We start from the raw sequence: 139,906 nt of genomic DNA on the forward strand, positions 1-139,906 counted from the left end.
AATCCACACAGTGGGAATTGAAAACTGATTCTTGCAAGTTGCCCTCTGACCGTCACATACCCACCTTCGGATGTGTGTGTGTGTGTGTGTGTGTGTGTGTGTGTGTGTGTGTGTCTGCATGAATGCATGCACATTAGCTCACATACACACAAACACATAAGAAAAAAGAAAAACGTAAAAATTCAATAACAGCTAATTATGAATGAAGAAGCAGGAGTTGGGGGGAGCTCAGGGGTTAAGGACGCCCCTTGCTCTTTCATAGGACTGAGTTCAGTTCCCAGCACCTATGCGGTAGTTCACAAACTTCTGCAGCTCCAGTTCCAGGAAATCCAGATCACTTCCGGTCTCCACAGGCACCAGGCATGCCTGTGGATATTCGTGTAGGCAGCAGCACATAAAGTGAATAAATCTTAAAAGAAAAGAGGAGGTATTGCTAAGAGTTTCAAATCTCAAAGCGTGTGCAGAGCCCAGAGGAGAGAGTTAAAATGTAACACTTCAGGTAGGTTTAGGAAACAGGAAAAGCAGAAAGGGACAAATCAAGCTTTAACTGAAAAAAGCCGGTAAAAAGCCCCAGAGAAGCCCCACCGTGGTGTTTTCAGAGATTTTTGTTATCTGTCTTCACAGAGGGTCTAGGACACAAATTTCATTTTTTAAATTGTGTGTGTGTGTGTGTCTGTGTGGAGGTATGTACATTGGATCATAGGTGTGTGACACCCCTCTCAGCTGTATCTCTTACTCTTAGAACTTAAAAACCATGTAAGTCTTAAGCCAGGGGTAGTGGCACACGTCTTTAATCCCAGCGCTGGGGAGGCAGAGGCAGATCACTGAGAATTCAAGGGCAGCCTCATCTATATAGTGAGTTCTAGGATAGCCAGAGTTGTGTAGTGAGACCCTGTCTTGAGAAAATAACAACAAAAACAAAAATCGTAAGTCTGAGGCTGTGTCTGTAGCTCACTGGGAGAGGGCACTTGCCGAGCATGTACAAAGCCCTGGGTTCAATTCCCAGAACTGGAAAACAACCAATCAAAACTCTCTAAAACTCTGTGAGTCTGCCCTGTAGCTTTGATCTCCTTTTCCTTTTCTAGTGTACACAGGGTGGGTGTGCGGATGTGCATAGTGACTGTATGTGCAGGCACGTATTGCACAGGGGTGCATATCTCTTGGCCTTTAAAAAAATCACTTTTTTTCTGCCCCCAACTTAAGAGATGACTTTATTCTCTCAGGTTTTGTTGTGGTGGTGGTGGTGGTGGTGGTTGTGGTTGTTGTTTTTATGGTGGTGGTGGTGGTGATAGTGGTTGTTGTGATGATGGTTGTTGTGGTTGTTGTGGTGGTGGTTGTTGTTGTTGTGGTGGTGGTGGCTGTTATGGTGGTTGTTATGGTGGTGGTGGTGGTAGTGGTTGTTGTGGTTATGGTTGTGGTTGTTATGGTGGTGGTGGTAATGGTTGTTATGGTGGTTGTTATGGTGGTGGTAGTGGTAGTGGTTGTTGTGGTTATGGTTGTTGTGGTTGTTATGGTGGTGGTGGTAGTGGTTGTTATGGTGGTGGTGGTAGTGGTTGTTGTTGTTGCTGTGGTTCTTGTGGTTGTTTTTATGGTGGTGGTAGTGGCAAGTGGTTGTTGTGATGATGGTTGTTGTGGTTGTTGTGGTAGTGGTTGTTGTTGTGGTGGTGGTGGTGGCTGTTATGGTGGTTGTTATGGTGGTGGTGGTGGTAGTGGTTGTTGTGGTTATGGTTGTGGTTGTTATGGTGGTGGTGGTAGTGGTTGTTATGGTTGTTAGGGTGGTGGTAGTGGTAGTGGTTGTTGTGGTTATGGTTGTTGTGGTTGTTATGGTGGTGGTGGTAGTGGTTGTTATGGTGGTGGTAGTGGTAGTGGTTGTTGTGGTTATGGTTGTTGTGGTTGTTATGGTGGTGGTGGTAGTGGTTGTTATGGTGGTGGTAGTGGTAGTGGTTGTTGTGGTTATGGTTATTGTGGTTGTTATGGTGGTGGTGGTAGTGGTTGTTATGGTTGTTGTTAGGGTGGTGGTAGTGGTAGTGGTTGTTGTGGTTATGGTTGTTGTGGTTGTTATGGTGGTGGTGGTAGTGGTTGTTATGGTGGTGGTAGTGGTAGTGGTTGTTGTGGTTATGGTTGTGGTTGTTATGGTGGTGGTGGTAGTGGTTGTTATGGTTGTTGTTAGGGTGGTGGTAGTGGTAGTGGTTGTTGTGGTTATGGTTGTTGTGGTTGTTATGGTGGTGGTGGTAGTGGTAGTGGTTGTTGTGGTTATGGTTGTGGTTGTTATGGTGGTGGTGGTAGTGGTTGTTATGGTTGTTGTTAGGGTGGTGGTAGTGGTAGTGGTTGTTGTGGTTATGGTTGTTGTGGTTGTTATGGTGGTGGTGGTAGTGGTTGTTATGGTGGTGGTGGTAGTGGTTGTTGTGGTTATGGTTATTGTGGTTGTTATGGTGGTGGTGGTAGTGGTTGTTGTGGTTATGGTTGTTGTGGTTGTTATGGTGGTGGTAGTGGTTATTGTTATAGTGGTTGTGGGTGTTGTAGTGGTGGTGGTAGCGGTAGTGGTTGTTGTTTTCTCTGCTGCCTGTCATTTCTTTCTCAACCATTTTTCTCTCATAAACATATTTAAGTTTCTACAGTCCTTAGGATAAATACCATCACCATAGCAACACCAAACCATGGAACCTCCCTCCACACCAAAGGCCACTCAGGTCAACACCCTGGCCTTCTGGCTCCTTTCCCTCTCCTTCCCCCTCTCTCCTCTCTCTCTCTCTCTCTCTCTCTCTCTCTCTCTCTCTCTCTCTCTCTCGCATCTGGAAAGAATAGACTATGCTCAGCTTCTGTTTTGTTTTGTTTTTGTTCCCAATCCATCTCAGACAAATACTCTTGTAAAATAAAGTAAAAAGTATTACTAGGAAAAGGGAAAAAAATCCCCAAAGACATCCAAAATGCAGGCCCTAATTTTTTATTATTAGGTCCAACAAGCATAGCGCGTCTGTCAGACTGCTATAAAAATGCTAAATGCTGGCTTTCAATTCCCGCACTTATCTTGACAGGGACAAGGAAGCGGCAGCTTGGGTGGGCGTGTGTCTGAGGCCACGCAGGGCCACCAGAGCTGCTCTGTGCTACCCATGTGTGCCGGGGACGCAGCTTCAAGCATGCTAGGCAAGTCTCCTCTCACTGAACTGCAATTGAGTCCCACCCCATGTGATGAATTCTGCCTCAACCCCTATGTGCTCTGACAAAAGTCCCCAAAGTTGACCTATGGCTTCTGAGCTCCTTGTCGATTTCTACACATTTTCTTTGCTGATATTGTCCCCGTCAGCCACCAGTCTAATTTCTGTCACTGTAACAAAACATGTCAAGCTGAGAAGTTTATAAAGTGTACTTAGTGCCTGGTGCAGGAACTGGGGAGTCTGAGAACACAGTCTGGCATCCCGGCGAGGCAAAGGTATCTCATGGCAAGAGAGAACAGGAATGCCATCTTGGGTCTCTCTAGTCTCCTTGTGCCACTGTGGAGACTCCCCCACCTTCATGATCTCATCCAACCCTAATGACCTATGACTTCTTCAAGTGACTTTGGGAATGAAACGTACAACATGTGTTTGGGGTTCATGTCCAACAGCAGCTAGCATGTGCTTTCCCTCTCTCCCTTTCCCTCTCCCTCTCCCTCTCTCCCTCCAACACCCCCCCCGTGTGTGTGTGTGTGTGTGTGTGTGTGTGTGTGTGTGTGTGTGTGTGTGTGCTCTTTGCAACGGCTTCATCTATGCAGTCTTTGAAATTGTTTTCTGTGCCGTCCTATCCTGCTCAGTCTCCCATTGCTGATTCTGGATGGTTGCTCTTTTGGGTTTGATTTTTAGCCTCACCCACATGCAGAGATCTTGCAGATTCCAACCACAGCCTCTTTCCCTCCTGCCCTGTCCTTCGGTCACTTTCCCTTGGATATCCACAGTGCTCCTAGGGTTAAGGATCTGGGCTGGCTTGTAGGTTAAAGGAAAAAGCAGCACATGCAGGTATCCCAAAGAACAGGAAACAGGCAGGCCCCTGAGGTCAGGAGCCTGGGGCATCCTGTTTGGGCTGCATTGTGGTTCATATCTTCTGTAGTAGGTGAGATAGCTTTGAATAACAGCCAATCTCAAGCTCACGGCGAGTGGCTAGAGAGGTTGAGTAGGGCCCTGTGAGCGTGGCCCATTTCACTCTGTCTGTTGGAAAGACTCCCCCCACTGCAGGTGACAGGGCTGGAGCCATCTGAAAACCTCTTCCTTTGGTGCTCATGAGGACCTAGGCATAGACTCCCTCAGAGCAGGGTGTCTTCACTGGCTTCTGACTCAGGACTTCTTAGTCCAGCAGCTGGGCGAAAGCTGCAGAACTTTCCCAGGCCAGTCACACAGGCCACCAAGACCCATTTAATTCAAGGGGAAGGGACATACATGGTAAGAGGTTGGGGTGGGAACATCAAAAATTAAGAGCTGGGGCTTGTTTTCTAACTACTGGGGTGGGGGGCAGGAAGTGTTTTTCAGGCTCCCATCCCTCTGCCTTGTTTCCACAGAGTCTGTAGGACTACCTCCAGACGGGTTTAACATTCAGATTCTTGGCTGGGAGGTTTATTTTGGCCCAGGGTCCATCTTGGCCATAGCGGTCCATGGTCTGGTAGAAGTTGCGATCTGAGGACATGTCAGCATGTTCTACACCCCTGAGGTTTTCCTGATCTCAGACTGTTATGCAGCTATGAGTCAACCTGGACATGGGGTGACTTCGGCATCCCGGCCACCAATGTTCGCACTGAGAAGCTCTGGGGGACCACAGGAGCTGGTATTTTTTCATCACTTACCATTTTTTTTTTAGATTTATTTATTATATTGATGCGAGTACACTGTAGCTGTCTTCAGACACACCAGAAGAGGGCATCAGATCCCATCACGGGCAATTGTGAGCCACCATGTGGTTGCCGGGAATTGAACTCAGGACCTCTGGAAGAGCAGTCGGGGCTCTTAACCGCTGAGCCATCCCTCCGGCCCCATCGCTTACAATTTTAAAGTGAGTGCCAATGTATGTAATAAATATAACGATGTGGGGGTTGGGGATTTAGCTCAGTGGTAGAGCGCTTGCCTAGGAAGCGCAAGGCCCTGGGTTCGGTCCCCAGCTCCGAAAAAAAGAACCAAAAAAAAAATTATATATATATGTATATGTGTATATATATATATATATATATATATATATATAAAACGATGTGTATTTAGTTGTATAAAATCACTCACACACACACACATGATATATGTGCATACATAGACAAATTTGCTAGGATTTTTTTTTTAGTAAGCTGTCTACTTTGGAATAATTGTAGATTCACAGGATGTTATCAGAAACAACAGCAAGAGATCTGGATGGCCTTGGCATGGTTTGCCCTCCAGCATAGCATTATTGTGAGTATAGCCATGACTCAGACTGTTTCAGCAGTGCGAAGACCGCCTTCGTTGCTCTCTGGAGCCACAAGCTGCCTCTTCCTTGGTTAACCCCAGCTACCATGATCCTCTCTACTCATTTGTAACCTTGTCATTTCAAGGATGTTACATAAACAGCTTAATACAGCAGGGAAACATCTCCTTAAGTCAGGGTTTCTTCCTGTACCCATGGCTGACTTGGAGCTTGCTGTATAGACCAGGCTGACCTCAAACTCATAGAGATCCTCCTGCCTCTGCCTCCTGAGTGCTGGGATTAAAGGCGTAAAACGGTATGACTTTGGAGAGCAGTTTGTCAGTTTCCTTGGGAAAAAACATATCCTGATGAAATAACACACAATTTCACCCCCGAGAATTTAAGAATTTATCCCAGAGTCATAAAGATCCATGTTCACAGGGCTTAGGTGGTGGGGATAGACTCATACCTGTGGAACCGCAGGCCCAGATAAACCCTCCCTTTTGTAAGGTGCCCACCTTGATCATGTGTGCGGCGTGTGCATGTGTGTGTGTGTGTGTGTGTGTGTGTGTGTGTGTGTGTGTGTGTGTTGTTTTTTTACAGCAACAGAAAAGTAACTAAAGGAATAAAACAGCTATGCAAAAATGTTTTTAAAGATTTCTTTCTTTCTTTCTTTTTTTTTTAAAGATTTATTCATTTATTATATATAAGTACACTGTAGCTGTCTCAGACACACCAGAAGAGGGCATTGGATCTCTTTACAGATGGTTGTGAGCCACCATGTGGTTGCTGGGAATTGAACTCAGGACCTCTGGAAGAGTAGTCGGGTGCTCTTAACCACTGAGCCATCTCTCCAGCCCCGATTTATTTCTTTCTATTTAATTTTTTGAGACCAGGGTCTCCCAAACTGTAGCCTTGATTTGCCTGGATCTAACTCTCTAGTGCCTCAGCATGATGGCCTCCAACTCACAGAACTCTACCTGCTTCAGCTTCCCAAGCGCTGGGACTGAAGGTGTCTGCCACTACTCCTTGCAGATTTACTATTTTAGAAATGATCAGCATGACAGGGGGCTCCTGTCTTTAATCCCAGCACTCAGGAGGAAGAGTCTGGCTGAGCTCTGTGAGCTCCAGCCACTCTGATCTACACACAGAGTTCCAGGAAAGCCAGGGCTACATAACGGAGATACTGTTTCTCGAAAAACACAAAAGGAAACAAAATGGCAAAATTTATGTATGAATACAATGTAGTACATGCTGGCACAGCTGCCTGGAGTGGGTGCTGGGACTCTGTCCTCTGGAAGAGCAGGGAGGGTTCTGACCACCCAGCCACCTCTCCATTGCCTGCTGTGCCGGTTTCCCTCCAGGATGCTTGTGTGCACGAGTCTTTATGCCTCTGGGATAAATTCCCCCGAATGCAATTGGTGGTTATTTTGTAGTATGTTTGTTTCCGAGGAAACCGCTAAACTGCTTTCCAGAGTTGGGTCCTTATATGCTCTCACAGCAATGAGTGACTAACTCTGTTTCTCCACATCCTCACCAGCATATGCTTTTGTGACCATTTTCTATTTTAGCTATTCTAATGGGGATGTGCTGGTGTCTTCTGATGGTTTTAATTTGCATTTCCCTGACAAAGAAAGAGCTGAAGTCTCTACATGTGCTCATCTGCCATCTGTGTCACCTCTAAGGGAATCACCACTCATATCTTTTTACCCATTTTCTTTCTTTTTTTTTCAAAAAAAAATTGAGTTTTTTTTTGTTTGTTTAGTTTTGGTTTTGGTTTTTCGAGACAGAGCTTCTCTGACTTTGAAAAGCTGATTTTTTTAAGATTTATTTTTAGTTTATTTATGTGTATCTATATGTGTCTAATTGTACGCTGCAGGTGTACAGATGCCAAGAGAGGAGAAATTCCCCTGGAGTTGTTAGAGCCAGTTGTGAGCCACCAGACATGGCGTTGAGAACTGAATCCTCATCTTCATGAAAAGCAAAAAGTGCTCTTAACTGCAGAGCCATCTTCCCAGCCCCGTTCTTTAATTGTGGATAGATAGATAGATAGATAGATAGATAGATAGATAGATAGATAGATGATAGATAAATGATATAGAGATAGATGATAGATGGATGATAGATGGTAGATAGATAAATGATTAGTTGATAGATGATAGGTAGATTGATTGATAGATAGATGATAGACAGAGAACAGATGATAGATAGGTAGATAGATAGATAGGTGATAGGTAGATAAATAGGTAGATGAATAAATAGGTAGGTAGATAAATAGAAAGATAGATAGGTAGATGGATAGATCAGTAGATAGATAGGTAGATAAATAGGTAGATAGGTAGATAGATAGATAGATAGATAGATAGATAGATAGATAGATAGATATATCAGTAGATGGATAGGTAGGTAGGTAGCTAGATAGGTAGGTGGGTAGATAGATAGGTAGATGGATAGATAGGTAGGTAGGTAGATAGGCAGGTGGGAAGATAGATAGGTAGGTGGGTAGATAGATAGGTAGATGGATAGATAGGTAGGTAGATAAGCAGGTGGGAAGATAGATAGGTAGGTGGGTAGATAGGTAGATGGATAGATAGGTAGGTAGATAGGTGGGTAGATAGTGAGGTGGGCAGATGGGTAGATAGGTGGGTAGATAGGTGGGTAGATAGATAGGTGGGTAGATAGTGAGGTGGGCAGATGGGTAGAGAGGTGGGTAGATAGGGAGGTGGGTAGATAGGTTCTGTAGCTCTGGGTAGTGAATGAGGAGACTCCCAAGCATTTCACCACCGAGTCCCATCCCCATGCTCTTCCTGCTTGCTCATTGTTGGCACAAAACATCTGCCAGAGAAACTCGAGGGGAAAGAGTTGTTAACTTTGGCTCACATTTCAAGAGTGCAGTCCACCATGGTGGGGGTGGTGTAGGGGGAATCTGACTGTACCTGCTTCCCAAGTGCTGGGATCAAAGGCGTGCGTCACCACTGCCTGGATCAACGTCCCATTTCTACACACCCCACTGCCCAAGCCCAGGGAATGACATTTCTTCTCTAGGGTGGGTTCTCCTGCCTCTGTTAACCCAGCCAAGTCGTCCCTCACAGGGGAGCCTGGGGACTTGCCTTGTGCTGATTCTAGAAGCTTTAACACTGATGGCTCTAACCATCACGATTCTAGGCCTGTTTTCACTTTTTGGCCTAAGACAGGGTCTCACTAAGAAGTCAACACAGCCTGACATGCCTAATGCTCCTACCTCAGCCTCATGGAGTAATTGGGATTACAGGTCTATGCCCCAGATTCCAAGACTCCACTTGTTTTTGGTTTTGCTTTTTTTTTTTTAAGTTTTACTTCTGAATAATTTCCAACTTATAGAAGAGTTGTTAGACTAGTGCAAAAAACCCACCTACGTTCTATTCACCTCGATTTCTAAAGTGTCAACTGCTTTCCACACGTCTTATTCTATTTTTGAACCGTTTGGGAGTTTGCTGCACACAGACAGGTGCCCGTCCTGTCCTGGCCGGCCCCACACTAAGGCAGCAGAGCCACCCAGACCAGTGCTGCAGCTGAGAACCATCAGGACCTGCTCCTGCTCCTGGTTCTGCTTCACCAGTTACCCACTAACACTCTTGTGGGTCAAGAACACAGCCCAGCCAGATGGTGGTGGCACATCCCCTTAATCTTAGAACTCAGGAGGCAGAGGCAGGCAGATCTCTGAATTGGAAGCCAGCCTGGTCTACAGCGTGGTCTAAGAAGCCCGGGTTACGCAGAGAGACCCTGTCTCAAAAGAAAAAACATACATACATACATACATACATACATACATACATACATACATCATACATACATACATACCAAACCAACCAATCAAACAAACAAATAAGAACGCAGCCTGGCCGTACAAGACGATTGCCATGTGATGTCTTTCATCTTAGAACAAGTCTTCCTGAAAGACGTGGTCCTGTGAAGATTTTGTTCCACGGTTTGATCTGAGAGTTGGATCAACTGCTTGGAATTCAGGAAGGAAGACGGGCCGTGCAAACAATGTCCAGCAGATGTGTAAGAGAAGGCCAGAAGCCAGGAGCTCACCCCGGCCTCACAGCAGCCCACAAGCCCTCCAGCTATCATTCTCTTCAGTAGGATCATGAAGGCTTGCAGCTGGAACCCTGGAGCTACCTGTCCTTTGACGAGGCAGGCAAGGTGTCTTAGGTCACTTCTTTTTTTTTTTTTTCCTTTTTTTTTTTTTTTTCGGAGCTGGGGACCGAACCCAGGGCCTTGCGCTTCCTAGGCAAGCGCTCTACCACTGAGCTAAATCCCCAACCCCTTAGGTCACTTCTTAACATCCCACCTAAAACGGGGTTGGGGATTTAGCTCAGTGGTAGAGCGCTTGCCTAGGAAGCGCAAGGCCCTGGGTTCGGTCCCCAGCTCCGGAAAAAAAAAAAAAAAAGAACCAAAAAAAAAAAAAAAAAACAAAAAAAACATCCCACCTAAAACAATCTGAGTTAGTCGCAGGCTGAGGCTATAGCTCAGTGGTAGAGCATGTCCTGTAACCCTGTAACCCAGGGCAACCGCCTTCCCCTTTTAAAGAAGGGTCTCATGTAGCCAAGCTAGCCTCAGACTCATTACGAAGCTGAGACTAAACTTCGGACCCTCCAGGTTTTAATTCCTGAGTGCTGGAATTACAGGCGTGTGCCGCCATGCCCGGATTGGTAGATCTCCTTCCGAATTTTTCTGTCTTTCGTTTCCGAAGAGTGTGGGCCGATGATGTAAAATACCCCTGAGTTCAGACCGTCTGTCTCTTTGTTGCATCAGGTCCTGCTTCTCTCTGGAAAGTGATGTTGCATGCCTTTGCCACAGCGTGTCTGCAGGCCCAGGGTGTCTGTTCGTCCCTCTCTGGTGATGCTAATATTTGCCACTTGGCTGAAGGTGATGTCTGCCAGGTTCCTCCATGGTGCGGTTAATTAATTAGTATTTTGAACTTACTAATTACTAAGTAATAATTAGCAAGTGCTTTGAGAGCAGATCGTCAAGGCTAAGTAAATAGCCCGCTTCCTCCGACCTTTCACCAGGAGCTGGAGCATCCGCTGATGATTCCCTGAATCAATTATTAATATGCTAGTTGCCAAATGGAAGCTCTCTAGTCCCATTACTCCCTCTGCGTTTGGGAGTCAGCTTTCCCTCTCTCCCCATTCACGTATTCAATCATTTATTTTTATCATGAATTATTTACATAGTAAATAAAGATAGCAGTCCATTACTATATTGTGTTGCTCAGACTGTCCCAGGTCTGGCCAAAGGGAAGCCCTTCTGGCCAGTTCCTGCCCTTTCCCTGTGACTCCATTGTCCCTTGAGCACTTCCTGGCTTTCTGACACAAGGAACATTTAAGCTCTCATGCTGCACATTCTGCGTCTGTCCGGCCATTCTGCCCTTGGCTCCTCCCAGAGCCCCCAACTCCGGCTAGCTCAGGATTGAGGAGGCGTTTCCCCAGCTGAGTCTGTTCACTGCTTGCTGGGACTTTGCTGCCTCTGGGCCAGACCTAGACGTACGCTCTTTCGTGTCTATTTCTAGATCTGTCTATAATAAGAAACCCGAGTTCACACCAGTGCCACAGCTGCAGCCCAACACTGTCCCCCTTTCAAGATCCACACTCCCTCTCTGAGGGGCACAGGGCACAGTTCACATAGGTCTCCATGGCCTCCTGTTTCCTCATGTCCATGTCAGCAAGCACCCATTCCCTGGTTCTTGGGTTCCATGAAAGGGGATAGAAGAGAAGGAGGATGATGTCACCTTCTTAGGCCCCAAATGACCACAAGCCGGGGACTAAACAAGTCATTTATTTTCACAGGGGTCTTGAAGCCAGAAAGTTGAGAGTGCGATATATACAAGAAAGGCTTCTTAGGGAAGAGCCAAGACTCATCCTGTGCTCTGTCCAGCTTTGGGGTGCTAGTGGTGATCCTTGGTGCCCTTGGAGTACATGCGTGCATGCAGTTTTCCTGAAGACACTCATCTCTTCCTGCAAAGTACTGTCACCTTATGGAGATGTTAGTCACTGAATCTGGACCATGGCTCTGACATCAACCATGTGGCTCAGTTCAATGGTCAATGGTTCTACCTTAACCTTGGGTTATAACCTGAGGACCCTGTTCCCAAAGATAGGTACTGGGAGTACCACGTCAGTCCCAAAATCAACCTCTGGCTGTTTCTCTATCTCTCTGTCTGTCTCATCTCTGTCTCTCTCTGTCTCTCTCTGTCTCTTTCATCTCTGTCTTTGTTTGTGTCTGTCTCTGTCCATCTGTCTCTGTGTGTCTCTGTCTGACTCTCCTTTCTGTGTGTATGTGTGTATGTGTGTCTGTATGTATGTGTGTGCATGTGTGTGTGCATAAGTGTGCCTGTGTGTGCATGTATGTGTGTGCATGTATGTGTGTGCATATGTGTGCTTGTATATGTATGTGTGTATGTGTGTGCATGTGTGTGTGCATGTATGTGTGTGTGCATAAGTATGCCTGTGTGTGCCTGTGTTTGCATGTATGTGTGTGTGCATACGTGTGCATGTGTGTGTGAATGTGTGTGCATGTGTGTATGTGTGTGCGCGCACACACACATACGCGTACATGTCTCACCAAACTTGTTCTAGAACTTACTAGTACGGGGAGACACAATTTAAAGTAGTCAGGACCTATGTCTATGATGAGCCCCCAGGGCCTGCAACTGTCTCTCAGGACATCCAGGACTGGATCCAGGTTCAATCTAGAGCCAGGCCATTACCTAAAGAGCAGTGGGAGCAGCTGTAGCAGGGCCTTTTAGAGGTAAGACTCGGGCCAACTCCAGCTATAGAGGTAGGAGCCCTCTTTGGAGACTCGTCTGCTTCTCCATGACAGCAGCAGGTTCTGTGTATCACATTTCTTTTCCAGTCCTTTTGGAGAGCTGTCCTTCTGTGTGTGTGGGGGGCGGGGTCCAGCTTCAGTTGGCTGGAGAGCACTGGAGTTAGAACAACCTTCTCCTACTCATGTAGATCCCTCAGGGGTCAGCTGAAGCCTCCCTCCAAAGCTGTGCTTGACCAGGAAAGGTCAGCGACTCAAGCAAGAGGAGGACCTTTTAGGCTTAGGTTCCTACCTTCGAGAGAAGGGTCTAAGCAGAGGCCCTTCCTCAAGCCATCTCCTGTATGTATCGTATCTCCCTATTGGGAGGCTGTGGTTCCAACTTCATCAGCTATCAGCCCATTTTGTTATTTGTTTACTCTGAGATACTGCCTTACTGTGTAGCCCAGGCTGGACCTAAATTTGAGATTCTCCTGCTATCTCGACACCTAGCTCTCAGATGATCATAAAAACCTTCCTTCCCATACAACCTAAGACAACCCCAGCCCAGTGAGCATAGGCCCTCATAACCACTTCAGGCCCATTTTCCCCATGCAAGCAGGAGTGCCTAAGTATTTCCGTGCCTAGAGAGCTTGGTGGTTCCAGAACTTACTGTCTTGTCGGGGACTAGCCAGGTTCCTGATGGGATTTTTTAGCAGCTTCAAGACTATGGTGGCATCTGGAGTCCGAGAAGGACGTCAAACAATGTTGAGCAGATCTCAGAGGCGTCTCAGGAAGACACAGACACTAAAAGAAACACCAAGATCTGCAAGTGACCCACACCAGACTCTACCTGCCAGAGTCTGCACTAAACCAGAACTGCCCCTACAGAGAATGGGTCTGTTTGGGCCCTGTCCTCAGAGAAAGGCTAGAAAGGGCGTTGTCCCCTAGGCCGAAGCAGACTCAGCTCCCTGACAGAGGCCACGCCATTCCCCCTGCTCAGGGGTTCATGTGTTTGATGAATTTGTCATAACTTGAAAGGCCCCAGTTTCTACACTAACTTCCCGTTCCAGTTCAGTTGCCGACATGACCACAGGCGGGTTAATTGCATGTCCGTCAAGCTCAGGGAGTCCACGGGGCCTTCCCACCACCATAGGCATGCATTCCTAAAGCCTAGGCACCCTGATCGCTACTTCTCCATGGGTAAGACTGGGCGTGGGCTTCTGCCTGCAAGAGGCAAGCCAAGGCTGTAAGAGTGCTGTCCCGGGAGCCATGAACCGCGGCCTGCACATCCTTGTATCATTCTCAGTCCTCCGATGTGGGTATGTGACAAGCTGGCAAGACTTCTCAGGGACTCTGTCCGGTAACATTCACGCCAGAGATGGCGCGTCCCCACCCAGCAGCTCCACCACGGCTCATTCTGTCAGTCTCAACCCATACAAGAAGGTATAAAGGAAGACAGGCAGGGCCCAGGCCACCACCGCCGTCCTGGAATCCAGCACAGAGCCTGCGGTGAGGGGGATTGAAGGAGGCAGCAGGGGAATCATGTGGGACATGGGAAACAAGGAAGCAAGGGAAAAATATCTTCAAAATGCTGAGCCACGTGGGCTGCGAGCCCTCACTGGCACAGCCCCGTGGGCTGCCTGTGCTGATTCGCTGACAGGTGTTCGGGGGGGGGGGGGGGCCGCGCACACCTGGATGGCTCTCGTCCTTGAGAATCCTTTATGTCCTTCAAATTTGTTTTTTTTTTAAAGAAAAGGAGTTATTTATGTATTTAGCGCACACAAGCGTCTTGTCTGTGTGTGTGTGTGTGTGTGTGTGTGTGTGTGTGTGTGTGTGTGTGTGTGTGTGTCCGGACACCAGAAGAGGGCATCAGATCATGAGCTGCCATGTGGTTGCTGGGAACTGAACTCCGGGCTTCTGGGAAAGAAGTCGGTGCTCTTAATCGCTGAGCCATCTCTCCAACCTGTCCTTCCATTTTTTTCTTTTCTGAGCTGGGGACCGAACCCAGGGCCTTGCATTTGCTAGGCAAGCACTCTACCACTGAGCCAAATCCCCAACCCCTCAACTTTTTGATAAAAACAAAATAAAACAAAAAAAATTGTAGAGATGGGATAAGCCTTAGGGGTAGGAAGCTTACTTACTGTGAATAATGAGGTCATAACTTTGATTCCATTTCATCTTCAGCACTGGGGGGTTGCGGGGCGGAGGGGGGCGATACAGGAAAGGAAGGAAGGAAGGAAGGAAGGAAGGAAGGAAGGAAGGAAGGAAGGAAGGTTAAAAGGGGGAGCCTGGTCAGAGGGCTCACCAGGTAAAAGTGTTTGCTTTGCAAACCTGACATTCTGGGTGGATCCCTGGGACCCTGGTGCCTGTAGACCTGTGGCGCAGCCCTTGTCCTATCAGCAGGGCTGACTGCTCAGGTTAGTGCCAGGTACCTGGATGCCTGAGGTCTTGGGTGTATGGATACCTAGAGGCTTGGTGAGCTGCGGGGGCACAGCAAAAGGGAACAGAGGGTGTGCCAAGAATGACACCAGAAGGCACAACAAGAGCAGCTAAGTGTACCTCAGAAGCACCCGGGCATGGTGATGCATACCTGGCATCCCAGCACTTGGAAGGTGGAGGCAGGGGAATCCCAAGTTACCCTTAGCTAGGGCTGGGGAGATGGCTCAGCAGTTAAAACCACTTGCTGCTCTAACTAAGGTTCTGAGCTCAACTCCCAGCACCTATTCAGTTGCTCACAACGGTCTGTAACTGTAGTTCTAGGGGATCAGATGCCCTCTTCTGACTCCTGTGGGCACCAGCCACACACACGGGATGCACGTACATATATGTAATCAAAACACACTAAGAATAAATACATTAAAAGTGCACCTGGGGGTTGGGGATTTAGCTCAGCAGTAGAGCGCTTGCCTAGCAAGCGCAAGGCCCTGGGTTCGGTCCCCAGCTCCGAAAAAAAGAAAAAAGAAAAAAAGAAAAAAAAAGTGCACCTGTACAAAGCTATCCTTGGTTACGCAGCAGGCGTGAGGGCAGCCTGGATAATATGAAATCCTGTCTCAAAACAACAGCAAGATGGTGGAAGGAGGCACTGGAAAGGTGGCTCAGCAGCTAAGAACATTGGCTGCTCTTCCAGAGGACCTGGGTTTGATTCCCACAATCTCCAGTTACAAGAGATCTAACTGTACTCTTCTAGCCCCCTGGCATCAGGCACCAAGTGGTGAACAGTCATACATACAACATTTAACGAAGGAAAGAAAAAAATTTTAGAAAGAGAAGAGAGGGCTGTACACCTTTGATCCCAGCACTCAGGAGGCCAAGGCAGGCAGATCTCTGTGAGTTTGAAGCCAGCCTGGTCTACAGAGTGAGTTCCAGGACAGCCAGGGCTACACAGAGAAGTCTTGTCATAAACAAACAAATAAAAACCAACCAAACAAAAAGACCCAACAGAGCCAAGGAATAAAGGGCTGTCCTGGAGCCATAGGCAAATGGCTTGGTATCTCATCGATACAGAGCAGAGGGGTAACAAGAGCTGGTTAGGGGTGACAAGAAGGAAACGTAGGATGATCCACAGGCCCACATTTCAACAGACAAGCCTCATGTCTTCTCATGTATCTTCACTGACTCCGTTTTGGCCTGGCCTGGGAGTCGTAGTAGGCTGTCTGTCCTGCACGTCTGTTCTGCCCACAAGAGGCTACTCTGGAGGTTTCCGGGTCTGTGTTGGTCCCTGTCCACATAGATGGCAGACTTCTGTGGCTTGGGGAAAGGACAGTTAAGGATCCCATGTAGAGCAGGATTGCCAGTGTTCCTCCACAGTAAAGGCAGGGTCTTGTCCACAGCACTGGACAAGAGGAGCCAAGCACGATTTGGTGATTTAGAAGCCACTGAGGTGCCTCACCTCTACCAGACCGATGTAGGGCAAGCTTAGGCAGAGTGTGGTATCCTGAGGCTGTTGGAGTTGGGTCACAGGACCGGTGGCTGCTGGGTTCTTCTGCCAGCCACGTCTTCTCTGAGAAGGGTGTAGGGTCATAAAGCTTGGATCCCACAAACTGCTAGCCCTCTTTAGAGCAGATGGATACTTGAGTCCTAGGGGCCATAAGCTACCTTGTCGGGTATGGAATGGGTCCTGGGAATGGAATGCCTCTGAGCAAGCTGACTGGTGGCAGCTAGTGCCCCCACAAGAGATCCCTCTGCAAGGAGAAGAAGGCAAGAGAAATATATGATAGCCCTCTCTCAGGGTGCCAAAGTATCAAAGGGTGTCCCGGAAAGCAACCTCTTGCTTCTTACTCTGGACACCCAAGAAGCTGGGCCTCAGCTCCTACATGGTTACAGGTACTGGCCTCAAAGAAAAATGGGACCGGGCTGGAGAGATGGCTCAGTGGTTAAGAGCACTCTTGCAGAAGGCAAGTTTCCAGCACCCACAGGGCATCTCATAATCACCTGTAATTCTAATGCCAGGGGACCTGAAGCCTTCTTCTGACATATGCAGACACTGTGCATTCAGGGAAAACACCTACACATATAAAATAAAAGCATTAGGTAGGGGGTTGGGGATTTAGCTCAGTGGTAGAGTGCTTGCCTAACAAGCGCAAGGCCCTGGGTTCGGTCCCCAGCTCCAAAAAAAAAAAAAAAAAAAAAAAAAAGAAGAAAAGAAAAGCATTAGGTAGATTTGAAATTTTTCTTTTTTTTATATTTCGTGGGGTGTTTTGTGAGCATGTACGGCTGTGCATAGCATGCATGCAGTGCTTGGGAGGCCACAAGAGGACGCTGAAACCCCTAGAACTGGAGTTGTGGATGGTTGTGAACCACCCTGTGAGTGCTTCAAATCGAACCTGGGTCCTCTGCAAGAGAACAAGGGCTCCTAACTGTTGAGCCATCTCTCTACCCCTGCTCTTGCCAAAACAAACAGACACACACACACAAACCCACATGCCTCTTAAGATGGTGAAAATGTGAATTATATGAATTTATTTACATATGTACATAAAGTCACAGTTTTTCTTCCATTCATTTATGGGGGTGTGTAGAGCATGTGGAAATCAGAGAACAGCTCGCTGGGGTTTGTTCTCCAACTCTGTGCTCCCATTCAGGTTGTCTGTCTTGAGCGCTTCTGCAACGGTCTTGCCAGCTCACACCTCTATCTTCTGCACGGTCTCACCTGCCCTACCCACAACTTTGTTTAGGTTTTTCAAGACAGGGTTTCTCTGCATAGCCCTGGCTGTCCTGGAACTTGCTCTGTAGACCCGGGTGGCCTACAACTCAGAGATCCAACTGTTTCTGTGTCCCGAATGCTGACTGGGATTAAAGGTTTGCACCACCACCATCCAGCTTTCTAGCCACATTTTGTTTTAAACAATACCTCTCCTTTTTTTTTTTTTGGTAGATTTATTTATTAATTATATGTGAGTACACTGAGCTGTCTTCAGATCCATCAGAGAGGGCATCAGATCCCATTACAGATGGTTGTGAACCACCATGTGGTTGCTGGGAATTGAACTCAGGACCTCTGGAAGAGCAGTCAGTGCTCTTAACCTCTGAGCCATCTCTCCAGCCCCCAGTTCCCTCCTTTTAATGACTCTAGATTATGTCAAATTGGCATAAACCTAGCCAGCACAACTGACCTCTTGTCAACTCGACACACAGACATATCACTGTTAAGCCATGACCTTTCCTTTCTTGTTCATACCCAACATCACCCATGAGTATCAACATTACAATATAAACATTCCAAAATATAAAAGCCCCAGTCTAAAAAATTCAGTTTCTTTAAAATATTCAGTCTCTTTTAAAATTCCAAGTCAGGCTGGAGAGATGGCTCAGTGGTTAAGAGCACTGTCTGCTCTTCCTGAGGTCCTGAGTTCAATTCCCAGCAACCACATGGTGGCTCACAACCATCTGTAAAGAGATCTGACGCCCTCTTCTGGTGTGTCTGAAGACAGCTACAGTATATTCATATACATTAAATAAATAAATCTTTTAAAAAAATAAAATTCCAAGTCTTTTTTAAAAAAAAAAATCCGGGGTTGGGGATTTAGCTCAGTGGTAGAGCGCTTGCCTAGGAAGCGCAAGGCCCTGGGTTCGGTCCCCAGCTCCGGGAAAAAAAGAAAAAAAGAAAAAAAAAATCCAATGTCACTTTAAAGTCTCTCAAAAACCAAACAAACAGGGACTGGAGAGATGGCTCAGCAGATAAGAGCACTGACTGCTCTTCTAGAGGTCCTGAGTTCAATCCCCAGCAACCACATGGTGGCTCACAACCATCTGTAATAGGATCTGATGCTCTCTTCTGGTGTGTCTGAAGAGAGGAACAGTGTACTCATATACATGAAATAAATCTTAAAAAAAAGTTTGAAGTCTCTCAACTGTAGGATAAAATAAAAATAAGTTAATGCGGGGTTGGGGATTTAGCTCAGTGGTAGAGCGCTTGCCTAGCAAGCGCAAGGCCCTGGGTTTGGTCCCCAGCTCCGGAAAAAAAAAAAAAAAAGAAAAAAAAAGAAGTTAATGCTATATCTCAAGAGAGAAGAATCAGGACACAGTCACCACCCAAACAAAGCAAAACCAAACTACAAAAGTGTAAATAACTCAATGTCCAATTATCTGGGATCCACTCATGGTCTTCTGGGCTCCTCCAAGGGGCCCGGGTCACTTCTCTAGCTCTGACCTCTGCAGCGCCCATGTTTTCTGGGTTCAGGCTGGTTCTGCTCCTGTCCTTGGTGGTTGTCCCATGGTGCTGCAATCTCCAGCTACAACTGGGCTACACTTTCACCATTAGCCTCTGCTGGGATCTATACAGGGATGCCAACCCTGTCGCACAGTGTCAAGTCTTAGCTCCTCTCCATAACCCCTTCCTGCCTTCAAGCCAATAACACCTGGGTGATCACCTCTGGAACACAGTTTCTGTGTGCTGACTCTCAGGAAGCCATCCCAGATGGATATTATGAGTAATACTGGTCTCCTCCTCCTGTTCCTCCTCCTCTTGGTTTTTTTTTTTTGGGGGGGGGTCTTTTTTTCGGAGCTGGGGACCAAACCCAGGGCCTTGCGCTTCCTGGTTTTTGTTTGTTTTAAACACATTTATTTTATATATGTGAGCACACTGTAGCTGTCCTCAGACACACCAGAAGAGGGCACCAGATCCCATTGCAGATGGTTATGAGCCACCATGTGGTTGCTGGGAATTGAACTCAGGACCTCTAGAAGAGCAGTCAGTGCCCTTACCCACTGAGCCATCTCTCCAGTCCCTGTTTGTTTGGTTTTTTGAGATGGGATTTCTCCATGTAGCTCTGGCTGCCTGAGACCAGGCTGGCCTCAGACTCAGGGATTCCCCTGCCCCTGCCTCCTGAGTGCAGGAAATGGTGTGTGCCACCTCTGTCCTGCTGGTGTTCTCCTCTTAATCAAAGCTGATTCTTCAGTCCAAGCTGACTAACATCCATGGTCCAAGCAAAGAAATGGTTTTATTTTAGTGATTCTTGTCAATCATAGCCAATTCTTCAGATCCAGCCAACCAGACACCATTCAGGACCTGCGTGTGGAAGAACCATCTCTCCAGCCTCCAGCTGGATCTTATGGAGGGAGGCATTTCCTCAATCCAGGTTCCCTCCTTTCAAATGGTTCTAGTTTGTGTCAAGTTGACATAAACCTAGCCAGCACGATATTGTTCTAGGAATAATATATATGCAGAAAAAAAATCTTTCCCTTGGGGTGTACAATACCCCAACATTTATCAACGAACTTACACACACTATTGAAGAACAGGTTTGTGCTGGTATAGAGGTAAACGCAGTTTGATAGCACAGTGTTTACGCAGATAAAGTCAAATTGATTGGAATTCCAATACGGGCGTCTGCAACTAGGAAAGTCACTTCATTACTTAATTTGGTTTCCTCATCCGGCAACATAAATTTTTAGGAAGAATCTGGAGCGGCAGGCTGGAGGCATGGCTCAACAGGCAAGAGCACTGCTTTTCCAGAGGACACAGTTTGATTCCCGGAACCCACATGTTGGCTCACATCCTTCTATAACTCCAGGTCCAGGGGATCTGACAGCCTCCTTTTGGCTTCTGCAGGCACCAAGAACACATGTGGTGCACAGACATGCATACAGACAAGACACCCATACACATCAGAAAGTAAAAATTTGGGCTGGAGAGATGGCTCAGCGGTTAAGAGCACTGACTGCTCTTCCAGAGGTCCTGAGTTCAAATCCCAGCAACCACATGGTGGCTCACAACCATCTGTAATGGGATCCGATGCCCTCTTCCGCTGTGACTTAAGACAGCTACAGTATACTTATACATAACAAATAAATCTTTTTTTAAAAAAATTTATTTATTTATTTGTTTGTTTATTTATTTATTTATTTATTTATTTATTTATTTATTTAGTATGCATACATCATACAGCTTTCTGCCTGCATGTATGCCTGCAGGCCAGAAGAGGGCACCAGACCTGATTATAGATGTTTGTGAACCACCATGTGGTTGCTGGGAATTGAACTCAGGACCTCTGGAAGAGCAGACAGTGCTCTTAACCTCTGAGCCATCTCTCCAGCCCATAAATAAATCTTTTTTTTTTAAAAGAAAGTAGGGGTTGGGGATTTAGCTCAGTGGTAGAGTGCTTGCCTAGGAAGCGCAAGGCCCTGGGTTCGGTCCCCAGCTCCAAAAAAAAGAACCAAAAAAAAAAAAAAAAGAAAGAAAGAAAGTAAAAATTTAAAATGCAGAGAGATGACTCAGCAGGTAAGAGCACTGGCTGTTCTTCCAGAGGTCCTGAGTTCAATTCCTAGCAACTACGTGGCAACCACCTGTAATGGGATCTGATGCCCTCCTCTGGTGTCTCTGAAGAGAGCGACAGTGTGCTCGCATACATAAAATAAATAAATAATTCTAAAACAACAAAAAATAAATAAATAAACAAACAAAAACCCCATAGCAACCATGTGCACCCAAAGAATGTTGTTTTTAAATATATACGGGAAAACCCTGGTGAGGCAGAGGGGCATCTGAGACCAAGGAACTGCATGAATATGGAGAAAAGTTAGAGCAAGGCTTACACCTCACAGGCTCGCTGGAGGAGCTGGAGAGTGTCCATCAGCCTGACACATGGACCCAGCCCTCAGCACCAGAGCCACCATCCTGCCCACACCTCGGTTCCGGGCTTGCAGCTTCCCCAGCTGTGAGGAGATGACGTCTTGTTGACTCAGGCTGTGTCCATCAGATAGTTCTTATTTATTGTTTGTTGGTTTAACGTGTATGAGTATCTCACCTATACGTATCCACAAGTCAGAAAGTCGAGGCAGGGAAGGGACTCGAGGGCTTCATTCAGCCTGGTGCTCCGTGACCACACAGCTGTCAGCCCCACGTGCTGGGGCTTAGCTTGAGGCATGGATACAAGGAACCAACTGCCACCACAGCAGATCTGAGGGCCACTGCTCAGGCCTCCTTTGGGGGTCCCGGGGTGACTCCCTCCCAGAGAAGCCTTCCTCTGCAGGCTTTCTGACTCTACCCTGACCTGCCTCATGGTGTCCCCTCGCTGACCTCCTCCCTGGGGCTCAGTCCTGTCCCTTCCCGCCCTTGCCATGACCCGATCCGAATTGCTGCTTTCCAGTCCCTGTTATGGTCCTAAATTCGTGTCCCCGGCGAGGGGGCACACTTCGTACACCAGCTCCTGACGTCAGTCTGGTGAACGGCCACATAGGGCCCCAGGGTCCAGGTCTCTTAGAGGCTCTCCAACCCTTGACCCACAGCTTATTGAAGAACCCCCTCAGACAATCAGCCCTAGGGCTGCAAGCATGAGTGACATCACCCTCTAACCCCTTCACTCCTGAGTCCCCAGACACCATGCTAAAGTCAGTCCTGACCCTGGTCCTTCCCAGTTCTAGCCCCTTTCCTCTCCCTGACTATCAGGTGTCCTCTCTGTTGTCTGGTTGCTTACCATGACCCCTCCCATCTAGTTCCAAAGGCAGCCATTGCTGTCCTTTTGAATCCGGGTTCCTGCCCTGGCTCCACGTCTTAGTCCTAGAGCTAGAGGCTTTGGTGGACTTCAAGGACCTCTGGAATCCAGCTACTCTGTCTGCCCAGATCCTCTAGGTGATCATTCCTCCACCTCCCCTCCCTATCCCATGGGAAGACCCCTGACTTCCTTTCCCTTCTGGAAGCCTTAGGCTCTTTGCTACTCCTGGAGCTCTCCTCATTCCTGTAGGACCTGCTCCCTTCCTCCTGCAGCTGTCCTCAGATGTCAGCATGACCTGACTTAAAATGGCAGCCCCACGTGTGTGCTTTGTTCACAATCTGGCCCTCGCCTGGCTTCCTCATAAGTCCCAGAGTCTGGCTCCTGTGGGATTTCTCTTTCCTGTCCGCATGTCAGGCCCACAGGCCCTAGGTGCATGAACCGTAGAGCTGGCTGGATGTGCAGCGGTGACAGGAAGACATGCCCCTTGCCTACGGCTGTCTCCTCAGGATAGACCTCAGGAGACCCTGCTTGGGACATTGTTGGAATAGGGTGGGCTAGGGGTCCTGCCTGGGTCAGGTAAGTGGAAGAGGCTCTCCCTGGGAGCTGCAACAGGGTCTTGGTCAGGTCTTCAGCTGCCCAGCCGGGCAGCTCAGTTCATTGCCCGAGGATCACAGGGAGGACAGAATGCAGCCACTCTACAGGGAGGGGGGTGAGTAGTCACACAGGGCCAGTACACTGATCAGCTTTGTAGCCTGCCTGCAGCCTCGTCCTGAGGCCCCTCTGCTTAAGCCTGTGGGTGGGCTTTGAGTAGCCAGCAAAGGCCCAAATGATTGGCACAAGAACAGTCAAATAGACCAGTGGACAGGAGGGCGGGTCTAGGAAGCCACCCCTCCCCCACCTGCTGATTTATAACAAAGACCACTGCGGCTAGCAGGCAGCACAGCCATCATTCCAGGCTGCCACGTCAGCTGGACAGTGACAGGGGAAAACTGCCCCCCCCAGTCCAGCATCGTATTATATAGATGTTTAAGAATAATTAGAAGTGGATCATGTACCAGAGGTAAAAAGTAACCCCCCCCAACTTTGAATAAAATGTAGGAGCTTTCCCAGACATTGTTCAGCAGAGGTTTCTACCTTGGGACACCAGTGGCAGTAACCATGAAAACCAGACCTCGTGAACCTCATGAAACACGAACTTGAAAGCCGTGGGTCTGCTGGAAAACGTGCCTGCCACCAAGCCAGATGACCTGAGCTGGATCCTGGATGTACATGGTAGAAGAGAACCGGCTCCTGCAAGTTGTCCTCTGGCCTCCGTGCATGCATTTGGCACTCACACACGTACTGACACAACAAATAAAAATAAATGTAACAAATTTTTAATAATTCGTTTTTATTTTTAAAGATTTATTTATTTATATGAGTACACTGTAGCTGTCTTCCGACACAGCAGGAGAGGGCATCGGACCCCACTACAGATGGTTGTGAGCCACCATGTGGTTTCTGGGATTTGAACTCGGGACCTCTGGAAGAGTAGTCAGTGCTCTTAACTGCTGAGCCACCTCTCCAGCCCTATTTTAATTTTATATGCATTAGTTTTTGCCTGTATACATGTTTGTATGAGGGTGTCAGATCCCTTGGAACTAGAGTTACTGACAGTTTGTGAGCCACCATGTGGTTGCTGGGAATCGAACCCAGGTCCCCTGGAAGAGTAGCCAGTGCTCTTAACCAAGAGCTAGCTCTCCAGGCTCTGCAACAATTTTCTTTTAAATGCTAGCAGGATAGCTGCATAGTATAACGTTCGCCCAACAACGCACAGAGTCCTAGGCTTGATCCCTTACACCATAGGGCAGGGAAGACATAAGAACTTGGAGGTGCCTTTGGGAGAGTGAAAGGGGGAGCCACATGCCCCTTGCCACCTCTGAGTACGTTGATAGGTGGACAGAGAGATGTTTGGTCAAGATTTTGCATCCATGCCATATCAGGACCTCCTACAACTCAGTGAGAAGAAACAACAGAACAGCCATTTTGTGAGCCTCAAAGGCATCCAAATGCTTCCCATCCAGGTGAACAAATGACCCCTTCAATCACTAGGGAACTTCAGACCCCCATGCATAGCTAAGCTAAGGAAGACAATTCTGAGTCTTCGAGGCTGGGAAACAGCAACAGTGCTCAGCAGGATGACCGAGGCCAAGAGTCTTTGGGTTACTCCTACACATTCCGATGCCTGGTGGCGACCCAGCTGTCCCACTCCCAGCTGCAGTTAGCAGGCCATGGTTCACTTCCTATGTCAACTCGACTGGGCCGGGAGGTGTCCACACATAGACTCTGGGTGTGTCTTCGAGGGTACATCTAGATAAGGTTATCCTTTGACAGGGTGCATGTGGACTGAACACAGAAGTCTGCCCTTCCTCACGGGGCTGGGCCTCATCCAATCATTTGAAGAAAGAACCAAATGGGACAACCACAACCAAAAAAAAAAAAAAAAAATGCTGATCCTTCGGAGAGTAAGAGGGACTTTTTTCCAGTCTGACTAAGCCGGAACACATGGCACCATCTGCTGCCCCGTGCTGCGGAACTTATCAACCCCATAATCACACGAGACAAGTCCTGTTAACAAGCTTCTTTATGTGAGCATCAACATAGGTGTCAGCATGGCTCATGTTAGCCGTGTCTGCCCAGATAATCCATAAGTCAAACAAGAGCTTATGACCAAATGGGAGTGTACGATGTCTCAGCTCCAGCCCCACAGGACACGTCCAGTGCCTCAGCGTTCTGGACGCTGAGGTCCCAAGTCCATTTGTGGGAAGGGGAGGGTCCTTCTGGAAGCCCCGGGGACATTCTTCCACAGTCTCCAAGTTTCTGGAGGCTATGGGATCTTTGCTTACCTTGGCCACTCCCAACCTTGTACCCAGGGGCTTTTCTTCCTCCCTTCAACCTTCCCTCCACCGAGCAGGGCTATCTCTCCTCACGTGTTGGCTTTCTCAGGCCTCCAGGCCCCGTTTCTCCGACCACAGCACTTTTCCTTCCTCTTTCAGAGGCTGAGAACCCCTAAAGCTTCCTCCAGAGACTAGAAAACGTGTGGTGGGGAGCTGTGCTTCCGCCAGATGCTGGCCACAGAGACAACAGCAGTACTGGCCACAGCGTGCAGCGCCGGCGGCTGAACACAGGGGCTCACGGCTGCGATCTCAACATATGGGAGACTGAGGCAGGAGGATTGCAGCAAGTTCTAGACCAGCCTGGGCTATTCAGGGAGACCCAAAACATAAAAAAGTTAAAAAAAAAAAAGAGGCTGGAGAGATGGCTCAGTGGTTAAGAGCATTGACTGCTCTTCCAGAGGTCCTGAGTTCAAATCCCAGCAACCACATGGTGGCTCACAACCATCTGTAATGGGATCAGATGCCCTTTTCTGGTGTGTCTGAATTTACAGTGTACTCATATACATAAAATAAATAAATATATCTTTAAAAAAAGTAAAAAGTTCATTTAAATTATTTACAGGAGCCGATGAAACGGCAGAGTGATTGTGCACATGTGCTTGAATCCAGGGTTCTGCTCCAAGCACCATATAAACAGTGTGGTGTAGCCCTGGAATCTTGATGCTTGGAAGGGGAAAGCAGGAGGGTCAGGAGTTCAATGTCATCCTCAATTATATAGCCAGTTCAAGTCCAGTCTGGAGTACATGAAAACTGTCTTCAGGGCAGGTATGGTGGTGCCTGCCTTTAACCTCAGCACTCAGGCAGAGGCAGGAGGATCTCTGTGAGCTAAAGAGTGTGTGTGTGTGTGTGTGTGTGTGTGTGTGTGTGTGTGTGTGTGTGTGTGTGTGTGTGTGAGAGAGAGAGAGAGAGAGAGAGAGATAGATAGAGAGAGAGAGAGAGAGAGAGAGAGAGAGAGAGAGAGAGAGAACCTGTATGTACCTGCCTGGGTACGTGTGCACATCAAATTGTCAAAGAGCAAAATTAATCAATACAAATTTAAATGAGCAAATACCAATTAATTAAATAAACGCAGCAGTAGCCTTGTCCCAGAGTCTTCCAAGTTTTCAAGGCTGGGGCTTGAGGCCAGACGATGCACCAGTGGCCGGGCCTCCAGCCCAAGGGACAGCTATGGCTAGACGAAAGAGACGAAACCAAGAGATAGACCCTCATAGGCTGTGCGACTGGGAACAAGCGACTCTTCCTCTTTGGACCCCGTCGTCTCCCAAATGTTCACAGAGAACGACACGGTCCCTCTACACCTTGCAGGCACAGTCAGATCACTGAACAGGACTTTCTCCTGCTTCAGGCCTTCCCAGCCAGTGAGGACCTTGGAAGGTTGCTCTGATCTCCAGCCTCTGGAAGCACTCCAGGTCTCTAGACTGCATCCAGAAGGAAAAGCAAAGCCTTAGCCCGTGTCTCGTTTCACCAGGGAGGCAGCCAGGTAAGGGAACCGTGGGGACTTTGCTTTGTTAGAGACAGAGCCTCACAGCCCAGGCTGGCCTGCAACTTGTTCCAGAAGTCAGGCTGGCTTTGAGTCTGCTTGGCTCTCTCATCTGAGCCTCCCAGGTGCTGGGATTCTAGGATGTATACCACCATGACGGTCTGAGAGGTGGTAATTCAAGAGCAGGGGCCACACATGAACAGGCCAAGTCAAATCTGGCCAGTCCCCTCTGCCTTCTAAAGCTGACCCTCACCGCCATCTCCTTAGCCCAGAAAACAATACCCAGGGCACACCATTTCCACATAAAAGGAAGCATTCTTCCCCAAGGAGGCAAAGGCTGACTTGTAGACACTGAAGAAGGAGGCAGTCCCCTGTAGCCTCCTGGCATCTAGCTTCTGCCACCTTTTCTGTGTCCATTTGAATTGCTCACATTCCAATTTAGAAACCTACACATTTTCCAGCCTTTGGCCCGGACCAAATCCCGCCCTCCCTACCTGTTAGAGCAGGTCTCAAGACCTCCATGCTTCCCTAGCTAGCTAGAGGATGTGCCCTGCGTGGGGTGAACCCCACATCCTGATTACAGTCCTGCCCCTCTGGTTCTCTTCAGGGAAACACGTCCACACTTTTTCTGCAAGGACAGGCAAATTACCTCATGTCCTGGTGTATAACAAAGAGTTATAACCTAGGCAGCTTAACCCAAGGTTTCTGCTCTCTCAGTCCTGGGTGGAGGGCCGAATCCTAAGTGGATGAGTCGCATGAACACCACCATCCAGCCTTGCCTCCTTCAGGATGACCCTTCTGCAGAGAATCTTTTCTGCTGCTTCCAGTTGCTGGCGTCCCAGAGTCCTTAGCCTGTAACTGCTTCGCTCCGTTCTGCCTCTATTATCTCTCCCAACCCCCACAGAGGATCTTCAAGGTTTCTAATCTCCCTGGTTCTCCCTCACATCTTTCCAAATACACAATGACTTCATCTCTGGATCCTTGTTTCTCTCAATGTATGGAAAGACCCTTTTACAGTTAGAGTCAGGTACAGGCTCCAGTGGACTTTAACTTGTGTTTTTCTTTCTTTCCTCCTTTTTTTTAAGTAGGGGAGGAGCACCATTTAATTCACTACAGTGGGACCTCCAAAGCACATGCCTATCTGTGATTCCAGCATGTGGACGCCCCCTGCCCCCAGACTCATAATTTTGTACATCAGTTCTTGCCCCACTCCCAGGGCTTCCCAAACTACTTGAAACCCTTCCAACTTGAGAAGGCCAGCCGATCCTGACCAACCGCCATAAATATAATCTACCACTGGGCGAGCATCCTAGGCATTTAGCAGAGACAGAACTGCTTAGATTCAAGGCTGGACTGAGTTGTAGTGTGAGACTCTGTCTCAACACCAATACTAATAATCACCACCTTTGTCTTGCTGCTGGGCAGGAGTCCATGATATGTGAATCCCTGACCCCAGCTAAAACGGAGTGCAGACATTAGAAGTTTTTCTAGTGCTGTCTGTGGCTACAGGGCCATAACGAAGAGGTGAGTCCGAGAGCTGTTGCCAAGTCCCTGGCAGTCAGAGGGACAAGTCTGGACAGGGGTTGGGAAGCAGGACAGAAGACAAGGGCCTGGCCAGAGAGGGGAGTGTGCCCCAGAATGAAACGGGATGGGTTTTTTTGTTTTTGTTTTTGTTTTTGTTTTTTGTTTTTTGTTTTTTTTGTTTGTTTGTTTGTTTTGAGACAGGGTCTCTCTATGTAGCCCTGGCTGTCCTGGTACTTGCTTTATAGACCAGCCTGGCCTTGAACTCACAAGAGATCTGCCTGCCTCTGCTGGGATTAAAGGCACATGTCACTATGCCAGGCAGGATGGTTGCTCTTACCAACAGAAAGAGCATCTGGTCAGGCAGTAGGGCTTCCCAACATTAGTGAAGGTTGCCCACCTAGCATGTTCTGTTAACCCCTGTGGATGGCCCGGGCAGGGAGGATGAGGTGAGAGACTGTTCTCCCAGACCATTCCTTGCAGACCTGGGCTTTGCATCTCTGTCTACTGTGTGCACAACCCAAGTCATAGCACAGTCACCCTCTGTGACCAAAGACAGTAAAGGGCAGGACAGATCACAGAGGGGCTTGCGAGATGGGAGAGACTGCCACATAGGAGGGAAGAGGGGAGTATCCTCTGTAGAACTCCTGCTTCTGGAGCCAAGGTGGCCCAGTAAATCTGTGAAAGTCTGATCTGGCCTTGGGAGGATGTCTGAGGAGGAGAGGGACAAGGTGACAGCTGTGTGGTACTCATGCTCATGGTGGGACCGACCGGCTCTCCGCTCACACATGGGTCTCGCTGCCACTCCACCCATGTGGGGACAGGGCACCTGCTTCACTACAAGAGACACTCACTTTTCTGTTTCCAGTTTCACACCCCAACCTTTGAACTTTGAACCTGAGGTTAACTGATAATGTGAATTACCCCCCTGATAGGAGGGAAAGCCTGAATCATCAGGGCAGGACTTATCTTCCCCCCTCTCCCATGGGACACCCCACCCAACTCTCATTGTTTCCCTAGAGCTTGGCTCTGCTCAGTACCCCACTTAGCCTGCCACAAATGAGGAAGGTGGTGAACAGCGGGTGACCGTACAGGTCCCTGCTTGCATTTTGGGGTCTGCTTTGTGGCATAAAGAAGCACACTAGGGTTGGGCTCTGCTCAAGACACTCCCCAGTGCTCTCCTCTGGGCTATATAGGGCTCCCTGAATTCCTATGAGAGCTAGTGGTCACTAGGCCCTTCTAGGGATCCATAGGTACAGCCCAAGTCTCACTGCTCAGGGCTCACAGGCTGGCAATATATGGCCTTGGTTCATATATGTCCAGGACTCCTGCATCCTCCCTAAGTGGCTTTGTGGGATTGAACCTTGGCTCCCTCTCATTTGTATGCTGGGCCCCGGTGGTCCCAGGAGAAGAGAAGCCTTAACTAAGAGGGTTGGGGCTTGCTGTCTCCTTAGATCCCAAACTTCCCATTCTTTCTGGAGTTTTAAAGAGTCTGATTACACTTAAAGCCATACCCAGGCCCTGTGGGTCTGGGTGAGTGACCCCTGGAGCTCACCTCCCAACCACCTCCTGTCAAAAATTCTACAGTCCCCCACCCCCAATGGTTGGGCCAAACTATCCCCAGTCACAGGCAGGCTTGCTGAGGCAGGTGTGAGATGGGGCATCGGGGGGCAGAACATGTGTAGAGGCACAAGAGTGTCGGGGCCTGTGGAAGGGACTCCAACCTTGCTAAGGCCCATACCGTCTGGCAGCTGCTACCCTGCTTCTGTGGGCTGGCTGGCCAGTCCCATCTTCAATGAATCACTGTGCCTCATCTCTGAATCGCTGGTGGAGGCCAGCCCTAACCTGAAAGACTAGGAGCCGAAAGTCCCCAGTACAATAAGTAGGTCCATAGTACCTTTTTGGTCTCAATGTGCATATTTGTATGTTACTGTAGGTTTGTCCTCCTCAGGGACCCTGGAATTCTCATGGTCAGGCACCTTAGCCTTGCTGGGGTACCTCTCCCCTCGTGTGCTCAGGAAACAACGGTCGATAGCCACAGCATGGGAGAGTAGGAAAAGGGCTTGTTTGCAACTCCTCTATAAGCCTTCTTGGTGCTGGAAGCAAATCTGGGCACTTAAGGGGCTTTGGGGGGCCAAACGAGGCTGCACAAACAGGAACCACATAGCTTCCCGGTAGGGCTAAGGCACTGGATCCATCCTTAGCAAGCCATTGACTTCCTGGCCTGCACATTTTCTGGGGTAGCGTTGACTGAGTGCTTCTGATTACAAAATAAATACACTTCAAGAGAAACTTGAGAAATATATTTTTTTAAAAAAAGATTTATAAACAAAATCCACCCACCTTGTGTATAGGATAGTTAGATGGTATAGTTCCTAGGGTCCTTGGAACTATTGATTCAGAAGTGAACTATTACAGTCTGAGTTCCCAGGGTCCCAGTGTCAATGGGACTCTAATCCTTCACTAACAATGCAGGAAGAACAATGACACTTCCTAAACCAGGTTCACAACTGCCATTTATCATCCAGCCTCCATTAAGCCTTCCCCACCCCTCTTCCTCCAGGAAGTCCTCTAGGACTGATCCACAACCCACAAGGCCCTCTGTAGGTGGGTCCTTCCTTTATCAAGAACGAGGCTCTGCCTGTCTGCTCAATGCCGGGAATGGGGCCTTTTTCTCTAGATGACCAAGAATTCTCAGGAGGCATGGCTAGTCAGACCAGACTACGTTTCTGTTGCCAGCACAGAAACCTGAAGGGAAGCTAAGTAGCTCCTGGGTGCCTTAGGCAGATCCTTCACTCCTTAAGGCTGGCTACAGTCACTTTAACAGAAAATACGACTTCAGCAACATTGTTTCAGACCTTGGACTTCAAGCTGGATTTTCAACTCTCCTGCCTGCCCCAGGCACACGGCTAGGGAGACTGTACAACCAATATCTGTTTAAGAGTAAACCAAAGCCAAAAAGCCAAAAAAGCCGGCAGTTCTTGTTCTGAGGCCCACTGATCCTCTGGTCCCGTGGTCACCACGGGGTGTGGGTTCGGACAAAGCCGTGTTCATCGAAGCCCTGGGCCTGATGACAGTGGCACAAGGACCCCATTCTCTACTGTCCCCAGCTGTGTCCCCTCCCCCAGCGGGCCTGACATCAGAAGCTCTGGGCCAGACATCCTGGGAGCCCCCACCCTTGGGGCCGGGCTCAGCTGCAGGCACTCAGGGAAATTCACAAGGGAGCTGGCTGGGAATAGGCGTGTGTGTGTGTGTGTGTGTGTGTGTGTGTGTGTGTGTGTGTGTAGGTGTGTGTGTGTGTGTAGGTGTGTGTGTGTGTGTAGGTGTGTGTGTGTGTAGGTGTGTGTGTGTGTGTGTGTGTGTGCGCACGCATGGGAGTGTATCCTGCATGAACAGTGCAGCAGCTGCGGTAGGCTCCTCTGTCCACAGCAGGAAGCCGCCTGCATTTTTACAACCGATTTTTGAACCTAAGAGTTGAGGTTCCTTTCCAGCCTATTAAATGTAACCTTGTTGGTTTCAAGCCAATCTGACCCTTTGGAATCTGGCTTCCAGAATCACATTGTGCATTAGCTATGCCTCCAGATTCAGACAGGGAGAGCTGCCCTGCCGGGCTTTATCCCAGTGACTGGACAGGGTGCCTTCTGAGGGGCTAACCCAGGAGAATGGACTTCTGGTACATTCTTCCTGGGTGTGGTGGCCCAAAACACCTAATGCTGGTCTCAAGGCCCGCCGCATTTCTGGTCCTGGCTCTCAAGGCAAAAGGCGGCATTCCATGAGTGTCAGGACCTGAAGACCAGCTAATCCTTGCCCTCCTGTTTTGTGGAAGAACCCAGGATCTATATATCCAGGTCCTGGGTGAGGTCAACTTATTTGGTGACTGTAAAATGGACATCATCTTCATCCTCTTGCTGGATGAGTCCTCACAAATGTAGAGGTTCTCATAGGTCAGAGAAGGGAGCATGTGTGAGTTGGCTCAAGCTTCATCCCCTGGAGTTCAGGGCCGCTCCCACTGAAAGCTCAGACCTTAGCCAGCCATGCCAACACAACCTAGGTGGTGGCACCTATCCTGAAGCATCTAAGTAATGTGTGGCCCAAGGTGGCTGGGCCTAGGTTTCTCCTCTGGGTCCCTAGGGCATTGTCCTAGCATCTTCTTGGAATGACCTCCTTCTAGACACTGACAAAGGCTAGAAGAAAGGCGGCTCCTTTAAGGACAGTTTTGTGTCTTGTGCTGGAGGCGATCCTTGCACCTTGGGGGCCATGCAGCAATAAATGGAGAGGTGTGGGTGCACATGGCCACGGTGGGGACAGGCGCTCTCCTCTGGATGGGGTGTTCCTGGGAGCCTGGGCTTGGGAGAGCACAAGAGATGTTCTGGAGCCTCCGCTCGCTCGGGCATTCCACTCAGGCGCCTGGCTCTGAAATCCCACCAGAAATGCGGCTGCGAGAGGGCAGGCCGCTAAAGTGTCGTGGTCCTCTAGCCTACCCGTATTGAGAAGCCAGGTGGAAAGAAGCCTCTGACCCAGAGCTCTAGACCTCAGGCAACCGCGGCCTTCCTCCGGTTCCAACCCCCTCCTCGAAAGCGCCAAGAGCGGGCGTGGAAGAGAAAGAGATTAGATTTCGCTCCCCTCTCATCAATTTTCTGTTTAATGTCACCAGGCCTCATTGTGGGAGAGGGAAGCACGTCACCCAGGCTATAAATTTGTGGTTATAGTGCCTCCGGCCGCTTTTCTCCTCTCCGGGACAGGGGATGTCTGCGAGCAAGTGGGGATACCCGCGCCCGCCTGATCCTTCTCCGGATGCGGGTCCCGGGGCGGCTAGCTTCACAAGATCCGCGATGGCTCCGGGGCCGTGGCACTTCCGAACAGCTTTTGTTTCTGACTCCGACATAGAGGCTTTGGTTTTTGTTTTGTTTTGTTTTTTACGCCCACCTCAGGAGGCTTTTCTTGTTTGCATCTGAAAATCCTGCTACTTAAAAACCTGGTAAGAAGACAGCTACCCTGTCCCCCCAGTTGTGTCTGCACTTCTGGCAGGAAGGGAAGCAGCCAGTGTCCTCCTGCTGGATTCCCAGTGGGCGCGGGGACTGATTCAGGGATATGCAGGGTAAGGCACAGAGCTTTGTAAGCGCATTTGTGCCTGCCCGAGTGGAGCATGCCAGAAAGTGAGTGGGGGAACCTGGGGTTCAGGGCTGGTCGCAGGGCAGGTCTCTCTCGCCATCCTGGCTTCTGGTGAAATCATCCCGAGAGTTTCCTTTTGGAACCACTTGTGGAAACCTCCCTTGGTTGGGGAGTTAGCACCTCAGCTGATATTGATGCCTGAGAACCAGGGTGGAATGAATATGTTTTCGTAGAGGTCAGGGGGATAAAAAATGGATCAATCGACTGATTTTTAATTTAATGGATCAACTGTCCTGCTAACAGAAGAGGAAGTGGACACACCACACTCCAGCCGGAAGCCAGCACTCAGGAGGCCCAGCTGCCTCCAGGTTTGAGGAGACAGGGCTTTGCCACAGGCCCTGCCACTCTGTGGGAGCTTTGAGGGACATTTTATTTTATTTATAAGCATTACAAGTAACCAGGCCAAGGGCTCAATTATGCCCAGAAATTAGGGAGAAGGTGCAAAGTGTCTGTCTCACCTTACTGGTTCCCTCCCAGGATGGGGGGGTCTTCTGCTGGGTGTGGAAAAGGCAGAGAGCCCCAAAGCAAGACAGGTGAGTCCTGTGGTTGTGGGTTTTCCTAACTAGGGACCTTCTGTGGGGCAGAAATGGTGGTGAGGAAGTCAGGCCAAAGCTGGCTTTTCCCAGTATGAGGGCTTGGAAGAAACAGAGTGACTGGATCCTGCAAACCCTGGGCCTGGAGGTCAGCAAAGCTAGATCAAAGGAATCCCTGACACCCAGCCTGCACCTCTTCCTTCAGGACTAGAAGAAGCTGGAGCATCCTCAGGTTTACCTGCAACTGTGAAATCATGCAACAGAAATCTGGCTCCGGAGACTCAGTCCAGACAAACCCTGCCGTTTGACCCGTGTGAACAACATCTGCACAGTTGAGATCTGTAACCCTACAGTCACTATCCTTCCCTCAAAGCCAGGCTACAGCTAGCAGTGGAAGCAGGTGTTCTTGTGGGCTTGAAGCCATCTCTACATTGGGGACGTACCTGGAAACACACACACACACACACACACACACACACACACACACACACCACCACCACCACCACCACCACCACCACCACCACCACCACCACCACCACCACACGTGGACTGACCAGGCACTTGTTTCTAAGCAGGGTCACTTTTTCAGCCACTCAGCCACCCTGACCCATCCTTGAGAGTCTCTCTGATCACCCAGGCTTTCCCTCCTGGGCTCCCATAGTCATGGGAGGTGAGGGTGGGAGAGTACAGAGGGTACTTCTGCCCTGCCAAGTAGACTGAGGGCTATCTGGATCAGCCTCACAGGAAAACAAATCACTCCTTATTTAGGCGGACCCCCAAAGCTGTCCTAACATGCCTCCAAAGCCAACCCTGTTTGTTCCTCCAGAACCTTCCCAGGCTTAGGAGAAGCCTTCGGTGAAGAGACCTAGGAGGCTGGAGTTGTTGAGCTCTGGGGTATGGGGTATCTTCCACCTCCCCTGATCCCCTTTAGTACTGACATCACACTATCACTAGTAAAAGGGCCTGGAGAGGCCTGGTGATAGATGCTTCTGCCCTTTATGAAAATCACTTTAATTTACCCCAGATGGGTCTCCTCACTGATAACCTCACGCAACAAGCCCTCTGAATTATGCTTTCCGTGTGAACACACCAGGTTATATTTAGCCACAAATTACGACTGTGTTTAACAAGCACCTTTCCTGGGCATGGAGGGGGCTGAGCAGCCTCCTGACCTGGTTGGAGGAAATCGGGCAACAACAGAATTTAAACCTCCCTGGGAGGAAGGGAAGCCGTTTATCTGACTTCAAAGTGGTCTGGGGCTTCTCTCCTTGCTTTTTAAAACTTAGAAGCAGGTCTGAAGCTCTGTCTGCGTCCTTGAAGGGAAAACCTGTGCCTCCCACAGGGGTCCCTCCGGCCTGAGCCAGCTTCAATTTAGCAAAGCTCCAGGCTTGGTTTGGAGCTGTGTCAGGGAAATGCCTTGGGGAGGATGTTGGCTACGGGCACACCTGGCCTCCAGAGGTGTGTGGAGAAGAGAGGACTCACCAGGATCCTGCAGTTCTTCCCTTTCTGCTTCTGTGTTTTGCCCCTTACCTGGGCCTCAGCCCAGACTCCAGTTGGAAGGGGGCAGGAGCCCACAGATCAGTTCAACACCTCCTGTTCCCTCACCTCTGTGGCCAGCTAAATAGATGGGCTCTGTTTGAAAGTTCTGTTCTCGAGGCGGGTGGGGGTGGGGGTGGGGAGAAGCCCATTTACCTTTCGACAGGCACCCCCACTCTCTTCTCTCATTCTCAGGCATGGAACACCAAGCAGAACACACGTATGGGGACAGAACTGAGGGCTTGGCCACACTCAGACCCTTCTCCACAGTATTCCTTCCCTGACCTCAGTAGTGCTTCTAGGAAGACCCTGGGATGACTGAGAAGGCTCAGGGAAGGAGTAAGGATCTGAGACCTCCTCTTCCAACCGGTACCAAGGGGAGGCTTTGGAATTGTAACCCTTTGAGAAGAAGGGTGTGTGTGTGTATGTATATATGTATATGTGTACACACACACACACACACACACACACACACATATATATATATATGGTATCTTAATGCCCCAACTATCCCTTCAAATCCTGATTCTAGACTGAGATTACAATTTGGCTATCATCTCCCTGAGGGAGGAATATCAGGCCCTACCCAGGCCCTCCTGTTCCCCGACTTTCTCCAGCTTGGATCCAACCTGCATGCAATTGTACTGCTCACGTACAAACCCTCTCCCTCCAGGTCCCCTGCCCCTCTAGATCCAGAACCGTAGTGTAGCTCTCAGGCTCCAGCCTTGGGTCCTGGCCTCTGGACTTGGCCCTTTCACTTCTGGTGGGAAGAATTAAGAGTCAATTTTTTTGTCGTCAAGAAATTGTTTCTAATTTGCCCTCTGACTAATGGCCCAGGGAACAATGGAGAGACACCCAACACACAATTACCCCGCAGAGCAGTTGCCGCTGTTCTCTGGCCCAAGCAGGCATTTACAATTTTATGTAACTCGAGATACACCCCCACCCCCTTGTATTAAAAAGTGATTATTTATTCAATGAGTTCACACAGTAGGCTCTCTGTCATTTGGGAGCTGGGAGGCCTAGGCCTGCTTCCAGCCTCCTGCCTTCTAAGGGCAGTGGGGGAATGCTGGGGGAGGTACCGGGGTTTGTGGGTAATGGGCTGCCCCGCTACCGGGTTAGTCAGTCGTAATTGAGGGTGCTTGTACATGTGTGACGTGTGTCAGTGTGTTGTGAGATTTAAACTGTCTTTTTAAATTACATTTATTTATTTTTATGTGGGCCTGCATGCTGTGCTGCCTGGCCTGCCTGTTCCAAGAGTCAGTTCACTCCTCCTACCACGGGAGTAACCAGGAGGTCCCGGGATCTAACTCAGGTGTTTGGCGTGATTCGAGGCTCCAAACATTTTGCGGTATACATACACATGATGTGTGAGCCCACAGAATGCGCATGTAGACAGAGCACATGTCCAAAACTGCACAAGTGTTCACGGGGGCGCGCGCGCACGTGCACACACACACACACACACACACACACACACACACACACACACACACGCTATTGCTTGATGAAGTCTGATGTGTGAGCAGCACATCTGCCTACGTAGGGTATCCCCAGCCTAGAGGAAACCACGAAGGGAATCCGACAGGCTAAGGAGGTGGCTGGTGCATCCAGAAGCCATTGTGCCCTGGGCTAGCAACTGGGCGTCTGTGGCTGCAGCATTAATAAGGTACAATTTTTTAAAACTTTGGGTGACAGCTGAGACGCCAGTGCAAAAGCTGACCTATGGCTTATAGCCGTGTCTCCTCTCCTCTTTCTAACCCTCCCTGCTCCTTTCCCTCTAGACCCAGCAGCTCCCCAACTAAGGGTTATGACCCCTTTGGCAAACCTCTATCTCCAAAAATAGTTACACTGAAGATTCATATAACAGTAGCAAAATCGCAGTTATGAAGTAGCAACGAAAATAACTTTATGGTTGAGGGTCACTACAACACGAGGAACTGTATTAAAGGGTCGCAGCACTCGGAAGGGTGAGAACCACTGCTCTAGGAGGACCCCGATCCTCACGCCTTGTTCTTCTAAAATGAAAAACATTTGTTAGTTTTGGATAGCAGGAAGTCAAGGAGGAAACCAGGATGGTTTGCTCCGAGCAGATAGCGAGCCCAGCCAGACATGCCCGGGCCCGCCCGGGAGGCCGAGCCTTGTGAGAGGAACACGGGAGCTTATTTTGGTCTTGTGGAACTGCCGGGGGCTGTGCGCCCGCGCTGGGCAGCTGCCAGCCTCTGGCGGCATCCAGAGGCGCGTCGGCAGCTATTCGCTGTAACAACTATTTTGAAACAGTATTGAGCGAAGGAGGAAAAAGGCTACTAGACTTTAGTGAATGCTGAGGTTACAGAGGACGCAGAGGTGGGAGAGAGACAGCGAGGAGCCCAGGCCTTTCACACCCCGGGGGGGGGGGGAGCTCTCAGGGATATGAGACCACACAGAACCGGGGCTGGGGTGTGTGGACACAGCACATGGCGGGGGTTGGAGACAAATCCTCACGGCCAACTTTTAGGGATCCGGAGGTGCCGATCCCCAAGATTCTAAACCGGCTTGAGGAGGGAAAGAAACCTCGCGTTCTCCAGTCTAGCAGCAGGCCTGGGTGCGGATGGATTACCGGTGGGCCCTTCCGACTGCCTCCAACTGCCCAGTAGGGCTAGATCTCAAGCTCTGGGTTCTTTCCGGCCCGGCCTAAGGGACCCGGGTTACGCAAAATGGAAGGGTGGGTGCGGAGCTGTCTAGGCGCGCCCCTCCCCCACACCGGCCTTCCGGGTCCCCTCGGAGGATCGCCACGCCGTTGTCCTCGTAGGATCCAATTCTTTTCCTCTCTTCTCTTTTTCTTTTCTTTTCTTTCTTTTTTTTTTTTTTTTTTTGAGGGGACGGATGGGATGGAGGGGATGCGTTAAATGGGAAGATCGATATTAAGATCCCCGGATCAATAAACAAAATCAGTGAAAGAAAATAACGAGGAACTCGAATTTCAAGCACTCAGAAAATCCGCGGCTTGCAAGGGATGCTTACACCAACCGAGAACAGGGGCGCTCGCGTCCGGGGGCCTCCGGTTGCCAGCAGCGGTTTCTCCCGAGCCGGGAAGCTCCTCTGTGTGCGTACGAAGCGGGACACAGCTGCCCGCCGCCGGAGGGACCGGAATAACGGGGCTCACCTCAGGCGAAGCCCGGCCCGAATTCGCCGCCGGGTCCCCACCGAGCCGGAGTCTGCGCCCATCCTGCACAGGGCGGCGGGATTCAAACGCGTACTGGATAGAGGAGCGCTGATCGGATCTCCAGGAGATGCGCCTCCCGGCAGCTCCTGCGCCCCGGCGCCTAGCGGCCACCGCGCAGACGAGGACTCAATCGCGGGCTGACCTCGGGTCTCCACCCCGCAGTCAGGCTCGTCTATCTAGTCCGGAGAGCTGCGGAGACCCGGGCTTACCTGGGACGGGCGCCGGCCGAAGCCGGATCCCTAGCAAGGGGGAAATCCCGGAGTTCCCGCCCGCCACCCCCATCCTCCCAGGTCAGCGCGGCCCGCAGGGGGCCAGGCCAGCCCGGCAGTGCGCCCGCTTCCCCTTTCTCTTCAGATGCCTTTGATCCCCGGGCTCTCCGCCGCACCTCGGCTCGGGAGCTGCCTGGGTCGGCCCGCGGGGATCCTGGAAACCGTCCCCGGTTTATCTCCTTTCATCAAGCGGCCTTGGGCAGCCTTGAAACCGCGGAGCCAGTAATTGCTTTTTTCAGGGGGCCCGGTGCGGACTGGATAACAGCCAATCAGCGCCTTGTTTACACTTAGTGATGGACAGCCGGCTGGCAGAGTGCCAACCAATCATGACCGTTTCGCAGAAGCGAGGGAGGCGGGGAAAGAGAGGAGACCACAGGTCTCAGGTTTAACTCCTTTGTGTCCACGCAGGGGAGAGACTGGAAAAATCCAAAGGAATATCGCTGTGTCGTTTGGCATCTACTTAAATATACCCCCCCACCCCCAAGCACACACAGAAAAAGAGAAGCAGAAATTATGTATTCATCGCCACTAAGACATCACCTCTACTTCTTGAGAATAAATAACATTTGGGTAGGCAACCAAATCCTAACCGAAATATTTGCTTGCAGAATATTTTAAAAAGCGGTTTGATTCTGATTATGATAAAAGAGAATTGTTTAGAGGCTGCTTCCCATTGTAGAGAGAATTTTGCGAATGTGCAGGGACAGGCACTGAGAAATGCTAAGCATGGTTTTTCACACCATGACAACCACCCCTAAAATTACCAAGTGAAGATATTTTTAAAATGTAGGGGTCGATAGAAAAAGCAAATCCTTATCTCGGAAATGGAGCCTCGGTTTTTCACTTCGATGGTTGCTGCTCCGCAAAGTGTGTCGGAGGGAGATAATAATTGAGCGGACAGAGAGATGGCTGAAGAAGAAAGGTACATCTGCCTCTTAGGCAGGAGGAGGAAGGGCATTTATGGAGCCTTGTGGGCGTGCCTCAGGCCGAAGCGTATTCCTACTTTGGGCGGGGGGCGCCTGGGAGTGGAGGTACAGCGGGGCAATTCGGAAATCCGCGCTTGGAAGTTGGGCCTACGTGTAGGAGGTTCCGCCACCTGCCAGACAGACCCTCGGTATGGACAGGGCATCTGGTTTACAGCATGAGGCTATTTCTTCTATTTCTTCCTTTCTATTCTGTGCAAACAAACAAACAAAAAAACCCAAACGTTACACCTGACAAATTATAGAAAAATAAAACCCCAAAATCTCCCCTGGACACGGACACGCGCTCTCACTCCCGGGTGCTCCTCTCCCGCCCTGCGCCACCACATTCCCATTCAGCAGCAATGATCTGCGCAAAGGAGCTGCGCAGTCGCTGGGCTTGAATTAGGCGCCATCAGGCTTGGTAGTAGCCCTGCTGCTCCCTGATTGGCAGCTCCCTGGCCCGGCGCCAGCCTATTGGGAGGCCTGTTTACGCCGAATGAGTGGCACGAGCTCAGGGCCGTGGAGGGCCGAGCGGCCAATCAGCGCTCCGGCTGCTCCGGGCTGAGTGGCACGAGCTTATTAGTATGCAGGGCCCGTGGCTCGCCGCGCCGGGCTGCAGGTTTGAGAGCCGCTCTGGATGGGCTCGCTAGAGTCGTTGTTGTGGAAGCCGTGCATTCACAGTGCAACAGTCAGCACATTGAAAATACCAATAGGAATACAAACCAAAGTCACATTTACTGATTTAATTGTATTGCATTCAATTGTATCCAGGAAACAGCCTCCAGTAAGTAACTCAAATTGCTTTCATTTTAAATTTTTTTTGTATTTTTATTATTTTATTATTTTGGTTTTTGGGGGTTTACATTTTTTAAGCAGAAGAAATTCAGGATTGTGATGTTAAGAAATAATAGAGCTTCCCTTTTAAAATCCGTTATGCTGTTGAAAGGCTTTTTTAAAAAAAAAAAAGATGGACTGTATATATGAGTACGATATTATTTTTCCTCTGAAAAATTTTATCGATCGGTTTAAAATTCCCCCTGTAATGCGTCCTTGCTTTGCTCTGAGCGCTTGTTGTCTCGATCGACACCCTGCATTAAAAATAAATTATCGAGACAGGACAGAGACCGCCAAGCTTCGTTCAGCAAGAGCCTCGCGGGTAGCCCCGAATGGGCAAATAGTGATAGCTCAGCTCTGGAGGAACCGCGGGCGAACCCCAATTATTTGCTCCCCCATCTTACTCCCCTCCCCCAGCAATCTTGAATGGGATCCGCCCGGTCGTTCTGTGGCGCAGGGAACGGTCGGCTCTCCGTGGCCACGGTCGTTGCTTTCCGGGCCTCCGTGAGGGGACAGGAGATTAGAGGGGTACTGGCAGGTTTTCAGGTTCCGCTCCCCACAGACTTAATTCTTTTCAGAACATTTCCTTCCCCCCCCCTTCTGGAAGAGTTGGGGTGGAGGAGGGGGGCTGAGCAGTGGGGCGTCTTCATGCGGTGCCTTGTGGGCAGCACGCGGGCTCAGGCCACGACCCGCGTGGCGTGGTCCGGGGACCGGTTCATCCCCCAGAGCGGGGGTCTTGCAACACCCAGTCCCCCGTTCCTATCTGGGCTGATGGGGGGGAGGGCGTTTCGCAGGGAGCGGGTTGTGTAGCGACGCTGGAGCCCTTCGCTCCCGGCGCGCTCTTGGCTACGGCCTGGCCTTGCAGGCCCCATTGCGCCCACCCGCGAGGGAAACTCGGCAGGAGGGAGCCCACGGACCCCAGAGCTTGGCCTCCACCGGAGGACAAAGGCGTCTCAGACCCGGCGTTTAGATGCGAAATTTGAAAACAAAGCAAACCTTGAGCTGGGGGTACGAGTGCTGGCCTAGCCTCGGGAGGGACCGCAGTTCTGGGGGTCACGCCCAGCCACCCGGGGGAGGATTTCTGGGGTTCGGGTTCTTTAGAGGTGCTCTTGTCGGCTACTCTCCGGCCGCGCGCGGCTCTCTGCCCGCTGCCACTGTTCCAATCCTGCCCGGGGTCCATTGCGGTGTCCTGACCCGGGGTTGGGCTCTGGGAGGCCTCGGAGTCTCCGGACTCGGCGAACTGCTGCCCCTCAGCTTCCGGCCGCGGTTCTCGGACTCTGGCCTCAGCTTCTGCCCTTCCTGGCTCCGTTTGGAGCCGGGTCTCCCAGGCCCAGGGCGCGAGCAGACCGGGGCGGCGCAGTAGCTCTCGGGCAGGACGGAACACAAAGAAAAGTCCCCTCCAGTTTGGCCAGAAGCACAGCGGCGGGTACCGGAGGCATAACCCACCCCTTGTTTGCGTAGAAAGTCTAGCAGGCTTGTGAGAAAGGCACGGACAAGCCGGCGATCGGCCCGCAGGGGGTGGAGAGGAAGGCTGCTGCGTGAGCTCAGAGCCCGCGTCCCGAGAATCGCGGGCAGCCCCCACTTTCGCTCCTACTTTGAAATGTCTTACTGGGGGTGGGGGCCCAGAACAAAAGCCCAGCGCACACGACTCCCCCGGAGACCGTCGCGAAGCCTTGTACCGCGCGCGCAGCCTCCGACCCAACTTCGGCCCTCGGCGCCTTTGAAGCCGCAGGTTCCTGACCTCCCTCCCCTTCCTCCTTTCCCTTTGTCCTGCCCGGCGCCCTCCGGGGTTCGAGAGGCGCCGGCCTGGGTAGGGGCACGCAAGTCCCTCTCCAGCCCTGGGCAGCCCCTCCCCTAACCCCGGCGCCTTCTGCGCCTCGGCCCTGCTCGAGCCTTCATCGCCTTGGCTATCGCCGAGTAGGCCCAGCGCGAATTATTTGTTGTACCCGGGGAGAGTGAAGCTCCCCAGAGGGAAGAGAGCACCAAACCCCTTTGTATGCAGTTTGAGCACAAAGAGAAGTCTTTGTGTAGTCCCGTTTATTTACAATGCAAAATTCTCCGAATAAATATTAAAAAAGCTTATCAGCTGAGCAAATATGTATTCACTTAATACATTATGTTTTCGGTTATAGATTAAATCAGACACAAAATAGTGTGCAAATAAGACACTGTAGAACTCAGAGCATAAAATATAGCAATTTTAAATGGTATTTACGAAATAGAAAACATCTTAATCGCTTTGTTGTCACGGTGGGATGGCTTTTAAAAAGGTTTTGATTGTCTGCAAAGTTCACAGTTAAGAGTATCTCCGTTCTGTTGGAACCGAGACGAAGTGTTAAAACAATGCATATTTCGGAAATAAGGAGAGAAGTATTCGAAATGGAGGAGGGTCGAGAGACTTTGGTCGCACGTGCATGGTGGTTGTACAGTTTATTTCGCTTGCTCGGTTGCTCCTCTCGGAGTTTGAAATTGTCTCCGATTTCGCCCGGGAGCAGACTTCCGCGGTGGGAGGGGTAGAAGAAAAGGGAGAGGAGGGTCATTTTAAGCCAGCCCTGCCAGAGATGGGAATGGAAGACCCGAGGACCGAGGTCTGCTGGGACCCCGACGCAGGAGAAGGCTGAGCTGTGCTTGGTCTGTGCTCCTTCCCTGCAGGGTCGACCTAGGTGCCACGCGGGGAGAACAGCCTTGGTTAGGTGATCCCGAGCAGGCGCTGGATGGAGAAACATTGTGGCCGATTTGGGAGGCCCAGAGAAAACAATTTCTGACTCTCTGAGCCCCCTCCCCCCCAAACCCCCAATCCGCAGAGGAAGATCCTGGGCGAATTTGATTGGGGGGCGGGGTGATTGTTCCAGCCTCACCGGGAAGCTCCGGGCTCGGGGACAGCAGGCCAGGCACTGCGGCGTAGCGGCCCAGGTGATGCCGGCGGCGGTCGAGGGGTGCCCGGAGCCCAGGGGACGCCAGTCTGGGGTTGTGGCACAATGCTGGGGTGGGGGGGCGGTCCCACTGGTGCTGAGTGGGGGACGACATTCAAAAGAATGGACTGAAAGACGCATGGGGGGGATGGGAGAGAGGAGAAAAGGAAGGTTATTTAAAAAAGAACTCTTGAGTTACAATCAATAAAATTACTCGCTTAATTAGCATGGTTATTCGGTTAAGCGGAATGTAGTAAAAGCTGGACCTCAGAAAGACAGGCGGGGATGGGGGGGGGCGAAGCGTGGACCCCGGGCTTTTTCCTCCGAGACACCTTTGGGCAGCGGGGGAGGGGAGAGGGTGTGCGTGTGTGTGTGAGTGTGTGTGTGTGTGTGTGTGCGCGCGCGTGCGAGTGTGCGTGATGGCTTCGCAGATTTGGGTTTTTATCACCCAGCGGAGCCAGCAGCCTCTTCGCAACGGCGCCTTCGCCGCAGGGACTCTCAGGGACCAGAAAGGGAAGCTGCGCGCAGCGCGGTTGGGTTGCCTCTGGCTCTTGCAGGCCAAGCGTGGCTCGGACGGTGCGTGTGTGCTCGCGGACCCGCGTGCAGGGCGGCTCCAATGACCCGGCGCGTAAGCGTGTGCAGTAGGGAGTCCTCCGAGCGCTCCCAGCCTCGCTGTCCGGTCTGGATGCCACACTGGTTGGCGCGCGAGGAGGGGGACCGTAGCAGGAGGGGCGGGTACCCCGGGCGAGAAGAACCCCCTAGTCACCGAGTCTCTTCTGCTTGCCTCTGCAGACCATGGACCTGCACGGCGGTCGCCGGCTCGGAGCGCGGCCGCCCGCGGAGAAGCCCAGTCCGCCGGTGTGCTGACCGGCTCGGCTGTCTGTGCCTCCGGTGACCCCGGACACCGCCTCCTGCGCGCCGCCCGCGCGCCGCCTGCACTCCCAGCCGTTCCCAGGCCCCGGCCACGCTGCTTGCTGGAGGCGGCGGCGGCGGGCCGGGGCCGGGGCCCGGCATGGATGGCCGAGACTTTGCGCCGCCGCCGCCTCATTTGCTATCGGAGCGCGGGAGCCTGGGCCACCGCAGCGCCGCCGCCGCCGCGCGCCTCGCCCCCGCCGGCCCCGCCGCGCAACCGGCCGCGCATTTCCAGCCCGGAAAGTACTTCCCGTCGCCGCTGCCGATGGCTTCGCACACAGGTCAGTGTCCGGCCGGGGCGGGTGCGGTACGGGATGCCCTGCCGCAGCCGGAAACAGTGCCCAGTGCCAAGAGCGCCGGCTCCTCCGCTTTTCGGAGCTTCGGTTTCATTTCCCTGCGCAACGCCGAGCGGGCCGCGCTCACGGGCTTGCCCACGCCGCTTCCAGCAGTCTTTCCCGGGCTACCCCAGGTCACGCAGGGAAGCCCGAGAGCAGTCATCAAACCAAGCCTTCAACTCCTAGCCAACCTCCCCCACCACTTTCTGCAGAAGTAAATTCTGCGGAAGCCTCTTTTCTGCATTTTGCATTCACCTCGTTAAGACGTTCAGCGTCTGAGACACCGTGGCGCTTTCTGCAGGGACCGAACGACTGTGTGGCTGGGGGAGGGGGCCAGGGCGCGTCCGGCCCGCGGATTAGAGAGCCGTGTGCGCCCGGGGAGCGCTAATGGGAACTGCTAGTGTAAGACGAGAAAATCCTGTTTCTATATAAAGCCTTGAAGTGTCAGGGCGAGAATGGGTTTGCAGGGGATGCATGCGCTTTAACAAGTGCCTCTGGTATCCTGCTAACGCAGGGGCTAAGCGTGGCCCGAGTACGGACCGCACATCCCGCACCGCGGGAACTCAGAGCGGCGCTCTGCTCGGGATTTCGGTGCAGGCGAGTCCGGGCTCTTTAGCTTCAAGACCAGAGACCCTGTGCTGTTCTGATCATTCCCGACACGCCCCCGTGTTGCGGCCCACTGATGTCCCCTTCCCCAGGGGTCTGTCCTTGGTAGCGCTGACCCAATCTCTGGAGCGAAGCCGCAGCTGGCGGGGAAGTCACTGACCAGCGTGGGCGGAGCTGGGGGAGCCTAAGGGACTGCGCGTGGACCTGCCGGGTCACCCTCGCAGGTCGGCTTGCTTTTGTTTACAGTTTATTCTAAACATCAGAAATATTATTTGCTGCTTTATTTTTCAGTTTGGCAGTAACGGTTATTATTATTAGCTTGATGAACCGTGAATAGTAATAAAATTATATCTGCTTTAATGGGATTACAATTAGTGTGTGGATTAAAACGGATGGCAACGACAGGGCTAGAAGGGAAAATATTGGTAGGAAAGGCAGTCAAAAAGGAAAAAAATACCACATTTTCTTTTTTAAAAAAATCCTTGAAATTGCTTAATTACTAAAGGGCCTTCAGTTTTTCTGGCACGAGGTTAGTCTGAGTATGCAGCCCTGGGCTAGAGTGGCCAGCCTCCTGCTCGCGGTGAGCCCGCTTGCCTTTCCAGCTGGATCCTCAGCGAGGCTTTGCCTTCATCTCTGTGGCCCCCTTCTTTTTCTTTTTCCTCTCCTTTCTCTCCATTTTTACCCCTTCTAGATTTATGGCTGGAAAGAGAAAGGAAAGTACTCGACTGATCAATTGATGAATTTAAAATATCTTTCCCCTATATCCTTGAGGTTATTGTCTATTCTTACCGATGCACCGAGATGCTGCCCACTCAGCTCTGGCCCATTGGGGAGGGGAGGGAAGACTTTGACGCGATGGTGGCGGCAGCAGGGTCAGTGCCCAGCTTCCCCACCAGCCTCAGCTTCTAGTGACAGTCTGCAGGGTTGAGGGTCTGAGGGATGCCTCTGCCCTCTTCCTCCAGTGTGCAGTGCCCTCCAGCCTGGTAGGTCATAGTGCTGCAGAGAGCAAGTTTCCACAGCAGTACCCAGGCTGGCTGGGGCTCTGCCCCTTGGGGGGCAGCTAGGCCAAACCCAGCTCCCTATCAGTTTGGGTCACTGCTGCCTCCTGCCCCCAACTCACCGACCGGCCCTTAGCCCAGTCAGCTCTTGGGCAGCAGCCATTTCTTCTTTTTTCCCCCCCGTGTTTCCAGATCTGGGTAATGCCCAGTCAGGTAGGAATGTGGCGAAGTGGCCTGGACCTTTGTCTTGCTCATGCTAACTTGGACCACGTGGTTCTTGGACTACAGGCCACAGAGAGCTGTGAGAAACTGTACCAGGTCTTAGTCTGTGACCCCACACTCTTCCTGGTTCCTGGGGGCCCTAGAGGGCTCCCTCTTTCAGTGCTGGAGGGGCCATGTGTCTCCTGCTTCCCAAGGCTCAGTTGTCATCCCCTTGGGCACCAGAGGAACCCATTGTGTTTGGAGATGCTGGACTGGGTCGCCATGGGAAGCCCAGCCGCGCTGTATGGGTCTGGAAGCCTTTTGCGACTGTTAAGAGCCAGGATAGCCAGAATCCCGCGTTCGTTTTTAGAATCTTGCTACACGTATTTTTAAAAACGGGAGTTATACTCAATTCCCCTGTACTTTAGCCTGCGTCTGTGTGGGTCCTCATTTAGAAAGAAAAAAAAAAGTTAAGGGATTTGCCTTTAGATCTTGAGTGTGGATTTCATGTGCGGATTTCCAAATGGCCACCTTCTTCTATTCTCCCTCTCCCTGTGGATGGCCTTGGCCCACAGGCCAAGGCTGCAGTAGTTCAGCCTGCCCCTCCCTGCCCCAACTGCTGAGCCGAGAGCAAAACTGCTGGGGAAGAATCTTCCCTGAGTCTGCATAGGATGCAGACACCCCCCCCCCCCAGGAAGGGCCTCCTTGTATGGCATGCTCTTCCCACCTGCCTAGTCAGGCTGGGCTAAGGGGTCTCTCCACTTCCTGTCCTGCTTCATTCCACCTGGTACTTTGATGGTGTCAGCTTGCAGGACCCTAAGGGTCGATGTTTGGGGTGGGGGGTGGGGGTGATGGGCTCCAGGGCGTCTTCCATTGTTTTCCCTGAACTGAAAGTGCAGTAGCTTTACATCCGAGCTGTAGGTTTATGGTAAAGCACTGCTCCCTTAACCTTGTCACCGAGAGGTGCAATTAAAATGTTTGGAACCAGTATTTTTAGTTCAGTGTTAGATTTTTTTTTTCTTTTTTGTCTTTAATACAGATGGTCCGGAGGCAAAGCTGTGAAATCTAGGGATGGGGGGGAACACACACACACACACACACACACACACACACACATACACACAAAGGAAAAAATCGACATGAACTAATCTAGGTTTTCTCCTCCGTGCTACTGCCTGGAGTTACTTGGGGGGATCTCTTCTCTCCCCGGGAACGGGTTTAATCGGGAGGCAGCTGGCTTCGGGAGAAACTCGGGAGCTGTGTGCTCGAACACCCCTCCCCCTTTCCGGCTGGGTCAGCTCCTGTCCTATCCTCCTAGAGTCACACCCCCTCCCGCCCCCGGGGCTGGGGCTCCACCAAGGGGCTGGTTCACTTCTTGGTGTGAATCCTCTTTTTGGACTCGTCCATCCCCTTTGGCTTTGGGGTGTGATCCAGCTTGGCCTGTGCAGCCATTGGCCTGTGCAGCCATGTGTCTTGGCTACAGCTTTGGGGGGGCGGGGGGGAGATTCGGGCAGGCTCTTTCTGGAGGGAGACTGCCAACCTATTTCCTGTTAAAGGCGCTTTGGATGACCAGGTCTCCGAAGTAAAATAAAACAATCAACCACCCAAACTCTGCCTAGCCTCACAGATTTAAAATATAAATAAATAAAAAGACAATTTCCTGTGTAAAAAAAATAAAAAAAAGACCCCATCAAAGGTGTCCCTCTCATCATGAGGGTGTTTTTTTTTTTTTGTAAAGAAAAAAAATACATTTTCGTAAATACCTCATTAACTCCGCCGCACGATAGAGTGTCTCTGCAGCAGTTACCAACATTAAGTAGGTGTGAAAAGAGTTACTTTCCGAGCTTCTATCCATTCTGCTCCGCAAGTGACAGAGCTAGACATCAAAGCTACCGCTGTACCCAACGGAGCCGCGGGGATCCGGGAATCTGGCGGCTGCATAGACTGGGCCGGCTGCGTCAGCCGCGCCCGCTCCACCAAAGCTGTTTTTGGAATGTGGGTTTTTTCTCAGTGGGGCCTACGCTGCCACCATGTCTGATTATTCCTATAGGGGAAACATCGAGTTCTCCAGTGGAATATCCAAGGCATGTGAGCAATAGGGCGAATTGGTGGCCGGGGCGAGAGTGACACGGTGCAAATAGCACATCTCCCCGGAAAATACGGCACCCCCAAACACTACTCGGTTATTCTTAGAAATCTCCCTCGGTTCCCTGTGAGACAGAGTTCAGCAGCCCGCACAGACAGGGCAGAAACGCATAGGAGGCAGTTAGGATAACATGGATGTGGCTAAAAATACCCCTCAGAAACACACATAAAAAAGCCAAATCCAACAACAGAACGAGCTAAAAATATTCCAGGCTTTGGCAAAAAGCACAGAGTTAAATAAATTATACAAGAGCCATTCATGGGAGCAAGTTGACTTTCTCTCTTACGGGAACTTGGTTCAAGCTAATAAAAATAATAATTTACTAGCCACTGAGCTTTGCATGAGTTTAAATTTAATTGGTGGGGCTTCTGGCGTTTGTCACTTCTTGGCGATTAGTGGGCTTGCCCTGGCCTGGGGCAGGGTGTGTGTGTGTGTGGTGGGGGTGGGGTGCTGAGGCCAGGGTCCCAGGCATCGGAGAAGGGTCTCTGGGGAGCAGAATTCGGTGCTAATACAGAAGGCCAGAGGAGGCAGGAGGCTGCTTGGGGTTCTATCCAGGAAGACAGAGGAGGAACAAGCAAAGCTTGGCTATTTTAATTTGATAAATGATTGTACACCTTTAAGAGTGTGTTTTAACAATCAAGATACACTCCAGCAAGTTGATAGGATGTTCGCTGTCAACTTACATATGTCATCAGAGCAGGCTGTGAACATAAATAACTCGGGAGCTTCAGGAGGCTCACGGGCTCTCAGAGGGGAGGCAGCAGGTCGCACCCCAACCTCTCACCCCCTACCCCCACCCATTCTCTGTCTGTGTCTGGAGGTCCTAGGCGGAGGAGTGAAGGGATGTGGGAATGAATGCTTCTTTCTGTTTGTGAGACTGGGTTGGGACCATCCTCTCTGAGGAGGTCTCTCTCCCGCCAAAATAAAAGGAACCAGCCAGGACTTCTTGTTCAGAAAAAACCGTGTGGACTTAGGCAGTGGATTTTTAAGTGAATCCAGTTCCCTGACATTTTAAACTTCCACTCTGGTGTGAGTGTCAGGGTGGCATCCTTGGCTCTCTCGTTCTTCCCTAACCAAACACCCCCTAACTCCCCATTCTACTGACCCCTGCAACTCCCCCAAGGACTACATTTCCCAGAATGCCTTGGTCCAGCTCCAGACTCTGAACTGGGAATTCCCAAGCACAGATGATAAAGTTCAAACACTACCACTGGGAATCAGGGCTTTCCGGGCAGCGGAAGGGAGCCATGGTGGTCACCCCAGTGCCTCTTTGCCCTTCTTCCTCTGAGGCCCCAGGAGTCCTGCCTGTATCCTCTTTACCACAAACATCTGACTCTTAAGTCCCCACAGTGGTATAGGCTGCCCTATCCCCTGGATCCTGTGCAGATTGATTGTGGAGGCCAAAGTCCCGAGAGAGTTCTAACCTACCTCCTCACCCCTGCTGCCCCAGCTCAGCCTGCTTCGGAATCACGTTGGAGGGGCCTAGGGGCCCTGTCCTCAGCCTGGCACAGCAGGGGAGGTCTCTGCCTGGGGAGTCCTTGAGGAAATGCCTTCTTGCAATATTGACCAATATGACTCTAGAGATCTCCCAAAGAATCCCAGGACGCAGCTGCTGCCTCCGACCCTTTGGCAGGCAGGTCCCTGAAACTCCTTTATCCAGAGGTTCTGAAGTCCCTGATCCTGCAGGGGAGGGAGGTGGCCTGCCCAGGAGGCCTCCAGATTGGGTGTGTGTATCTCCTTGGTTTCAGACAACCGGTGAGCTAGCTTCAGGATTCAAAGCACGTGCCTTGTCTCTTTGGCAAATTAGGTGACTTACTCTGTCCCATGTCCAACCCCTTTGCCTGCCAGGGAACGTCTCCCCTGGGGTTCCTGGTCCCCATTAACCTCTGGGACCTCATTCTCCTCCCCAATAGACATGGTGTAACAAGCAAAAAAAAAAAAACAGAATCACAACCACTGTGCAAGGCCTAGAAAATCACCTCTCAGCCCCACCCTGCCGGTAAGGAGCAGGGCCTCGAAGGGCCTCCGGCATGGGACGGCACTCCGCTTTGGCTCCGACGCTCTGCCCGCTGACGTTTTTATGGGATAATATACCGTTTAGATCACGCAGGCCTATTTGTCAGTGGGCTGCCCCTGTTTGTCGTAATATATAATACCACTGCCTCCTGTGGCCCTGCGAGCAGCTGCCACCGTAGGCGTGGGGCGTGGGCTCAGGGGAGGTGTTAGTGGGTGCCGAAGAAGGGGACACCCTTGCCCCGTTTCAGGACCAGCTCTGGGTTCACAGTGGACCTCACGCCTGGTGGAGAGGTGTCCAGTGTCCAAGCTTAGACACATCAAGCCGCTGCTTGTAGGCTGCAGCTGCAGCTGTCTACATGATTAGATTCCAGATTCTGTGGGCCAGGAAACATCTCTTTCATTATGACCTGGGGGAGCGAACAGGTGGGTTGGCTCCTGTCCCTTTCCCCCCACCCCCAGCCCCAACAAAGAGTCCAGTGTCTGAATGGGAAGGCTTTTCGGCTGGCTGGAGACACTGCTCACTCCGTTATTGGTAGAGTATCCACTGCGTGCCTGCCGCTGGGAAGAAAAGGCAAGCAAAGCAAAGAGTGGGATCCTACCTCGGAGCAGGGATGCGATTTTTTTATTCCCCCAGGGGAAGACTGGAGTGAAGGATGATTGTGCTTCTGAACTACACATGGGGGGTGTGCAAGGCAAAGAACAGGGTGATTCTGGGGTGTCCTGCCCAAAGAGCAGAATCAGCCCGACTAGTAAGAAAAGAACCCGCCAGATATAGTCCTCGTGCGAGAGCTGGGCTCTCTTTCCCTCACCTGTCCGTCCTTTTGTGGTAGAACAGGGGGGCTTGCTTTCCCTGCCTTTTGCAAAGGCTCCAGAGGAGGATCCACGGAGGGTTCAGGATGGGACTGGACTCCTCAGGGCCAGCAACCTGGGAGTGGGACAGGACAGGGTGAGGACTGCATTGAGGAGGATGTAGGAGCCTGAGGTGAGCACCCAGGACACTGTGGAGAAGGGGATTCCCTTTAGGGTGGGTTCCCTTGTAGGCCTGGCAGGTTTTCTCCCCTTTTCGAAGCCCAAACTACACACCTGGATATAGCTTCCCAGCCAGCAGCTGCCAGGTGACTGACACACACACACACACACACACACACACACACACACACACACACACACACACCCCAAGCATACATGTGACAGTTCACACCTGCTCACTGTTCTCAACCCTTTGGGGTTCACATCCCAGTGGCCGTGGCCAGAGCCATTGTCATCCAGTGACAGTGAGTCCTTTTCCTCTAGGGCTTCCTGGATCACCCGCTCCAGCCTTTGATCTCTGCCACCTACTGATGGAGCAGAACTGCAGGCCCTGTGACCCTCTGTGACACCACCCAAGGCCTCCCCTAGATGTCTGCTAGTGTCGCTAGTGTCGTGAGCCCCCTCAGCTTCTCCGGGCACCCCATGAAGTTGGCCCTGCCCTTTTCTGAACTCCTTTTCACAAAGATGTCCCCATGTTGAGCTGACCATGAGCAGGAGGAGTGAGCCTATTCCTCCTTGCCGGGTTGCTGGTCAGTCCCCACCTTAACCCTCTGCCTACTTCATGCTTGGCCACCGAACCTAGAGATGCTGCCCGGGCTTAGCTCTGCTGTCTCCCTCTCAGATGCTATGTCTACTTCACCACAAACATAAACAACTCAGCAAAGTCCTTCCCCAAAGCTCTTCTCGATTCTCTTGACTTTCCACACTCCGGTTCCTCTGCTCGTCCTTGCTAGCTCTCACTGTCTCCGTTCGAGGTCCCTGTGCCTGTTACAGAAGGACTCACACTCAGCCTGCCCTGACTCAGCCCCCTGCTTCACTCCTCTCTATGCAAGGCCCATCTGTCCCTAGCTAATGACCTGGCCTCTAGAGTCCTGGCCCCTTCTTGCCCTGTGCCAGGCCCCCTCAGGCTCTGCCAGTTCCGTGTACCAAAGTAGCCTCTCTGACCCGGCCAGCATTTCTTTTTTTTTTTTTTTTTTTTTTTTTTTTGGTTCTTTTTTTCGGAGCTGGGGACCGAACCCAGGGCCTTGCGCTTCCTAGGCAAGCGCTCTACCACTGAGCTAAATCCCCAACCCCCGGCCAGCATTTCTATGCACCATATCACCCCCAGGTCATCGGGTCACCTTGTGGGAAACTTGCCTGGAAACCAACCCCCATTTTGAGACGTTTCACAACCCTTTGGGTATCCTAAAAATAAACTTTTAATTTTCCTTAAGGTAATGCGGAAATTGAAACGAAATTAAATTACAATACATCTTAGGCTAACCCCGAATGAGGCCTTATCATTTTCAGAACATAAAGTTAAGAAGAAAACAACAACAACAAAAAATTGCACACAGAGTCATCCTATTTGTCTTTTAGAACTCTGCCGATTTATAGTAAATAAAAAAAAAAAAAAACCCAGAATGATCAAGTGCAGAAGGGCCTTCCATAGGTGAGCAGGGGACACGTCTTCAGACATAGGCTAGGAAGGTGGGGCCCACAAGGGTGCTGGGGTCCACAGGACCCTCCTGTTGGCCAGGATACTGGATGCTTCCTACCTGAATCTGCACTTCTGTCTTCTGCAGAAGCAGGTCTGTCCCCAGTGTTGCTGGCTGCCCTCCAGTACCTCCCTTTGCCCTCCTGGGGGTTCCCCTGTGTGCTCTGGGCTCTGTGGGAAGGCTACACCACCCTATGGTTCTGTCTCCTCTCGATACATATTCATTAGCTCTTGCAGGACGGTTAACAAATATCCTCCTCATCATCGGGAGTTTAAAGCAGCAAATGTTTATTATTTCAGATTCTGTGGGTCAGGAATCTGGGGCACAGGGTGGGTTGAACCGCAGATATATTACTAGTTCTTGCCCCTGGGGCCGTCAGGCATCCTTCTGAGGGGGCAGCATTTTTACTCAGAGAAAACCAGAGAAGAGGGCAAGTTGGAGGACACAACCCACAGTTTCTACAAGCTCCCCTGGAGGCGATGGCCCCTGACTTTCATGGCATTCTAGTCACGCAGTCAACCTGAAGTCCCACCCATACTTTGTGTGTATGTGTGTGTGTGTGTGTGTATGTGTGTGTGTGTGTGTGTGTTGGGGTACAAATAGGGTAGATGCCAGAAACATGGGAGACTATCCTAGCATTCCCATGACCATACCAGGCCCCTGCTCCCCTCACACCCTGGTCTCGGGATGCTGGCTCGCAGAGACCTCTTCTTAGGGTTTATTCCTTCAAGTGGAAGCCTCTCTTCTCACTAAGGCCTTCCTGCCTTTCAGCCTTGTTCCGACCTCTAGGTATCTCAAAGCTGACTCCACGCACCCCTCACCCCACTTCTCTGTCCCAGCTTTTCTTCTGGATCCCTCCAGCATTGCTGTAGACTCCGTTGTGAGCTGTCCCCACTCCTCAGGACTCTGGGGACGCCTGAAGTGTGTAAACTTGTCCCTTCTCCCAGTCAGAATACTGTCTGCCACAGACCCAGCAGCCTGAGCCCTGACAGAAGCCATTTCCTAGCTGCACCACTACCTAGGGGTTTGTGTGGTTTGTGTGAGACAGAGAGCCAGGCTACAGAGTGCAGGGCAGCACGTGGCTTCCCCAGATTGCAGGCAGGGGTAGGGAGTGGGGTGTGAGCTTGGAGCCACACAGGCTCTCAGAAACTCAGACTGAGCTGGGGTAGAGCCTCCTCTGGATGATGCACAGGTCTCTCATTCTGTGGCCTGGATGGCCACCATTCGTGTCCTCTGATCCAGGCAGAATTTCCTCAAGTCTTCCCTTTGCCAGCTGCCCACCCAAGTGGGGTCAGAGCTCATCCAGGCTCCCCGGAAGGCCCTAAGGAGACCCCCAACCTTACCCTTGCTCCCACTTCCCTGTAATAGGCAGCTGGCCCTGAGCCTGATGCTAGAAAAAGCTAATCTGAACACCACCATACATCTAGGTGTCAATCATGGTCAAGCTCCTCCTCCAAAGCCGCTGGGGGATGCTTCTAAGGACTGTATTCTACTGGTTCAGCCCCAGCACTGAGCCCCCAGACCCAGTCGAGGTTCACCTGTACCTTCAAACTCTTAAGTAGACAGGGTAAGAATCAGTTGGTGCCTTACCAACCCTTCCTTGAGAGCAGGACCTGCCTAGCATAGCAGGGGCTCAGGGAGGTCATTCTCTTGCTTTCCCACTGCATATGCACCAAGGAGGGAGTTCTTCCTGTTGTGACCCCTGACTCCATAACCTGTAACCTGTGGTCCAGCCTGCTGTGGTGAGTTATTGGTGGTACTGAGCTTCAGGCCCGGTGTGTGTGTGTGTGTGTGTGTGTGTGTGTGTGTGTGTGTGTGTGTGTGCGCGCGCGCGCGCGCACTGTCAGTTTCTATCAAGTCTCTTGCTGGGTCCTTCTTAGAGGCCCCTTCAGGCTGGCCTCTCAGATGGCCAGCTCCAGTTGTCCGTCCTGAGGCGCTTGATGCCATGGGTGTGACTTTTCTAGCCTTAGAAACTCCCTCGCTCCCTCACTCAGATTCCTGAGCAATCACCATATTTCTACCCTGGAGTTGAAGTTGCCTTTTCACTCACACTGTCCTTAGAGACGAAGGCCTTGTTTCATTTCCACGCTGAAGGGAGCAAGGGCAGACAGCCTGCCACAGAGGCATGGCTCTCTGAAAGCATCCCGCACCGGAGAGCAACACACCCGGTGGGTACGGCCTTCTCCTGAGGTGGGAAGGGTGCTCCGGCACACACAGCCTGAGTCCTGTGTTCCTTAGCTCCACTGTGCTGCCTTGTCTGATCTCCGTGTCTCCACTGGAAGCGACTGCTGGTGCCCTGTGCCTCTGAAGGGAGGGTGTGGACCCGTAGGCATGTCAGCATCCTGGTCCTCACGGGCTGAGCGGTCCCCACCTCTGCTCAGCAGCCTGGCAAAGTGATGCAGCGGTGCTGAGAAATGACCACGGTTTCACGCTAATCGGATCCCCAGGCCTCTGTCCCACTCTGTCGGTGGAGTCTCACAAGGCCTTTCAGCACTTAGGGCACACCCCAGCCTCTCTTTTGCACGTGCCTCTATGCTTCTGGCCTCTCAGTCCTTTCTCTTCGCACCTCAGCCTGGGAGGTCTGAGAACCGGGACCTGTCCCTGGGAGAGCGTACCAGAATCGGGCAGTTGCTTTCTGCTTCTCCTTGCCCCGTGTCCTGCTTTCTGGAGCAGAAGGCAGCTGTGTTGCATGCTTCCTTCCCAGGACGTTCTTCTTCCTTTCTTACTGCAAGATCCTTGTGTCCTGGGTTAGCCTAGATACGATGTCTGGTACCAGGCCAAGTGCCACAAGACACAAATGCCCGCTCGGCCTCTCAGACATGCGGCAGAAGGCTGAGTGGAGGGTCCTGCGGTGGTGAGGAATCCAGGGTGGAGCCTTCACTGGGAAGAGGTCAGCCAGAGCACTTCAGGGAAAACCCTGAGAAGAGGAGTTTGGGAGGGCTGCCATCAGTTCCCTCCAAACGAGAACACAGAATGGGTCTCAGCGACTGGAGACAGCCATACCTGAGGCAGTTGTCTGGGAAATGACAGGATCTGACGCTGGCAGAACAGATCCAGAATGCCCATGGCCCTGCAGCATCCCTGTGGAATATGGTGTCCCTTGGGTCCCCAGAGGACTACAGCTATGCCAAGTCATGTTGGAATCCAGGCCCTGGGTGCCTTCCTCCCCAGTTTTCGGGACAGATGGTTCCTGTGGTCCTCTGGAATTCTCCCAGTCCAGTGTGGAGGTTGACCCAGGGCCAGAGGCCACCCTGTGCTGTCCCTGCTCTGTGACACAGGCCAGTGTCTGCCCTGCCTAGGTGTGCGTTACCAGAGGTGCTTCATGGACTTGAGTCTTGCTAGGTGTTAGGATGGGTCCTCAGTCCTCCAGGAAGTACAGCCAGACCATGCTTTCAGGCGTATGGCTTGCTCCAGGAAACCATAGGAAGGTGTTTGGGAGACATGGCCGGCCCTCCCTCACCCCTAGCAGATGGGGTACTTCCCACTTCTCAGATGGTCAGTGTCCGCCGGGCAAGGAATCCTATGCCTTATGTATCAAGAGGGCTTAGAAGTCTGAGCTCCGGCAAGAAGTCAGTCTGTCCGGTTCTTAAGTGTCCTATGCAGCAAGGAGGGCCACATAAGGAGAGCCACGGTGTGAATACCCGTCCTCTGGAGCCAGGCCTGGGTGCCGATCTAATGGAGGTAGCTAGCCTCTGGGTGCTGGAGAAGGGAAGCAGAAGAGGTGCTGGGAAGAATACTGGCACCAGCATCAAGGACTTGTGTTCCTTCAGTGGCCCTTTGTTCCTGCATCGCTGAGGGTCTGGGCGGTGGCTTTCCATAGACCCATCAAACTCTGGCTGTGAGCCAGAGAGGCCCTGGCCACAAGGACTGGGGGCTCACAACTCCCCAGCAACCAGGCCAGGTAATGTGTGAACATGAATGGAGCTAGGAGAGTGGAGTCACATGGGAGGATGGATGCTGCCCCTGCCCCATATCCTTAACCTCCCCCTCCACCATATCCTTAACCTCCCCTCCCCCATGTCCTTAACCTCCCCTCCCCCATGTCCTTAACCTCCCCTTCCCCATGTCCTTAACCTCCCCTCCCCCATGTCCTTAACCTCCCCTCCCCCATATCCTTAACCTCCCCTCCCCCATATCCTTAACCTCCCTCCCATGTCCTTAATCTCCCCCTCCCCCATGTCCTTAACCTCCCCCATATCCTTAACCTCCCCCACCCCCATGTCCTTAACCTCCCCCCATGTCCTTAACCTCCCCTCCCCCATATCCTTAACCTCCCCTCCCCCATGTCCTTAACCTCCCCCCATATCCTTAACCTCCCACTCCCCCATGTCCTTAACCCCCCTCCCCCATGTCCTTAACCTCCCCCCATATCCTTAACCTCCTCCTCCCCCATATCCTTAACCTCCCCTCCCCCATGTCCTTAACCTCCTTCCCCCAGGTCCTTAACCTCCCCCTCCCCCATGTCCTTAACCCCCTTATATCCTCAATCTCTCAGGATACCCTGTCCCTGGGGTATCTATGCAGCTCCTGTCCCCACTGTGGGTTCTAGATGGGACAAGGGGTTACATGCACCATCATAGACTCTCGTCCGCCTGGCAGAAGGGGAAATCCAGCCATGCTGGTGATGTCATTACCCACAGACACTCAACTAGGAAGAGTGAAAGTTGTCTATGGATATAATTTCATGGAAATTCATCCTGCAGATAGCATGACCAGGTGAGGGTCTGTGTCTCTCCCTGTTCAGGTATCCTCTATTCTCTCCCTGAATAGTTGAGATGGGCCATGTTTAGGGTTATCCTTGAGGGTTACAGTCATGGGTTGAGAGGCTAGATGCAAGAGAACAGGGCAGATGTCCACAGCTGGGTCAGTTTCCAGACCCAACTACAGGGCCGCTGCTTCTCTGAGACGAGACCCAGGCACGTGAGTGCATTTGTAGGTCCCTGAACGTGTTTGTGTGTATGTGAACATGTGATATGTAGCCTTACACGCAAGCATGTATGGGTGGGAAGCCCTGATAAACACTAGGGTGGCCTTCCTTTATGCGGCTGACTTATTTCAAGGCAGTGGGAAGGGAAGTGTCTGTTTAGTAGTGGAAGCTATCCAGGCTGGGGGGTGTGGCTCCCAAGAGTGGTGTTGAGCAGCCCTGCTTACCTTCTCACACTATTGCTGCCCGACCACCACCCTGAGGAGCATCCCTGGCAGCAGGGAGAGGTCTTGGGTTTCCAGCTGCCCTGAGAGGGAGGCACAGGAGGGAAGGTGTGAAAGACCAGAGAGGGGATGTGCCCTTGCCCCTCCTGCAACCCCAGCCCCCGCCTGCCTGTCCTGGGACACTGAATCACTCTGGGAAGAAGTCCAGCCCACCCACCCCCCCAGTGGGGAGCCTTGGCCACCCCGCCTCCTGTCCTAGCCAAGGGGCTAAATTTACTCTTTTAATAAGAACCAGACTTATATCCGATTTTCCTTTTCTTTTATTAGTTCTGGGCTGTCGGTTAAGCCTGTCCCTTGTCATCACTGCCTCCCGGCCTTTTCCATGGTTGCCCAGTTGAGTGGCTCAGCAACCACAGAGCTTTTCCTATTATGGCCTGAGAGTGACTTCCTTTGGGACTTCCGGAAGGTTCTCTTGGACTGGCCAAGGGGCTTCCCGGGTGAGGTGATCATTCCCAGGCCACCCCCATGTCCCAAGGATGGGCCAAGCCCAACGCCCACTGCTCAGCATTCTTGGCCTCTCCTTCAACCCCCGCCCCAGGCAGTGGTTGTAGGGCCTTCCATCTTGCCTCTCTTCTATTCCTCTCTCTAGGCCTGTCTTGGCCTCTTCTTCTCCAGTCACCTTCATGGAGCTGGCCCGTGGCTTTTGTGGTGTGGGGCCCTGTGAGTCTTGGTGTCCTATCAGAGCTCTGAGGGCTGAGCTGCAGGCTGACACCTGCTGGCAGTGGGCTTGAAGCTTTAGGGGATTTTTGCCCCAGTTTAAGATGGGCTCTGCTAGCAAGCCTGTGGGCGAAGAGGGGTCTGAGGAAAACTGGACCTTGCTTCTCCAGGTGGAGAGACAGCCTTGACTGTGTGGCCCACCATCTAGAGTGTTCCTAATTCTTCAGTCATTGTCAGGTCTGGGTCTTTCCTGCCACAAGAGAGGCAGCCGGGAGGTTGTGCCCAGTCAGACTGAGGTCTTAAAGCTGCTGTCTAGAGCTGACTTGAGCCTATGGTTGGTTCCCTTCTTCCCAACGCTAGCCTGGATGTTTCTCTACACCAGGGGAGGTGGCAGTCAGACCACCCAGGCCAGTCAGTGTGTGTCTGGTAAAGACCCTTGGGAAATAGCTTTCTGGAGAACATGCATGGTCTGTGTGCCCTCGTGCTCAGGAATGGAGTTTGTAAATGCGTATATAGGCAGCCACGGGTGCATAGTCACAGCCACACACATGTTGTCAGTGACAGACATTAAGAGAGAAGCGTGCACGCACACCAGGAGACACACCCTCCGAGTGCTTGCGTAAGACCCGTTCCCACCTCTGCCGTGTGTGCAGCCCACGTTCCCCCGTGCCATCAGGTGCCGGGGGCAGCTGGTTGGCTCCAGCAGATGGGAATGCCAGAGGTCTCTGCATGCCCACAGACCAGTGCACACCAGGGGCAGCCTCTTTCCAGTCAGCTGGCTTGGGGAAGAGTCTCAGAATTGCTTCTCTTACAGGGCCTGGCCTCCCCACTTTTAACCCCTCCTCCTCTTCTGCCAAGCAGGAGGGTTAGATAGGCATCACCCAGCTTCCAAGCAGGCTAGACTGGAGCCTTTTCTTCTGATTCTGCACTTGCAGAGAGCCCCGTATTGAAGTTCTGTTCTCCCTAGGGTTCCTGGAATGAGAGGAATGTGGGGTGGGGCAGAAGGGCTCCCTCTCCTTCCTCCTCTGCTCCCTGTGGGATAGGCTTGGTCAAGAGAAGAGCTTTGCTCTTTTTCTTCCCCTTTAACTGCCTGAGGATGCTCCTCTCCCCAGTCTGGTGTCTCCAGGGTAGTTGGCTAGCTAGATGTCATCATTTGCCGAGTTAGCCCTACAGGGGACCTAGGGAGGCAGAGCAGGAAGCCGGTGCCTAAGAAAGAGGGGAGTCTGAATGGGTGTGAGCAGGAGGGTGGGAGCTGGCACAGGCAGTGGGTACAGCCGCCAGACACAGAACCAAGAAGGCCCATGCCAGCAGCCAGTCAGCTGGGCTTCCGGAAGCAACAGGAGCCCAAAGAGCCTGGGAAGAGACTTGTTTCTCTGGAGCCGCCGCCATCTCAGGGAGCTGTGGCTTTATTTTTTTTTTTTTATATTTATTTATTTATTTTCTTTACAGCCCGTTTCACAGTTTCCAGAAGAGAGGAGGACACTGTCTCAGAGGCTAGCTTAACTCAAAACAAATGCCTGCCCCCTGTAACTCTGCTTCTGCCTATCCCACTGGCTTAGCATTAGTGTCAGGATGCCAAGAAGGCCTGGCCAGAGAGCTGGTACACAGGCATGGCTAGCTAGCACCTAGCCACCCAGCCACCGAGGACTGGGTTCTGATGTGCCGGGTCCCTGAGGGCATCCTTGGCATAGCATTAGGCTGTCAGACCGCCCCCCCCCCCAGACTTTGTTCTCCAGAGCTCTTAACATCCAGGCCCATGGGCACCCTAAGGTCGTCTGATGATATCATGTCTGTGGACTGACTTGTCTTGGCCACAGTGGCCAAGTGGGCCCAGCGCACACATGAGCGAGAGGGAAAAAAGGGCTGTCTCTCTTCCCTCCTCTGCTCCTGAGTTGGTGATGTCTAGCCACGTGGGCTACATTTGCCTCCCGGGCACTGGAGATCATTGCAGATAGTGGCCTCGGTCGGTGGGTGGTCACTGAGATCTCCCGGGTTTTCTGGTTTCATTCTCCTGCTGTGACTGAAGAGTCTGGCCCCAAACAACTATTTGACTTAAACTCCAGGCCATGTTCTGTCTTCGAGGAAAGTCAAACTAGGAACTCAAGCTGGAAACTCGATGGAGAAACCACGGGTGGATGCTGGTTCATGGTCAGCAGCTAGACTTCACACACACACACACACACACACACACACACACACACACACACACACACACACACAGAATCATGTGCCCAAGGTGTGAGGTGGCCAGCCTGGGCCCTCTTATATCAATTTAATAATCAAGGTAGTTCTTCACAGTCACGCCCACAGTCAACCTGAGGTAGGCAGTTCCTTAGCAGAGGCTTCTCTCAGTTGACTCTAGGCTGTGTCAGGTTGACGGGTAAGGCTGACCAGGGTATCTGTCCCGGGAAAGTGAAGTTGAGGGGGTCCGTTCTCCCCATGTGCTCCTGCTGATGGTTAGCCCTCCCCTCAAGGAGCCTAGCAAACACCGTGACTCAATCTCTCTCTTCACAGTGGCATAGCAACTTCCCAGAGAGGGATGTGAGAGCTGTGTGGTACCTGCCGGCCTCGGAGCAGGCCATTCTCCTCTCTGTCTGGCAGTTTCCCCAGCCCTCCTGCTTCTGGTAGCCCCTGAGCAGCCATGATCCAGGTGTGGCCCATGGCCCCGTGCGGGTCACTGGCCTTGGCATGGGGACAGAGTAGCCTCCCACGAATGGGGCTGTGCTTTCTGTGTTCATTGCCTGAGGTGTGTCAAGTAGGCCCTCTGGCATGCTGACTTCCAGAATGGTTTTTCTCAGCCAGCCAGCCAGCCATTCAAGCCAGGCCTTCATGGTGTCCTGGGCAGAGCTGAGGTGGGCCTGGGGCTGACACCAGAGCCCCAGAGCCGCAGTCCAGTAGAGCAGCTGGTGGGGTCTGACATGCATTCAGCACAGAGCCGCCTGTCCCGGAGGCTGTTGTCACCTGGTACCTCCCAGATCTTTCCTGGGAAGGCAGTGGGTTCATCTCGTTGGCAGAGGGGTGACTGGCTGGTCAGTGGGATCATTCTGCAGACCTATTCAGTTTGGTCCTTGGGGCTGTGGGCTGGGCCTACACTGCAGGGTAGAAATGTGTGCTGTTCTTAGGACCTGGGACCAGTGTGGTTGGTGTAAAAGATTTGAGAGTCAGATGTGAGGAGACCCCTGACTCACTGTCAGGAGTCCTTCCGGGTCTCTCCCCTGTACCAGGCTCCCCAGTGTCCTTCCTAGTCTGGTAACCGGCGCTCGTAGACGAGGGACTTTGCCAAGAGGAAAGAGACTTCAGCCTAGTTCCTGGCCGGACTTGGCCTGAGGCAGTGGCCCTGGCTGAGGGCCCAAGCTGAACTGGGATCCCAGGCAGCCACTGCACCAGCCCTGTCTGGGATTGGCTCCTGGTCAGCAGGCAGAGTTTAGAAGGTGGCTGCCAGGTCTGCCCTGGGGCTCTGCTTGCCTGGCACACTGCCATCACGGAGGTCCTCAAAGGTGTAGGTGACAATAGGAACTCTGATCCCTGGTCTTGGTGGCTTCCCCCCACCCCTCGGGTTGCTTAGAGACTGGGTAGGCTGAGGAAAACCTCAAGGAGCCAGCAGTGTCTCTTACCCCACAACAGTTGCTACCTACCATGAGGCAGTCCACCTGGCAAGGCCTACGGGAGCTCTTGGAGTTTTCCCACCAGGACGTGGACAGTGGGGAGAGCCCCACTCCTCCAAAGGCAGAGAGTCAAGATCACATGTGGGCTACGCTGGGCCTGCCTGAGGCACCCCAAACTGCTGCAGGGAATGAAGTCCCCTGGAGCAGTGTCCCAGGAAGTTGGCTATATGCTGTAAGAGAACTGTGCCAAGGTCAGCAGTGCCCAGAAGGGGGTCCCTTGAAACACTCGTGGCAGTGACCTCTGGGCAGGCTGGGGATTCCCCCCACTTTTCCTGCTTGGACAGATGTGGCATCTGGGTGGGGACATTGTGTTCCCCTCTTCACTATTCAACATGAGGGTGGAGGAGGAAAGGCACGGAAACCTGCTAGAGGGGGAGAGCTGTGGCCTGCCCCCACCCCCTTTAATTTCACAGGCTCCACGGGCAGCAGCCCCTGCTTTAACGGGCTTGGTGGTAGCATCTGTATAGGGAAACTCCCTGAGAGACCCCCAGGTTAGAATACAGGCCGATAATGGCGTGACGAGGGCCCCCAGGCTGGAAAACCTTGGCTCAGGTCTACCAGCCTCTCACTGGAGCAGCCCTTGTCCTTATTCAGCTGAGCAGAGGCTTTTGTATTGTTCCTCAGGCCTCCGATCAGAAGGACCCTCTTCTGAGACCATGTCGGAGCAAAGGGTCAACTGTATTCCCTTTCGGGGTCAAGATGGATCTCCTAGGTTGGAACGTGATGGCCTAAGGCACCCTGGGCTCTGACTTGAGGGCCTAGTTACTCGGACTCCCTGCTAACTGCCCAGACCCAGTGGCTGGTTCTTTGGTGAGCTGTAGGATTTTGGCCAGTGAGTTCTCCTGCTGGTCCCCTTCCTTGTCAGGGGACAATGGAGGAGCTGTAGCCTTGCGTCAGTTTCGTGGGTCCGTGGGTCCAGCAGCCACCGTGTCCACTGTGATGTGAGAGAACTCCAGGTGCTCCACTCCCAGGCTGAGAGCCTGGAGAAAATCGGTTTTGCAGACCCAACTTTTGGACTCTATTGCTTCCCATGGGCGGTGCTTCTCTAAAAGGGTGCGGGGGCGGGGTGGGGTGGGGTGGGATAGCAGGAGTAGGAGGCCTGGGAGATTCTGGGCCAGCTAGGCAGGGGCGGGCAGAAAGTCTGCAGCTGGAGCGGCCACACTCAGCCCACAAGCATGGCCCCCCACAGTCCCTGGAGCAGGGCAGGGAGGCCAACACTTCCCTTCCCAGCCTGGAGTCTCCTCCCCTGGCGTGGACACGCCTGTGGTCTGGACTGGGTCCCTTGGCAATCCCAGCCATGTGGTCTTGTCCGGGAAGTCCCTGGCTCTTGGGTACCTTCATTATGTTCTTCGTGGTCCTCTGCACAAAGCAGAGGACCCCTTTTAGCTCTGCCCGGGTCAGCATTCCCATACCCCACCTCTGGGCATGACTAAGGTCTCCTCCACTGTGCACCCCATCCATCCCCGCAGATCAGGAGCGGAAGAAACCACTTTCCAACCACTAGGCTGGAAGCTAGTGGAACTCAGTATAGATGCCAGGGTCCCACGGGGCAGTCCCCTCCCCTACTGACTGCTTCCCTACTGAGTCACCCTCTGTTTGGGAAGTTCCCAGAGCCAAGCCAGGCGAGGTGAGGCATCACCAATATACCAATTCCCCTGCCTCCTGGGCGGGAAGCTACTGCCATGACTCACCTTGGGCTGGCCAGGCTCCACCCTACGCTGCCTGCCCTCCACCCCAGGATGGCCATGGACTAGGCTCCCTGCCCAGGGAGAGAAGTGGCAAGGTACCAGGGCAACATGCTGGGTTAAAAGACCAGCACGGCAGCCCGGCTCAGACCACCCACCGAACGGCCCTGTGTGCAGAGGCTTTCTGTGCACGTATGTGATGTGTGGACTAGAGCTGGTAGCCATGACAACCAGGGAGACTTACTTGGCCTGGCCCTGACTGCTGGACTCTGGCAGAGACGGGGCATAGACCATGCCAGCCTCCAGTGGAGGTTGCAGCTGGCTGGTGAGCAGGAGAGGAGGGTGAGCAGGTTGTGGAGGCTGACCTAGGGTCAGGGGAGGCTCACCATCTGCTGCATTCCCAGGCCATGGAGAAAAAGGCTGGCCCAGCCCGAGAAGCCCGGGGCTCTATCAGATAACTGACCATCTTCTGCTCAATGTCAACTCCATCGGAGGCTGGTCCTGGACTCTTCTCCTGACTAGTCTATCTTCCAGTCCAGTCTCCCCTTATTCACCCGGGACTGGGGCCCCTTGTCTAACTAACCAGTTAAGCGGTACTTGGAAAAGTAAAGACGTTTCTCCCATGCTGTCCAGGGCAGGGCAGGGCAGGGCAGGGCAGGGCAGGGCAGGGACCTCCTTCCCTACAGCACCGGCCCACACCCTCCAGTTGGGATCTTGCTGGTTCTAGAACCTCACCTGGGCCCTCTCAGTGAGGCAAAACTTGCTGGCAAGCCCACTGGCATCAGAGAAGTCTTTGGGTGCCAATGTCGAGGCCGAAGAGCCACGCTAAGGAGAAGGCCCACCCACAGAGAGACTGTCCACCATGGGTCCTAAACGTGGTTTTGACACCACACCAAGCACCTAGTTGGTGGTGATAGGTTTATTACGGTGGAGGTGACGCGTGGGCTTACAGTGACAGCTAGGTGACTCGGTTACTGATGGGGATACTGATAGAGTTGTTGGTCATGGTGAATGTGATTGGTGTGGCAGCGGCGGTGGTGATGGTACATCTATTGTTATTGGTAGTGGTGGTGTGGGTGGTAGTGGTGATGGGGGTGATCTGGGTAGTAGTAGTGATCTGGTAATTGCTGTTAGTGGTGATTTGGGTGGTAGTGGTGATGTGGGTAGTAGTGATGATGTGAGTGGTGGTGGTGATGGGGGCGTGATCTGGGTAGTAGTGGTGATTTGGTTGGTGGTGGTAATCTGGATGGTAGTAGTGATCTGGTTGTTGTTGTTGTTGTTGGTTGGTGGTGATCTGGTTGGTGGTGGTAATCTGGGTGGTAGTGATCTGGGTAGTAGTGGTGATGTGGGTGATGATGGTGATGTGGGTGGTGATGGTGATGGGGTGATCTGGTAGTAGTGATCTGGTTGTTGGTGATCTGGTTGTTGGTGATCTGGGTAGCAGTGATGATGTGGGTGGTGATGGTGATGGGGTGATCTGGTAGTAGTGATCTGGTTGTTGGTGATCTGGTTGTTGTTGGTGATCTGGTTGGTGGTGATCTGGATGGTAGTGGTGGTAAGGACATGATGGTGGCCAAATTATGTGGATAGTGACGATGGTGATATGGCTGGCTATGGCAGTGCTCTATGGGGGTGATGTAGGTAGCCGTGGTGGTGATATGGTTGGTGGCAGTGGTGTAGGTTTTGATGGTGTTGATGAGGGATGATATGGGCAAAGGCTCCGTGGGAGCGAGGGTACCTGAGGGACACCCTGAAGGAGGGCTTTGAGGAATGGCTTTGTGCTTCTAATGCTGTGCCATGGAGTGTCCACACACTCACCCCTGTCCTGTGTCCACAGCCAGCAGCCGTCTGATGGGAAACCCCCCAGCCTCCTCTTTCATGGGCAGCTTCCTCACCAGCAGCCTGGGCTCAGCTGCGTCTGCACACCCCAACGGCCCCACATCCTCTCCTTCTGAGCCGGCCTACCGAGGATCCCACCCTGCCACCTCTCAGATCTGGTTCTCCCACTCCCACGAAGGTAAGTCAGGTCCCCGGCTCCTGACTCTATTGCAGGGGAGACCGACTGGAGAAGCCCTGCTGGCAGGCCCTGTCAAGTGTGCTAGGGCAGGGGGGCGGGGGCTGCCTCCCTGCTGAGGAAGGCTCTCAGGGGAGGTGGTAATTGGTTGGAAATGGGATGGCCCCAGTAGGCACTGGTCCTGGCCAGATGTGTGCTCCAGATGTTGGGCAGGGAGGGCTCCAGGGAACTGAAGAAATGTGGAATGCAGCTGGGCCAGCCGGACTGGGCTGTACCCTCCACCATGGCCTGCCCCCACCTCCCCAGACTCAAGCAGGCATGGGTTCCAGATGTGTCAGCTGGGAAGGAGAGACAGGGAGAGGAGAGCTGTCAGCAGGCAGAGACTGCTGTTTCTCCCACCCCCTCTCCAGCCCTGCCTATGGTAAGCCTCCTCCTCCTCGGCCTCCAGCCTTGCTTGCACTTGGTGTAGTCTGGCGCCCCAGAGGTACCTGTTGCTCTCAGACACCACGAAACAGAACGGTCTCTAGAGCCCCGTTGGGACCTCCAGTCCTCTCCCGGGCTTTTCTCAGACTCGAACGCAACCTTGTCCAGATGTCTGAGGTCTGCTTTGCACTTTGGTTTTATAACTTGGAAGGTGGCCCCGGGTCCTCAACGTCCCTGGGCTTGGTCATTGCCTGTTTTCCCTCGACTGTGTATCCCCCTTGGTGCAGGAAGGGTTAACCCCCCCTCCCTGGCTGGCACGAGGGAGGTAATTGCAGTTGGCAGCGGGCACACAGAGCTCTCGCTCCTGGCACCAGGCACTGCCGTAACTCAATGACTGCCGCACTCAGGCGCCTGTTTACAGAGCGCAGTGGACCCACACACGGCGCACAGCCCGTCCCGTGTTCTAGGCTGAGAGATTAGCGCCCCGGCACTGCTGGAAGCCTGAGAGACCTCTCTTTGTGCAACAAGAAGGGGCTGTTTTCCAAACAGGACAGGTGACAAGTGAGGGACAGTTGTTAGAGTAATCTGGTCTTTGGGCTCTGCTCGGAGCATACATGTTGGACAAGTGATAAGAAGCAGCTCTCTCCTGGGTAGAGGGTAGGCCAACCAGGTCTCGAGAACCAAATCGGTATCCCACCTGGGATGCTTTCTTTTCCTGCCTTCCCAACAGAGTCTTGGGTGGAGACTGGGGTTGGCAGGACTGAGCCCTAGTAAGAGACTCCCTGGCCAGCTGTGGGTGGCCCCCAAGCCCTGCAGGAAACACTCGCTCCCTATTCTCCGACCAGCCTTTTGTGTCTGCTGGGCATCTCCCAGCTGGCCACAGCATCTGGCTCTCAGGGATGTTTGCAGGAAGGGATGAGGGTGGTCAAGCAGGAGGGACAGGCTGTGGAGGCTACTCCAGAGAGCTGCATCCCTGGACTGACCATAGGTGGCCCCTGGGCCACCCGACCTGGTATCCGTCCTTGTTATCAATGTCGGCCAGGAATGTTGGCTCACCTCCTACTCGGTAGAGACACATAAGCCTGCTTCCTCTCCATCCTACCCCAGGAGACACCCCCAGCAAGAAGGGCAGTTTGTGGGTGGCACCACCTGCCCTAGAGCCCAGTCCTGTTCCCTATTGGGCCACTCACTCCGAAGGGTGAGCGGAGGCTTGCTGGCAACACCCACAACCATTTACTTCCCCTTGTATCAACGGTCGTCTGGTAGAGTTGCTTATGACCCACCCTGAGTAGCCTCAAACCTCAGACCCCACATGAGGCCCAGCCTCTGCAGGTCCTGTTTCCAAGGCCGAGCCCCAAGGATGCCCACTTGGCTGGTGAAAGCCAGTAGTATCCAGACAGTACGCTGTGGAGAGCTCTCAGCTTTGTCCCCCACCCTGCATTCGAGTCTGTAATAGAGGCCTGGCTGTGTCACAAGGAGAGGGCTTTTGTCTCTGAGACCAGCTCCAAGGGCAGCAGGGGTCTCTTTGCCCGCTGCTGGGCACCCACGGTGGCAGGTGCAAGACAAAGTTCCCAGAGTCAGGTAGGGGAGGGCCAGCACAGGTGCATGCCATACAAGAAGCAGGATGTTCGGGGCTCCACACGGCAGAGTACAGGGCCCACTGGGGGTGGCTGGAGACAGGTGTGTGGAGAAGCAGCCGTCCTGGAGTGGGAAGTTGCACACTTGCAACCTTCCCGAGTCCCACGAGAGTCACGAGAGTGGCGGCACATCCGTCTGGAGTCATGTGACAATGCATACCTTTCTGGCCGCAGCCTCAGGTTACCCCCTCTCACTGTCGGCTCCTCCCCACCCTAGGGTGTTCCCCCCCCTTCCCCGCAGGGGTTCCCCTGTCTTCTACGTCTGCGTCTGCAGTCTTACTCCCTGACAGGCCACATGGTGCAGCCTGCTCTGTGCGGTAGAGGCCAGGGCGGGCGGGGTAGGAGCGAGTGGCAGTCTGGCTGGCTGCCCTGGCAGAGTGCCTGGCTGCTAGTCTGACGGGGTGCCAGCTGGCTCCACGTGCTGGGGCCTGTTTCTCGGCCATGTGTGTACAGGAGGGCGGGGGGCAAGGCAGGCAGGGGGCACGCGACAGGGCCAAAGAATGGGGGCCATCAGCATGGGGGCTTCCTGGGCAATAGGCCAGGAGGCCCAGCCTTACCCTTGTCCTGCTTCCTTAAACCACCCTAGAATGGAGAGATGTGGGGACTCTCCCTAGCTTGCTCACTGCTTCCTTCCTGCCCTGAGCCTTCTTGTGTAGGGCAGGTAGGCCGGGCAGATAGGACTGACTATCTAGCTTCATGTGGCTAGCTTCACATGGGAGTTAACCATAGGTGCCCTCCTACTCTTGACAGGGACTCTCAGACAGCCAGAACACCCTCTCTTCACCATCTGTAAGGCAGCTGTGGAGCGGGGGCTCAGGCTTCCTGTGTCCCTGGAACAGCTGGGGGGGTTCAAGGGATGCACCCTGGTGTTGGAGGAGCCGCCCTGTAACATCTGGCCCTGAGCAGGACCTGCTTGTTGAGCCCCAGGCCTTCTGGCCCCTTGGCTCACCCAAGATGATAGGTCTTGCCAGAAGTGGACGGCAGGGCTTCAGGGTAGGGTGGACAGCAGAACTAGCCTGGGGCAGAGGTGAGTGGCTAGTTGCCAACCTGGCCTGAGTGGATGGTGCTGGGGTGTGGTGCAGCACAGCTGGTCCTATTGTCAGTGAGCTCCCCCACACCCCCTGCCTGCTCGGGACCACCCACAGGGCAATGAAAGAGGATGCTGTTGCTAGGGGGTTGGGGATGGATACAGGAGCTTGGAGCTGACTCAGCCCTGCTAGTCCTGGTCTCTTATGCCACCTGGAGGGGGAGCCATGGGTACACGTGCCAGCACTGGCTGCCTGCCTAGCCAGCTTCTGTGAAAGCCACACCCACCCTGGTGGCCACTTCTCCATCGGTGTCTGGCTGGGTTCCAGTGAGACAGGAGCCACACACAAGAGCCACCACCAAGTGTACCCTGCTCCTCCAGACCCCACACACTCACTCGTTTCTCCAGTGGCCTCTGTCTCCCTCAATACCTTATGAGGCCCCAAGACTTACCACAGGGGTAAGCAGGGGCTGGAACTTGTCCATCCAGGAGACAGGTCCTATCCAACATCCACCCTCATGGGTGGGCCAAAGGCTTCTGTGGCCCATCAGACTCCATCCCCTGGAACTGCCCCCTAGTGGCTGCGCCTGCCCTAACACTATTTCTTCAGACCCTGGATGCTTCTATCTCATTTAGTTTTCTCTTTCTTTCTTTCTTTCTTTCTTTCTTTCTTTCTTTCTTTCTTTCTTTCGGATTTATTTATCTTATGTATGTGAGTACACTGTCGCTGTCTTCAGACACACCAGAAGAGGGCGTCAGATCCCATTACAGATGGTTGTGAGCCACCATGTGGTTGCTGGGAATTGAACTCAGGACCTCTGGAAGAGCAGTCAGTGCTCTTAACCGCTGAGCCATCTCTCCAGCCCTCATTTAGTTTTCTTAAAACGGACTCACCGTGTAACTCTGGCTGGTGTGGAACTTGCTATGAAGACCAGTCTGGTCTCTAAATTGCAACGATCCCTTGGTCTCTGTCCCCTCGTTGCCGCTGTGGGAAGGAGCCTTTGCGCTTTTCAGTCTCTCCCTTTTTTTGCTTCTTAAGATGTATTTTTAATTTTTAATTACGTGTATGAATGGGTTTCTCTACATGAGTTTGTACGGGTATGTGTGGATGTGAGTGCAGGTGCTTGTAGAATCCAGAAGAGGGCATCGGGTCTCCCGAAGCTAAGTAGTTGTGAGCCATCAGATGTGGGTGCTGGGAACAGAACTTGAGTCCCCTGCAGGAGCGGCACGCACTTAACTGCTGAGCTGTCCCTGCACCTGCGGTCTCTGAGTGAAATGTCCCCTTTCAGAACCCCATTCCGTCTGCACCCTTATCCACAAGGACCCACTGGACAAATTAGGAAAACCTGTTCCAAAATGTGGAGGACACCATGGAGTGAACTCTTGGACTCTGCCCTGGGAATCGGGGTGTCCCACTGGTTAGAACTCCTCCAGCCTCGCTGAAGCCGTCAGGAAGCAGCTACAGGGTGTCAGAGCTTCACTCGGGTTGTCCCAACCTCAGGCACCACGTTAGCCTCCCCGTGCTCAGAGGCTTTGAAGCTGTGTCCTCACCTGTGAGGCACACGGGTTATCAGAGCTGCCCGGACACAGACTGTGACAGGACTAGTGTTGTACAGACAGCTCTTTCACTTTGCGCCCTTCCTCAGATGTACATTTGGGGGTAGAAGGGCATGAAATGGCCATGGTCACTAGGCAAAATTCTTCCTGGACCCTTGAGTCTAACCTGGGCAAAAACAGTTGCCAGCCAGATGCACCTGTTCACCGCCCGTGAGTGGAGACCCGGCACAGTGGACCACCAAGGATGACTGCTGAAGCTGTGTGTGGCAGGACTGTTGTCCTAGATGCCAGCAGGTTGGGGCCACATCCAAGATACTCCTGTTCCATAGTTTGCTCGTCGTCAGTTGAGTTTCCCAGCCCCCTCATCCCGCCTACTGGCCAGGCGCCTCTCTGTGATGTGGAGGGCTGTCCCTCTGGATCCAGGGCAGCCTGCCCATGGGAGCCTGGCCCCTTGGGCACTTAGTTATTCCTCTCAGCCTTGGGATATGGAGACTGCAGGGCCCTGTTCCCTGAGCAGTTGTGGGTCAGCACTCTGCAAGCCTGAGGGAGGAGACATACCCTGAAGGGTGCCATTCTAATCTCCAGCCACTTGGGTGGTCAATCCTGGGAGCCGCAGTTTGAAATCCTGGCCTGGATGACTAGGAATCCAACCAAATGGAGTGAGGAGACCCTGAAGGAGGGGCCCTTGGCCGGGAGATCTTGGGTTGTTGCTAGGTTACCCCCTTCAGTCACTGTAGCAGAGATGGCAAGTATCCTGCGAACTGGCGGCCACATCCTGCCTGTTCCCAGGGCAGACATTACTAGTCAATTAAGCAGCATGAGAATCTAGCTTTGGGATTCTTAGCCCAGCACTCGTGGTCCATTGGTGAATTAACTGCAGTGGAAATCACTGGCTGTAAGCGAAAGGCAGGGGTCTGGGAGAGGGCTAGCACCAAGTCGCTGTGCTGTCCTCTGTGTGGCAGCATCCTAAGTAACGGAAAACAGGAGCCGGGGCACTTGAGCAGGAACCATCCCTCATGCCCCAGGAAAGCGGAGGTTTGTAGCCCATCTGAGAACCTTCTAGATATCTGCTCCTTCTGGGTGGGCAGAGAGGGCTCCTACCTTATTCATGGCTTCCCTAGCCAGGTACCCGTTTACCTGCCTGCCCTGTTGCCTTGTCTTTCAGTGTTCTGCCTGTTGATCAGGAATCCTCATGTTCACCATCACCAAGGGCTTTGGTAGTTGTGGCAGCCTAAGTAGAGCAGGATGGAGCATCCTAAACCCAACTTCCACACCTACCCAGGTCTGCTTCCCCAAGTCCGTCAGGAGTTCCAGGGTAGCAGGTGGCCTCCGATCTGTCACGTGATCATTGGAGCAGTCGGGCACAGAGGCTGTAGAGAAAGCGAGGTCCTGGGGTCTGGACTTCGCAGCAGGGGAAGGGGCTAAGCAGACCTGGTGGTCAGAGGTGTGAGTTGTGAGGCTCTCTCTGCCCCAGTGTCTTCTCCCTGATGCTCAGGCCACCCCTACCAGGATCCTCCCTAGACCCTCCTGACCCAGGCTTGGTCTTCTCGGTCCTCTCAGGGCACTGGATCTCCCTGCCTTGGCTTCCGGTCTCAGAGCAGCTGCTCTGATTCGAAAGTCAGTTTCCATTTTCTTCAGTTCAGGGAGTAGTCTTGGGGGAAAGAAAAGGGCCTTTCTCTTGCTGGGCTAAGAGGACCCCCCTCCTCACTGTGTTCTCCGGGGCTCCTTGCCTCTCTTACTCTTGCCCTTCCATGTCCAGGCAGTTCCCCATCTGAGGCCTGGGACACAGAGAACCTCCTCCATGCTTTGCAACGGCCGGTAGATTTCAGCCCCACTCGCTAGAGTGGCAGCCACCAAACTTCCACGGCATCCAGAGCACCCTTATTCAGTTACCCAAGTGTCCACTGTCCCCAGAGAGCAGGGAGATGCCCAGACCTCATCAAGGGGTCTAAGGGGGGGGGGGTGGTGTCTGTGCCTGGAAAAGTCTGGGAAGGAGGAATTTACAGACTTCTGTTTACCAAAAAAAACGAGGCCCGTAAAACATTTAACAGCAGCCAATTACGGGGGACAGCTGCAGTGCCTTACCTACCCACCCCCAGGCCCCAACCCCCTGCCCAGCTGCTCCCACCCAAGCCTCTTGGCTTTTGTCAAGTCTTCCAGGAGCTGAGTTTAATCTGGCTAACATCTGCTGCAGATGTGTGCACATGCACCAGACCAACGGGGTAGCTCTTTCAGTCTCAGCTTGCTCTTCAGCAACAGGGGGACAGGCCCGGCAGTGGGCACTGTCCCCAAGTCCTCCCGTGTGGTCGGAGGGTGTGCTCTGGTCTGGGCAACGGTGTCACACCATGCAGGCAGGTCTCTGTGTCACGGAAATCTCTGAGTCTTCACAAGGCCCCTTCCTTGTGATGCAGATGGAAAGGTCTCCTCCCAGCACGGTGCCAGAGAGCCACTGAAGTAGGGACTGTCTGGTGGTGTTGTTTGTCAGGGGTCTGACCCATAGCACTGGGATCTGAGGGTTCTAGGTGGTCTCTGCTACTTAAGTGCTCTTGTTGTGAACTGTTTACCAGCTCTGAGTGCTTTCCCTGAGCTGGGAACCTCAGATGCTCCGGAAGTGCCCGGCCCCATGCCACAGAGGCTCCTCTACCTCAGCTTCCAGGCAGATCAGCCTTTGGAAACAAGGAACAGACAGGCGTTCTGTGGTAAAAGAATGGGGGAAACCAAGTAAAGCCGGCCTAAGTGAATCTGGGCTGCGAGACTGTCAGGGATTCCACTGTGACACTGAGAGAGTCCTGTGCCTGCTCCTCAAGTGCCCTTTATCAAGTGACAGCACTTCTTGCCCTGGGTTCCTCCCCGGGGACTATGGCAGCCTCCTCCTCTCTGCTCCTCCGTAGTCGAGGAGGCTAAAGGATTCCCTTGTCTTAGTCCAACACTGCCTGAGAAGTGAGACTGTTGGGAAACTCTTAGGACAGCAGTGGTGTCCCCAGAGAGAAGCTCTTCTAGGGTCTGACCTCCATGGGGACACCAGAACCACATCCATGCAGAGCCCAACTCCAGGCCAGTCTGCCTGCTTCTCTTTCTTCTAGTCTGTAGTGTGGGGAAATGCCTGCCTCCCAGCAGGTTTCCCAGCTCACGGCAGGCCTCAGAGTGCTCCAACCCCCCACACACCCCACTAGCCTTTAGATTCCTACCGAACTGACTTAAGACCTGGGCATTGAGGACATGTGGACCCGGTCTCCTTAAAGACCCCTCACCCCATTTAATAGAGAAAGCCAGCTGCCTGAGCCAGTGAGCTGCCTGCAGGAGACTTAAGTTCCCCTCCCCATATCTTAGCCGCTGTCTTGGTGACAGTGGGTAGGGGCAGAAGCTACCAGCAGCCAAGACTCCCAGATGGGTTGGATGGAGGTCAGGTCCCTCTGCTCTTGTCGGGCCTGATGGAAGGTACCAGCGAGGAAGCCATCATCCTAGAGGCGGTGGTCCTCTGGTCCTCCATTCTGAAGCCTCCCAAGGGGAGCCTCTACAGAGCTGCAGCTTATTTTCCTGTTTTAAAAGTATTTTAGATGGACTGGTTTTGTTTTATGTGTGTGAGTGCTTTTGCTTGCATGCGTGTCTGCACTGCATGTGTGCCTGGTACCCACTAAGATCAGAGGATGTTGGGTTCCCTGGAGATGAGTTATGGGTGCTTGTGAGCTACTCTGGGTGCTGGGATTGAACCCAGATCCTCTTCGAGTGAACAGCCAGTGTGTGTATTCTCTCTCTGTGTCTCTGTCTCTGTCTCTCTCTGTGTCTCTTTCTTTCTCTGTTTCTTTCTGTCTGTCTCTGTGTCTTTCTGTCTCTGTCTCTCTGTCTCTCTTTCTCTGTCTCCCTCTGTCTCTGTCTCTCTCTTTCTGTCTGTCTCTGTCTCTTTCTGTCTGTCTCTCTGTATCTCTCTCTATCTCTTGTCTCTCTGTCTCTCTTTTTCTCTCTGTGTGTCTCCCTCTGTCTCTGTCTCTCTGTCTCTCTTTCTCTCTCTCTGTCCCCACCCCCACCCTTCTCCAAGACAGAGTGTTTCTCTGTAGCCCTGGCTGCCTTGGAACTCACTCAGACCAGGCTGACCTGGAACTCAGAGATCAGCCTGCCTCTGCCTCCCAAGGAGCCCAGCTACAGCCAATGTTCTTAACCACTGTGTCATCTCTCCTACTCCCAGTGCCACAGCTTTTGAACCCCTCACCCAGGGCTCACTGCTGGGTCTCAGTCATTGTTCTAGCAAGCCAGGATCTCCTGGGGCAGGGGAAAAGAGACATTGTTCCAGAGGACAAGAGCCACTCACTATAGGCCCGAGGTCAACGAGGTAGGATTGGCTCTAGGCTGTGGTTAGCATTCCTGTGCCACGGAGGCACAGCCCTTCAGGACTCTGGCTGCCTCTGAGGGACAGACTGCAGTCTGAGAGGGGCCTCTTTGTACTATTTAAAGTTGTCAGGTAGCAGTTGGTGCCATGCCTAGAGCCTTGTAGACAGGAGCAGATGCTACCCTTCCATAGAGAGCTCAGTTGAGGGGAGAGACTTGTGGCTTCCAGTGAGTGGGGACTGGCCACATCCTAGCCCCACCTAGCTAGAGCGTGAGTCACCCAGGCCAGCTGTGGTACAGCACAACTCTACCATACCATCTGTTTTTCTGGGTGCCCGCTGGAGGCCCTGTCTTGTTTGCCTCTCTCTAAGCTGAGAACTCAGAGTCCATACTGCACCCTTCCTTTCGGGCCACCTCTCTGAGCCCCTTTGTTGCCTGACCTGGAAGCTTCTACCACACCAAGTGCTACTGGGAGAGCATCAAAGGCAGCCTCCCCCCCCCCCAGCCCCTAGCCCGTCAGCAATTCAATTTGTGCTGCACCGGAGGGATGGTATTAGTCGAGTCAGAGTTAATATGATGTATTGATGGGTTGATTTCCCACTGGTGGGCTGTGAGCGGCTCTGCGGGGTGTTGCTCCCGGGCTGCCTGCATGCTTCTTGCCTCCTTGAGGTCAGGATGGTAAGGGCCGGGGAGCCAAGAATTGTCTCTACAACCAGTGCTTTGCTTCCCTAGCTCCTGCGTACCCCAGATTTTCGGGGAGTCTGGCATCTACCTTCCTACCCGTGAGCCACTTGGATCACCATGGAAACAGCAATGTTCTCTATGGGCAACATCGTTTCTATGGAACCCAAAAAGGCAAGTGCTGTGGGGCTTGGTATGGGGTATAGGCATCCTGAAGGTGAGCTGAAGGGGTACCAGTAAAGGCAGCAGGCTAGGTGAGCCCTCCTCCCCAGGCGAGGTGGGACCCAGAGGAGGATGTCGTGGCACCACCGCCAGGTGCAGGGTGCAGGGTGCAGGGTGCAGGTGCAGGGTGCAGGTGCAGGGTGCAGGGTGCAGGTGCTGGGTACAGGTGCAGGGTGCAGGTGCTGGGTACAGGTGCAGGGTGCAGGTGCAGGGTGCAGGTGCTGGGTACAGGTGCAGGATGCAGGTACAGGGTGCAGGTACAGGTACAAGTGCAGGGTGCAGGCACACTGCTCATTGAGGACACTCTGAAACAGCCACCCTGACCCATATCTGCTCTTGGACTCGGGACAGGAAGTGTTCTCGGGGGAGGGCTGAGCTGGTTCTAGACTGCCAGGAGCCCCTGCCCCAGCCCCAGCCCTACCCCTTGAGACAGTTCCTCACTTAGGTATTGCAAGAGCAAGTGATTCAGCTCCCAGCTGGGCATCTGCAAGAGACCTGACTAGAGGAGGCTGGGGGAAAGAGCAGAGATCTCAGGGTCTGTCACTAGGTGGAGGTGTTTTGCTTTTGAGGGTCTGTTCAAATTTGGGGATGTCCTCCTGTGGTGTGGCTCGAGGCCAGCACTGGATCAGGGACCATGTTTCCATTTCTGGTGACCCCATGTCGAGATAAGACATGAACCCAGACAGAGTCCCGTAAAGCCAGAGTTAGTGATGTCAGGGAGTGTATACCAGGGCAGAAGGATGTACTCCTAATAATTCCAGTTTCTTAATAAGCCCAGGCTGTGGGAGGGACCACCGGTTTTAGGTAAACTCAGCTCAGAGATGGAGGCCTAGGGGCCTTCTGGGGTACTGGACAGATAGGTGTGCTGCAGGTGGAGAGCAGGTAAGGCTGGTTTCAATAAATCCCGAGGGAGCCCCAGTTGGGGTAGATGACAATACTCTCCTTGCCAGGAGCCATTAGGAATTGAAATATGGGCAGAGTACAAGGTGCCTTTGGGTGGCTCCTCGAATTAAGGACCTGAGGGTGTCTGTCATGTCTGGGTCTTTGAAATGGTTCTGCACATTTGGGCACAGAAGAGTCTTGAAGCCCCGAAGCTTGGAATAGCCTCGGCCTTGCTCAGACTGGGCTAGCTATGGTTGGTGCAGGCTGGCCTGCTTGGGGTGTGGCCAGGAAGTCTACCCCAGCCCCACCCAGGGGCCTGATGTCATCCTAGATGGCCCTGCCACATCCTCCCAGGAACCAGACTTGGAACACTTGTGGGCTGGGTCCACCAAGCCATTCCGTACTCACACAGTCTCCCGTCCATCCCCCAAGCCTGCAGCTGTTTTGACAGCATCTGTCAAGGGTGGGCAGGTGGCTGGTCTGAGGCCTAGGAACCAGACTAGTGAACCAGGCCCAGGACTCCCTCTGGGCGGTGGGGCTGACTGGTGTCTTGGCGGCTGCTGGCCAGGCCTCTCAGCTTTCACAATACTGTGGTGGAGCTTCGTCCAAGAACATTATTTGGTTTGGGAAATTAAGCTAATTGGGTTTCTCCTGGGCTACCCCTTTCCTACTCCCCTTCCCCCTTGTTTCTAATTAGAAGAAATTGACAAGGAATTTACATGACTGAGGACAGTTTTACAAGTTGCAAATGTTTTCTTTTGTCCCCCCCACCGCCTGCCCCCACCTAGTGCCCTCCTTAGCTAGGGCCTCACTGCTGCCCACCCACCCAACTAGGGGGAGTCAGGGCTGCTCCCAGAGTCTGCCAGAGGTTTGAAGTGGCTCCGGTCTAACTGGCAAAGCGTAGATGTCCCTAGAACTTCCTGATGACAGCCTGGTGCTGTCCCTACCTGGGTATAAAGGGTTTGCCCCAGATCCAGGGCCCCAGCTGTACAGCCCCATCCTCAGGAGCCAGCTCCCCAAGCTGGGTGTCCCTCAGCTGCCAGGGTTGGAGTTGTCAAGTGGGTGCAGTTGTTTCCTAGCGGAGAGCATTGTCCTCCCTCCCCACTCCCCCAACCCTATCAGCCTAAAATGTCAGATAAGACGTTGCATTGTGGGTGCTCCTCAGAGTGTCCCAGAGATGGCTTTTCCACACCACCCATCTTCACACACCCTGGGTTCACTCTTACCCCAACAGTCATAGCATCTGGTGTGGGAGAAAGACAGGATATGGGGATCACTGTCCACCCCGCCACTATGCACCTGGCTAACCTCCAGCCTTTGTTCTGGGCTGCACACGGCTAAACTGTAAACTGTAGTTGTCCTCAGACACACCAGAAGAAGGCATCAGATCTCATTATAGATGGTCGTGAGCCACTACGTGGTTGCTGGGATTTGAACTCAGGACCTCTGGAAGAGCAGTCGGTGCTCTTAACCACTGAGCCATCTCTCCAGCCAGAACTTTATAGAGCTGTGGATGGTGGTGGCGCTGGGACCACACAGTTCATGCGCTCAGTGCCCTTAACTGAGCACTCGAAGATGGTTGATTTACGTTGTATATATGTGTGTGTGATTTTTTTTTAAAATACTTTTTAGATTTCTAAAATTTCACGTTCTGTGCACGAGTGCTTTGCCTGCGTGTGTACACATGCACCAGGTGTGTGTCTGGAGCCCACAGGGGTCAGAAGAAGGCGTCAGCTCTCCTGAAGCTAGAGTTATAGATGGTCGTGAGTCACCGTGTGGTTGCTAGGAGCCAAACCTGGAACGGTGCTCTTAACCACTAAGCCATCTCTCCAGCCCCCTCTTTGATTTGAAAAACAAGACAAAAATCCTGGGTTGGGGATACTAGTCGAGACTCATCCCTGCCCCATGCTTCCTGTTGACCTTGGCACTTCTGGTTCACAGATAACTTCTACCTGCGCAACCTGCCCCCACAGCCTGCAATCCTACCTGCCAACCACAACTTCCACGGAGTGCCCCGAGCCACCCCCACCCACCCCATCGGCTCCTGCAGCCGGGACCGTATTGAGGCTGCCTCACTGCAGAAGGGTCCTAAGGAGTTTGACCGCTTCCTCATGGGGAAAGAGCTGGGCAAAGAGAAAGCTAGTAAGGTAGCAGAGGGCAGGGAGCGGCCAGTGGTGGAGGAAGAAAGCAGTAAAGATCGACAGAAGCTGGTGCCACCCATGCCTGCTGAGGGGCCCTGCAAGGAGACGGGACCCGCACCCCGGGGGTCCTGTGAGGGCCGCCCCAAACACCTCACTTCCTGCCTACTCAACACCAAGGTACTCAATGGAGACATGGGCAAGGCCTCGATGGCCAGTTGTGCAGGGGGTATGCTGGGAAGGCCCGGAACAGGCGTGGCAGCACCTGGACGCTGTGCCAAGGAGGTGTCAGGCCCCGTGGAGCCCGGGCCAGCCTTCAGCGAGTGCCTGGAGCGGCGGCAGATGCTACATCACGCTGTGTCCTACACAGTGCCCTCCGGCCTGCCTACCGGGCCACCCCCGCCCCTCAGCACGGGCCCAGCAGGCTCTTTCCCCTGTCTGCAGCTCCATGCAGGTCCAGATGGGCTCTGCCCCCTGCAGGATAAAGTCTCCCGGGACCTAAAGGCCAGCGGGCCCACCTTTGTGCCTTCTGTGGGACACCTGGCTGACAAGAGCCACTCTTTCCAAGTAACAGAGGCCTGTGCCGTGGCAGGTGATGGCAAGGACCGGCACCTAGACGCGGCCATGGCCCCTGACCATGCACCCTATGGAGTCTCCTATGCCCACCTAAAGGCCGAGAGCAAGGGTGAACGGCGACCTGGGGGCTTTGAGGCGGCCCTCCACCCCCGGCTGAAAGGCCTGGAGTATCTCAGTTCAGGCCCTGAGGCCCCCTTCCCTGGCCTTCCCAAAGGCAATCTGGACAAAGGTGGCTACTTTGAGTTACCCACGTCACAGGACTGTGCCCGGTCCAATCACCAAGACCCACTGGGTGGAAAGACCACCCAGGCTTGCTGCACTTTAGACAAAGTGGCCAACAAAGAGGCCCCTGCTGGCCCTCCGGGGGGCCAGAAGGTAGCCAGGATCCGTCATCAGCAGCACTTGGTGGCTCCTGAAGTAGAATCAGGAGGCAGCGGGGCTGAGTCTAAGCGCAAGTCCGTGGAGCTGGCTTCTCTGGGTTACAGCGGGCACCATATGCCTCCGTGGGGCGTTCAGACAGGCCACGACACCTCCATGGCCATCATCGAGGAACGAAAGGGCAGTGCCTACCTTGACCCTTTTGGGAGTGGCCTCCAGCAGGCAGCCCTCCTGTCCCAGGAGCTGCCCACCCCACAAGATGAGGTCTCGGCCATGAAGAATCTGCTCAAGTACAGCAACCAAGCCCTGGTTGTGGGCCAGAAGGCTCCCTTTGTGGGCCTGGGTGGCCTCAAAGCCAGCTGTGTCCAGCAGGAAGCCAAGTTTCCAGCCACTAAGGGCCCAGGCCCTGTGGAAAGACCCGACTGCGCTCGAAGCAGGGAGCACGAGGCCCCCACACACGGAGACGGGGAGGTGCGGCAGCCACCTGTGGGCATCGCAGTGGCCTTGGCCCGGCAGAAGGACACAGTCAGCCGGCCGGATGCAGCCTACAATACCAACAGTGGGCGGCAGGGCAGGGCCGCCCCCACCTTCAAAGGTATGACCTGGTCGGGGAAGCAAGGGAGATGGTGTCCATAGCCATTCTTCCTGCGAACCCCATGGCCTCCCTGGAAGATCCTCCATAGCCCCCAGGGCCAGGGGACCCTGCCTTAGTCCCTCAGCTCCAACACACGGCACGCTTGAGTCAGTGGTTCTCTGACTGTACCACAGCCCGGTTTCTCTGTCATCTTTACTTGGTCAGCTGCTGGAGGACCGCGTGCCACCCACACGCTGGACCTGGAGAGTGAAGAGGAAAGGTCACGGGCGTGCGAGGACCGCCTGGGGCTGCCTGGCCGTGAGCTGCTGTTACAGTAAGAGCCAAGTGGGGGTCCTGGTGGGTCTGCCCTCTCAGAGCCTTCGAGGGAGGAAGGGAAGTGTCACGACCATGACATCAGGCAGCGGCCCGTTGTGTGTACGGCATTCCAACGTTCCTAAAGGGTCCTCTGCCAGCAGCACTACTGCTGGAAACTGAGGCTCAGAGCCCGGGGTCTCCTAGCAACCTTCCACCTCTGTTTCCCCTTGCAGGTTGACAGTCTGTTGGGCTGGGGTTGGTCGGGGCAAGGGAAGGAGCCAAGCTGGCTCTTAATAATCTTACAGAGACAACAAAGACCTCGTGGAATTTGCCCGGATCCACCCTTCAAGCAGCTGCCCTGGAGACCTGCCCCCCCACCTCATGATGCAAGGCGGCCAGCTGGGCGGGGACCCAGCCCCCCACCCCCATCCCGCCCACCCCCACTGGCTGCCCCGCACCCGAAGTCCCTCCTTGTGGATGGGGGGGCATTCCTATGGTCAGTGTTCCCAAGAGCAGTCTGGGAGGCTGGCTTGGGGTTGGAGGTTATCCCTGTCCTGGCTGAGCCACCATAGAGTGGGAAAGCCAGAGTGGCTCTCTGGCCTGAACACTACACTTCTGTTCCTCAGGCCTCGGACACCCTGCCCTGCACCAGAACCTACCCCCCGGCTTCCCAGCTTCTGTGCCCGGCTCTATGCCCTCAGTGTTCCCCCTCCCCCAAGACGCAGCCACACAGCTGGTCATCTTGCCCTCCGAACCCACACCCCACACCACCCCTCACACACTCGGTAAGGACCCCTCTCCAGTCTGGCTCTCTGCCTGTGGGGCCGTTAACAGTGGATTTGAGGAGGGCAGCAGCAGTCTTGGCATGGGGGTTGGGGGAGGCAGAAATAGGGCTAACCAGGACCCAGGAGAGAACTGTAGCTTATTTTCCCGGGGACAAGGGTAGGTATGGGCTGAGAAGGGCTGGAGGGAGATGGAGCTGGTGGGCTGGTGGGTAAGAGGGGAACTGACCCAGGTGGGCCCATCATCTCTCACTGGAACTGATAGTTCTTTGGCCCTGTCTGCAGCTGAAGTTATGGACCAGGCCTCACTGTGGCCTCCCATGTATGGGGCCCGGGGCCCTGCCTCACACATGCAGCACCCTGGCCAGCTCCCCGTGTACTCTCGGTCCCAGCTGCTTCGGCAGCAAGAACTGTATGCACTGCAGCACCAACAGCAGCAACAGCAGCAGCAGCAACAACAGCAACAACAACATCAGCAGCAGCAGCAGCAACAGCAGCAGCAGCAACAGCAGCAGCAACAGCAGCAGCAACATCGGGCCACACAGGCCCTGGAGCTACAGCGAGCTGCCCAGTTCCAGGTACCATGTCCCCATCAACCACACCAACCTGAGATCCAAGACAATTCCGCTCCTCCAAGGTCCCATGCAGATGGCCCCAGGACACCCCTGCATGTCTCTCACCAAGCAGTGGGCCACAGGGATACCAAGGTGTGGCCTTCTGAGCCTCTTTCCCCACACCCCCAACAGCGCAAGCCTGAGGATCGACACATGGAACTGGAGGAAGCTGCCCGGGAGAAGGCCCCAAAGTCCACCCACAAGCCAGTTGCCTTAACCCCCATGGCCAAGGGCACCCCCTCATCCACCACCGCAGGCCTAGTCAAGCTGTCACCCTGCTGCCAGTCACCCACTCTAAAGACCCCTGCTAGTTGCCCCACACCACCACCTCGGCCCAGCGCCCCCTGCACTTTACCCATCTGCCCCACTGGCAGCCCAGGGCCTGGCTCCAAGTTGCCTAGTACCAAGGACAAGAGTGAGGAGGGCCAGCGGGCTGGAACCGACCTTACCGCGCTGGAACCAGGTGAGGGAATGAGTCTCTTTGGCCTAGCAAGTCCTACCCCTACTGGGTGCGTAGGGCTGTCCGTCATCTACCCAGGCATTCCCGTCCCTGGGTCATGAAGATCTTTCTCTTCCCTCTTGGCAGTCCCTAACCCTAACCCACAAGTCAGTGTAATGACACAGCCATGGGCCCCTTTACCCTGGGTAGATGAAGCAAAATAACCAGACCCACGCCTCCACGACCCAGCAGGCAGTGTAAGTGGTGGTGTGCTTGAACTGCCGCAGATGGTGGCATCAGACTTGGGACCTGTCCCCAGCTAGTAAGCCCAGATTTTAACGAGAGAAGGGACGACATCACCAGCTGGGGCTAAAGGAATAATCTGACCTGCCCGAGGAGAGGAGAGACGGCTGTATTGGGGTCTTGTGCCTGCCACTCTGGGTTTTCTTCTTTAAGATTTTTATTTATCTTATTATATACGTGGGTGCACAGTTTCTGTCCTCAGACACACCAGAAGAGGGCATCTGATCCCATTATGGATGGTTGTGAGCCACCATGTGCTTGCTGAGATTTGAACTCAGGACCTCTGGAAGAGCACTCAGTGCTCTTACCGGCTGAGCCACCTCTCCAGCCCTGTGGTTTTCTGAATCAGGGAGCAGAGGCTTTGTGTTTCAGTCAGTCAGTCAGTCTGTCTGTCTGTCTGTCTGTCTGTCTACCTACCTACCTACCTACCTACCTACCTACCTACCTACCTACCTATCTATCTATCATGGGGCCCAGTGCCTCTCACATGCTACTAGCTTGTTCTCGTTCAAGAAAAACCCCAATTCAAGTGCCATGGTTTTGAAAATCCCTCTTTTCCAGACAGCCATACCAGATGTCCCTCCCGTACCCCCCAGCCACCCGAGGATCTCTGCAGGTTCCTGGTCGGGAGCGGTGCTGGTTCTGAAACCTGTCTCTTTATTGGCCCTCATCCTCATGTCTCCTGTCCTTTAGTCCAGGAAGCCTCCCTCCTCCCTCCTGTAACGGGGCCGGCCACACTTGCTCTGCTGCTGGCAGCTGGCTGCTCACGTGCGGTGCGTACCCCTTCTTTTACAGACCTGCCTCCAAGATTGAACCCCTCAACTGGCGTGGACTTCTCCCTCCCTTCAGACGTGCACTCTTCTGACCTCCCAGACCCCAAAACTATGCAAACCACTACCCCAGGGACTCGGCCTGAGCCCACAAGGACGTTCCTACCTGGGGAGCCACCCCCCTGTAGCCCCAGGAACTTAGAAGAACCTGGACTACTCTCAAGGACCAGGGATGCCACCCAGGACCTTGCCATCCTACCCCCTCCTGTTGAGGGAGGACTCCCACCAGGGAAGGCAGAAGACCCCAGCCCACTCGAGGGGTTACAAGCACTGAAATTTGGAGACCTCCTTGAGGGAGGGGGAACTGAGGCTACTGGCCAGACTAATTCTACTCAGGGAGGGACGCAAAATGAGAGGACTGTGGATCAGGGGGTACCACAGCCCTCTTTGGGGGCTACCCCTCAAGCACTGGAACAGGTAGCAGGGAGCCCAGTTGCCCTGGACAAGGATGAAGGTCCACAGAAGGCCCCTGATGTGGCCCAGCTACAGGAGGAGGAGACCCAGCTGGAGGAGAATGGGGGGGACTCGGAGGTGGACTGGGGGACTCCCAACCATAGCCACCCACCCAAAGCACTGCCAGGCTTGGATGCCTTGGTGGCCGCCACTGTGGACCTAGGGGACCTGCCTGACATTAGCCTGCCGGATGCTCAGACCCCAGCAGCCTCTGTGCCCCTTGGCACGGCCCCTCAGCCCCATACCTCAGGGATTCATGGGATTGCCCTGCTCAGTGAGCTGGCTGACCTGGAGATCCAGCAGCAGAAGAGTGAGCTGGCCCTGCAAGGTGAGCCCCAGCTACAGTATCCTTCCCTGGTACCCTGAGAGTTGGACCCTCAGGGTCAGACAGATGGTTACCTCTGGCCTGGAGCAGCTGTCCCTAAAGAAACAAAAAGATCCCCAGGGAAGCCCCAACAGGACTTCCTTTATGGAATCAGTGATTCGCTCCAGCCTGGAGGAGCCACCTGATCCTGGACAGGACCTTTGGGGCCGGGATCACTCCTCTGTGGCAGATTCAAGCCATGGGGCATCCCTCTGGACGGTCTCCACTTCGCAGAGGACCTAAGGCCTAAGGCAGAGGCTTAGATGAGGGCCTGGTAGCAAGAGACAGGCCAGGGATCTCCATTCTACTGCTGTGTCTGGGCAGAGACACCAGACTGGGATCACACACACATTCACACACCACACACACACCACATATACACACACCACACATGCACACCACTTACACACATACACACACACACACACCGTACCACACACACCATACCACACACACCACATACCCACACACACACACCATACCACACACCACACACACTGTACCACACACACACACACCATACCACACACACCACATACCCACACACACACCATACCACACACACACACATTCACACACCACACACACACCACATATACACACACCACACATGCACACCACTTACACACATACACACACACACACACACACCGTACCACACACACCATACCACACACACCACATACCCACACACACACACCATACCACACACCACACACACTGTACCACACACACACACACCATACCACACACACCACATACCCACACACACACCATACCACACACACACACACACACACACTCACACACACCAGCCTCCGGAGGCTTCTCAGAGCCCCCAGCAGGCCGTGGCTGCAACTGCAGGTCTGCTTTAGGCTAGCTTCGGGAACAAGAGTTCCTGAGCTCACCCAGCCAACCACCTAAAGACCCTAAGATAAGTGTAATAGGTTGAGACCTGAAACCCAAGCAGTCTCTACTCATCAGGAAGACCCCACACGGCTCCCCAGATGCCCCTGCACTCGAAGGCCCCCTCCTCACTGTCCAGAGAAACAGCCCCATCCCTTGTGGCTGCAGAGGAAGCCCCTCGTTGAGCACCTCAGCCAGCCATTGTGCAGCAGAGAGTATTTACAGAAGAAACTAAAGTCTTCAGGCTCAGCCTAGATGCACAAAGCTCCCAGGCCCCTCGTCCTCAGCTGGGGGCTTCAGGGTAGCCTAGCATCGCTCTTGAGCAAGAGTGATGAGGGAAGCAGATAGGCAGTGTCAGAAAGTACAGACTGTGGAGGATCTTCTGCTGGGCTCTGTAGAGGGGGAGAGACCCAGGAACCCTGGCTGGATCCCTGCTGAGGCCTCGTGATCAAGGCCAAGTGGCCAGACCTCCTGTATAAAGGTCATGCACTAGCATGAAGGGGACTCACGGGCCACCAGTCGGGTGCCGGGCACTATGTGCGCACAAGCCACAGTGCCTGGGAATGTTGGCAAGACCGGAGCCCATTCATCGAGTGTGTGTGTTGGGGGTCGGGGAGGGCATTGTATAACCTAGTGTGGGTGTTGTAGCTGACAGCCCACGCCTTGCTTACCGTACCCTACCCTCTTCCCAGCCCCACAGTGGCTGATCTAAGCCACTGCTGGAACAGTAGTCGCCTTACTAGCTGCTGTGGCTGAAATCAGCCAGATCAGTTCTTCCACCAAACCATCCGAGAAGAGACAAATGGGCACAGTACAGAGCCAACTGCCAGCACCAGAATGAAAGGGAGACCCTTGGGCGGCCCAAGCCTGGCAGAGCCGTCGGTGCCAAGTGCAGGCCTCAAGGGCACCAGCAGCAAAAGGAAGGGCTCACATCTGACCTAGGTTCACAGCGGGCCCTCCCCGATGGTAAAACGTCTGCCTTCTTACTAAGGAGAAAGCCAGACTTCTGCCCTCCCATTGCTTGGGGCCCAAACCTATCTCTAGGTTGGAAGGTCTCCTGGGTAGAGATCTTGTTGAGAAAAAAAAATGTGCCCAGAAGTTTGAGCATTTGCCAGCTGTCCCTCTGGGCATCTCAGAAGCAACCTTTGGGGAGACTGTTCCTTAGGCTTTGCCCTGTGTTGGGAACCCCCATTACTTCATGTACCTGACACAGGTAAACACCATTTACTCTGAGGTACCTAGAGCTGGGCTTCACTGCTTTTTCCTCCTGTCGAGATTCAGGCAGTGCGTTTTTGGTAGGTCCTCCAAGGCACCTATCAGCTGTCATCGGTCACCTGTGCTCCCTGGTGTGGATGGTTCACAGCCCCTCTTGCCTGCCCCTCGGTAGTTCGAAACGTGGGTGCAGAAGCACTGCAGAGCTGCATACCCCACCCTGCGTTGTTATCCTGACCTTGTTGCCCTTCCTACATTCGGAGTCTTTCCAGCTACAGTGGTCCACTGCTGTCACTACTCAGATGACCGAATTGCTTGGGTTTTGATAGTGAAACTCTTGAGCCATCCCTGGGGACCTACTTTCCATATGTCCCTGTCACTTCTGGAGCCGCTTTCCAGAGTCCTCGTGCAGTCCTTGGCTCCAGTTGTCTTTGAGGAGCCCCGTTTCCTTCCAGTGGAGAATGGTGTCAGTCTGTGACCAGAGTGATAGAATGCCCCATTGCCACAGGGTTGGAGGGTGGGGTACTGCTGCTCCAGGGTTTCTAAGAGGATACCACAACTTCCGCTCAGACCCCACTGGGCTCCACTGATCCTTCTTAGATGCCTTTGCGGGATCGACGCAGCTGTCCACAGTCTTTCATGCCTCTTCCCTGAATCCATGCTACCGCCCTCGGCTGGCCTGAGCTTTGGCCCAGTGTTGAGCCAACCCTTGCTGCCCCATCCAGGTTTTCCTTCTGTGGTTCTCTAACCCTGATTCCTAGATATTACCCATGCTGGTGGGAGGGTGGACGGACTGTAGGGTCGTGGGCAGCTGCTTGTAACTGTAAATTGGTTTCTAAAGCACACCTCAGTGCATGGTCCTAGGATTTGGGAAGCATTGGCCTGCCTAATTTTGTACTTGGTTCATGGCCTCAGCATCCTTCGTCCGCTCAATCCCCAGTGTCCGAAAGAGCGGGCGCACACTTGCAGGCTTCTAGAAACTGTGACAGGCCTGCATGACGCACTTGCCCTGCGCTGTGGCCCAGGGTGGATGTCCCCAGCTGTATCCTGGCAGGCAGGCCATTCCCTTTGGCTTGACTCCTCCCTTGGTTCTCACAGCCTGAAGCTGGGTCTGTGCTGGTGCTGGTAAGGGGACTGACTTCAAAGCCTCTTGGGAGGGGGCAGCGAATGACCGTACCTCTCCCTCCAGCAGAGGATGAGGATGTGCTGGCCTTCAACCTGCAGCACCTGGCCACACTGGCCACAGCCTGGTCCCTAGTGGAGGCTGCTAGCCTGGACAACTCAGTCGCTTCACTGCAGGCCCCGGCTGCTGACCCAGACAGAGGCCCCAGGCTCACCCCTAGGATGCAGATCCTACAGCGCAAGGACACCTGGGCCCCTAAAACCAAGCCTGTAAGTGAGAACACCACCCGGCCGCTTACAGATGAGAAGACCTCTGCATGCCTGGGCTGCGTCCCCGCCACGCCACGCTGAGGCTTACGGGACTCTTGCACACAGGTATGTCCCCTGAAGGCTGCCATCGATCGGCTGGACACACAGGAAGTGGAGATGCGTATGCAGCTGGCAGAACTGCAGAGGCGCTACAAGGAGAAGCAGCGGGAGCTGGCTCGCCTGCAGCGCAGGCACGACCATGAGTATGACGCTTGGGCAGGGGTAGCATCCTCGGTCCCTACCAGCTCAGCCTTATGGGGAGGCATTGTGGGGCAGTGACTGGGCCCTGTGCCACCTTGTGGGCGGGAAATGTGCTGGAGGAGCCTGGAGTCTGGGATCTTCACTGGATCTTGCAGCCAAGGAGAGGGGTGAAGCCTGAGTTGGGTGGAAGATGTGGTCATTCAGCAGAGGGCAGCACAAGGTGGCAGGGCAAGGGCGGTGGTGAGTAAAGCAGCTATGAGTGTGACTGAGCAGGACTAGGAACCCAGGGGATAGCCGGACCTGCTGCAGGAGCAGGAGAAACCTGCCCAGTTGCATGAGGGACCATGGCTTCCCGACCAATGTGCACAAGGCAGTTAAGATCCCTGGGTAGAGCAGGAAACAGTGCCTCCTACTTAGAGCTACAGATTTTGGGCAGCAGGAGCCTAGTTGAGCCTGACTTCCACCTGACGTCCATTACACTCTGAGAGCACTACTGCCCCCAACATTCCTCTGCAGGGCGATGCCCTCCAATAGGCATTGGGGGTGGAGGATTCGGGGTTTCTTAACATCCTTTCTGCGGCCCCCAGGAGGGAGGAGAGCTCTCGGAGCCCTGCGAGACGTGGACCTGGCCGGCCAAGAAAGCGCAAACACTCAAGCTCGCTGCCCGCTCTGCGTCCCGGGGGCCAGCTTGCCAGAAGTGATAGCAAGAAAGCCAAGTGAGTCTGGAGTCTGGAGACAGATCTGTGGGTCAGGGCCTGGGCACCATGGAGGGCCACGGTTCCTCTCTGGCTTTAGGAAATGCACACCATGTCCCAAGGCCTAGTGTGTCCCCTACCAAAACCTGAGGCTGTGACAAATGTCCAGCAGAAAGAGACCTCCCTGTTGGGGACTGGCATGACCCAATCCAGACATCCTACTGCGTGCAGGCCACCATTATCAGCGCCCCCTCCTGGGAAGCCACAGCCTAGGCTTGGCCGCATCAACTCTGGGAACCTGGCCGTGGCTAAGGTTGTGGCATCATCCCACCGGAGCCACCGGCCAGCCCTGGCCCCTCGCGTGCGGGGCGGCGTTGCGTAAAAGGCTCTTTATCTGCACTGTATAAAGTCGTTGGTCACGCTGCGCTGCTGCTCACGGCTGCCGCGCGATGTTATTATCCATTACCCGCCCGGCGCAGTCGTTGGCACACTCCCGGGCCGGGTATAATTGTCCTTCTCGGCTACAAATTGCCTCTCCCGGCAGGCCCATTTGCATAAATCCTCCGACCTCCTCCAAACAGGATTGGCGCGCGTGCATGTGCACAGCATCAATCCTGATGATTTGGTAATAATAGTTAAATCGGCACTAAACGGTTCCTTCAATTAAGACAGAGGCAAAAAATTAATCTCAGGGCTTTATGTCACAAAACATTAGCAAACGCAGAGAAGGTTATGGGGTGGGGGGAGTTTGTGTGGGCTACAGGCAACGGAGAAGGTTCACCATATGGCTGGGGGCCTCGCCAAGATGGCCTGTTGCCCTACCCAGGTGTCACCCAGCAGGGAGCCTAGGGGGTCCTTTGAGAACCTGTCTGAAGCCCTTGGGCTGCTGAGCAGGATGGTGCTGTTGGAAGTTGGGGTCCGGCAGAGGGCATTGGAAAACCTGCTGGATGGCAGTGATAGACTCCCCAAACCTCGCTGTCTGGCCCTGGCCGGCTCCGACCACGTTGCCCATGCTGGACTCTATCCTAGAACCCAGCAAGTAAGCCCAGCCCTGTAGCCAAGTCAACTATGACCCAGAGAACCCAGAAGTCTTAGGGTAGGGAAGGATCCACGGCCACAGCCCTCTTCTTTCCAAAGAGTGGGTCTCCTGACCTCCTCAGCTCCAGCTCCTGTCCAATTTTTAAGCTAAGTCCCAGAATCCAGTGAGGGCAGTAGGCCTTGGGCCTGAGGGCTGGGTCTCTTCCATGCAGGAAGTGGGAGGCCAGGAAAGGTGGCAGGAAGCTGGGGTCAAGGAGGCCCCCCCAGAGCTGCAGGGGCTTCCTGCCTGGCCTTCCCTGACTTCAGAGATCCAGCCTCCTTGTTGGACAGGAAGGTGGAGAGTGTCTGGCTGTATGAGTTCAGGGCAGGGCCAGGCCCTTGGTCCCCGCCTGCCACTCCTTTTCACGAGCAGCCCCGTTTCCTTCTCTCTCTCTGAGGGCTGAAGGGTTCACAGGTGGGAGGCCAAACCCCAGCCCCTGGCTAGCCATGGGCAAACAGGCAGTGCGGGAGGGAATTCTAGGAAGGAAATGAAATCACACATTGAATACACTGGGGTGCCCAGGAGACACGTCTGTTCACAGGGCCTGAGAGTAGAGGTGGGGGGATCAGGCAGGATCCCTCGTGCTGTTTCCCCACTAGCTGCTTGACCATAATGACCTCTGACCCGGTTACCAGCCTAGATGAGCTAGCTCACTATAGAACATGGGAATGTTGAAGCCGGATAAGTCAGAATTCGAGGGCCCCAGGGGCCACCAGGGCTGGTAGTCAGCAGGCAGAAGGGACTGACTGGGTCAGTCTTGATCTGACACCCCCAGGGTCTGCTCTTAGGTGAGGCAGGAGGCCGTGTCCTGCATGAGGTCTGCCCCTCAGGACACACCATAGTGGCTGCGAGGGGTCCTGAGCCCAGGCCCTGCTGCCATATCAACTACTGCCTTCCCCTAGGGCTGTTCGTGCCAGCCTAAGTCTGCTGTGTGCCGAGCTACGAGGGGATGAGCCCCCACGGAAGCGAAGCAAACTGGAAAAGAGTCCTTACACTGGCCTACAGACAGCTTCCTCGGTGAGTCTCCAGGCCTCCGCCCTCACCTCAGGTGGGCACCGTACATGAGATGTTGGGGATGGTACCGGGTATTAAACCCCGGTGAACTAGCGAGGGTTTGGTGAGCTTTGGGTACCTTGGTTAAAGGAAATGATGCCACAGATTTGCGGGTGTAGTGACCAGGGGCTGTTGCCTCTGGCACAAAGGACATAGATTTCCCAGTGTGGCTAATTCTCTGATGCGTGCATCACACCACACACACACACACACACACACACACACACACACACTCTCTCTCTCTCTCTCTCTCTCTCTCTCTCTCTCTCTCTCTCTCTCTCCAGTACCTGTTGTTACCTAGTCTGTCCCCTCCCACATCAGAAGGCTGGTTTTATTTTTGCTCGCTTGATTTTTTTGGCATGGTTTGTTGGTGGTGGTTTCAGCCTCCATGCTCCCTGACTGTCTAGAACTTGCTCTGTGGATCAGGCTGTCCTTGAACTTGCGACCCTCCTCCCATCTCTGTGCGCCGTAGGCACCAGCAAGTCATTCTGCCTAGGGAACTCTTCTTTTTAGCCTTTCCATTTCACAAAAGCAAACAGCAAATGTACCCGTGATAAACAGAACCTTCTGGCTCCTGGGCCCCCACCCGTTCTATCATATAAAGTTTATATGTGGGTGGAGGGGGTGCTAAGTAGACAGGTTCGGTGTTTCCTCCAGTAAGCAGCCAAGGCCAGATGTCCCCAGCGGTGCTGTTTTCTGGGTCCCACCATGACAGGGGAAACCTACAGGCCCTGGGCTGAGGCAGGGGGCCGAGGCTGAGGAGGGGACCGCATCTGTGGTTGACACTTCCATTCACAGGAGAAGGTGCGGTGCAAGAAGAGCTGTGGCCCAGCCGAGTTGTCATCCTCAATGGCCCACAAGGTGGCCCAGTTGAAGCCAAAGGTCAAGAGCAAGGGGCTGCCAGCCAGCCTCAGTGCCTTCCAGCGCAAAGAGGCCGCCCCAGGTGGGCGCATCCGGAAGAAGCTCTCTAGAGCCAAGAGTGTCAAGGTGTCAGGGGCGGCACGGCATCCACACCCCAATGGGGACAGTGGCAGGGAGATGCCCAAATTCCAAACCCAACCAGCAGTGGCTGTGGCCCACGAGGCAGGCAAGTTGGTGGTGTGACTGGAGCCTGGGCCTTGGTCACCGGGGGGCTGAAGGACGGGTGGGTGCACAGGGGTCACAACCACCAGATCCAAGTGAAGTCTGAAACGGACAGATCCAGGGACAAGGTTTTGTGAAAGATTGGGAAGGAACCTTTGTCCCCAGGCCAGAACTCAGTCCCTCCCTTCTCAGGGCAGAAAGAAACCCTGGACAAACCCTGGAAAGTATGTTAAAAATAGCTCTCCCCACCTCTGGCCTGCAGCATCCGGCAGGTTGGTGGGGTATCTCTTCCTTCCCCAGCAAACAAGCCCAGAGACAGCCTGGAAAAATAGATACTTCCTCCCTCCCTGCCCCTCCCCCAAGGCCTGAGGCTGAGAGAGGAAGAGAGGAAATACTGCTTTGGGGTAGGAAGCAAGGGGCCAGCTGGGCCAGAGGATACAGAAAGAGGGAGAGACTCCCCAGGGAGAAGCTCAGTTCCAGAAGGTGGGGCTGCAAGAGAGAAAACCCTGGTACCCCACCCGCTGCCAAACACTTTTAGGGTACAGCTTAGTACCTCACCTCTGAGCAGCCCAGAAGATGACAGTGTCTTCATTGGCCATACTCTAGCCAGGTCCAACACCGGTCACCAAGTCCTCTCTGCTGTCCCCCAGGCAGCGGCTATGACAGTGAGGACTGCCAGGCACTCCTGGAGACAGAGGCCGCTCCCAGGGAGCCCGGGCTGGTTTTGCACCCAGGGGCAGTGCTGGGACCTTCACCTTCCTCCGTGGTCAAGATGGAAGCCAACCAGAAGGCCAAGAAGAAAAAGGAGAGGCAGGGCTTGCTAGGTAACTGAGAGACCAGAGCAGAGTGGGAACAAGGGTCTATATAACCAGGGTCCCAATGACCGCTCCCCTCCCTTCCACAGGGGCCTGCCGCCTGTCCAGCCCCGAAGGCGAGGTTAAGATCAAGAGACGGACGGTGAAGACCAAGGTGGGCCCCAAGCTGGAGCGGGCGCCGGGGCGGAGGCCCCCAGGTGCACCGGGCAAGAAGAAAGCCAAGGGCAAGGCAAAAACCGGCCTCCGTGCGGAGCCTGGGAACGCCACAAGCAGGGATTCCCTTTTTAACCCCACCCGGACCTTTGCCTGCCGAGAGGAGGGCAGCAAACTTGCCAGTGAGCGCCTCAAGAGAGCCACGCGCAAGAGCGCCATGTTGCAGCCAGTCCTGAGGGTAGGCTACCGGTCAGGTAGACCTTAGAGTGGGTAGCCCAAGGAGAGTGAGGCATCCTCCACTCCTTCCCCACACCTAACCCTAACTCTGAACCCTGAGTCGCAGCGCACACTGGCAGGGGAAGCCATTCCGGTCCTCACTGCTGTTCTCTGTCTTCCCAGCGGAAGAACGGGGCCTTATCCATCGCCCTGTCAGCCCGCAATGCCAAGGCCATTCTGGGAAAGAGCAGGAAGCTGACGAAGGTGAACAGAGAGGCTGTCAGCAAGCAGGTAGCAGTACCCCCAGGCCAGGGCCTAGTGGGGGGCCCAGCCCCTCCCAGCCTCCTCCCCTGACCCCTGTGATCCACCCAGGGCCAGGGCCGAGCGGTGAGCCGGCTGCTGGAGAGCTTTGCTGTGGAAGATGACTTTGAGTTTGACGACGACGACGACAGCAGCTTCTCAGATGAGGAAGAGGAAGAGGAGGAAGCCGGTGTCCAGCTCAGCGAAGAGCAGAGTGCTGCCCTGGGTAAGGAAGAGACAGCAGCTGCCCGGGGAGGGAATGGTGAGTGGGTGGGTCCAGGGCCCAGCACTGATGTCCTCTCTTGCAGCGCGATCCTGCACCATCCACAAGGAAGACCTACAGGATGGACTGCCTGTGTTGATTCCAAAGGAGGACAGTCTGCTGTATGCAGGCAGTGTCAGGACTCTGCAACCCCCCGATATGTGAGGCCCCGGCCCAGGTGGGAGGGAGGGATGCATGCTGGCTGTGACGTGTTGGGCAGGGAGCCTCACCCACCCCTACAATGCCCTCAGCTACAGCATCGTCATTGAGGGAGAGAGAGGCAACCGGCAGCGTATCTACTCACTGGAGCAGCTGCTGCAGGAGGCGGTAAGCATGACCCATGCCTGGGTAAGCAAGCCTAGTGGGTTTCCCCACCACCGGGAGCACCTTGGCCTAGCCCTACACTGAACCCAGTGGCCAGACCCAACTGTTCATAGGCTATCGCTCTGCGGCTCCCTGCAGGTTCTTGATGTCCGGCCACAGTCCAGTCGGTACCTCCCACCTGGCACCCGGGTCTGTGCCTACTGGAGTCAGAAGTCTCGGTGCCTATACCCAGGCAATGTGGTTCGAGGTAAGCATGACCAAGGCCAGGACTGGGGGCGAGGACCCTCTGTGACCTTTAAAGTTCTCACCCACATGATCCAGCTGCTCCTGGAGGTTGGAGGAAGACACATTTGGGTCTCCTCTAAGTGAGACCAGTTCACCAGCAGCCATGAGGAAGTCAGAGAGGGGGGATAAGGGGGTGAGGAAGAAGGGGGAGGGGGGAGGGAAACACCAACAGCCAAGAGGGACTCAGAGGGGGAAGAGGGGAGGGGGAGGGTAATGTCCAGCTAATCACAGCAGGCCCAGCAAGAAAAGGACCTAGAATCCCAGTGTACACCTAGACAAAACGGGACATGTAGGGCCCTCGGGGTGGGAAAACTATAGGTCTGCAGATGAATGGGGCGGATGGGCAATAATAGTCTATCAGACACTCCTTGGAGGAATTGTACAGGATTCTTTGCCCCAGTGTATGTGTGTAGGGAGGCTAGGGCATGTATCTGCTTGTATGTGGGACCCGTGGCTGTGATACCAGGTAGCCAAGGGGAGCAGTGTTGGTTTGTCAGGGCTGCCAGCATAGTAAGGTTGCAGGGGCACCCTGCTCAGCACCCCTGTTGCCTTCCTGCCCTCCCCTGCCTTCTGGTGAGCTGTGCTGGCCACATACGTAGGATATGCCCCATTGCAGGTGCTTCTAGCGATGAAGAAGACCTGGACTCTGTGGTGGTGGAGTTCGATGACGGAGACACGGGCCACATAGCTGTCTCTAACATCAGGCTGCTGCCTCCGGACTTCAAGATCCAGTGTGAGCACCCCAGAGATAGCTAACCTAAGAGTTGGGGCTCCCCCTGCCTGTAACAGCTCCCAGAAGCCCCTCCGACTTGGGCCTTGCCAAATCTGGAGATGTTCCCAGTGTTCCACAAAGGGTGGTAGCCGGGGTTGGGGATTTAGCTCAGCGGTAGAGCACTTGCCTAGCGAGCGCAAGGCCCTGGGTTCAGCTCCGGAAAAAAAAAAAAAAGAGAAAAAAAAAAAGGGTGGTAGCCGCTTACCAACGGCCCGTAGTGAGCCCCCTTCTGTCCACTCCACAGGTACAGAGCCCTCGCCAGCCCTGTTGGTGTCCAGCAGCTGCCGGAGGACCAAAAAAGCAGCCAGTGAGAGCCACCCACCCAGCGAAGCCCCTACTCCCAGCCTGTCCCCTAAAGTGCAGGATGGCCCTGAAACTTCTAAGACCCCTGGGAAGAAATCTGGCTGCAAAGACAAAGCCGGTATTTGCAGAGCTGTTGAGCGTTGGGAAGGGAGGGCCCCTGGGGGTGTGGTCACTGGGAGGCGCATGGGGCCTGCTGGGGTCAGGGAGGGGTAAGTGGAGACAGCTGGGTGGGCCCAGCAGGTACAGCTGACCCTACCTGGCTTCCCCCCCAGGCAAAGTCGACCTCCTAACCTCAGGTGCCAAGTCCCCCACGGGGGCCTCAGACCACTTCCTAGGCCGCAGAGGCAGCCCCCTGCTGAGCTGGTCAGCAGTGGCTCAGACCAAGCGGAAAGCCGTGGCTGCGGCAGCAGCAGGTGGCAAAGGGCCAGGGGTACTGCAGAACCTCTTCCAGCTCAACGGAAGCACCAAGAAGCTGCGGGCCCGGGACACCCTGTTTCCCATGCATAGCATGGCTGCCCCTGTGTTTGGGAACAGCTTCCGAGCTGACTCCTTCAGCAGCCTGGCCAGTTCCTACACACCCTTCCTTGGAGGGGCTGGGGCAGGCCTTCCCGGAGGAGCCCACAAGCTGCTTCGGGCCAAGAAGGCTGAGCGGGCTGAAGTAGAAAAGGCCGGGAGGCGGCGGGCAGGCAGCGAGTTTCTGGTTAAGCTGGACCATGAGGGTGTGACCTCTCCCAAGAACAAAAACTGCAAGGCCCTGCTCATGAGCGACAAGGACTTTGGACCCAAGCTGGGGCGACCTCTGGCCAGCCCCAGTTACACACACCCAGCCCTCATTGGCAAGGACAAGAAGGGGCGGGCACCTGTGCATCCGCTACCTATGGGACTGGCTCTGCGAAAGTACCCACTGCCCTGTGATAGTGACTGTCCCAGCTCCTACTCCGATGAGGATGAGGATGGGCCGGGGCTAGCCACCGGTGTTCCCTCCCGATTCCTCACCCGCCTATCCATGTCGTCGTCGTCCTCCGGCTCGTCCACGTCCTCTTCCTCAGGCTCCGTGTCCACTTCCAGCCTCTGTTCCTCAGACAATGAGGACTCATCTTACAGCTCAGATGACGAGGACCCCACCTTGCTGCTGCAGACCTGTCTCACCCGTCCCGTACCCGCTCTCCTGGCCCCACCCGAAGCCCTGCGCTCTAAGGGTAGCAGCCCCCACGCCCACGCCCACGCCCAGCGCTGCTTCCTGTCCAGGGCTGGGGTGACTGGTGCAGGTGCAGGTGCCGGCCCCAGTGTTAGCAAATCCAAGTTCAAGCGTAAGGAGGCCCTGAGCTTCTCCAAAGCCAAAGAGCTTTCTCGGAGGCAACGGCTGCCCTCCGTAGAAAACCGGCCAAAGATCTCAGCCTTCCTGCCCGCCCGGCAGCTCTGGAAGTGGTCGGGAAACCCCACACAGGTAGGTGGCCTGTCTCCCAGCACCCACATAGGGACAGTTGCCCTAACTCTAGCAACCGGGGGCGGGGGCGGGGAGGACTTGCACATACACGTAGTTTTTGTCGTTGGTTTGGTTTCTGTTGGTTAAGTGCGCCCCACCCCCACTCCCCATAGGGTTTCTCTACATAGCCCCAGCTGTCCTGGAATTTGCTCTGTAGACCAGGCTAGCCTCGAACTCAGATCCGTCTTCCTCTGTCTGTCTCCTGAATGCTGTTTTTTCTTCGTTTGTTTGGTTGAGTTTTGATTTTTTATTTTTATTTTCTTACTCTCAAACCGTTTGGAAACCCCTACAAGCAACAACAGAAACCCACCAGTAACCTAGTAGCCAGTACTGTGAATGACAAGTTAAGAGCGTTGTCCTGCCTGTGCGGTCACACGGGGGACCCGCACACTGAGAGAGTGTGTATTGTGCTAGATTTTCATGCTGCTCAGTCCCTTGGCTAGGCTGCCAGAGGAAACTTTACTGCTGCCCGACCTGCAGGGGACCCATGCTTATTGATGGGGCTTGCGGTTCGTTTGTGATGGCTTCTCGGTGTTTGGTTGTGACAGGGTCTTGCTGTGTAGACCAAGCTGGCCTCGAACTCACAGAGATCCACCTGCTTCTATCTTCTGAATGCTGGGATTCTGGGTTATGGTTTTTGTTATACACACACACACACACACACACACACACACACTCTCTCTCTCTCTCTCTCTCTCTCTCTCTCTCTCTCTCTCTCTCTCTCTCTCTCTCTCTCTTGTAAACCAAACTGCAGTGAGCATCTCATATGGGTCTCTCTGCTTTTGGACTCTGCTGCAGTACTTCTGTCGTGGCCAGTGCGCAGAGAGAATCTGAGCGGAGCCCACCTCAGGGAATCTGGCAGGGGTGACACTTATGCCCATTTTCTGCCCCCCCCCAACACATGCGGAGACGCACCACCTGTCCCCTCTGCGTGCTCTCAGTCTCCCTGGCCACTACCTTTTCTTAAACTTCCTGGGTCCCTCCTCACCCTTCGGTATCTGCTGGTCTGCCCTGCAGAGACGAGGCATGAAGGGGAAAGCCAGGAAGCTGTTCTACAAGGCCATCGTCCGAGGCAAGGAGACGCTGCGCATTGGGGACTGCGCAGTCTTCCTTTCGGCCGGACGGCCCAACCTGCCCTACATCGGCCGCATCGAGAGCTTGTGGGAGTCATGGGGCAGCAACATGGTGGTGAAGGTCAAATGGTTCTACCACCCTGAGGAGACCAAGCTGGGGAAACGGCAGAGTGACGGGAAGGTGAGGTGTGGGCCGGGGCTGTGGGAGAGTGGGCACTGTCTTAGCAGCCAGCATCACTTTGTCCTAGAAACCCTTCCCAAGCACCAGACTCTTCCCGGGTGTGGGGTGTTCCGGCCGAGGCGGGTCCCAACACTGTTCCCTCAACCGGCAGAATGCACTATACCAGTCCTGTCACGAAGATGAGAATGATGTGCAGACCATCTCGCACAAGTGCCAAGTGGTGGGCCGGGAGCAGTATGAACAGATGATGCGGGGCCGCAAGTACCAGGACCAGCAGGACCTCTACTACTTGGCAGGCACCTATGATCCTACTACTGGGCGCCTGGTGACAGCCGACGGCGTGCCCGTCCTGTGCTGAGCTGCCTCTGCCTTGCCCACCCTCGTCCATGGCTACAGCCAAGAGGTCAGCCAGCCAGGAGCTGGTCTGAGCAAATATGCAACCCCCCACATCCCCCAAGGCGGGATCAGGCTTCTCCTTGAAGTTCTCTGGCGAGAGCTCCTAGGATGGACCCCCGAGTCCCATCCTAGCTGCTCCAGGGGGAGAGCCAGGCCCGTCCCACGGGACAGGCTGCTCTGCCACTGTACCGCAGTTCTCGAGAGATTAGAATCCAAGCCATATTTCCCTAGTACCTCCGACTGTCTCCCACCAGGGAAAGCAGAAATCAGGTGTGTTGTCTAATTTATTTCTCTATGTAAATATTGTATTTCTGTGGGGAAGTTTATGGGGGAAAAAGTGGAAAAGGATTTTCCCCATCTTTGCAACAAGGGTGGATGCGTGACAAGGGTGTGCGTCTGTGCGTGCGTCTGCGTGAGTGCGTGTGTGAGTGCGTAGGGGTTTTGTCCTGGGGTTTTCTTTGGAAATGCACTGTTCTCAGCCTAGTTGAATTCCAACAGGGGCATCTGTGACTGCAAAGGCTGCTGGAATGGGGGCGAGGCCAAAGGCCATGGGATGGTCACATGAGACCCAGTCATACCCTCCAGTCTTTTGGGGGCCAACTGTGTGAAGGAAATTACACTCCGGTTTATTTCCTTTCAATACGTCCCATCCATGAAAGTATTGGGGTGGGGGCAGTGATGGCGGTCCCCTTGGAAGGACAGGGGTTCCAACCACAAGATGAAAACCAGGATCAGCCTGCAGGCCGACACCGGCCTGCCCCACTCTGCAGCCCAGGAGTGTGGCGGCGGCCACGTATCTCTTACCTCCGTTTAAAACAAAACAAGTGAACAAATATTTTGAAGTATCAATAAGAGAAATGGATGTTTTAGACTTTTTCGTTCCTGAGTATTCCAAGTCGTTTCTGGTTTCCGTCTCCATGGCCAGTTTGATGCAGGGAGAGAAGCCTGGTCTCACTCAAGCAGGGTGTAGCCAGCCCCCAGCCCCCCTCCGTCCCCACCAGCTCTCAGCCCCTTCCTTATTTTCCCCCCAAGAGCTGCAGGGCTTCCACAATGGTGCAGCTAGTCCAGGTCCCTGCCTGGGCCAGAATTTGGGGCCCGCCTGGGGCTGGTCCACAGTTCTGCATGAGTAACTTCTCACCACTACAACGCACCCCCCCTTTCCCCACCAGACACTTTCCCTGGGGCCCCACCACCTCTGGATAACATCGAGTGTGGTTAGTGATGAGACTGAACCAGAGGTTCTGGAGTCAGAACAGTAGAAAGGCAGGTGCTGCTCACCCAAGGGGGAAAGGCCCATCTGGTTCCCTTTTCTCAACCCAGACCCTGATCCTGGGGCCCCTCTGCCCACCCCACACCCAGACAGTTTCTGGACCTTTTTTATAGCCACTCAGCAGGGCAGACGGCATGGCAGGTTCATGCACGGAGTATACAACAAGGGTCCCTTCTGGCCTCTTGTACACACATCCTGGCCCCAAGCACCAGGAGAGCCCAGCGCTCCTCACTTCTCCCATGAGGGAAAGAGCAGGCTAGACCCATGGACCAAAAGCCTTTGTCCTCAAAATCAAAAACGCCTTGTGGCACACATGGTCCCCATTGTCCCACTGGGCCAAGGCTTCCCAGGAAGTAAGGAGTGTTGATGGGTGCCCAGCCATAACTGGGAACCCTCAGCCTCTCTTCTTTTGCTCAGGCCCACCAGGAGTCTGTCCCGAACCCAGGGGCTCTATCTTTCTCACTAGTTGCTCAGAGGGTCACTCTTGGTGACCCACAGGATAACCAAGGGTGCCCGTTCCTGGCTGTCCCGCCACCCTGAGGGTTTCTGTTCTCCACATGAGTGCAATATTTCATTCCTGGTGGTCGTTGGAAGAGATGACCACCACGGTCCTGCTCACAGCTAGGGAACCAATCAGGAAGGCGGTGACTTAAGAATCCAGAGCCAGGGCTGGCACTAGAAAGGCTGCTCGGATCCCCAGTACCAGGAGCCCCGGAGCAAGTAGAAATGCTCTTTGTTCTGTGTGCCGCCTTCTCCGTGTCCCCTCTGCTGAGCTGTCCTCTGTGTCTGTCTTCATCTTTAGCCCACCCCCACCCTGTTCCTTCCTTTCTGTGTGTACATTCGAATAGCGTGACCCTTCCTCCCCAACTGTGGCTAACGTGGTAAAAAAAAAAAAAAAAAAAAAAAGCACGATTCTTGTAAATGTGTAAACTAAGAGGCTGGTTGGATTTTTTTTTTCCAATGTAAACACTAAATACAAAACAAGACAAAAAAAAAAAAAAAAAACAAAGGTTTTATGAACAGCAAACTCTATGTAAAGGCATTTTACTATTAAATTTTTTATTGATAACTTGCTTAAGAATAAATATATGACTATTGTACAGGTGCTCGTGACTGTACCTGCCTTGTGTGTGTGTGTGTGTGTGTCACATGGTCATTCCTGTGTGGGCTGAGGGAAGACTGGCTAGAATGGGTTTGGGTGGCCTTAGGCTTAGAGATAACACCCAACCCCACCCCCAGTCATAGTACTTTTTTGATCCTAGGGCTGGACTTGTTAGTCGGGTATGAATGTTAGTCCCCTGTCCAGGCTGAACCAGTTCATACAGCCAAGGTAAAGTCCACAAAACAGGGAAAGGGGAAGAGCCCCAAACACTACTGCTCCATACTGTGAACACTCCCTTGGCGAGGGCTGAATGGATTTGTTCAACAAAAAACTTGTGCCAGACAGCTTTGCCAAGAATAATAAGAAACAGTTCTGATAGACACGGCACCGTACACCCGTGACCTCAGCGCTCAGGACGCAAAGGCAGATGAGCCCCCTTGAGTTGAAAGCTGGCTTGGTCCTTGTAGCAAGTTCCAAACCGGCCAAGGATTACACGGTGAGACTATATCTCTTTTGGGTAAGCAGAGGATTGACAGCAAGTCAAGCGACCAAGAAGACTCAGAGGGAGGGACCTGGACCATATGTGGCCTGGTCAGAAGGCTGCAGACCCAAAGAAAGCCCAACACTGACCAGGCAAGACAACCAGGACTTGTAATTTACTAGTGATACTCCGAGATGAAACCCCAGCAGGGCATATGCAACCGGAAGGTTGGCTCTGGGAGCAGGGTGGGGTCTTAGCTTTCTACCTTCATGTGTAAGGACCGTGCTGCATAGACACTTACCCCAGCCCTGACTGGCTGGTATGTCTTTCCCTCCAGTGTTACCTTCCTGCCCTTCCCTGAACTACTTTGGTAAGAGATGCTCCTCTCATGGAAGCAGGAAAAGCTCTGAGTGCTTATGTGGCCCAGCAGGTATCTGCGACATACACTGCCACCAAATTCTTCCTTCACCCCATTCCGAGTCCTACCAAAAGCTGATAGGTAAGGGACGTAAGGCCATGTGTGCAGGATGCTGGCAAAGGAGTCAGCTATGGGGGGACTGAACACTCAGTCCTGGCATTATCTGAGACCGTGACCTTTGGGAGAGGCGTCCTGCCATTCCTAGCTGCCCAGTGGCTACTGTCTCGTGCACTGCACAGGGATTCTGGCCCAGGGTCCCTCTGTGCACCTGACACATCCAACTTCAGGAATTTGAGTTCTCAGCTGGGCACAGAGGGAGTCTGAGTCTCTGCACGGCTCCTGAGCCCCTGAGACAGAAGCGTCGAGTGTCCTCTGCCACTCCTGCCTGTTTTGCCAGGACTGTAACTTGATAGAAGAGTGTGCACCTAGGCTATGCAAGGTTCCAGGTTTTATCCCAGTAACACACAACACACACACACACACACAGATATACAGACACACACACACACAGACACACACACAGATACACAGACACACACACACACATGTGCACACACATAGGCACAGACACACACACACAGACACACACACACACAGACACACACACAGATACACAGACACACACACACATGCGCACACACATAGGCACAGACACACACACACAGATACACAGACACACACACACACACATGCGCACACACATAGGCACAGACACACACACACACACACACACACACACACACACACACACACACACACGGCAGGGAGGGGGACGCAGACGAGACACAAAAGCTAGCTGGGGGTCATACAAAAGGAGGTTCTGATGAAAGGAAGTGGGCAGGGCCAGGGCCTGGAGGGTGTTGGTGACATCTGCCTTGAAGCCTGGCAAGGCTTCCAACAGACCGTGAGCTTCTCTCCTCCTCTATCCTATCAAGTCGCCGAGCTGAGCAGTAGACATGGCAGGGAACAGCTGAACAGCCTCCAAGGCACTATGGCTTCAGGATCCCAGACAGACAGGCAGGCAGGAGAGGCAGGAGAGGTCAGCTACACTACACTGGGGCCAGGTAGCCAAGATAACACCTCACAGCACCAGGAGGTGCGTCCTGCCGTTTCCAGCCCAGAACACCACTATTTAGCTCAGTGGTAGAGCGCTTGCCTAGCAAGCGCAAGGCCCTGGGTTCGGTCCCGAGCTCCGGAAAAAAAAAAAAAAAGACTTTCGCCGGGTTCTCAGACTAATGGTGACAATTATGGTCGGTGAAGCAAGCAGCCCTGATTGTCCCTGAGTTGATCCAGGCAGTTTCCTGGAGAAAGGAATCCCCAGTAGGAAGGAGCAAGTAGAGAGAAGAGGAAGATGGTGGCTAGAAGTGGGGAGGGGTAAGCCCCTTGACTACTTGCTGGCAGGCAGATTGCCACTAAACACTGAGAGTCCACAGACAGATGGCTCCCTTGACGACCTTGGGTCAGAGTTAAAGGGGCCAGGCTGGTCCAGACCTCAGGAGAGATTTCCTCACAAAAGACACTGGTATGGAAGAGTACTAGGCAAGACCAGGAGGGTGCTGCTCACGGGCCTAGGAACATGTCAAGGCAGGCTACAAATATGCTGTACTTGAGTCAGTCCCCAAGTTCAGGACCTCCCGATAGGAGCTCCAAGGGACACAGGCAGGACACAGTTCACCTGGAGCAGACTCCCAATCTGACTCTGTCTCCAGGTTCCCTCAGACATTGTGGTCCTGGCTTTCCAGCACCCACTGCTACCCTCAGAACAGGGGCTGGTCCAAGGGCAGGGGGACATGGAGAGGACACGGGTTGTGGTGCCCCGAGGGTTAAACATGCAAGACTCCACTTTGATCAAGACAAACGAGCCATTATGTGAAACGCTGGAGCAAGATAAATGACGGCACTGGGTGAGCCGAGATCAATAAAAGTGATGTTTTATCAGGTAGAAATGACAACCCGGCTGATCGCAATTCGTTTTTAATACTACAAACGAATCGGAGACGAGGGGGCTTTAATTGCTGGGCCCCAGCCCTGGCAAGGTTGCCAGGGGCTGGTGGTGCATTGAAACTACTTAGGCCAGGCGTAGGGGAGCCCTCACTGGTGACCAACTCTGAGAGGTGCTCAGAGACTCAGGGTCACAGCCCTCCATGAGCATCCTGTCTGAAGCATCCAGGTGCAGAAGCAGGTAAAGAGGGGCTGCCTCAGCTCACAGGTCGCCTAAGAAATCTCCTGGAGTAGCCAGCCAGGCCAGGAGAATGAGCCTGTGGTTCCCTACCCTCACCTCTGCCATCCTGAGGCCAATCCTGTCCCTCTCAGCCCACCCCACCCCCACCTGCTACTCACACAGGCCCTGTGGAGCCCCCCACTTTCCTACCCCAACAACCAGAGATCCAGCCTCCTGCTTTTTGAGCCACTCCTGTGCACCGCACACTCTGGCATCTCCACAGGCCACAAGCAGTGAGAAGCCTCTCCCTTGGTGACACATCCAGCCCTCTCTCTGTCCCCCCAGGCACCAGACTGTAGCTGACAGGGAACCATGAGTCTTATACAACCCAGCCCTCCAGCCTACTCTGGGGACAGGTAGACAGGGCAAAGTCTGGCAAGTGACATGGGAAGCCCAGGCCCTGCAGTGTCTGCTCTCTGATTTCACTCTTACATCAGTCTTTGGCCCCAACCTGTTGTGAGACTAGAGTGAGGGTTCTGGTAACCAGCCTGAGAACCAGCACACAGGCAGGGCTAACCCAGTCCCTACCAGGGGTCCCATTGTAAGGACTCAGCTCCCCAGGTTTACTGTTTCAACACCTCCTGGTGGGATTCGAACATGGTGCATATAACAAGACCTCAGTTAGACAACTGGACACAGGGAACGTAGGTTTCCACTTGCTGTCAGGAGGCGGGGGGTCCCAGCTTCTCTCTCTGCAGCAGCTCCTTGGGGACCCGGTGGCAACAGGTTCCCTTGGAGTGTGGCCCTATATTGACTGGGTTCTTCCTGAGACACCCGTTTCTATGGGGCACACGGTTGGGGCCTGCATTTGCCCATTCCCTGTGCAGCGATCTGCACTAAATGTGAACTTGCTGTCTACCTGCCATGCCCATCTGATAGATCAGAGATGGAACCCTTTCTCCACATTTGTGGGGGACCCCATAGAAAAACTTGGCAGGAGCATGGAGAGCCCCAAAACTGGGCAGGCTGAGGCAAAGAAATACAGAGGCATGCAGTACAAGAGGGCTGTTTGCAGGGAGAGGCTCCCAGGAGTGAGGAGGACCCCAAGCGGGTCATTCAACCTGCAAGTCTCCTTTGCCCCACAAGCCTAATCTCAGAAAGAGGGTCTGTCAGACTTACCTGAACATCATAACTCTGAAGGAATGGAGGGTTGCTATGGCCCCAGGGACAGCTCTGAGGATCCCACATACACTCTCTTTACCAGGAACCCGGACCAACTCTGGTGGCAACAAAAGCCAGATTGGGACCCAGATAGAGCCTGGCCCTAGGAGAGCGGTGATGCAGGTGCTAAAAGCCATCCCTGCTATAGACACGGCTGTGGAGGAGGGGCTCTGCCTGGTAGCTGCTCAGAAGGCTTTCTGCAGACTTCACTCACTCCCTCTGTGGAGTCTCTGGCCCCCCAGCCCCACCCCCACCCAAAGGAATCCTGAGAATCACCCCAAGTCCATGCAGACAGAGGAATGGACCCCATCCCTACCAGTTTGGAGCAATATTAAAGGAGAGTTCTCTGGGTGCTTGTTTAACTTCTGCAGTCTAGACACGTTTGACCTCCATACAACCCACTGGAGTCCTGAGGGCCCCGGGGGAAGGGCCTTCCTGAAGCCAGAGGAGCCGCAGACCCCAGTAGCACAGAAAGCGGCTGCTGAGTTCAGAGGATGGCTGCAGGGTAAGCAGCTCTGTGAGTTCCATGCGCCTCCACTGTGTCTCTGGCCTCCTACAGGTGTACAGGGGTATTCCACATGTGCCATCTCAGAGTCTGCAGTCCCCCTCTGCAGTGTGCCCCTGGCTGCTCACTGGGGCACCCAAGGCAGGTAGCAGCCATCCTCAGAAGGTAAATGTGAGAGACCAACAAAACAGGCCTAGGCCACCAGGCCACCACCTTCTGCTCTCCTATTTCCCTCAGCAGCAGACCCACAACCCCGATGGTAGCCAGAAGTGGCTTATGCCTCTAGCCTGGTCCAAGATTTCAGGACTAGCCATACTTTGGGAAGAGGCCTGTGATGATATCCTAGATCATCAGAGAAGGGCTCTAAGCACATGGATCTTCTGCCCATGGGCTGTGACCTAGACCTGCATAGCACAGCCTATTTCCTTCTGAGCTGTCTGTCTTCCTGTCCTCCCTAGGCTAATCTGGAACTCACCTGAGGTCTCACCTTAGAAAAGCAGCCCTCCCAACAGCTGTGGAACGGTCTAGAGGCCTGCTCACAGTTGAGTTTGCTGAGGAGGGAAAGTTAAAACAGCCAATTTTTATTTGCAAGGCTCCAAAGAAGTTTATGATCTTGCCCCTCTTCAGGAAATCTGTTTCCACTTAGGAGAAACAGGCTGGGGGCTGCGGTGAGCAGGCAAGTGAGGAGATGCGCACTGCTGGATAATTAAACTTTCCCCTCCAGGTCCTCAGCTGCCCTCTCTGGCCCAACGTGAAGCAATCAGGTCTAGGGTACCCCGAGGCACCTAACATGTCTCCCGTTTTGGTGTGCCTCCAAGCAAGAGGAGCAACGTGGAGGGCTGGAGATGAGTATGGAAAGACCCTCACAGGGGTCCAAGGGTACCAGGAGCCCTAGGTTAGGCCCATACACTCTTGGAGGCAGAATGCGCAATTTGAGGCTTCTGCAACGACACTTCAAGCTTCTAGCTAGCCCACAGAATTTTAAAGAAGTTAAGTACCAAGAAGCCATCAAAAGACCACAACCTCGGTGCCCAGGCTACTACAGTGAGGAGCCTATTCCGCGTCTACCTCCTCCTGCAAAGTCCTCATTTGGGTCTATAGACTCCCATGTGCTCCTCTAATCACATGACTCAGGGTAGGCCAATCACAGCACTTATACTTCCCCCTAGCCATGGCAATTGGTAGTGAGGTGGGCACCTGACCCAGGATGAGCCAATCAGTCAGAGCTTTCTCCTGGGAGAACGACAGGCGTAGTAGTCCTTCCTGGGCATGGTCACGAGGGATACACTGTCCTCTTTGTGGTTTCCTCCAGCATGCTTGGTACCAGGATGCCGGCAGGAACCAGACTCTGATAAATTTCGGAACATAGGATTTAATTTGAATTCAGAGAAGGAGAAAATAGTTGTAAAATATAAAGGTTGCATGAAATGTTTGGGACATAGTTACACTAAAAATGACTCCTTTATCTGAAGTTTGAATTTAACCTAACATTTTGTATTTTACTGGCTAAGTCTAGCAAGTGTGAAATCCAGCTGTCCAGCCCCCTTGGCCATAAACAGGTGCACCCAGCTGTCCTTCGTGGCTTAGAAAGGAGTACACAAGAGAAATTGTTCTGGCCCTCCCTCACGCCAAGTTCATGGCCCTGAGAAGTGCCGGCTAGCCAAAAGTATGGCAGCCCAGCTTCCCAAACAGCTCCCATGAGGGTGCCCGCCCAGCCTCAAGTAGATGAGCGAGACTTTACAGCACTTCCCTGCAGAAAACAGAACAAAACAAAACAAAAAAAAAGATGAAAAACCACTCCAAGGGTTAACTTTTAAAAAGCTTGGAGCTGGGGCTGGAGAGATGGTTCAGCGGTTAAGAGCACTGACTGCAGGGTTGGGGATTTAGCTCAGTGGTAGAGCGCTTGCCTAGGAAGCGCAAGGCTCTGGGTTCAGTCCCCAGCTCCGAAAAAAAGAACCAAAAAAAAAAAAAAAAAAAAGAGCACTGACTGCTTTCCAGAGGTCCTGAGTTCAATTCCCAGCAACAACGTGGTGGCTCACAACCATCTGTAATGGGATCTGATGCCCTCTTCTGGTGTGTCTGAGGACAGAAACCATGTACTCACATACATGAAATAAATAAATACCTCCTTTTAGAAAAGGAGAATGAAGAAGAGGAGGAGGAGGAGGAGGAGGAGCAGGAGCAGGAGCAGGAGCAGGAGCAGCAGCAGCAGCAGCAGCAGCAGCAGCAGCAGCAGCAGCAGCAGCAGCAGCTGACCCTCACCCCTACCTGGACTGGGGCAAGTTCTGGCCAGAACCAAGAGCAGAGGACAAGTTGGGGTTTTCTGGCCATACCGGTGACCAGGGTTTAGCCTCCCATCTTGTGTCAGAGCCTTGCCATCTGTGGTATGGAACCTACAATAAGACACCAGGTGACTCATGGACAAGGATCCTCAAGCACAGCCCTGGGGAAATGGGAGATGGGATGTGGGCTGACTGGGCTTGCCTGTGTGTGGACAGGGAACCTCAGAAACATCCTCTGCGGTGTGCTGATGAGATAACTAACGAAGAAGGACCTTTGCAACTCTGACTGGGCAGGGATGCAAGGGCTGACCCCGAGGATAAGTATTGATCTGCCCAACCAGGGAGCGGTCTTCCCATCTGCACCTCTGCTCAGGAACAACAGAGAGGAGGGCGCCTTTTCTGGAGCCATGCATATTTTCTTTCTCTCATGTCCTGAACCAGCTTCCAGTTAAACAAAGTAACCTGCACTTTATTCCCCAGCCCTCAGGAAGGCCTGGCTTCCTCCCTGTGAGATCTCAGTACCAGGAGGGAGCAGAGCCCTCCTTGCTTTGGACCAGGGCCTGGCAGTGTCAACTGTCATAACCATGGCAAAGATTAAGGCTCAGGCCGGGCATGGTGGTATGCACCTTCAACCTCAGCACTTCAGAGGATCTCCATAAGTTATACCAGCCTGATTTATAAAGCAAATTCCAGGCCAAGGTAAGTCCCTGTCTATGAAAACTAAAGGAGGATGGAGAGGGGAAAGAAGAAAGAGTAAAACAAACAAAACAGAACAAAACAAACAAACAAACAAAAAAACCTAAAGCAAGAACTGCCAGTGTGCAAGCCCTTCAGGGCTCACATAAAAAGATGACAACACATGACCCAGGGCTGAGAATAGCTCAGGGGCAGAGTGCTGCCTATCATGTCCAAGGCCCTGGGTTCAATCCCCAGTACCACTAAAATGAAAACAGCCGTCAAAATGTCTACTTTAGCCGGGCGGTGGTGGCACACGCCTTTAGTCCCAGCATTTAGGAGGAAAAGAGGCAGGAGGATCTCTGTGACCTGAGGCCAGCCTGGTCTACAGAGTGAGTTCCCCAGGCCAATCAGCATTACATAGGAGAACCTGGTCTACATGGTGACTGTCTCGTTCCCAAGGAACCCAAAGAGGAGACTGTGAGGAAAAAGAAAAGCTTGTGCGCTTAGGTTAAGTCTGGGATGATATGGCGTTTAGCATGGCCCCTGTACAGGGGTGACACACAAATTCACGAGGCTTTCAAAATTTAGAGTAAGAGAGAGTGACAGTCTGACAGTCAAACAGATAGACAAACAGGGGAAAGGAAGGAGAGAGAAAAGAGAACACCTCATGAGTCAAAGTTCTGGAGCTTCCTAACCTGCCTCTTCTTAGGCTGTCTCCAACTGGATTGGGCAGACTAATCAGCTCCCTGGGAGTTGGTTCCTCTGTGTGTGAACGGGTGATAAAGCAGGCATTGGCCTGCGGCTTCAATAAAGATTGGCTGAGTCCTGCATGTGGCTACAGAGAGTCTCCCACTCTCAGCATTAGCTTTCTTTTCCTTTAAAGCTATCAGGAGGGGTTTGGGGATTTAGCTCAGTGGAAGAGCGCTTGCTTAGCAAGCGCAAGGCCCTGGGTTCGGTCCTCAGCTCCGGAAAAAAAGAAAAAAAAAAAAAGCTACTAAGAAGATCTCTAACACCAACCCTTCCCATTTCCTTCAGAGTGAAAAATTGCATCATCTCCCAGCTTCCCTTGCAGCTATGTGCAGCTGAACATGTAATAGGAAGAGTCCCTCAACACAGCGCTGTGCCTTTTTTCTCTTCTGACTGGTTGGAATGTAGACTAGATAGTTGGAGCATTAACTATCCTCTTTATTATGAGAAGGAAACCACATTTGGAAACGGTTGAGGGACAAGACAGGAACTTGTGCTTCTGATGATGGAAACACACACACACACACACACACACACACACGTCACACATGCAAGCACACACATATTCAGACATACACATATACACACATACACACATGCACACATACATACACACACATACACATGCATATACACATGCACACATATATACACACGCATACACACATGCACACACATGAACACATACACACAGACACATGAACACACATGAACACACAGACACATGCACACACACACACACACACACACACCACACCACACCACACCACACCATCTCATGACTTTCGGTTACTAGATCCCCACCCCCAATTTCCTCATCCATGGCTTGCACTGTGCACTGAGCAAGCCCCCACTTGCATTTGGCTAGGACACCCTTTAAGAGTCCCTCCAGCACTCTCGTCCCTGAGGGCACAGTCTTCTGTAGTTTGATGTCACTGCCAGGTCAGGCCTTCTAACAGCACGGAACACTCATCACCGTCTGCAATCATGTATTTATTGTGGGTTTATTTGACTGCTGCCTTCCCTGGTCTGTCATTAGCATGATGGCAAGGCTCCTGCCTCCGTGTTTACCACAGTGTCCTCAGCACCCGGGGGTCTGTGCACGAGAAGGCATCCCCATTTTGTCCTCAGCTCCCAGGCCACACCCGCTTCCCAGACCCAGAGTTCTGCCCACCCCACCCCAACCCCAGCCCTCTTCTTCTCTGGCCTGTTCTTGCTGATACCAAAGCCTTCCTGCAGCAGACTCAAGCCCAGACAGTCTGGTCTTCTGAACTCTGACTGTGTGGCTGAGGTTCCTTTGAGCTTTGAGAGATTAAGGAGTGGCATGCGTGCCCTTAGATTTCCCTCACGACTGACAGAAAGAGATGGAAATACAAAATGCTTGAAAAGCTATGGGGCCACTAGAACCTCCTCCTGAAGAGCTATTGCCCTGCTCTGAGTGACAGTGGATGTGCAGAGAAGTCAGTGAACACCCCGTGGCCCCACAACATGGAGAACATGAGCTCGGCACTGTGGAGAAAGCCCCGGGGAGCTACAGTAACAACCGACCGACAGCACAACCATCCCCAGCTTAGCCAGGCAAAGCCAGTCAGCAGGGAGGGAGAAAAGCAACTTCTGCCTTGGGGTTGGAGGGGGAAGGGCACCAAGAACCCCTGCAGGGCAGAAGTTCTGCCTCCTGCATTTTAGGAGTAGTGCATTTATCCCAAATGTTTAAGGTAAAAAGAGGCAGAGCTACAGCGTAGTTCAGTAGTAGAGACATTTCCATTTCCGAGAAGATACGAGGCCATTGAATTCCCAGCACTACAAAATGTATGCATGCATGCATACAGACAGACATAAAGACATATGTACACATGCATACATACATGCATACATATACACACATATACACCCACATATATATGCATGCATGATACACATTCAAACATACATATATACACATATGCATGCATGCATACATATATATACACATATACACATATACACACATACATATATACACATGCATGCATATATGTGCATGCATGCAGATACACACACATACAAGCACACATATATATACATATATACATACATAAACACATATATGTATACACATATACATATATGCATGCATACAGATACATACATACATACATATATACACAGACATACATGCATGCAAGCATATACACATATAATATACATATACACATACATAAATGCATACATATATAGACACATATACATACATATATGCATGCATACAGATACACATACATATATACACACATGCATGCATACACACATATATACACATATATACATGCATACATACACACATGCATGCATGCATGCATGCATACATACCATGGATCTGTCTGATGTCACATTGCCACATGTGTATCTGAAGGAATTGCCACTATAACCATCAGGCCAGCCTCTGTGTTTTCTGTTTCCGTCCCTGTTCAGAGCATTTGGCTTCCTCTGGAGACTCGGGAACTCTATACCACCATGCCCAGGTTGAGCTATTGATTTCTGGCCATCTTCTGTAGGGTCTCATCAGGAGATGATGTCTGCTCCAACTCCCCAGGGCACCCATACCCCAGCACCATAGCCAGGACTTCTCTGAGGACACTGCCTGACTCCCTCCAAAGTGCCATTCTCTAGGGCTCAAAGCAGCTGGATCTGGACTTAACACTACTGTTCCCAGGCCCATAAACACCAGTTTTAACAGCAGAATTGGGCTTGGCACGCACAGCCCCACTTTATCTGCTGCCTCTGCTCACCAGAAGGCTGCCTGGAGCAGGCAAGAGGCTGAGGACGCTGGGGCCAGACCTGTGAACTACAGGACAGCAACTTCAGACAGAACAGGAGAGCTGTCCTTACTTGAAATCACCCACGGTCCCCACACAGGCAACTCAGCTCACAAGCCCGCAGCCCACTTCTCCTTGACCACAACCAGAGCCTGTGCGTGTGTGTGTGTGTGTGTGTGTGTGTGTGTGTGTGTGCATGCGCTGAGCCTATAATTGCCAATTGCAAGACACTAGACTTGGGTTGGAGAGATGACTCAGCAGTTAAGAGCACTGACTGCTCTTCCAGAGGGCCTGAGTTCAATTCCCAGCAACCACATGGTGACTCACAACCATCTGTAATGGGATCTGATGCCCTCCTCTGGTGTGTCTGAAGACAGCTACTCAAATACATAAGTAAATAAATCTTAAAAAAAAAAAAAAAAAAGACACTGGACTGCACACAGCACATCCTCCTTGCAGTTACCCAAGTCATCCTGTTGTTATCACCTTATGATGAGACAGGGGTGTTGCCAGTGTCCCTGCTGCCCACAACCACACCTGCCAGATGCCACATTCTCAGAACACCTGGTATCGCCTCCTTGTCCCTTGCCCTTTCTCTGCTTTGTCCACCACCCAATTCCTACCTGCCTTTAAAAGCTGCCTCAAGCTTTCCTTGGTCTCCATTTTTGTGAGGAGCCTTTCTAGACTTCTTGTGGTTCCCGAGCTTCACCTGGACTTGAGTGTGGCCACAAAGTGAACCATAAACTTTTCCAAGCCTGAACCGCGCTTTCCCCCTACCCCCACCCCCGTCCCCCTCAGGCACCTCCAGGGCTGAGCCCATCCTTACAGAAGTCTCACAGACTTGTTGAATGACTAAATGCTTCCTGCCTCAGTCATCCGGGCAAACTCCAGTGTGTGCCGAATGACGAAGCAGGCCCTTGAAAGGACACCAGTAAATTGGATCCAAGTCCCAGAGACGGAGCTTAGGTCCCTGCTATGCCCTGAGACCTGCGGCTTGCGGAGCCGCGCAAGCACCTAAAGAAAAAGCACATCCAGCAGGGCAGCTGAGGGACCCAAACAGCGTCTTCCACTTTGCGACTTGCAGGATGTCTTCTGTGGGGACAGAGGTTCGACCCAGCGCCACCCATCCATCCCAAGGCTGCACAGGCGGACAGCTACCGGGCCTCACCTATGTGACATCCGCCTACTGCTCGCAAACAAAACCCAGTGGTTGTTTTTTTTTTTTTTTTTTTTTTTTTTGGTTCTTTTTTTCGGAGCTGGGGACCGAACCCAGGGCCTTGCGCTTCCTAGGTAAGCGCTCTACCACTGAGCTAAATCCCCAGCCCCAAAACCCAGTGTTTTAAGACACCTCTATTCACACTTGAGTGCAAGTGCAGGACACAATCCTCTTGCTGGGCCAATGCACCCTGACACACGGCCATAGCTATGACCACCATTACCCCACCTTCCTACCCAGAGCAGTAACTGACTGTAGGCAGTGTTGGCCTCACTCGATTCCTTTGCTCCAACTTGGGCCTCTATTCAGCCAGCGGGAAGCACGGGCAAGTCTGAGGAAAGTATACACCACCCAGCACCTCCCTGCCAGGTCACCGAGTCTCCTTTCCAAGGTCACAGCTCCTGAACGGAGCCTCTTTCTCCACTGTAACTGCCCTCCAGGTCTGGGGTGGCGGCGGCAGCTCCCCTTCGTTGCTGGCTTGGGTACTAGACATCTCTCCTCTAAGTCATGTATTTTCCATTTACTCAACTCTCCTCAAATGTCCCGTCTGAGGGTGCCATAAAAATGTAAGACCGTGTCAATTGCCCGTATCAAAAAAACATTCTAGTATGTTCCACTTGGAGTAGTTTGGAGGGGAAACTAATGGAAACGGCCAGGAGGGGACTAGCCCCCAAGCTTCCACAGAGGCCACCTCTCTTTGTGTCCCCAGGGCATGAGAGGAAGTGTCAAAACCGGACTCCATCCAAGAATGAATTGATGCCTCCGCCACTAAACAGCAGGACCATGTCTTCCTTTCCTCCACCCCACCAGCTCCATCCTCCGAGCCAAACCCAGGTGGCGCTCTTCTGCCTCCCCCATCACCTCCCGTGGGAGCGGGGGACAGCCCAATGTTTGCCCTACCACCTCCCATCCCGGAGGCTCTGCACTCCCAAGGCGCTGCAGGAGCCTGACGACGCCCCCATGGGGACCAGAGGCTACGAGGTCCACTGGCGACCGCAGGGGATCCCCCAGGGCTGCACGGGTCGCCGTCAGGTCCCCGAGGCGCGCGAATCGCGGCCCAGCTCTGTGCCCCGCCCTTCTCTAGCAAGGAACATCACCCCACGTGGGGCCGCTGGGGCTCTCAGTCTTGGCTTGTGATTGGTCGATGTGTAACCAATTAGAGGGCCTCTGCTGTTCAGGCTACGCCGATTGGCCAAGAGAAGGCGGGTGGGACGGGAGTGGGGCGCCCTTTTGTTCTTTGCGCCCGCGCCGCTCGCCCGCTCCGGTCCCGCCACCTGCGCGCCCACTCCGGCCCTGCGCGCCTCCCGGAACCCCCCGCTTGTTCGCACACGCGAACTAAGAGCAGCCGCCTGCAACGCAGCCCTCTTAGGGTCTGACCTTGGACGAGCTCTTTTATTCTCCGTTCCCGGGTTTCTTAGCCTCGTTTTCTCCTTGTCTCCTAGGAATTGTGGCGAAGAACAGAACCAACCTGGCAGCAAGCTCCGAATGTTTCTAAAAACCTAACATTCAGTGATAGAAGGGCTCTGGATCCTTCTTAAGAGTGAGGCCACGTGGGAAACTGCTTAGAGAGAATCTTTCCCATCCTGAGCCTGTTTGCAGAATGAGCTCTTTTCCTATCCAAGTCTCACACAGGCACGGTGGGGGACAGAACTTCCGCCGCCCTGACTGCCCATCTATGCTAACCTTCCCTAAATCTTTCTTCAGTCAGTCAGTCAGTGGTAGTGGACTCCGTCGGGAGTGGAAAGTGGTGCCTCAGAAGCCCAGAGCCAGCAAAAGGAGAGAGCTCTCCAGGCGGAACTGGGTGTGTGTGTGTGTCAGGGGTCAGGTCTGGTTCTTCTGACCTCTGGTCCCAACATCTTCCGTCTAGAAACTGCTTCAGCATTTTCCACAGCACAGCTGTGGCCGCAGAGAGGCCACAGTGCTGCGGGCTGTGGACACAGACACCCAGTCTCCACACAGCCTGTGCGGGGGGGGGGGGGGGCGGGATCAGGGAACCCTCAGTATCCCCATAACATGAGTGAACTTGGAAAAGTCCCTGCTCAAGCCCAGGTTGGTGGAAGAGAGAGAGTAGTTGGGGTGGGGGTGCATTTCCAAGGTCCTCTCCTAGAACTGGAAGTCTAAAAGACCCTATCACAATTAAAGTGCATTTCTAGCAAGCAGGACATCGACACCTGCAACCTTCTAACAGTCTGACACTAGTGGCCTCTGTCAGGTGTCTGTCCTAAGGACTGTGTGCTGGAGGCTACACCTGTGGGCTCTTTCCCTGGGTGGCTGAGAAAAGGTGAATGTGGGGGTGGGGGCATCCCCATCCCATGAAGTTTTAAACACACTCCTCTCCCTGCTGTTTTGAGGCCAAAAAGCCTCTGTGCTGGTAAGAGAGAGTGAAAGTTACTGGACTGGTTGGGGTGGGAAGAAATCAAGTGGGGTCTGGTACTGGTCCTGAACCCTCAAGGCTCCCAGGCATCTGGGCTCCTCTGCCTCCAGCATTTAGCCCTTTGGAGCTCTATAGTTCCCAAGTCAATCCAGCCTCCCCAACTGGAAGTATTCATCAAGAGATGAGACTCCCCAGGTGTATAGGGGGAATCCCATTGTAGAAGTATTTATTAGGAAGGGTGTGGGGTCTCCCACCAGGAGCAGACCCAGATGGCCAGGACAGACCTTGCCTGGGAGCCTGACTAAGCTGTTCCCATATCCCTCCTGTGCAGGCTGCTCTCAGACAGCCTCAAATGCCTCTCTCCAAAGATCAGGACTGGGGCTGATGGAGGAGGGGTGCGTTTTATGAGTCGGGCAGAACCATTGGTCACCTACAGTCACTGCTGGCCACACAAACACTCTTTTTTTTTTTCTTTTCTTTTTTTTTTTTTTCCGGAGCTGGGGACCGAACCCAGGGCCTTGTGCTTGCTAGGCAAGCGCTCTACCACTGAGCTAAATCTCCAACCCCCACACAAACACTCTTAAGCACCTACCAAACTGCCTGTCCTCCGTGGCCGTGCTAGGGTGTCTTCACTATTAATCTGAAGTCAGGCAACAAATCCTGGGCTCCCTGAGAACCCCAGGGGGGGGCCAGTAATTAGCAGGGATCTGAAGAAGGCAGGAGCCCCAGGCTTTTGAGAGAGCGTTGGCCAACTTGAGATCAGGAGTCGGTCAAGAGTGTAGGAAATAACTTGAGATGGGGCCACCTGGAGTAGGTCTCTGTGGGTATCCAGCTGTGGGTGTCTGTGAACTGACTCCTGGCCACCAGACCAAGCGACAGGAAGGACACATCAAAGGAGGTAAATACATAGACGCTGGAAGGGCAAGGGACAGGGTAACAGTGGAAGTCACCGTCACTGGGGAACCCGTCTCTGCCTTTGTGTTCGATGTTGGAGGCCCGGTGACAGACAACACTGGCGGGTCTGCACATATTCCGCCTGTAAGCATCGGGCAGCATTATTCCATCTGTGTCCGACATGGCCCCGTTTACAAAGGGCACCTAAGCAGCCTCCCTGACCTGGGGAATCGACCTTACAGCCTGGTTTAAGAAGTTGCCACCAAGTGGGTTGGAGAACTTTAGTCTAAGCTCACTTCTGCAGTCTCTCGCTTCGCTCTGGCTTTCAGTTTACAATTCGAGTATGAATCTGGAAATCAATCTGGCATTCACACAACAGGGGCCCTCCCATAGGAACCAGTTGGCCAGTAGGAGCGGTGCGGGAGCGCCCTCCAGCGCTCATATTCAGCATGGCAGCTGACGGGGGACGAGAAGGCAGGGGACTAAAGAAACGAACTGTTTATCAGAGAGGGAATAGTAAGATGCCTCTTATGCTGGGTGCGCTGATGCTCTCTTGTGACCCTGACTCAGATGGTTGAGGCAGGAGGATCTTGAGTTTGAGAGCAGCCTAGGCTACATAAAAAATAAATCAAAGGGGTTGGAAGGGTGGCTCAGCAGTTAAAAGTGCTTGCTGCTCTTCCAAAGAGCCTGAGTTTGTTTCTGAGCACCCATGTCAGGCAGCTCACAACTGTATGCAACTCTAGCTCCAAGGGATCTGATGCCTTCTTCTGACTTCTCCAGGTGTGCGCACACGTGCGTGTGCACACACACACACTCCAAAGGGCTAAGGAGATGGCTCCGTGGTTAAGTGCAGTGACCTGCAAACAGAAAGGCTGAGTCTGAATCCCCAGCACGCATTTGTAAAAGCACTGGGGGGCAGAAGACAGGTGAATCCTGAGAGCCCACATTTCAACCAGCCTGACACTGACAACAAGCTTCTGATCCCATGAGAGGTTCTACCTCAAGGCAGAGTCAGAGCAAGAACAAGGTAGGGGAGACGCCTGGCATCTGCTCTGGCCCCCATGTGTGCACAGGCACAAGCACACGTACACTTTCGTATGCATACACCTCACACAAGCACACAATGACTTTCCTAGACGAGGGTCCTGAAGGGATGGGGTCAGAGATCACCTAACCAGAATGGAACCAGCCAAGTAAGGAGCTAGAATCATCACATTAGAAGATGGTGGGAACACATGGGTAGAACCCAGAGACAGCCTGGGAGCACTCCTCAGGGAGCTCGAGAGTCAGAAGCCCAGCCTCATTCATCATCATTGCCTGAGGCTGTATTCTAAGAAAAGTAAGGCTTTCACCAACCTCTGACTTCCCCAAAGACCTCAAATAGGTAATTTCCAAGGGAGCAGTCTGCCCCGACGCTCGCCCCAGCTGTGGAGCACATGCCCAGTGGGCATCCATGCCTTTCCTCTTGGAGGGAAGAGCACTCTGGCTCACCCACAGACAGTCATTGCTTCCTGGAACAAAATCCTGCCACGCCTGGCTGGAGAGCAGGGCTAGAACCCACTGCTTCCAGGATAAGCAGTGAAGTTTGTAATAGTTTTATTGAAACGCAATCTATACATAACATAAAACCCACAGGTTTCTGAGGCCTACACATACTACAGTGTTAACTTTTCTTTAAGATTTAGTTATGTACTCACTTGTTTTATATGAGTATACTGTTGTGAATACACTACAGCTGTCTTCAGACACACCAGGAGAGGGCACTGGATCCCATTACAGATGGTTGAGAGCCACCCTGTGGTTGCTGGGACCTTTGAACTCTGGAAGAGCAGTCAATGCTCTTAACCGATGAGCCATCTCTCCAGCCCTATTTTCTTTCCTTCTTTCTTTCTTTCTTTCTTTCTTTCTTTCTTTCTTTCTTTCTTTCTTTTCTTACTTTCTTTCTTTTTTAAGAGAGAGTTTCCCTATGTAGCCCTGGCTGTCCTGGAACTCATCAGGTTGGCCTCAAACTCAGATGTCTGCCTCCCTCTGTCTCCCGAGTGCTAGCATTAAAAGCGTGCACCACCGCTGCCCGGCTGCTGATTACTGCTAATTTTCATTGAGACTTACTGAGTTTGTTTAGGTTTTTTTTTTTTTTTTTTTTTTTTGAGACCCGGTCTCATGGAGTTCTGACTAACCTTGAACTCCGTATGTAGCCCAAAATAGCCTTGCATTTCTAATTTTCCTGTCTCCGTCTCTCAAGTGTGGGGATTGCAGATGTGAGCCACCATACCCAGTATTAAGAGGCTTTGTACATTTAGGCAAACACTCTTGGCTACAACCTCAGCCAACCCTGACATGTAACCCAGAATAGTCTCTGCCTCCCTTAGGGCTGGAATTATAGGTGTGTGTCATCAAGCATAGGCTGGCTTGCCTTTAGGGCTGGAGAGGTTCATGGTGGAGGTGTTTGGGTGAGGGGCAACAGGGATCAGGGCAACGCCGACGAACACCCAAGGCTAAACAAGGCCAGGAATCAGAGTCCTTCCAAGGTCAGGGCGTCCACGCCTGCAGACCGCGGTCCAGGATGCGGGTGCGTCCAGACCGGCTCGCATTCCAGAATTTCCCATCCCTTGTCCGCAGCACCTCGCCGAGAGACGCAGAGATGCACACACAGCTAAACTATAGCCAGCAGCCGCGCGCCTATTGGTTGAGAGAACGGCAGCCCGAGCCAATCAATGCACAGCATCCGAGCGCTTACTTGGAATGCGGTGGGCGGGGGTCAGTGCGCGAGCGCGTGCGCGCTAGGCTCTGCAGCCGGGATGGGGGGGATGGGAGTGGGGGTGGGGGTTTCGAGACTTAAGCTGAACAGACTGTTGGATCCTGCGGTCCCCACGTGATCCGGCGCCCCCCACTCTGGGCTTGGGGAGCCGGTTTCTCCTTAGGACAAAGCGCCGGGGCCGCGCTCTCTGGTGCGGGGAAGCCTGGGCGAGCATCCCCGCCCCGGGAGTGCCTAGGGAACTGGGCTGACCACCCGCGTCGCCCTGGACTCCTGCCGCCCAGATGAAGGAGAGGATATAGGTCACAAGGAAGCAGGTTGCACTTGAGTTCACCAGGCCAGAGAACAACAGGAAACCCGGATCCTCCCAGATCCAAAGAGAACCTCACCACCTGGCTGTCCTTCCTGCCTTATGTGGTGTGGCGCTTCAAGCGGCCATGTTACGCCCTCCCTGACCTGGACCTTGCCCACCAAGGACCAGCTTGTTGGATCCGGAGCCCCAAACCATAGAGGGAGGAAACAAAGGCTGGCGGATCATGGGGTGGGTGGGGCCTGTGGACCCTTGCCTGGCAGGTTCGCCCATGAAGCTTTGTAGGCCCCTGAGCTTTCTGCAGACCTGCGCTATGTCACCTAGCCGCATTGCATTGCATTGCACAGGAGCCCTTCTTACTCAGAACCCTAAGAGGGCACGTGGGGACTCGATCCCTGTGCTGTGCACCTGTCTGGCTCCACTGACTTCCAAGTGGTTCCAAGACCCAAGACTGTTCACTTGGGGACACTTGCCCTCCCTCCTTCCGTGGGGAAATCTCTACTGCAGTGTTGGCTCCTCCCTACACAAATGACTTCTTTATAACCCGGTCCCTCAGCTAGGATCTGGGTCTGGCTTATCTGGCTTGGGGCAAGGGAAGTCTGTTCATCTGTCTGCAGTAATCGGAGCAAAAGACAGCTCCACCTTGGTGCCTGGAGGAGTTTGAGACATTCCTTCAGAGCAGTTCTACTCAGATGAAGCCAGGATTCAGAGACAGTTTATTAAGATTAGATTGCTAACAGCTTTAAGTATTAAAGGTGATCAGGGAAAGGCTCCTGTACATCCAGGTGTGAGCGTGGCCTTTCTCGAGTTTCCTGGTTTGAGCGACTAGCAGTAACCATATATGCACTTTTTTTGTGACTCCTGAGGTTTATACTGCTCAAGGCGTTTTGAAGCGACACCCTCCTGCCTTCAGTAAATTAGACCATAGAGCCAGCAATTCCTGACATGGTTTGGGTAGGAAAATCTAACGTGGTGAAACCGTGGGTTGGGAAGGTTACACACAGGTTAAGCCATGTCTGTTACCATAATGGGGTTTATAATCTTGCCTGTGAGATTCCTAGAAAATTGCAGGTTTATATCTGGGAAAGGAATGAGGCCAAACTCAGAGGTCATGTACTTTAGGTCTCAAGCCTGGTTTATTCTTTTTTGAGCTATCTCTGTATAAAAGGGATAGTGTCTCTACAAAGACAACCTTCGCAATGTATTTCATGATTCATGCTGAATTCCTGACTTTCAGCAAAAGACTTCAACAGACTAGTGAAAGGGGGCTCTGTTCCTCTACACATACTTCTGTCTTCTGTCTTCCTAGCCTACCTCAAGCTGACAACGAAGCCAACTGACATACATTCACTATGGATTTAGTTCTGAGCTCACTGCCGGGGGCACACCCCAATAACCCCAGCACCTAAAAGCTGAAAGGCTGAAACAGGAAAATCACCCCAAGTCTGAGGTCAGCCTGATCTATATATAAACGCCTAAAGCTGTTTTGTTTTGTTTTGTTTTTTAATCTCATTTTAATGAACTACATCATTTTTTGTTTGGTTGGGTTTTTTTGTTTATTTGTTTTGGTTTTTTGAGACAGAGTTTCTCCGTGTAGCCCTGGTTGTCCTAGACTTTGCTTTGTAGACCAGGCTGGCCAATAAGTCACAGAAATCTGCCTGCCTCTGTATCAGGAGTGCCAGGGTGGGGGGTGAGGGTGGGGATGAGGAGGACGAGGGGGTTGGGGAGTATTAAGGGCAATCACCACCACACCTGGCCATAAACAGCATCTCTGAATTGTTTCAAAGCGTCTACAGTGTGAAATGAGAACAATTAAAATACTGCAGCCTCTGAACTGGTGGGGTAAAGGCCTGCTGTGCCGGCAGCAGGCACAGGGACTAAGTAAATCCCCAGCACCCACATAAAGGCTAAGTGTGGAAACTGGCAGGAGAGACTGACTGCTATTCCAAAGGTCCTGAGTTCAAATCCCAGCAACCACATGGTGGCTCACAACCATCTGTAATGGGATCCGATGCCCGCTTCTGGTGTGTCTGAAGACAGCTACAGTGTATTCACATATAATAAATAAATAAATCTTTAAAAGTAAGATGGAGAGCCAGGATGGAGAGTTCAAAACCAGTTCAAGATCTCTATAAAGAGAGCTCCAGGCCACCCATGGCTGTTACACAGAAAAACCCCATTTCAGAAAAAAAAAAAAAAAAGAAAGAAAGAAAGAAAGAAAAAGAAAAAGAACACTGGTGAGAAAAAGGCTCTTGCTACCAAGCTTGATGGCCCGAGTTCAATCCCTGGAACTAGCATGTTGGAAGGAGAAACTGATTCCTGCAAGTTACTCTCTAACCTAAATACACATGCACACACACATGCATGCACGCACACGTACCAAATAAATGAAAGAAACAAAACAATGCACATGCATGCACACACATGCATGCACACACATACCAAATTTTAAAAAAAAAAAAAAAAAAAAAAAAACATGGCAAAGCACTTTAGGAACAGAGCCCACATTAACCTCTGGGCTCTGTGTGTGCCTGAATGACGGGTCCACCCTCACATACATACATTTGACACTCGAAAATCAGCTTGAATGTGAAGCCTTTTTCAAGCCACACCTAGCTTCTTTCCAACTGCAGACCAAAGCAAACCGAGAAACATGGGTGGGGGCGCATGCCTTTAATTCCAGCACACAGGAGGCAGTGACAGCCAGATCTGTTTGTGAGTTTGTGGCCACTCAGGGCTCCACAGTCAGACTCTATCTCAAAATGAACTAAGTAGAAACAAATATTCTGGAGAATCCTTCCTCAGTAAGGAAAACAGGAGCACTTAGCAGAAAACAAGCAAAGATCGTCAAAGATTTTTTCATAATGGCCCCTAAAGAAAGAAAGAAAATTTAAATAGTCACAAGTGGTCACTTATCATCCTATCATCCGCCAAATTGGCAAACACGCCCAGGTGTAAAGGAAGATGTCCCATGGGGAAGCTGGAAGGGCTGGCTTGGGGAGAAGGCAGACCTGGGCAGTGAGATCTGCTAGTCCAGCCCCTGGAGTATCCCACAAAGGAAGAGCAGGAGGGCTAGACGGATCTCCACTGAGAATCGCTGTGTGAAAAAATTAAGCAGATCCTACAGGACAATGACATTACACTCTGACCAGGAGTGGACAGACAGATCTCGTGCTGCCTGGGACCCTTCCTGCCTCTCCCTCCCAGTTGAACTATTGTTTGATGTTTCTGTGACACTGTGGAAGAGCCTGGTCTATGGTGACCAGGGACACTAAGCTGGTGTAGGCAGTTGGACTCACGTTCTAAGGAAGGGTCTGCAGGACCTTGTGGTCAGTGGGAGGAAGCCAGAGCACCCCCAAGAACACTTACTGACAGCTTTGTCTGCCTCTCCACCCCTCCCCTCCTCGTGGCTGCCTGAAGTTTGTAGTGCATGGACATATTTAATTCGTTTTTTGTTTTTTTTTTTTTAAGTGGTGCAGATTGAATGTTTTACTTTCTCAGAGGCTTCATAGGACAGAGAGGTAAAAATCTAACTCCTGATCCTTAAGTGTCTGGCGCCATAGGCCTCTGGGTTGTAGGTGGTCCCAGGTTCTGATGCTGGTTTAGCCCTGTCCCCTGCGGTAGCTTCCTCTGCTTCCTTTGGTCCCACCCCCTGAGATAGCCTCCTTTTGTACAACCTTTGCCAATGAGTTCATTTACCTACAGCCGGTGTCTGTAATCTCACTTTCGTAAAACTGTGCGATCTGGGTTAAGGGTACAGCCCTGACCCCTCCGTGAGGCTGACAAGGTTGTGATTGTGGCTCACAGGGAGAGTTTGGACCCTAACCCATTCTTTAAAAATCTATCATCAAGATAGGCAAAATCGGGGCTGGGGATTTAGCTCAGTGGTAGAGCGCTTACCTAGGAAGCGCAAGGCCCTGGGTTCGGTCCCCAGCTCCGAAAAAAAGAACCAAAAAAAAAAAAAAAAAAAAAAAAAAGAACCAACATGGGTGAGCACAGAAACTGCAGCATCTTGGTGCTCCTGTCCTGTTTGCATCTACCCTCTCAAGGCTGTGGCCGTAGAAGTGATAATGGACTCAGGCTGTGAAGGTTGCCATGGTTTCCGGTTCCGCTCTTCCACACGGATTGCACCTGGCAGTGGGTGAGCTACTGTAGCCCCAGCCCGGCCACACCCTCAAGGGAGACCCGGAGCCAAAACCACCCCAGTCTCCCGACTGCCCACTCTCAAACACTGTGTGAGGTAACAGATGTCTGTTCAAGCTCTAGGGTTCTAAGGTCATTCGTTGCCTGGCAATAAAGAGCTGACACACCATCTGCACTGGAGTATTCGTCTTTACTATAATGAAATATGGGAGATGGGCTCACTTTATAGAGAAAAAAAAGGCATTGTTCATAGTGAGGAGACTGGAGGGCACGACAATGGTATCCATCCACTTGGTTCTGGTGAGGGCTCAGTGGTTGTATGTAGGGTGTGTGTGTGTGTGTGTGTGTGTGTGTGTGTGTGTGTGTGTGTGTGTGTGTGTGTGTTCGCTCCCGTGCGCGCAGATAACACTCACTCCTTTACACAAGTTAACACACAGATCCCAGCACTGTAAATCCAACCACACAGGCACAGAAACTGAGGTATCCAGGCTGCGGGACTTAATTGTGTAACTGGTAAGTGAGCGGGACAAAATGAACTGACATTAGCAACTGGCCCTGGGTCCACTCTCAGCCTTGCCCGGGGCAAAATCACTTGCTTTGCTGCATTCTTCCATCTCCCGAAGTAGCTGCTGGGCTTTGCTGGTGTCCATCCTGCCCAGCACCAGCACAAGCCAACCAGAGCAGACCTGCCTACCCTGCATTGTGATTGGTTCAGGCAATTCAGGCCTTGCCCAATCATAATGAAGTTCTCTTTGCCCCCGGGGCTGCTGGGAGCCCCAGGCTTTTGTTCCTCCTAATCTTGAGGTCCGCTTTTGCTCTGTTTGCCCAGACAACAGTGTGTGGAGCGAGGAGAGGGAGAGTGTGAAGGGCAGAGCTGAGGAAACTGAAGAGAAGCCATATCTGGAGGTGTAGGCTGATGCTTAACACTTAAGCTCGAAGCCCTGGGTTGGAGCTGCACCCTAAACAACAAAAAAGCGGGCCTCCTGATCATTATGCCGGAAACCTGGTTGCTTGACGCTGGCCACACAGTGCCCTGTTTTAGTTTTCTTACCTAGTCAGGTTAGCTTAGAACTCACTCTAGAGCCCAGAATTTGGTACAGTTCTGCCTCCCGCCTGGCACCAGGCCCCAGGCCCACCTTCAGTACTTGCTTTTTTTTTTTTTTCTTTTTTTCTGAGCTGGGGACCCAGGGCCTTGCACTTGCTAGCAAGTGCTCTACCACTGAGCTAAATCCCCAACCCCGACCTTCTGTTTAAAAGCAAGTCCTGGGGTTGGGGATTTAGCTCAGTGGTAGAGCACTTGCTAGCAAGTGCAAGGCCCTGGGTTTGGTCCCCAGCTCCCAGGGGGGGGGGGGGACTTTAAACAGAAGGTCACTCCCAATTGGTGAGGGCTGAGTGGTTTGGGGTAAGCAGAAGTTGTCTTCGAGCTCTAGTCCCCACAGAAGAGGAAAAAGTGTGGAGGTAATATGGTGGCAGAGGCTGGGCCACCATGGACGTCTACTGCTTGTTGCCCAAGTGCATACTTCCTGTAAATGGCTCCCCAGGGTTTCACTAGGCATCCTCGTCTTGTCCCCAGACTGTCTTCTTACCCTGCTACCCGAGCTGGAATCTGTTTCCTACAGGCAAGACCCCTGCATGCTATATAAGCACAGCTCCCCAGAACCGGGACTTCTGCTAGCCCCAAGCTCAACAGCGGCTGCTGTCCACCACAGAGGCATGTCCAGGTAGCTGCTCTGCTACTCAGTTCGGTTAGAGAGGGCCAACTAACAGGGATTCAGTTTGTGAGAATTCGTTTTCTCACGTATTATCAATGGGATGAGGGGTTGGGATTGGGGTAGTTAGAGGTGGGATATGAGTTTGTCCAGTTGGGGGTCCCAGATTCTTCTGTTCTTTCCCCTGCAACACCTGTGGGTGCTGATTTTCCTCCTTCCCTGGTCTCAAAGTGGCTGCTGGGACTCCAGATACTACACGCCTCTCCATAGTCACAGCATGGAGGACTTCCTGTCTCTCAGCACCCTGTGCTACCTGAGGCTCTCCCTCAGCACACACTGCTCCCAACCTTGAAAAGGCAGGAGAGGGGGCTGGAGGGATGGCTCAGTGGTTAGGGGGAAAGACAGAGAGGAAGCCAAAGGCTGCGCTGGGGAGCTTCGCGGAGGCTTTCAGTCTAACCAGAGCTTACTGGACGCTCCCATAATACAGCAGCGAAGGGAAAACAGGTCAAGCCTGCTCTAGCAGTGGGCAGAACCACCTCCCAAGTCTGCCTGCCTTCCTCCCCCTCAAGAAAGAATTCTAAAACCTTCAGGTAGAAACAGAAGGGTTAAGAATTCAAGGTTACTCTCAGCAGCTAGATTTGAGGCAGCCTGGTCTACAGGACACCTTCTCTCAAGATACCATTATCGTAAAATTAACTAGAAGAAAATAAATGTCTAATCAAAGCAAACAAAGATTTTAAAAATTGCTAAAACATTGTCTTTCTCTCTGCTTTTGTTGTTGTTTGCTTGTTTTGTTTTGTTGAGAGAGGGGGTTTTTCTGTGTAGCCTGGCTGTTCTGGAACTCACTCTGTAGACCAGACCAGGCTGGCCTTGAACTGCCTGCGCCTGCCTCCTGAGTGCTGGAATTAAAGGTGTTCACTACCACTGCCTGGTTTTAAAGCATTTTTTTCTTTTCTTTTTCTAGGTTTAAAACATTTTTAATGTAGAATTCCAACTAGAAAAAAAATATTCTGGACTGGAGAGATGGCTCGGTGGTTAAGAGCACAGTCTTCCAGAGATCCTGAGTTCAAATCCCAGCAACCACATGGTGGCTCACAACCATCTGTAATGAGATCTGATGCCTTCTGATGTGTCTGAAGACAGTTACAGTGTACTTACATGTAATAAATAAATAAATCTTTAAAAAAATAATAAAAAGATATTCCATATCACCAATCATAAGGAAAATGTAGATGATGGTCTCATTGAGATGTCACCCATATCTGGGGCCGGTAATATGACTCACGGTAAGGGGGGATGGGGCCACACGAACTTTCAGACATTGCTGGTGTGTCATTCCCAGTGTGAGATCATTTGGCAATCAGTACAGAGTTAAATATCCACTTATATATGATCCAGCAATTCCACTCAGTTTATCTAAGATAACAGGCACCCGGATAGCGATCCCAGCACTGGGGACAGTCAGCTTCATATGTAAAGCCAAACCTGGAAATGGCCAACAGTCCATCAGTGAACAGTGATTGGACCGGACATCACCTGTTATGTACATAGTCACGACCAACTCGCTTTTTAACCATGACTGTCCTGAAACTCTCCGTGTAGACCAGGCTGTCCTAGAAAACTCACAAAGACCCACCTGTGAACAGCACCTGCATCTGCCTCCCAGGTGTGAATTAAAGGTGTGTGTCACCACAACCTGCAACTGGCTTATTCTTTTTGGGGTTGGGGGATATTTGAGACAAGGGTCTTCTCAAACTCACTAGGTAGCCAAAGGTGACCTTGAGCTCCTGATCCTCCAACCTCCACATCCTGATTCCTGGGATGATCACGGGTTTGTGGCTCTATTTCTGATCTCCTGTATCTTCTTTGGTGAGGGGTTCATTTAGGTCATTTACCTGCTGTTTACCATGAAGGGAATTGCTTGGGTAAGTTAGCATTCAATACATCGGGAATCACGGATCTGTAGCAGAGACAGAGAAGCGCAGAGACGTTCTGACTTGTAGGATGCGGCTTTCTTAGTGACCTCATACCTTGTATCTAATTTCTTTTTGAGCCTGCTCAAAGTCTAGGACTGGTCTCATGGCTAGGTTGGGTTGAGACAGTCTCCTGCCCTGGGGTGGGACCCTGTTGTCAATTTTAAAACTGAAGCACTATCGTGAAATTAGGGGCCAGGGATTTGCACCATCTTATCAGGGTTTACAGACATGAGCAGAGCTTGGATGGTCTGCTACAACCCCTCCCTCCCGGCTCCAGCTCCATGACTCATGCCTACCCTCGGCCCCACAGGAGCAGGGCCTAAGGCTTCTGTTAAAGGGAACAGCATTCAGGTTTGCACTTGAACTCAACATGATTCATTATCTGAGAGGTTAGGACAGCAAGTCTTAAGCTACATGTATTCTACTATAAATTTTTCAAAACCTACCAATATTGAATGCTCCCAAGAACACGGGACAATGGAGATTTTCATTCGTTGGCAGTAAGACTGTGAAACAGTCCACCCAGCTGTTCTGGAAAACAACTTGGCAATTTGTGGCAAAGGACAAAAGACATCCGGCCACACGACTCAGAAACCCCTTAGGTGTCTTACCCAAATGATTGGAAAACAGGTCTATACAAAACCTCAGTAATGTGTATTCGTAATGACCAGAGAATGGAGGGAGTTCTCCTCCGTCAGTAGGGGAACACACCCAGGTTTTTCCGGTCCAGGGACTGTGATAACCAGGAACCAAGGTTGGCTTGGAGCCTGGGGAGTTTTAGATGTATACTTCCCAGGGCAATAAGCCAGTTGCAAAGGCCGCCCACCGTTTTTAGGGCATTCTAGCAAAGGTGAGTCTAATCAGTAGTCACCACCAAGGACTGGAGACGGGGATGGACTGAAACGGTGAACAGTGAGTGACAGTGTCGCTAGGGCGTGGAAGTGATCTGGGTACTGATGTCATGATGAGTGTCTCACACGCCACATTCATCAAGCTCTGCCAAGGGGCCTGGCCATGTGGGCTAGTGGCTTGTGTAGCACGGGGCTAGGCCTTGGGTTGGTATGGTGCCGTCGCTGTACCAAACAAAAAACAAAACAAAGAAACGCTCCCAGGAAGAGAGAGTCACAACTAAGTATGGGGGCACACACCTGTAATCTCAGCACTTGGGCAGAAACAGACCATCACATGGTTAAGACCGGTCTGGGCTACGTAGCAAAACCCTATCTCAGGGGCTGGGGATTTAGCTCAGTGGTAGAGCGCTTACCTAGGAAGCGCAAGGCCCTGGGTTCGGTCCCCAGCTCCGAAAAAAAAGAACCAAAAAAAAAAAAAAAAACCCTATCTCAAACACATGCGATGCACGCACGCGCGCGCGCGCGCGCGCGCGCGCGCGCGCACACACACACACACACACACACACACACACAGACACACACACACATGCACACACACACATGCACACACATGCACACAGAGAGAGAGAGACAGAGACAGAGACAGAGAGACAGAGAGACAGAGAGCATTCATTTTTAGAAGAGGCGGGATCCCAGGATGGAATTCAGACAGTAACAGGAGAATCTGGCTGTAACAGGAAATGCGCTCAGCTCCTAGCTGAAAGGGAGGGCTGACCTCACTGAACGGGAAGTAACCTCAGAAGCTGAAAATTACTGGAATGCGTAACAGCAAAGGAAACTGCAGAGACTGTAGCAGTAAAATTATCCACAAGTTTGGCCCATACTGTGTCCACTACACCTTCATCCGGAACTTCGAGGCAGAGCCAGGGATAGTAACAAGAGGGCAGAGAAGGCTTGCTTAGTAGATGCTGCAGGGCTACACACAGGGGAACAGTGGTATGTGTGCAGAACACAGGGTAAACACACACACGGCTACTCTGAGCCAGATCTCCTGCTTCTGTCAGCTGGGAGAGACCAGCACCCATCCAGGACACTCAAGACCTTTGGAGGAGACTTCTCGGGACCATGGTGTCCAAGCACCAGGGAATCCTCATCGCCCTTCCACGCCCTGGGGGCCCCAGAACCCTCCACACCACTCATCCATCCTCCATGGGACATAGATGGCTCTGACCTCTCTTTGAGTTGGTTCTGCTGCCTGAGTTCTGAAGGGCTCCCTGGGCTGGGTTTCTGGGTTCTATTAGAGCAATGTCAGGTATTTCCTGGGAGGCATGGAGAGAATCCATCAGTCAGGGTTTGCTGCACGCCTTCCAGTGCAGCTACTTCTGGAATCATGGAATGCAGAAGAAGTGAGTGTGAGGCCTTGGCCCATTAGAGCGTGGGAGCTAGGAGGGAGCACCCAGGAAGGAGCACCCAGAGGGAGCACCACTACCCATCTACTGAGCAACGGCTAAACACTGTGGAAGAGCTTTATGCTTTAGTAATAATAGAATGTTAGCTCTAGGGCTGGAGAGTTAGTTCAGTTAAGAGTGCTTCTTGGGGGGGGGGGGATTTAGCTCAGTGGTAGAGTGCTTGCCTAGCAAGCGCAAGGCCCTGGGTTCGGTTCCCAGCTCCGAAAAAAAGAAAAAAAAAAAAAAAGACTCCCATAAGTCCAAGGAACCTGATGCCCTCTTCTGACCTCTGTAGATACCTGTACACACACATGTGCATATGTAAAGGAAAACACACACATAATTTAAAAACATCTATTTACTTGATTATTTTATGTGCATGTGCTTGAATGTGTGTGTGTGCACCACATGGGTGCAGGAGCCTGGGAAAGGCAGAAGAGGGCGTCAGGTCCCTTGGAATTGAGCTATCAGTTGTGAGCTGCCAGGTGGAAAAGTTAGGCCTTGCAAAACTTAGGCCTTGCAGAACTTAGGCCTTCTGCAAGATCAAATGCTCTTAAATCCTGAGTCATCTCTCCAGCCTACATAAATGTTGCAAAAATTTGATAATGAAAAAAAAAACAAACAAACAAACAAAAAAAAAAACACCAGTACAAGCAATGCCCTGACGTGACTGCACAGCTCTTTGTTGTTTGGTGCTTCCAGATTTATTTGTTACGGAGCATGCTAGGTGTGGCGACTCCTGCCTTTAATCACAGCTCTGGTAGGCAGAGGCAGGTGAATGTCTGTCTGAAGCAGCCTAGGCCTACCTAGTGAATTCCAGGGTGGCCAGGGCTATATAGAGAGGCCATGTCTAAAGCAAGAAAACAAAACACTAAGCTTAATTGCTTTCATTGTATGCGTATGAGTGCTTGCTTGTATGTAGTACACAGACTACAGATCACCTTCAACTGGAGTTACAGAAAACTGCGAGCAGCTATGTGGATTTTAAGAACCAAACCCAGGTCCTCTGCATGAGCGGCCAATGCTCTTAACCACTGAGGCATCTCTCCAGCCCCATAACTGGTTTTATTTTTTTATTTTTTTTAAGATTTTATTTTTTACTTATTTTATGCATGAACATACTGTAGTTGTCTTCAGACACACCAGAGGAGGGCATCAGATCTCATTACAGATGGTTGTGAGCCACCATGTGGTTGTTGGGGATTGAACTTAGGACCTCTAGAAGAGCAGTCAGTGCTCTTAACCACTGAGCCATCTCTCCAACCGCCCCCCCCCCGCCCCCCCCCCCAGAACTGCTTTGAGACAGGGTTTTGCTCTTTAGCCTTAACCTCAAAGCAGTTCTCTTGTCATAGCCTCTACACAGAACTGGTATTACAGGTGCGGCCACCACGCCTACCTTAAAAATGGCTAAAAGAGAGAAGAGAGAGGGTCAGACAACACAAAAGAGTCTGGGCTGGGGTTGGGGATTTAGCTCAGTGGTAGAGCGCTTGCTTAGCAAGCGCAAGGCCCTGGGTTCGGTCCCCAGCTCCGAAAAAAAAAAAAAAAAAAAAAGAAAAGAAAAGAAAAAAAAAAAAAGCCTGGGAAGATTCAGACCTACAATTCTAGCCACCTAGGGGGCTAAGGCAGGACTATTCCAAGGTAAGGCCAGCCTAGGCTAAACTGTGAAACCCTATCTCAAAGTAAAAGTCAAAGGAATCAGAGATGGTAGCCTAGTAGTATAGCACTTTCTTAGCATGATAGAGGTCATGGGTTCAATACCTAATACTGGTGGGGAAAGAGATTAAAAGAAGTCTGGAGAGATGGCTCAGTGGTTAAGAGCACTGACTGCTCTTCCAGAGGTCCTGAGTTCAATTTCCAGCAACCACATGGTGGCTCACAACCATCTGTAATGGGATCCGATGTCCTCTTCTGGTGTGTCTGAAGAGAGTGACAGTGCACTCACATACATGAAATAAATAAATCTTTTTTAAAAAAAGATTAAAAGAATAAGTTTTGTTATGGCCAGAATTTTTTTTTTTTTTGGTTCTTTTTTTCGGAGCTGGGGACCGAACCCAGGGCCTTGCGCTTCCTAGGCAAGCGCTCTACCACTGAGCTAAATCCCCAGCCCCATGGCCAGAATTTTAAGGCACCCATGTAGTGACTCATAACCATCTTTAACTCCAGTTCTAGGGACCCCGCTGCCCTCTTCTGTCCTACATAGGCTCCTCAGGCACGCGTGTAGAGCACACCAACTCCAACAAGTACACATACTCATAGCAGTAAATATTAAAGTGTCGAAATGATTGAGGAAATGATTCAGTGGATAAAGTGCTCACTGTACAATCTTGAAGACCTGAGTTTGGATTTCCAGAAGCCTCTACAGCCATACACAGTACTGTGAGTCTATAGGGGTTCTGAAAGCAGGACAGGAGAATCCTCAGAAGCATATGGCAATATGTATGTAACGCTCTCTGTTGCACTCTCTCTCTCTCTCTCTCTCTCTCTCTCCCTCTTTTTTTTTTTAAAAGATTTATTTATTATATATAAGCACATTGTAGCTGTCTTTAGACACACCAGAAGAGGGCATCAGATCCCATTACAGATGGTTGTGAGCCACCATGTGATTGCTGGGAATTGAACTCAGGACCTCTGGAAGAGCAGTCAGTGCTCTTAACCGCTGAGCCACCTCTCCAGCCCTCCTTTCCTCCTCTTGTTCTCTTTCCCTCCTCTCTTCCTTTTGCTCTATCTCCCTCTTCCTCTCCCTCCCCTCCCCATCTCTCTCTTCCTCTCTCCCTCTCCCCTCCTCTCCCCCTCCCTCTTTTCTCTCCTCTCCCCCTCCCCCTCTCTCATTCATTCACATATACATCTTAGCTGAGCATTGTAGTGCACGCTTACACCTATACTTGGAAGGTTGAGGCAGGAAAGTCAAGGTCATCCTTACTTCCACAGCAAGTTCAAGTCTGAAGCCAGCCTGAGGCTGGTTATTTGAAACCCTGTAGAGGCCAAAGTGTTTGAGTTGTGCAGACACCATAGTGAGAAAGCGGGAGCACTCTGGTTATGCAGGACGCTGGCCACACAGGTGGCGTGCTGAGAGCTGCATCACTCTGGGGTCACCCTGACTGTGGTGATGAAGGACAGGAGAAAAGATGGGTACCTAAGCACAGGTACATGTGCACTCACCCACACTCGCACATGTGTACATGTAAGCTGGGATCGGCGGACCCACTTTGGAATGTCAGGGATTATTCTACCTGTCTGAATCCCGGACGTGGTACAGAACTGAAAGATGAGGAGGGGGGTTAGCTAATCTTGGCAGGACGTCTCTGTAGGGGAGCAGTCTAGAGTTTCAGTCACCTAGGAGGAGGAAGCTGTGATTGATCGTTTCTGCACACACTGGTTAATCGTTCATAACCTCTGTACTTGGACTAGGGTAGGCTTTGACATCCCTCTGAACCCCAGCTGGGGAAGGCGGTGGCATTTCCCTGGTCTGAGGCATTGGAATCCTTGACATGGCTGTGCTCATGTCAAAAAGACATTCACCCGAGACCTCGTCCACTCCCCACTGTGGTGACCTACCCAGCTCCCGGGGATGCTGCTGCCATACTTCACTCATGGATCAGTCAGGAGGCTCTGCTGCACTGCTGCACAAGTGGCCCCCAAACTCTCATTCACTCACACAAATTATAACCTCTTTTTTTAATAATTTATTTAACTGTATTTTGCGTCCATTGGTGTGATTCCCAGAAGCTGGAATTGCAGGCAGGTGTAAACTGCCAATGTGGTAGCTGGGAACTGAACCCAGTCCTCTAGAAGAGCAGCCAGTGCTCCTAACCAGCCATCTCTCCAGCCCCAAATTAGAACGTCTTAATTTCTTCTATTTTAATGATTTATTCTCTCTCTCTCTCTCTCTCTCTCTCTCTCTTTTTCTCTGTGTGTGTGTGTGTGTGTGTTATTTAAAAACAAAATAGACACCTGAGCCTGTTGGCACAGGCAGGAGGATTGCAAATTCAAGGCCAGCTTGGTCTACATAGAAAGAGCCTATCTGGGCTGGAGAGATGGCTCAGTGGTTAAGAACACCCGACTGTTCTTCCAGAGGTCATGAGTTCAATTCCCAGCAACCACATGGTGGCTCACAACCATCTGTAAAGAGATCCGGTGTATCTGAAGACAGCTACAGTGTACTTATATATAATAAATAAAATAAATCTTTAAAAAAAAAAAAAAAAAAGAAAGAGCCTATCTCTGCTATGCTCTGGGAAACCTCAGTATGGCTGGAACCTGGCCAGAACTTAATAAACCTTATTTCAAATCTAGCTCAAGGAAGGAGGGAAGGACAGATGGACAGATAGACAGATGGACCTATCTCAGAAATAAAGAAGTGAAAATTGAGAAGATGGCACAGTGGGCAAGATGTCTACTGAGCAAGAATTGAATCCCCAGAACCCACATACGGCAGCATGTATCCGAGCCCCAGTGCTAGAGCTGGGAGAAGACTAGAATTGCTTGCCTGGCCAATTGGTCTAGTTGAATTGGAATTGAGGAGCTGCAAGCTCAGTAAGAATCCTGTCTTAAAAGTAATAAATAAAAATAAGGGGTAGGCGCTGGAGAGATGGCTCAGTGGTTAAGAGCACCAACTGGTCTACCTGAGGTCCTGAGTTCAAATCCCAGCAACCACGATTGCTCACAACCCTCTGTAATGGGATCTGATACCCTCTTCTGGCGTGTCTGAAGACGGCTACAGTGTACTCACATGTAATAAATAAATAAATCTATTTTTTAAGAAAGCATAGAGGGATGAAGAAGCACCAGCCATCCACCTCTGGCTTCTGAATGTTCTGAACGCATTCCTTGCACACCATGAAGCAGACTGGCCTGGTGCTGCAGCCTGTAGTCCCAGGGAGTAGAGGAACTAAAGCAAGAGGACCTAGTTCAAACCCAGCTTGGGCTATGCACTTAGGACAGTTAAGTTTAAGGTCAGTTGGGCTGCAGTGAGATCCTGTCCCAAGAAACAAACAGCAAAACAATCACCCACAGTTCAAATTTCTCCCTTTGTCTCAAACATTCTTCCTTTCTCTTTGTTCTGACCAATATAAACCTGGCTTTTATGCTGGGCAGTAGTAGTGCCAGTCTCCGCCCCCAGCCCTAAGAAGACAGGCAGGCAGATCTCTGAGTTTGAGGCCAATCTGGTCTACAAAGTGAGTTCTGGGACAGCCTGGGTTACACAGAGAAACCCTGACTCAAAAACAAACAGCAAAAATAAACAAACAAATATATATGTATATGTATATGTATATGTATATGTATTTATATTAGAGACAGAGAGAGTGGGAAAAAGGAAGGAAGGAAAGTAGGAAGGAAGAAAGGAAGGGGGAGGAAGGGAGGAAAGGAGGAAGGAAGGGGGAGGAAGGAAGAGAGGGAGGAAGGAAGGCTAAGAACAGAGAACTCACTTGAGCACAGGGTGTTTTGAGCGCTGTGTGTTTTGAGTGCTGGGTATATTGAAGGCTGGTGTATCGACATTGGTGAAGGGTTAGGATGTTAATCTTTCAGAGTCATCCTATCCCAAGTCTGGGCCTGATCACCTCTTTAAGGAGCACTTGATGATCTCTGCCAAGCTAGTGGATTGCTCTTGCGAAATAAAGTGCCTTGGTGTGACCATGTCCTGTCATCTTCCCAATATACATTCAAGGCTGGCTTTGTGCCAGGTGTGGTGGTGACACCAGACCTGTGTCTCTGTGAATCTCAGGACACAGACTGGATGATAGACACAAGACTTTCAGCTACTCTGGAGCTGGCAGGAGATATACATCAGAAACCAGCAGGCAGTGAGAGCTGGCTGTGGGTGGAGCAGGGGCACCACCAAAGCCAGTGATCCAGGCCTGAAAAGGATCGGACGAACTTCATTTTCTGGGTTTTGGGATATAGAGTCCACTTCAGAGATTCCAGTCCATCTAGTATCATCTTATCTGCCTGTCTGTCCGATACTTCTGCCTGTCTATCTATCTGTACTTTGCCTTGCCTTCCTCCTCAGGTGCCCTCAGGAATGTCTGTCTGCCTGTCTGCCTGTCTGTCTCTCCTTTGCCTTGCCTTCCTCCTCAGGTGCCCTCAGGAATGTCCCAGCCAGCCCGAGCTGACCTAGCCACTCAGTACACCACCATCAGACAGCTGGTCCAAGGTGAGTCCCAGTTACCGAGGCTGTCTCTCATCACAGGTCAGTGACCTTTAGCCAAGCTAGGGACCCAAAAGCACCACAGTGTGAACCAGGGTTGGTGTTGAAGGTGTGAGTCTTAGCTTCTGGGACTGAGGCCTTAGTATCTCTTTATGTTGCTGGCTTAGCTATATCTAGACCCTTTTGTCTGTAAATAAATGTTTTACATTTATTTATTTATTTATTTATTTATTTATTTCCAGGACAGATTTCTCCCTGTAGCCCTGACTGTCCTGGAACTCACTCTGTTAACCAGGGGCTGACATCCAACTCAGAGAGATCCACCTCCCTCTGCCTCCTGAGTGCAGGAATTTTAAAGGTGTGTCCCCACTTCCTAGCTTGTTTTGTGTTGTTTTGTATTTTGTTATTTAGACAAGGTCTCACTATGTAGCCCCACTGGCCTGGAATTTATTCTGTAGACTAGGGTGGCCTCAGACTCAAGAGATCCATCTACCTGTCTCCCAAGTGCAACCACACCCAGTTCTTTAAATATTTTTATTTCATTAATGTATTTGCCTAGGTGAATTTATGTGCACTGGTTCTTGCAGGAGTTCAGAGGTCCGAAAATGGCACGGGGTCCTCTGGAACTAAAAGTTACTGGTGCTGGGCACTAGGTCCTCTGCAAGAGCACTGAGCCATCTCTCCAGTCCCACTAACTAGCCCCCACCACCCAGCCACCCTTTTCTCAGGTTGGCCCAAATTCACTGTTATGTATAAAATTGACCTCTGAACTCCTGATCCTGTCACCCCCACTTGAGTTGCTAACAGGGAGGGCACGCCTAACACCTGGCAAGCACTGTTTCAACAGGTATTGAAATGCATCTCTAGCCCTAATTCCAGAGCCTCCTCACTCCACATCACACAGCCACTCCCACTGCCCTCGCCCTGCACTAACAGCATCATCTTTGGATAACCAGTCTTTCCAGGTTCATCTGAGTGGTAGCACCGGACCAAGTTTCATTCCTTTATGCCTGAATGAAGTTGCGTGGCCTTGGAAAGGCTCCACTTCAATGACACCTAGGTTCTATCTTTTGGCTCTATGGGGGTAGACGGTTGCTACATTCTTTACTTGAGCCAACAAAGTGCGTGTAAGAGCTGGTCCTGCCTGCTGCCTTCCTCACCAACACTTCTCTACAGGAGGCTCTTCGCCGGATAATATCCGGCCTAATTCCTCACCCTGTGGGAAACTTCCTGTGGAGAATGACAGGGAGCAATGGTGGATTTAAAGGACAATCTGCTCCAAGGATGATGGGCCTTGAACTGGGGGTAGAGTCTAACACCCAGTCCACAGGCTTCCAATGCTAAGGTTTTCTGTGGCTAGGCAACCAGACTTAATTTCCCAACCCAACCCCACCCCACCCACAGCCCTGTGCCCAACAGGAAGCCACGTTCAGTTACTGCAGCACTTTTATTTCTCTTTACACAATGACGTGTTGCTGGGGCCTAATGTTCTCACTGAACAGTAGAAAACCAAAATTTGTCATTTCTTAAAGAATTGAGTACAAAAACCTTACATAAATTAAAAGGATGAATACATTTACAGGTGTCGATGCAAACGTTCCCAACTCAAGGCAAGTAACAACCCATGGAGGTCAGGAGGGAAAAAACCAGAACAGAAACTGGGTCCTAAGGCTCGGACTTTCCCACCCTGTTAGACTGGCAAGAAAAGAAGTGGTAACTAGTTCAGGAACCCTTGCCAGCCTCGGGAAATCCTGGAAGTCTGCTGTTGGTTAATACCCTGCACAGATCACTACATGGTGCTCACAGAGATCCACTAGGCTGGGGACTGACTGACTTTTCCACAGATCTCCCCAGCCACCAAGTGACCGAGCCACATGAACTAAGGACTAAATCAAGATATGCACAGGGTATTAAACATATACCAAGGGAACAGTTAACTTGAATACAAGGTCAAAAATCAGCAACAAGTTCTACGATCCAGTGCTGATATCAGATACAAGCTTCAAGGACAAATTTCTTTTCAAAGGCTTATTCCAGTTTCATGAGGCTAGCATGAGGTGTGTACATTTGCCAGGGCAAATCGATACTTCAGAATCAGCTCATGCAGCAGATGCCTGGCACCTGCTCAGTCCATCTAGAAGCATTTGCGGTGGACAATGGAGGGGCCTGACTCGTCATACTCCTGCTTGCTGATCCACATCTGCTGGAAGGTGGACAGTGAGGCCAGGATGGAGCCGCCAATCCAGACTGAGTACTTGCGTTCAGGAGGAGCAATGATCTGCAGAGGAAAAAGACAGAATGAGCATTCGTGTCCTTCCTGTGGGCCCCACCTCCCAGTCATCACTGGTCCTAGGCCTGCTCAGGTGGGTCAGCCTTAATCTTACCTTAATCTTCATTGTGCTGGGAGCCAGGGCTGTGATCTCCTTCTGCATCCTGTCAGCAATGCCTGGATACATGGTGGTACCACCAGACAGCACTGTGTTGGCATACAGGTCTTTGCGGATGTCCACATCACACTTCATGATGGAGTTGAAGGTGGTCTCGTGGATGCCACAGGACTCCATGCCTAGGGAACAGAGCTCATTTAGTCACTATATTCTATGTGTCCCATCCCTTCTGAGCTAAGAGCCCTTCGGCTCCTGCATAATGTTCTGGACACCTACCCAGGAAGGAAGGCTGGAAGAGAGCCTCTGGACACCGGAAGCGCTCATTGCCAATGGTGATCACCTGCCCATCAGGCAGCTCATAACTCTTCTCCAAAGAGGAAGATGATGCAGCAGTAGCCATTTCTTGCTCAAAATCCAGGGCAACATAGCACAGCTTCTCCTTTATGTCACGAACAATTTCCCTCTCAGCAGTGGTGGTAAAGCTGTAGCCCCTTTCAGTCAGGATCTTCATGAGGTAGTCTGTCAGGTCCCGGCCAGCCAGGTCCAGACGCAAGATGGCGTGGGGAAGGGCGTAGCCCTCATAGATGGGCACTGTGTGTGTGACCCCGTCACCAGAGTCCATGACAATGCCAGTGGTACGCCCAGATGCATACAAGGAGAGCACCGCCTGAATGGCCACGTACATGGCTGGGGTATTGAAGGTTTCAAACATTATCTGCAGAGAGACAAAGAACACCTCAGTAAGTGAGTAGCAAGGACCCAGAGCCACCCACACCCTCACTCTACATGCTGCATGCCACAAATGTGATGTGTGAAGAAAAAAAGAACAGAACACAAGCAGAAACACAAACAGAAACCTGGAGGCTTCAG

At 52.6% G+C, this 139,906-nt stretch overlaps 3 protein-coding genes and 2 long non-coding RNA genes across 9 annotated transcripts in view; 2 read left to right on the plus strand and 3 right to left on the minus strand.

Annotated features, from left to right (window-relative positions):
* The first annotated feature begins 40,336 nt into the window (after positions 1-40,336).
* On the plus strand, positions 40,337-101,543 carry Bahcc1 (BAH domain and coiled-coil containing 1). Of its 4 annotated transcripts, none has more exons than XM_087575083.1 (28): positions 40,337-40,513; positions 44,268-44,668; positions 66,249-66,428; positions 76,125-76,247; positions 79,119-80,864; positions 81,069-81,177; positions 81,464-81,654; positions 81,785-81,943; positions 82,226-82,518; positions 82,687-83,017; positions 84,092-84,907; positions 88,251-88,453; positions 88,559-88,695; positions 89,281-89,409; positions 91,369-91,483; positions 92,318-92,610; positions 93,257-93,426; positions 93,507-93,808; positions 93,970-94,077; positions 94,159-94,312; positions 94,395-94,509; positions 94,600-94,675; positions 94,811-94,919; positions 95,574-95,690; positions 95,974-96,150; positions 96,305-97,479; positions 98,536-98,772; positions 98,924-101,543. In XM_087575083.1, exons 2-28 carry the CDS (start codon positions 44,488-44,490, stop codon positions 99,128-99,130), a joined length of 7,953 nt encoding a protein of 2,650 aa, XP_087431209.1. In that variant the 5' UTR covers positions 40,337-40,513; positions 44,268-44,487; the 3' UTR covers positions 99,131-101,543. The 4 variants fall into 4 exon arrangements, with proteins under 4 accessions (XP_087431209.1, XP_087431212.1, XP_087431211.1 ...); XM_087575086.1 differs by having other exon boundaries at positions 93,507-93,571; XM_087575085.1 differs by having other exon boundaries at positions 88,559-88,683.
* On the minus strand, positions 42,587-44,885 carry LOC148003214 (uncharacterized). The gene is made up of 4 exons (XM_087575175.1): positions 44,699-44,885; positions 44,242-44,646; positions 43,422-43,603; positions 42,587-43,222 (listed from the first exon to the last, which is right to left on the minus strand). Exons 1-4 carry the CDS (start codon positions 44,883-44,885, stop codon positions 43,100-43,102), a joined length of 897 nt encoding a protein of 298 aa, XP_087431301.1. The 3' UTR covers positions 42,587-43,099.
* Positions 92,006-96,010, minus strand: LOC120095309 (uncharacterized). Its single transcript, XR_015632341.1, has 3 exons — positions 95,935-96,010; positions 93,161-94,999; positions 92,006-92,704 (listed from the first exon to the last, which is right to left on the minus strand). It is a non-coding gene; the product is annotated as an uncharacterized LOC120095309 (long non-coding RNA).
* Positions 101,544-126,012: 24,469 nt separating the features above from the next.
* On the plus strand, positions 126,013-127,444 carry LOC102546528 (uncharacterized). Its single transcript, XR_015632342.1, has 2 exons — positions 126,013-126,241; positions 127,194-127,444. It is a non-coding gene; the product is annotated as an uncharacterized LOC102546528 (long non-coding RNA).
* Positions 127,445-138,077: 10,633 nt separating this feature from the next.
* Actg1 (actin, gamma 1) overlaps positions 138,078-139,906 on the minus strand; it is a 2,848-nt gene continuing 1,019 nt past the window's right edge. The window contains exons 4-7 of one of the 2 annotated variants that reach the window (XR_015630453.1): positions 139,313-139,751; positions 139,034-139,215; positions 138,572-138,927; positions 138,078-138,426 (exon numbers count right to left, since the gene is read on the minus strand). Coding sequence is in view for 1 of the 2 variants with exons in the window: in NM_001127449.1 (NP_001120921.1) it covers positions 138,784-138,927; positions 139,034-139,215; positions 139,313-139,751 (765 nt within the window). In the remaining variant the exon portion in view is untranslated. Of the gene's footprint in view, positions 138,928-139,033; positions 139,216-139,312; positions 139,752-139,906 lie in introns of both variants that reach the window. The other variant, NM_001127449.1, reaches the window with a different exon arrangement.

The sequence above is a fragment of the Rattus norvegicus genome, chromosome 10 (genome assembly GCF_021556685.1).
Source record: "Rattus norvegicus strain SHRSP/BbbUtx chromosome 10, alternate assembly SHRSP_T2T, whole genome shotgun sequence".
In the NCBI taxonomy this organism is placed as follows: domain Eukaryota; kingdom Metazoa; phylum Chordata; class Mammalia; order Rodentia; family Muridae; genus Rattus; species Rattus norvegicus.

Bases quoted from the DNA above. Each gene is read 5' to 3' on its own strand.
- Bahcc1 (XM_087575083.1), top strand. From the start codon at position 44,488: ATGGATGGCCGAGACTTTGCGCCGCCGCCGCCTCATTTGCTATCGGAG. The intron at 91,484-92,317 runs GTGAGTCTCCAG...TTCCATTCACAG, and splicing joins GCCTACAGACAGCTTCCTCG to GAGAAGGTGCGGTGCAAGAA. The intron at 94,078-94,158 runs GTAGCAGTACCC...TGATCCACCCAG, and splicing joins GAGAGGCTGTCAGCAAGCAG to GGCCAGGGCCGAGCGGTGAG.
- LOC148003214 (XM_087575175.1), bottom strand. From the start codon at position 44,885: ATGACTGCTCTCGGGCTTCCCTGCGTGACCTGGGGTAGCCCGGGAAAG. The intron at 44,647-44,698 runs GTACCGCACCCG...AGCCATCGGCAG, and splicing joins CGGCTGCGGCAGGGCATCCC to CGGCGACGGGAAGTACTTTC. The intron at 43,223-43,421 runs GTGAGGCTGGAA...CGTGGCACCTAG, and splicing joins CCCGAGCCCGGAGCTTCCCG to GTCGACCCTGCAGGGAAGGA.